The 144,179-nt window shown below is 32.8% G+C and overlaps 5 protein-coding genes across 5 annotated transcripts; 2 read left to right on the top strand and 3 right to left on the bottom strand.

Moving 5' to 3' along the window:
* Positions 1-384: 384 nt before the first annotated feature.
* LOC134691458 (baculoviral IAP repeat-containing protein 3-like) lies at positions 385-15,602 on the bottom strand. The gene is made up of 6 exons (XM_063551998.1): positions 15,586-15,602; positions 4,410-6,011; positions 4,090-4,288; positions 3,334-3,579; positions 1,668-2,480; positions 385-1,396 (listed from the first exon to the last, which is right to left on the bottom strand). The coding sequence occupies exons 2-5, from the start codon at positions 5,994-5,996 to the stop codon at positions 2,284-2,286; spliced, it is 2,229 nt and encodes a 742-aa protein (XP_063408068.1). The 5' UTR covers positions 5,997-6,011; positions 15,586-15,602; the 3' UTR covers positions 385-1,396; positions 1,668-2,283.
* Positions 15,603-61,013: 45,411 nt separating this feature from the next.
* LOC134690260 (baculoviral IAP repeat-containing protein 2-like) lies at positions 61,014-67,132 on the bottom strand. Its single transcript, XM_063550237.1, has 4 exons — positions 65,879-67,132; positions 64,822-65,014; positions 61,787-61,927; positions 61,014-61,210 (listed from the first exon to the last, which is right to left on the bottom strand). Exons 1-4 carry the CDS (start codon positions 67,130-67,132, stop codon positions 61,014-61,016), a joined length of 1,785 nt encoding a protein of 594 aa, XP_063406307.1.
* A 25,070-nt stretch (positions 67,133-92,202) lies between these two features.
* LOC134691457 (pre-mRNA-processing factor 6-like) lies at positions 92,203-126,303 on the top strand. The gene is made up of 24 exons (XM_063551997.1): positions 92,203-92,324; positions 94,055-94,114; positions 95,040-95,121; positions 96,094-96,291; positions 96,495-96,589; positions 97,692-97,773; positions 99,293-99,418; positions 99,977-100,071; positions 101,905-102,097; positions 103,259-103,385; positions 104,131-104,249; positions 104,890-105,052; positions 105,272-105,380; positions 105,985-106,054; positions 106,533-106,654; positions 107,527-107,620; positions 108,046-108,210; positions 109,915-110,016; positions 110,787-110,861; positions 120,587-120,720; positions 122,261-122,328; positions 122,999-123,137; positions 124,397-124,526; positions 125,521-126,303. The coding sequence occupies exons 1-24, from the start codon at positions 92,236-92,238 to the stop codon at positions 125,671-125,673; spliced, it is 2,790 nt and encodes a 929-aa protein (XP_063408067.1). The 5' UTR covers positions 92,203-92,235; the 3' UTR covers positions 125,674-126,303.
* A 1,071-nt stretch (positions 126,304-127,374) lies between these two features.
* Positions 127,375-138,673, bottom strand: LOC134691456 (2-aminomuconic semialdehyde dehydrogenase-like). The gene is made up of 9 exons (XM_063551996.1): positions 138,461-138,673; positions 137,250-137,450; positions 135,689-135,900; positions 135,142-135,308; positions 133,566-133,636; positions 131,442-131,546; positions 130,401-130,566; positions 129,014-129,223; positions 127,375-127,726 (listed from the first exon to the last, which is right to left on the bottom strand). The coding sequence occupies exons 1-9, from the start codon at positions 138,646-138,648 to the stop codon at positions 127,580-127,582; spliced, it is 1,467 nt and encodes a 488-aa protein (XP_063408066.1). The 5' UTR covers positions 138,649-138,673; the 3' UTR covers positions 127,375-127,579.
* Positions 138,674-139,028: 355 nt separating this feature from the next.
* LOC134691455 (phospholipase A and acyltransferase 3-like) lies at positions 139,029-143,693 on the top strand. The gene is made up of 2 exons (XM_063551994.1): positions 139,029-139,618; positions 142,886-143,693. Exons 1-2 carry the CDS (start codon positions 139,181-139,183, stop codon positions 143,039-143,041), a joined length of 594 nt encoding a protein of 197 aa, XP_063408064.1. The 5' UTR covers positions 139,029-139,180; the 3' UTR covers positions 143,042-143,693.
* Positions 143,694-144,179: the final 486 nt, after the last annotated feature.

The raw sequence follows: 144,179 nt of genomic DNA, 5'->3' as shown, positions 1-144,179 counted from the left end.
CAGAATGAATGTGGTCCAAGAATTTATTTTAAAAATGGACATTTACCTTTGATGGCCCAATATCTAAAATCTATTCACATGGTTAGATTCAGCTTTTCAAAGAACCCCAAGAATTCAATTTTTGATGAAATCAAATAAAGTTAAATTTTGGACCCTTTAGACCTTAATGTGTACCAATTTGAAAACGTGGCCCAAATATAAAAAATCTAAATACATGGTTAGATTCAGCATTTAGAACATAAATATAGTTTTTAACACATCAACACAAAACGAAGTGAAGTAAGTCTTCTGGTATTCAATTTTGTTTAACAAACACACAACCACTACCAACATCTGCTTTCCAAGGACAATGGTCATACCTACAGAATAGAGAAGACTTAGAGATCTATTGAAATAACTTTTATTTTTCAAAGATATATGAACATATATGAGTATTCTCATAACTGTCTAAAACTGTTTTTATAATAATGCTATATATAAAATGACTAAAACAACCAGTAACAAAAAGTACTGAAGACATTGACAATATTGACGATTAAAATGACTAGTAGTATTGAAGACAACAATAAGCAACAGTAGATAAAAAATAACAAAAATTAACAATATTGAAGATACATGTGATGATAAATAACATTATTGACGATGACACTTATTAACAATATTGACGATAATAAGACTTAAATATTTTTTACGATAACACTAATTAACAGTACTGACGATAACATAAATAACATCATTGACAATAACACTAATTAACACTTATAACGATAACAATAACTAACCGTTTTGACGGTAACACTAAGGATCATTATTGACGATAACATTCATTAACAGTGATCATGATAACCATACTTAACAGTTCTAATGATAACATTTATTAACAGTGATAACGATAACAATAATTCACAGTATTGATGATAACCATAATTAACAGTTCTGACGATAACATTTGGTGATAGTGATCACGATAATAATAATTCACAGTATTGACGATTACACTCATCAACAGTGATAAAGATAACAATAACTCACAGTTTTAACGATAACCATCATCAACAGTATTGAGGAAGCAATTGTAATTTTTTATTTAAAGCAACAAACCAAAAAAAAGAAGCTTAATCGTTCTCACCCTCACTAAAAGATAAAACAACTACATAAATTAACATCTTAACAATAATAACAGTATGCAGAATCAAATTAGCACCAACTAAACATTTCTTACTAACAATTAATAAAAAATAAGATATCACATTTAAGAACATAATCATCGTATAAAAAGGAACAGAGAGATTATGCTTTTACATCAGTTGATGTTTCTTTGTTTAACTGTCTTTAATGGTGCCAATCGTTCGATGTTTATGGCGTCCAAAACATTTGATTGCATGTCTACATTAACCTCATTTTTGCGCCTGTCAGGAGCCTCTGGCCTTTGTTAGTCTTGTATTATTTTTATATTAGTTTCTTGTGTACAATTTGGAAATTAGTATGGCGTTCATTATCACTGAACTAGTATATATTTGTTTAGGGACCAGCTGAAGGACGCCTCCGGGTGCGGGAATTTCTCGCTACATTGAAGACCTGTTGGTGACCTTCTGCTGTCGATTTTTATTTGGTCGGGTTGTTGTCTCATTGACACATTCCCCATTTCCATTCTCAATTTTATTAACCTGACTGTGGTTAATCTATGGACACAGGTTTCAGCATTGATATCTATATCTTATCATGTAATATATACATGACTATGACTTCTTAATTAAGCAACACAAGCAGAATACTATACTATAAACACTACTGATTGGTTGAGTGTTAGTTGCTTTACGTACAGTGGTAGATAGTGCATTTATGTTCATGACGATGAATACTGCAGAATGGCATTTATCAATAGTTAACTTATGAACTTAATATATAATTTCGCATCTTTGTTCACTAAACTATAATGATCGTGTTGATTGCATGATCTACGTTGATTCTACATGTATGGGTATTGATTGGGGTAATTTAATTCTTTATTCTTTAATTTTTAGGCCGTTTTCTGTATTCTTTATAAATTATGCCAATTATTTCTCATTTTTTACAAATTGAGTTTCCATTATTCCTTATTTTCTTGTGTTTTTTTCTCCATTCCTTATTGCTTTGGCCTATTTTCTGTAGTACAATCACATTATTATTTTCTCTTAAACCTGACCGGACTTTTTCTTGTATTGCTATTTCTGATAGTGATCGAATATGCCTACCCATGGGATTAGGGTTGAAAGGCTGTACAGTAGTCAACCAACTTCCGGTTTATATCAGGAACGTCTTTACAGTGCCTTTGACGTACGTTCTACATATTGGACACTTCCTCATGGCTGGTGCACAGTCGGAACAACATACTAGATGTCCACAGGGGAGAAAAGCTATGGAGGCCTCTAATTCTAGACAAATCTTACATAGGCGTTGATCTCGTAGCTGTCGGTTCTCTTCAACTAATAATTCTGCGTCTGTAATACAAGGTAAATCGGAAATATAATAGTGTTATGACTGTTTGAATTCCACTCTGCTTATAGAAAAAAAATCACATGACGGTTTTTGCAGAAGAAGTGTTATCTTAAATTTGTTAAAAATACATGTGTGTTTAAGTTCTGACTAAAAGTATTTGACATTTTAATAGAGGATGAATTGATAAATCCGACCATCGGTGTTGTTGCTTTGCTAAAAGACGAGAGATTTAAATTTTGAAACCACTCACATTACATTTGTAAGTGATACTTAATAAGGATGCTCGCTCCTCTTGTTTAAAAATTTTGTCAGATATTCCGAATCCTCTGGTTTTATACACCGTTTGCCCACTAAACATTTAGTTTTAAAAGTTGTACTTGAAAATCTTATAAAATCCTTGTTAATTTTAAAAAAAAATGCTTCCAAAGTTAATGTTGTAAGACAAATCTAAGAGAATCATTTCCCGTCGTTTTTTAATTGTGTACTATCTATCTAAAAAAGCCTTTGCAAAAGCTTGTTATTTTGAAACAAAGTATACTTCCTCATATGAAGGTTGACAATCACTCGATCACTAATTTAAAGTTGTGACTGATTTGATTATGTAGTTTGAGTCTTGGTTATCCTTAACACTGTTAACTTTCTCTACGTTTTCGTACGGACATCGTAATTACATGTTTATACCATACAAACATTTTACCACACGTTTATAATATAAGAACAAATTTTAAGTTTTTTTTTTTATAAAACAACCTTGTTTTGGGGTTGTTGTGTTGTTGTTTTTTTGGGTTTTTTTTGGGGGGGGACAATCAAAAGACTCTTTTTATTTTACATTAAGTTTAATAAAGGTTTACTTACCATCTAGATTTGATTCATTTAAACTATTGACAAGAGGTTCGTGTGCTCCATTTTCATGTGTGTTTGTATTGGATGGCACTGCATTTGTAGATGTCCCGGATGTATTTGTAGATATCCCGGATGTATTTGTAGATGTCCCGGATGCATTTGTAGAATTACCGGATGTTGATCCGGTAGAACCATTTGTCTGATTTTCATCCTTCTCCAATAAAACAGTCATGATATCAAGAGCTGTGAATGTTCCTCCTACAAATAGAAAGTATAACATAATAAAAATTACACAATTATTGTCTTTTTAATACATTGGTGGCTGAGTAGCGCGCTTGCATTGGGTATGGGAAATCACTGGTTTCATCGTCGGCTGCGTCAAACTATAAACTTTTATCTTTTGACCAGGTATTTTATGCTTTATCAACTTCTGCACGGTGATATTCCATATGTAATAATGGCTCTCTGTATTTTATTGACTTTCATGTTCTTATTTTTTCTATTCCTTCAACATTCAATTACACATTCGTATTAAAAAATTCGTTAATCATGTTAATTATTTTAAAGTTACTTCAATGTCGATGTGTCCCACTATCGCATCAACTTTACTCGCTTGCAATTATTTTTTTTTCAATTATGTTTTTCTTATAAATCGTCATCTTGATTATCATATGTCCCAAATCATATACTAGTAAGTTGATTGATATAACAATGAAGTTTGATAGGATTGATAAGCTTGTATAAGGTATACTTGTTAGAAATATATACCTGGTTTATCCGGTAATAATTGCTGGATAACTCGAAGGACCTGTTCTTGGGTGTATCCCATCTCTAAGACACTCCTTGCTGCTGCTGTATCAAGATAGCTGGGACTGCTACTTTGTTGTGGATTGCTGTATGAAAGTAAATTGGAACCGTTTTGAGTTGTTTCTGTCGTTTGTAGCGACGTAATTTGGTCACTTTTGTCCTTTAATTAAATAATACGAAAAAAATACATATAAGATCAAATATATTTTAATAAAATATGTAAACTTAAATCTTATGAATGTACTAAAAACATATCTTGACTGATTGATTCAAATACTTACCATTTGCTCATGTTTATCTTGAACGGCTTTGATAAATGCATCTCCCTTGTTCTGACGTAGATAGGTGCACTTCGGAAACCATCTAGCATGTTCCACCCATGGATCATCACCAGCTTCCCAATTTCGGAGTCCACCGCCACAGAAAAAACACCTTGTGTAGTCATGGTACCCAGCAAACAGGAAACCAGCTATCGCCATCTGTCTTGGTGTCTGATCTAAGTAAGATGGCCATCCCTGAAAAGAGCTGATTCTAACTTGTAAAACAGCGTAATTCTGATAACGAGGCTTCTCAAGATCTATCCCCAATGAGGAAATGTCGTTATTAGTTAATTGTCTCGAACTTGAAGATTCAAAACATCCACATGCTCCATTCTGATTAGCTTTCGTCGATTCTGAGCATGCGCCATTTGTATTTATATCATGTTCAAAATTGGTGTTTTCACTAGAAGAATTAGCCGTTGGTTTAAAATCCTTGCTTCTTAATTGATTACGGATATTATTACTAGTTTCACCATTAAAAAGACTTGGTGGTTCTGAAGTTGTCGAAATTGAAGTTTTGTTTTGGTCGTTGGAGGCAGCACCATTTAAAAGACTGGATGGCTCTGAAGTTGTCGAACTTAGAGTTTTGTTTTGGTCGTTGGATGCAGCACCATTTTGCAAGCTTTGTTTATTTGGTTTCAAAGAAGATTCAGAAAGTACTGGTGATCTATTATTACTAGAATTCATTTGCTGGTTTTCGGCTATACCTGCACCACCAAACAGTCTAGAATTTTGAAGATGAGTACACGATGGAGAAAGTCTACAATGAATTTCTTCTGGATTATCACCTCTAGTCCAGTTCTGATGAGTAATGCCACATGCATAACATCGCACGGTATCAGTACTTCCGGTGTAATAAAAACCTGCCTTTGACAATGCACTAACAAAAACATTCACATTATGAGGGAAATTACTGTACGAAGACAGACGTAGAAGGTGGTTTGACATAGATTCATTCATAGACATGGTACTACCCGAAGATAAACTTTCGAAATAATTATTCAAACTAACTGGTGAAGCTTGGAAACATTGATTCGGAACAAAACGTAACATGAATAAGTATTGAAGCCAGTCAAAAGTATCTTTCGATTTTGGGTTTCCGGTTTCCGGTTTTAATTTCGGTATTGACATATGCTTTTGTAAGTTAATTTGAAGTTGTTCCTTGGATTTGGATTGTATATCAAGATCCATTTCGATGTCGTTTAGACCTTTCTTTATTTCTGTGACAGTTCTTAAACTATTCTGTTCAAATTTATCAATACCACGTGGTTTATTTGATTCACTTCTTGTACTTTCGACCGCATGAATCTTTGCATGCTTCACCTTAAGTTTGATTCGAAGTACTAATGACTTGATTTCAGACAGTTCAACGCCAAGTTTTCTATTTTTGGTGTTATTTACTTCTGTTTCGCTAGAAGGATAACTGTTCAATCTCTGTATTCTTCGTTTAGCTTTTGAATGCGACATTTTATCAGTCGGAAAGAAGCTTTGATGCATTGCCTGTCTTTCTGGTTCTCGTATTGCAGTTTGGTTATCTTGTAGTAACATCTTTAGCTGAATTGGCTGAAATAAAATGCAAAATCATCATTATTTACAATAATTACTGTCAAGGTTAAGGTTATTGTAAATTGCTGACGTGATGTCATGTAATTTAAACGTGCCAATACAACACCTTTAAAATCTATTGGGGCCCAGCTAAAAACAAACCTTCGATTCGCTGTTGTAATTACAGTGAATCATTTGCGACCTAAATTCTAGATGTGCAACCATTTAGACAATCGAAGCATTTAAATAATTTCATAAATGTGTAGGTGTGTACATGTAAAATTAGAATGCCATTTATTTCAATTTCAATCGGGGCCTTTTATAGCTGACTATGCGGTATGGGCTTTACTCATTGTTAAAGGCAGTACGGTGACCTATAGGTGTTAGTGTTTGTGTCATTTTGGTCTTTTGTGGATAGTTGCCTCATTGACAATCATACCACATCTTCTTTTTTATATTAGTAATCATTTTTCTGATTCATCATTTAAAAGTTTATAGTAATATAGTAATATAGTAATATAGTTCATATAGTAAATACCTGAACAAGGAATTCCCATGTACAACTTCATTCATAAAATGACGACAAAATGGGATTGGCCATGTTATATATATACTGTATTACAGGTGGGTGCTTTGACGTCATACATATCTATTATAATACTTGAAATGCAACGTCATGCCATTCAAACTATTAATGACGCATAAATATTATGAATGTTACTGAGTGCTAAACAAAACTTCGACACAAATAAGGACACATACTTAGACACGGAAGTGTGATATTTATTTGTTTAACGTTATCACGGGAATTTCAATGGATTACATTAAAAACAGAGGTAATCTTATTGTTTATTATTATTATTTATTAAATCACCATCGCTATATTTTAATTGTCATAACAGTTAACTCTATGGTCATTTCAATCGAAAACAAAAACAACGAAAGGTATGATCCATAAACAAACGTAATGTAAACGTGTAACTGTTATATTTTGGGAGTTTTAGCTTCAGACGACATTTACAAGGACCACCATATTTATATAATTTGTATGTAAGAAATTGACCTTAACATTAGAATTAAACCGGAAAATGAGTTGACATATCATTCCTCGAAAGATCTTTCAAGACTTTCAAGATTGTTGAAAGCAAACCGAACTTACAGCAGAACAAAGCGTTTAGTCTATATCTTAATATTACATCGTAAATTTTAGGTAAGTATGATTATAAGTCCACTTTAAAGGGACAAATTAAGGGCTCTTCCTTCTATTTCTTTTGTCTAGTTAATTAAAATTGTCTAGTGAATGGATCTCTAGTCAATCTATTTAAAGGAACTTTGATAAGAAAATTAAACTTTATAAAAATAAGAAGATGTGGTTTGATTGCTGATGAGACAACTCTTCACTAGAGACCAAAATAACATAGAAGTTATCAACTACGAATATAGCATGTATAAAGAATTCTGATATTTCTTGGTGTGTCTTTTGATATTTAGTTAAAAGAAAAATGCAGACATGTTCAGCTAGCTATATAGTGTAAATTAATATGTATTTATTTTGATGATTTTTTTATCTGCAAACAAAAATATTTTTAAATAATATGTACCTTAATAAATACAAATGTATTAATTCCATTTTCTCACATAAGTGAATTTTGCCAAAACCAATAAATACATTTATATGCCCAGCTTAAATAAGTTTTAACAAAACTTTACATGGGAAATAGTTTTGGTTTTTTTGTGGTACCGCATAATTCACTAAGTAGAGAGTTTTTTTTATGGAATTCAAAATCCATTCAATTAAACGGAAATGTGTGACCATTATGATATTTATTACTCTTGAATACATATAAGTAATGTTTTATGTATATATAGAATAATTGATTGTTTTACTATGGTTAAATCAATGTCAGATCTGTGTTATGATATGGTTGGTTAAGGTTTAGAAGTACTTCCGTAAACGAATACTTTTTTTTTAATAAGGTCTATAACTGTTTAATATTTGATGTAAAAAATCACGTGTTTTGGAGACAGACGTATAAATGAGTAAGAAAACGTTTGATAAATATCGTACGTTCGAATCTTTAGCGTTTCGGGATTTGCTAAACCCTTACTTTACATTTGAAATCCAAGAACTCATAGGCCAAGTACTGATGGAACTCGAGTTCTGACTAGAGTTCCATATGAACGGTAAATAATTTTGAAGAGTAAGGTCTCTAGATTACCGGAAGTACAAGGCCCCTACTCTGAATATGTTTACATTCAAATTTGATTGGATGGACGTCATAACATCCGGGATATCGAGTTGATCTCTAGGAACCCTGCTCCTCGAGTGTTAATGGCGGGAAAGCTATATCCAATCATAACAGGTGTTATATATGACCATGTTAATCCCATCTACTCTAGATATCCATCCGAACTTGACCATTATAAATACCTGAGTGACCTGAATACGTACATGATGAAATACGGTGTGTTTGACCAAATTGAACATAAAAGGGGACCATTAAAAAATTGTCCTTCAGGAGTGAGTTGAAACCTTAGTTGCGTAATAACCTCTTAAAATATAACAATTTTCGTCCTAAAATTTGTTACAATTATATATAAAGACGATTTTTTTTTAGAGTTATCATTGTCTTTGAACGAAGACTATGTAACATTATATTTGATTGGCCGTTTCGAAACGGGGGACATTGAAGTATGATTCACGTCTCTCTTTATTCTACATTTTCCTACACCTATCTCTCTCACAATTCTAAAATGTCTTTTACCATAAAAGTGTCTGACATAAATATTCTAATTGAAAGTTTTGAATTATGTTTTTTTTCCCCAATTTTTACGTACATTTCTTTTTTATTTCTCAATTGTTTTAACGTCAAATTATTCGCCCCAAACACCTTTCACCCAGGGATGAAAATATTTTAAATATGAATCAAATTGGTAATATTGAGTCAATGCCAGTTAAATTTTGTAACCCAAAATGAATATAAATGAAATTGGGTGAAATCAACATTCTGCGTTACCTACCTAATAAAAATCTTAAAAGTGCTCCGTCGAAAGTCGTCCGAATATTTTACATAAGGGGTTAATTTTATATGAGGCAAGCGATGGATCCCGCTGTAATGATACCTTTAATCTATGTGGAGTAAATCCGAAAAAGGTTACGACATAATAAATAAAAGAATTTAAAAATAAACGAAACGAAAAATCATCCGTAAAGAGTGGCTAATTTTTTGTCAAAAACGAGGTTATGAAAAGTCTTAGTGGTTACATGCATTAGGAATAAGAACGGCAAAGTGTTGATCGTCCAGTAGCAAGTATTTCTTTTGGCATATTTAAATGCAAACTTAAATAAAGATTTTCAGTCGTATCTGTCAACAATGCGATTTCGATTTATACAATCCAAATAGCTTTGAGAATTTAGATCGTGCTTACCCTATTCGTTGCATATACAAGGAAAATGGTTTTACTCCTGTTGGATTAATTAAGGAATAAACACAGCACAATTTTGTCTTGAGTATGGTCTTGAGGAAACGATGATAGTCAGTCGAAAGGGGACGTTAAATGGATGACCGGTGTTTAGATAGAGCCATATATCTTGCACGTTAAAGACACCCTTGTAGATTTCGAAAAAGAGCAGGCTAATGCCACTACAAGGCAGCACGTACTCTCACCAAAAAGTGGAAAGGGATTAATATAATTTGCAAAACTTGTTTCCCAGTCTAATATAAATACATAATAGTTATCAAAAGTACCAGGATTATAATTTTATACGCCAGACGCGCGTTTCGTTTACATAAGACTCATCAGTGACGCTCAGATCAAAATAGTTGAAAAGCCAAACAAATACAAAGTAAATTATGTTTAAACTAACGCAATTTTGTAATCTTTCTCTGTTCAATTGCTTACCTGTGAAAGTGCTTTACATAAGTTTGAGAGTATTTTTTTTGAGGTTTCCTTTTTAAAATCGCGCCGAAAATCCACTGGAGTAAGCAACAAATATAGGTTGAATGACCGAAGGTCAATTCTTTCTTTCGGTTTCGACAGTTTAACATTGATCGGTATTCTTAATTTTCAGAAAATCGTTGTTTGTTTATGTTAAAATTAAGTTTCGCACGTCATAAGTTAACCCCGCCACATTATTTATGTATGTGCCTGTCCCACGTCAGGAGCCTGTAATTCAGTTGTTGTCGTTTGTTTATGTGTTACATATTTGTTTTTCGTTCATTTTTTTTTATATAAATAAGGCCGTTAGTTTTCTCGTTTGAATTTTTTTTACATTGTCTTGTCGGGCCTTTCATAGCTGATTATGCGGTATGGGCTTTGCTCATTGTTGAAGGCCGTACGATGATCTATAGTTGTTAATGTCTGTGTCATTTTGGTCTCTTGTGGACAGTTGTCTCATTAGCAATCATACCACATCTCCTTTTTTATAGGACAGTTTGTTAATTGAGCATATATATCTGTTGCTTTAAGGGCACATACTTTCGCTTTAATCGCTATGAACATGATGCATGAAGCTATCTTAAATTACTGTTATTTGTTTATTGCAGTTTCAGATGGCAGTATGCAAGTAATCTTTACACTAAAAACATGAAACAGTTTGGTGTATGAAAATCAACCATCATGCATGCCTTAGAAAAGTCGGGAATATTATTTACTAAAATTGAGAATGGAAATGGGGAATGTATCAAAGAGACAACAACCCGACCATAAAAAAACAACAGCAGAAGGTCTTCAGGAGGTCTTCAATGTAACGATAAATTCCCGCATCTGGAGGCGTCCTTCAGCTGGCCCCTAGACAAATATATACTAGTTCAGTGATAATGAACGCCATACTGTTGTTTTTAAACCGTTCTTTTGTTTGAAAGAGTCGAGCGTTCGATTTTTTCGAGTTGAATTTATCTTCGGGTTAGGTATTTTTAAAAATAAACTCTACAAACGTCTAATATTAGAACATAATTTCATTTTCGTTTTTAGTATTCTAAATTTTGTTTACTTTCCTTTTAGCAGATTATTCCTGATTTTCGGAAAATTCTTCCAAGAAAATAACTCATTAATTTCTATACTTGTTCCCTGTCCTCTATATGTTTGGCTCTAATACAAGTATGTTGCCAGGGAGTGGACCAGCCTAATAGTTTCGATTCATACTCATAGTCACTTCTCTAGATTTTACCTCATTGGGAACGTCCAAACCCAGATATTTGAAAACCAGGGATGAAAAGTCAGAAACTTTATGACCGGAGGGATGTTTAGGTATTATACCCTCCTTTTTTTCTTTGAAGTTATTTTCAATAAAAAGGCTTTATCATCCCTGTCTTTGAATAAAATTAACGGTACCAATTTTCTTGTACCAGATGCGCATTTCGACAATACTTGTCTCTTCAGTGATGCTCGTGGCCAAAATATTTACATCTGATGAAGATGAAGAACTGCCAATAAAATCAAATATGCATGATAGAGGAGCGATGTCCTCTGTGTTTATAACTTCTTTTACAAAGGCTATTTCCCCTGCCTAATACGTCAAAATACCAACAACGTGTGCATGCGTTTTTTTAAAGTTCAAACAGGGTCAGTAAACACCGATTAAACGATGCACTTATTTCTACTTTTGAAACGTTCAATTGACAGCTAATTTGAGTAAACTTTATAGTTGTAAACATTTACAATGTTAAATTGTTGGGATTTTATTACTTGTATAAATCCTTCTATATATGAGAGGGTGGAAAGGGTATCGGGAGACAGGGAGAAAGGGGCGGGAGAAAGGAGAAAGGGGGTGGGAGAAAGGAGAGAGGGGGCGGGAGAAAGGAGAGAAAGGGCGGGAGAGAGGAGGGACAACTATCAAAGGGAGATGAACTTTGATGTAGAAAAAAAATAAAGAGGTAAAAAAACGATTAAACTGGATACTAAATGTTCTAATAAATGAAAAAATATTTGAAAAAAGCAACATTTATATTTCCCAAACCATTTTTGCAATTTCCGATCATTTCTAGAAATCATCCTTTCAAAACAGAACACAGGTTCATTCGTTTTCTTGTCTTATGCCTTCACATGTGGGTATCTGTTTCCTCTTTAGTATTTGGCGATCTTCTACAAATTTGAAAAAAAGGGATGCTAACAATGTCAGAGAGATACACTCCCTCCTCTAAACAATATGACATGTACTTAACGCGTTTTCCAGGTCATCTTAAAATATTTACGTTTTCCACTTGACCATACAAAGTAAGGTTTTCTCGAGGATAGGAAAAAATAGAGATGACACAATAAAAAACTATGTCTAATTTCATGATCCTCATACATGACCATACATATCAACTAGAGGCTTTAAAGAGCCTGTGTCGCTCACCTTGGTCTATGTGAATATTAAACAAAGGAAGCAGATGGATACATGACAAAATTGTGTTTTGGTGATGGTGATGTGTTCGTACATCTTACTTTACTGAACATACAATTATCACTATCTATGATAGACTTGGACCAGTAGTTTCTGTTGAAAATGTTATCAAAAATTTACAAATTTTATGAAAATTGTTTAAAATTTACTATAAAGGACAATAACTCCTTAGGGGGTCAATTGACCATTTTGGTCATGTTGACTTTTTTGTAAATCTTACTTTGCTGAACATTATTGCTGTTTACAGTTTATCTCTATCTATAATAATATTCAAGATAATAACCAAAAAAAGCAAAATTTCCCTAAAATTACCAATTCAGGGGCAGCAACCCAACAACGGGTTTTCCGATTCATCTGAAAATTTCAGAGCAGATAGATTTTGACCTGATAAACAATTTTACCCCAGATTTGCTCTAAATGCTTTGGTTTTTGAGTTAGAAGCCAAAAACTGCATTTTACCCCTATGTTCTATTTTTAGCCATGGCGGCCATCTTGGTTGGTTTGGTGGGTCACGCCACACATTTTTAAACTAGATATCCCAATGATAATTCTTCTTCTCCTTCCGTTAAGGAGTTGACCTCATATTTGAGTGATTTACTAACTCCGCTCGGTAAAACAGGAGGCTTCTCCATTGATTAAAAGTCAATATTAACAAAATAATTAAAACTATTTACACTGTACAATTTGGCAAACTGATGTCTAGTTAGGCTGCATCTGGGTCCAGGGCACACTGGCTAATCTGGCCCTGAACTCCTTGAGTGTTGGTTCAGCTGCTACTGTGTCTGGCAGAAGGTTCCAGTCCCCTATAGAGCGTGGAAAGAAGGAGTTGTTGTATACTTCCTTAGTAGCTCTTATCTGTCTAAGTCTGCGGCCACCCCTTGTTCTGTTGTCCCCAGGTGTGTAGTATATAGCTGGTTGTATCTCCACTAGTTGGTTCTGTATCTTGTAGCATAGTACGAGTCGCTGTTTAATTCGTCTATACTGTAGGGGATCCCACTGGAGTTGGTCTAATAATCCAGTGACGCACCCTGGGGAAGTGCCTGTGTACTGGTTGTAGACAAATCGTGCTGCTTTACGCTGTACCCGGTCGATGTCTTTGATCAATGTGGTTTGATTGGGGCCCCACACTATGGCAGCGTACTCAATCGATGGTCTGATGAGAGCACAATAGGCTGTGTTTTTAACAGATGGTTTGCATCGGCCCGATTTCTGCGGAGAAAACCGAGGGTCCTGGTTGCTTTCCCTGTGGTGTTAATAATGTGCTTATTCCACTGTAGGTCTTGACTAATGGTAACTCCAAGGTACTTTCCGCTATCAACAACTTCTAGTTGGTGTCCGTGCAAGGTGTATGTTGTTTGCAGGGTGTTGCGCTTATTAGATATCCTCATGACTGTGCACTTTTCTGGATGGAAACACATCTGCCACTTGTGTTCCCACTCTTCCAGAGCAGTGAGGTCTCTCTGTACAGTTGCAGCATCATCAGGATTTCTAATTTTTCTGTATACCAGGCTATCGTCCGCAAACAACCTTACATCTGAAGATGTACAATCTGGCATGTCGTTGATATATGTCAGGAATAGTAGAGGACCTAAGACTGTCCCTTGTGGAACTCCTGATAGTACATCTAAAGGAGATGATGTATGTCCTTCTAGTACAACTGACTGGGCTCTACTGCTTAGGAAGTCCTTTATCCAGTTCAATGTTGATCCTTTCACCCCGTAGTATGCCAGTTTCAAAAGCAGGCGTTCGTGTGGTACCTTGTCAAAGGCTTTTGAAAAATCCAGTAAGATGATGTCAGTCTGGTGCCCCTGGTCCATGTTTTTGGCAATCTGGTTTAGTGTTACCACTAACTGGGTCTCACAGGAACGTCGACTTCTGAAACCATGTTGTTCGTCGCATAGAATTGTATGTCGATCAAAGTGATCCATGACTGTGCTATGTATAATGTGTTCTAGCAGTTTGCATGCTATGGATGTTAATGACACAGGCCTGTAATTAGAGGTTTGGTGTTTCTCTCCTTTCTTGAAGATTGGGACGATGTTTGCCTTCCGCCATTCGTCTGGAATCTTACCCTCTTCCAGGGAACGCTGGAACATCCGGGTAAGACAAGGAGCTAGTGATTCAGCTGTCTGTTTGAGAAGGTTTGCTGGAACTTCATCAGGGCCTGTTGCTTTGAATGGTCGTAGTCCCTTTAATAGTTTGTAGACACCTCTTTCATGGATGACGATATTGTCCATGGTTAGATGTGGACTTGTGCCTAGGTCAGGTAGTGTACTGGTATCTTCTTTGGTGTACACTGACTGGAATTGCTGGTTCAGTATAGATGCCTTAGTATCTGTGTCACTATGTAGGAAGCCATCTTTTGACTTCAAGGTCACAATCGGGGATGCATCTTGTTTCCGGCTCTTCACATATGACCAGAATCTTTTAGGGTTTTTCTGCAAGTCGTCGCTTACTATATCTTCCATGTAGTTACTGTGTGCTTGTCTAGCCTCCTTCTGTAGTTGTGATTTCAGAAATTTGTATTTCTTTATGTCTCTTGTTTTCCCACTGCTTTTGGCAAGGGTATAAGCCCTCTGCTTTTTGTTACTGAGTCGTCTAAGCTCTGAGTTCATCCATGGGTGGGAATGTTTTGTTAAGGTGTTCCTGGTTGGTACATGTTGGTTGAGTTGTGGCCAAGTTTGGTTAAATTTGACCCAGTAGTTTCAGAGGAGAAGATTTTTGTAAAAGTTAACGGCGACGGACCAGGTGAGCTAAAAATGAGTTTCATGACATCGGGGCATGTACAATGCACCATTGACAACATTCCAACATTGTGTATTAATTTGCGTTCGAGTCGGAGGCAGGCCTTGTTCGTAAAATCAGTATATGCTTTAATAAAGACCTATGCCACCTATATATGGTCATATATTAATTCAAATTTGTATTAATATCGATTGATCTGAAAGAAAACGGTTGTAAGGTGGGAGATGGAAGCAGAGGGGCGGGAGAAAGGAGAGAGGGGCGGGAGAAAGGAGAGAGGGGGTGGGAGAAAGGAGACGAGGGGCGGGAGAAAGGAGAAAGGTACCCCCTTTCCACCCCCTCATATATTAAAGCCTGCCACTTGTCCCTGCAAGTGACACCATCACACGAACAAATTATTACAAACGGCACACAACGTTTACCAAACTTTGGTTAGAAAGAAATGCATTCTAAATAACTTACTTTGAATTTATTCCTGTTGGAAGATATTTAGATTAAAATAAATTAAAAACTAAAGAAGTTTATATACCCCTGCATTGACGCAAATTGATTACGCAAATGCTAATCTGTTACAACGAGCAAACTCTAGAACAAAAGAATTAGTATAATACTCTACTTCAAAATTTCATGGTCATATTAAAAATAACTTCCGTAAACAAACTGATTTGTGTAATAATTTCGGTATCAATTTTACGCCTATATACACTTTCGCTAGTGAAGATATAAACTGAGATGTGATGTCTGTGTATCTAGATAGCAATCGCAAAAAAATCATGCAGAACAATCACACACAATGACATGATAGTTATATGAACATCTGAGAGCATTGACTATTCGACATTCTAACTTTTCATCAGTGAAACTAAAACAGACACATACTACTAGGTACACTAACACAAGAAGTTAGAAATGTATTTGAATCTATAAGGCAATCTGGGTTGGGTTTGCATGCAGAATAGAAAATATTTGACGAAAAAATAACATGAATAAAGAGTAGACACGATTGGAAAAAAGAGCACACTGATGTGCTAAAATATAAAGAATAAAGAATAATGTGCAAACAAAATGAAGTATAGAGGAATAAACATCATTATAATTGAAGAATACAGAACTGAAGACTTCTACCCTCAAACCTTCATGCATTCCACAAGCATGAACAAAAAGACAAACGAGAGAAATCTGAAAGCTGAAAGTAACCAAACCGTATGCTTACCATGCAATACCTCATTACAAAATCTACGGTAGGTAAAAAAAGAAACATGATAGAAATGTCAACTAGAGACTAAATGACGTGGTTGTACGTACTCATAGACAAATATACGACCCTCAACAATCAGATAAATATATTCCGTATAGTTACCTTGACTTAGGATAGGCACATTAAAAAACCAGTGGTGGATCCAGAACTTTTCATAAGGGGAGGCCCGCTGACTGACCAAAGGGCGGAGAGGCCGCTCTAGTCATGCTTTCGTGATTCCCTATATAAACACCCATTTTTTCCCACAAAAGGGAGCCCAAGAGCCCCCTATATCCGCCTATAAAAACTACATTTGTACACTACGGAATGTTGAGACACTTTTTGTTTAAAACTAAGAGTGTAAAAACAATTTATTTCACATTCATGCATCGTTAGAACAATTTCAAACACGACACAGTGTTTTAGAACAAGTACATAGTGTTCACGAGTTTCACGTGAACATCAATTTTTAGAACAATCCAACCTACCTATATAAAAAAAGAAGATGTGTAATGATTGGCAATGAGGCAACTATCTACAAAAGACCAAAATGACACAGACATTAACAACTATAGGTTACCGTAATGCCTTCAACAATAAGGAAAGCCTATACCGCATAGTAAGCTATAAAAGTCCACGATAAGACAATGTAAAACAATTCAAAAGAGAAAACTAACGGCCTTATTTATGATTTTTTTTTTACGAAAAACAAATATGTAACATATAAACAAACGACAACCACTAAATTACTGACTCCTGACTTGGGACAGGCACAAAAATAAATAATGTGGCGCTATTTCTAAAAGAGGGACGGAAGATACCAAAGGGGTAAGTCAAACTCATAAATCTAAAACAAACTGACAACGCCATGGCTAAAAATGAAAAAGACAAACAGAAAAACAATAGTACACATGACATAACATAGAAAACTAAAGAATAAACAACACGAACCCCTCCAAAAACTAGGGGTGATCTCAGGTGCTCCGGAAGGGTAAGCAGATCCTGCTCCACATGTGGCACCTGTCGTGTTGCTTATGTGATTACAAATCCGGTAAATAGTCTCACATTCATGAAAGGGAAGGGGATTGTCTAACATACGCAATCTCTCTCGTTTACATACTGTCCTGGAGAACACACTCCTTGAGCGCACCCTCTTAAGTGTTAGAACAATCTAACCCACATATGAGTGCAAAAACAATTTCTCGCACACACTCTTAATCACGTACATAGTCTGTTAATTAAATAATCTTTCTCACTTAACGCGAATACTTTGTGTATTCACTTTGTTGACGATTTATAGGTTGACGTAATTTTATAACAATTGTTTATGTTTTGTGTGTTGACTCTAAAGGACCTCAGTCTATGTGTGATTTGTAGTAGGGTTTCCACATCTCTTATCATTCACATTTACGTATAATACTATAGATACCAACGTAATTGAATGAATCAGTACGTAATAAGAAATGAAGGTCATTGTCACCTCTTAAATATCAAGGATGAACTTCCGTAAACAAACCTATTAAGTGACATTGTTTTACGTTCACGCAGTCGTCACTTGCAAAAGAACAAGGTGGTCCCAGTAAGCATTTCTTATTTGTTTCTATTGAACACAGTCTTCGGCTAAGCCCCTAAGATCTAATAAATTAAGGCAACAGAAGTATACCGCTGTTCGAAATTCATAAATCGATTGAGAAAAAAATAAATCCGGGTTACAAACTAAAACTGAGGGAAACGCATTAAATATCAGAGGAGAAGTACGACACAACAGAAACACAACATTAAAAATTAACAAACACAGAAACGAACTATAATATAACAATGGCATTTTCCTGACTTTGTACAGGACATTTTAGGGAAAACACGGTGGATGGAACCTGGTTTTGTGGCAGGCCAAAACTCCCGCTTTTATGGCAATGTTGTAAAATATAACATTAAAATGATCACATTACATGCCAGGACTACAATACAGATAAATGGGAGATCATATCGGATAAGTCACAAAATGACACAGAAATTAACAACTATAGGTCACCGTACAACCTTCAACAATGAGCAAAGCCCATACAGAATAGTCATCTATAAAAGGCCCCGAAATGATAAATGTAAAACAATTCAAACGAGAAAACTAATGACCGAATTTATATACAAAAAATGAACGAAAAACAAAATATGTAACACATAAACAAACGACAACCACTGAATTACAGGTTCCTGATTTTGGAGAGGCACATACATGCAGAATGTGGCGGAGTTAAGCATGTTATCGAGATCCCAACCCTCCCCTAACCTTGGACAGTGGTATAACAGTACAACATAAAGACGAACTATAAAAACAGTTGAATAATGCTTAACTCATCAGATGGATACAAATAGGAATACATCTAACAAAAACCCAGAGTACGTTTTTTTTTCTATTGAATAAAGTAAACTTAACTGCGAGTCTTGTTTTCTATCGCACAGGGTGAAATAAGCATGGAATTATAATTGTTTCTTTTGAACATTGTGATCTCAGTTTAGAATGATGATTTGTTTCTATTGAAAGTTTTTTGATGAACGAAGTGATATACGTATACAGTTCTGTTTCTTATGAAACAAGGTAATCTATGGAGACATTTTTCTAACTTGTTTCTGTTTCTGTGTAAGCACACATGCACATTCTAATATGTTTCAACTAAACAATGTGATCCAAGTAGGCAATTTTAAATCTATATTTCTATTGAAGTATAAAGTAAACTAAGCATACCATGATACGTTTTTTCTACTTAACAATGTTATTTCAGCAGATTGTTTTCTAATGTTCAAGGTTATTTAATTGTGCAATTTCAGAGCCGGATTTAGGGGGGAGTTGGTTGAGTATATAGTGAATCACTCAAGCATGATAGAAACAGTCATTCTCTATCCCTATTTCTTTCTGAAAATTTCTGGATTCGACACTGGATTTAAATGTATTTCCATTATACAAAGGATTTGGGTTTTGTTATTTTTCTCAACTTAGATGATATATATATTTTGAAATTTCCAATTAACAAAATAGGAAATGAAACAATTGTTTAATTTTTATCAACAATTAATTCTCTTCCAAAACATTTTTATTTACTATATTTGAAAACTTACATATCTTTCAAGAAATTGATTAAATATACTTATAATAAGTTGAATTAACAAAATAACTAAACACTTCCTCAGATTGATATGGCATGTAAAAAAAAAATAGACAATTACTCACACCCAGACGCCAAATAAGTAAGACGACATGATAAACATAGAAGTGTTAATAATTTCCCTACCATTTGCTTTGTAAAATGCATCTCCTTTTATTCAAATTTGCATTCATAAACTTATTTTATCATTAAACTCAGTCATATTCGCTTCATTGTTAAAATATTCCTGGTTGATAAATTGGGACAGATTGTCCTATATAAAGTTATGAGAAGAGCAGCTATTGTAGACTTCCTGTAAATTCAATTCATTAAGAATATTTCAAAGTAAATGCCCTACCTCAACATTTGTACTTAATCTCTTGGAAATAGTCAATTGAAAAAAATGTTAGAATTTATACTGGTGTATTATGTAAAATTACAAAATATATAATGATATTTCGTAATGTAAATGTTTGGGGTCAAACTTGACGTAAATTAAAGAGATGTATAACTTTGCAAATCACCAAATTACATTTTGTTTTAACATTGAACAATGGCATGAAGTGGATATTTAAATTAATGGCATCTAATTCAAGCCTCTGACGTAATAAATAAAAAAAAACATACTTTGTCTAACATTAATATGGACATTTAAATGAATGTTTTTGTATGTGTATACACAAAAGTGTAAACAAAAATACCGAACACTAAGGTTAATGCAAAAAGATGGAAAGTCCTTTACTCCTGATTAATGTGACAATATCAACCCAATGAAACAATTAAAAAACCCTATTGTTACAAATATTTTTCAAAGAAATTCGTTGTTAGGACCCGGATGTATAGTTACGTGAAGCCATACTTCCCACTTGTGCGACAGTTGTTTATAAAAAAAAAATACCAAGTTCTGGAGGTAAAGATCCACTCGAAAATTTTTGAAATTCAACAAATCAAATGCAAAATTTGTAATAAATTCATTTGACTCAAGCCAAGGATGGATTTTTCTCTGTGGGTTTTTTTTTTTTTTTTGGTATTTTAACCAATTGAATACATATTAAGAATGTATTAGTGAATGTTTTACCTTAGTTATACTGAGGACCAACAGTTCCAAAAAATTGTGACGAATACGACCGGGGTTATATTATCCGCCGTGGACAGGAACATCCTTATTATTTAGAATAGTTCATACTTTTTCAAACAATAAAAGCGATGAATTTAAAAAAATAAAGATGCGAGATGAATCGGCAAAAAGAAATATAAGCATCACGTAATCATAAATAGCGGTTTGTAGTTGAATAGAACTGAACTATCCGTTTTGAAAATAGTACAATATTGTTAGTTTTAGTACTTTTTATGGCGTTGTTGTTAGAAATCTCTTCTTCAAAGCACATCCACCGAAATTAAAGTGTAAGAATGGCAGGATCTCATACTAGCCAGTGTAAGTATTTTGCTTATTTGATTTGATTTGTAGAATACATGAAACAGGTATCACGAGATTTATAATTGCATTTTGGGTTATGCTACATACTTTTACTTACTCATTTTCTTTATATCTGAAACCAAATCTTCAGTTTGTCAACTAATATCGCGTTAAAACAGTCCTGTCCTATCAATTCAATATCAATCATTGGCAAAAGGTATTTTTAATAAATTTCAAAACAAAATACATATAATTTTGATTTAAAATAAACTATTAAGGGCTATTACTCCTAATTAAAGGTTAAAAAAGCGAAAATACACTTTTCCTTCGGTAGTTAAATCAACTTCATTCAAATATCAATCTCATTACACTCTATATACTGTCTAGTAGTTATAGTTTTCTTTAGGTGTTTTATGAATGAAGTTATGTTTAGATGTTTTATGAATGAAGTTATGTTTAGATGTTTTATGAATGAAGTTATTCACATTTTATCTCATGATTGATCTGACGTACAAGGATGTATTATCTTTCAATGCTCGAAATTAATATTTGAGTTAAATTATATAAACGATTTCAGTCCTCTATTTCTGTCAACAAACGAAATGATATGAATATTTATTACTTTAAAATACCGGTAGCGATGACAAGTTATATATTTAGAATATATACAGCCTTTCCTTAGGTATTTCATATTTGAAAATTCTGTTCTAAGTAGAAAGATTATGTACAGGAATTTGAGTAAACAATAGCTGAAAACACATCAAGGGCAAACAAATGAGTAACAAATATTAAATGTTTATAACGAAAACTTTTTAAATAAAAGTCTTTGCATTTTCGGTGTAAATCTAAGCTTTATTTGCACGAAATCGACATGTTCTATTAAATACAATGATATTGCTGTGAACGACGTTTAAGTTTGGTATATATAAAGATCATAAAAATACTTAACAGCGAATAAAATTAAAAACTGCAAGTCCCTAACCAAATGGCAAAATTTAAACTTAAACCTAATCAAACAAAAAGAAATGGCACATCGCTTTGATTCAGAGTATTTGATATTTTGATATTATTGCATTTGTTTGTAATACACAGACTTATAGAAGGGGAAATACATCTTAAAATTCGAATAAAGTTTATTAAGGCAACAGTAGTAGACAGCTGTTCAATAATCAGAAACCGATTAAGTGAAAACAAATTCTTGTGGGATTTTCTTTTTACTCTTTAGAGTACAAGGTGGGTCACATCACATTAGATGTCGATCATGTCATGGAATTAACAATTTTCGTTTACTTTTATAACATCCAACTTCCGAAAAATCTATCTACATAATATTAAATATGTCATCTGGCAATTAAAATTTGATTTGAAATTTAATGAAACATATAATCGTTGTGGCCAATTACCCGTTTTGTCTCGGGTTATTTTTTATTTTAAAATAAAATCACACACACACAACCAAAATAGTGAGAGGACATTCTCATGACACAGTTCAGTTTAGGTTTTAAGATGACATGTATGTATATATATCTTGACAAATCCTTAATTAGTAATAGTTATAAATATGTTCCTGGTTGAAAAGTGGGACATGTTAACCTGTTTAATGGGTATCGTAGACACAACAGTAGGTCAACATAAATGTCTTACCTCAACAGCAGTACATTGTGTACGGAAAGCAAACTCAAGTATAATACAAATAAAATAAAGTCTACTGTAACATATATATTAACGTAAAGCATTTTGTCATTTGGTTCAATATTTCATAATGGTTTTTTAAGGTAAAAAAGTTGCCTTATGAAATAGAACAAACCATGATGTGACCTATCCTGTCTTTTTTGGTTTCCCATTGCAAATTTTAAAGGGTCTAGATGTTAGTAGACCTCATTTCTTTAGTCTTTAATATTTTAGTCTATTTCTCTCTTCTTTATTTTGGGCCTATTTTTGTCTCTTTTCCTTATATTACAGCACCCCCTTTTTTTTCTACATTTTTTGTCCTTCTCTATTCTGCAATTGAGATTGGTAACACTTTACGTCAATGTAACATTTTACCATCAAGATCTATGCACTTTAAATCCAATTAACACAAGAAAGGTTAGACAGTCATTTGTTTTGAATTAAATTGTTTATTTATATATTGCATGAAAAAATAGCCTATTTCCGTTGAAAACTCGGAAAAAAATAAATTCAACATTGAGTTACGAAAATCTTTTCTTGTTCATGTAAGTGATTGGAAAATAAGTTTATTTTTATAAAGTCAAAAAGTTTCAGTTATCCCGGGGAAAAACGATGGCCCCACTACAAAATACGTGTCGACAATACCTCATGTCTATTTACTTTTTGAGTGAAGTATAATGGGGTGGAATTATTGAAAACTTTACATTATTGTTGGTAATGGTGAAAGTGAGATAAATTGTTTTATCATATACTTAGACTAAATAACATATGATTTTTACCGTCTGATAATAGCATTAAATTAAAGTATTTTCCATATTTTTTCGAATTAATGCTTAGCGGGCTGATATGAAAAGTTTATCACATGCTTCGATTGTTATCACATGCCTTTCCGTAACGTTATCACATGGCATTCCGGTGATACTCGGCAAATTCCGGAAAATACACCTCAATGCTATGTTTTCAGTGAAAAACATTACAACATAGTGTACAAAGCAATTATTTGAATACTGGAAAGTATATTGTGTAAAATAATAAAATTCAAAAAAATAATTATTAAATAAATTCTTTTTTTAAGTTTTTCTGAAACATAATTTAGAAAGTTACATTAAATAAGTTGACTTTTCCAAACAATGTTCATTACGTGTATTGTTGAATTTTTTTTTTTGTCGATATGTCCATATTAAAATGTGTTTTTTCTCTCCGTTGAGGCATATGACAGAAATATTTCATATTGAATGTATCAAATTTTTGGACCGACGTCCGTGAACTTTTTACTCTTTCAACTTCTTTTCTGGAACCACGTAAAATGATCAATATATGAATCTGTTATTTTCCTCTACTGTTGAAGCATATGATAAAAAGATCATAACATGTCATTTTTCATATTGCATGTATTATCAGCCCTCGGTCAATATCAGCCCTCGAGCCATACGGCTCTTGGGCTGATATTGAACCTAGGGCTGATAATACATGCGATATGAAAAATGCCATGTAATAATCTGATAATATTAAAAACTTTCCAACTTGTCATTCTAGTATAAGATTGAACAACTTATTTGTTATCACATAAGCAACACGACGGGTGCCACATGTGGAGCAGGATCTGCTTACCCTTCCGGAGCACCTGAGATCACACCTAGTTTTTGGTGGGGTTCGTGTTGTTTATTCTTTAGTTATCTATGTTGTGTCATGTGTACTATTGTTTGTCTGTTTGTCTTTTTCATTTTTAGCCATGGCGTTGTCAGTTTATTTTAGATTTATGAGTTTGACTATCCCTTTGGTATCTTTCGTCCCTCTTTTACTTGATACTTTTGAGAAAGAAAAAGTCCTAAGTACACCAACAAAAGCTTCCTTTTCTTTAATGTTTTAATGACTAGAACAAATCATTATGGTATCTTTAACATTCACTTTAGACGGGTATTTTTGAAATAGAAATACAAAATTGAAATCTCTAAATCCTCCGTAGCAAAAAAAGATTAAGAATAAAATAACTGAGACCACCAACAACCTGTTTTCTTAAACGCTTACATTCATACTACCTTTACACCAATCTGACAGCAACCCGGCGTTACTAGGAGACAAAGTTATCTGATATAGCCTTGTAAATGCTTTAGTATAAACGATAATTTTTGTTGTAATATCAACGTCAAGATTTGTTTTCTTATCTAAGAACAAAATTTGCATTATTTAACTTATAAGTTCAAAGTCTTTGACCCGAGTCTGAACTTGTTTGTCATATTGGAGTCCTCATTAATAAGTATTAGAACTGGAGGGGGGTGTGGGGGTCTACACTCCTCTGGAAGACATGTTCGTGATATCCAGTCCTGAAGCAAATATCACAATGAATTTGTGTATTTATTTAAGTGTTCATTTTATGTTGCTTTTACACGTACGCATTTCAATTGTTAGTGCTTTGCCCTATGGGTGTAATTTACCAATAGAACTATGAGAATGTTAGCATGCGTCTTTATCGGGTACGTTAAGTGACGTGTTTTTTTGGTTTTATCACCGTTTTTGGGGTAATATCTTTTGAAATTTTAATTTCATTTTATTCGGCAATCATACTTAATCTCTATTCTACTTATTCATTCACCTTGTTATACTATTCCCTTTTGAATTATATTGTATTTAGAGTAAGTTTTTGATGTGTTTTGTCAGTTGATTTTGCCATGATTAGGGACTTTCCGATTTGACTTTCAGTTTTTTTTTTATTTTACTTTTTTTTTTTCGATATGTTTAATATCGTATTTATATTTGTAAATAAACAACAAACACTTATACAATTTGTCCACTTGACTTACGATCATTTACGTAAATCATTATCAGATTTACATGTAACATACACTGTATAAAACAATAACATCCGTATATCATTGAATTAAATAGCTCACATTTACATGGCCTTAACCTAAATCGATTTCCGTAAACAAACCATTTTCATATGATTAAACGAACAAGTATACAGTATAGTGTATTCAGATTGCAATTAAGAATTGACTGATGCAAGCTGTACTTTATTGTAGTTTTAACATAGGTAGGCATATTATATTAGTGATATTTTAACCCTGACTGTTGCTCGAGCAAAAATAACCACAAATATTTAATGCCTACCCATGTTAAAACTACAGTAAAGTATAGCATATTAAATTTGTGTTATTTTAACCCTTACTATCGCTCGGGCAAAAATAATCACGAATATAGTGCCTACCCATTTTAAAACTACAATAAAGTATAGCTTGCATCAATTATTTCGATTCTGATTAGGAAAATTAAGGTTATTTCAATGTCCGTTGTGTATATTAACTTAAGAGCGTGTGTGAAGGATCTTCCATGAACCTCCCTGTTTTATTTGTAAACAAGCAAACGACTGGCAGTGTGATTTTTCAGAGGAAGGAGTTTTGAACAGCTACCATGAACGGATGTCGTATCTAGGGCAAATGTGTCATTTTAAACTGCAACATATTACAGTCATGATAAATGAATTAGTAACAACATCCGCAGTATTTAAGAGTTTAGAAATGTTTTAAGTTAATGGAATATATTAAATTCATGCAAATTTGATAAAAATCATTATTATGCAGTTGTCAATATACGCATGTGCAAACAAATTTTATTGGATTTAGAGCATGGGTTTATTCACAAAGCGAAAGAAGCACGTCATATTAGAATAAACAATTAATTTCTCCATATGCATGGACTACAGGACAAAACACATTCACATATATATTCAGAATCCTATAGACTTATAAAGATATTGTGGTTAAGCATCCGCCATTACCTCTTTTTATCTCGATCAATGGAACAGAAGATGCAATTAGGTCGTCTGATGGATAGCTGTCTCATTGGCAAATCTTCCACATCTCCTTATTTTACATGTTTTATTTACAATTAGAATAAAAAAAGCAGTGAGGATTTCAATTTACATAATAAAAGAGCCTTGACATATACAATCATGCGAATTATACAAATCTTCATTATAAATATAACGAGATATAGTATGATTGCCAAGGTCTGAGTTATGACAATATATATAACGCAAAACAAATATGGTAGACAGCTACACACCAACTACATGATCTTGCATTTGGACACATAAAGAATACTAAACTTCACTCAATAAACTTTTCTTACATCACCATTATCAAGAGTAATAGAAGATCCGATCATCCTGTCCAATACTACACGTCAGGTAAATGTGAACAGATAATAAACGGTGCATTCTATATGAATAAAGACAGATAAAATTATTTCTCTAGTTCTTTGACAATTTAACCTTTCTTCGCCCATTGTAAATTTAAAATCAACGTGTGGTTGCCGATAATCTCAAAACATGATTATATGAGTTTAAGGGGCATAGCCTTTATTAGCTTACTAGGTGAGTCGAAATGTGCTAAAAATATTGAACGCAGCCCTGGTGTTAGAGAAATATACAACTTCGTTGATTGTAGAAGGCACTCTCAGGGGATTTTCGTTTATGAAATAAGAAAAAAAAATTCTAAACATTAAAGAAACATATTCTGTAGACCAAAATAGAAATGCTGTCAGTTTTGCTATTTCGCTAATGATCAAGTCTTTTATAAATATATTCAAATTGCGTTAAATTTTACATACCCACTTCAATAGTTTAAGATCCAGTTGAGGAATTTTTACAGGATGGGAAATCATATTCACATCCACTTTTAAAAGTTTCAAGGAACTAATATTCAAGTTTAGAATTTCAGGTGTGCCATCCGCGAGTAATTCCATGAAAAGACCTTTGATTGATTTTGGGAAGAATACAGTGTGATATCATTTTTACATATTGTTTCCAATTAACTCTTTCATAGCCTTAAGGAGATAGATAAGAAATAAAAATGTAACTGTCGTGTGGAGAAATATCGTATTGCAGGAGAGATGGAATCTGTTTCAGACAATATGTACAGCAACTTCAGTCACTGTGTATCTTTCTATGTCAATGATCTGGAAAAAGTGGCTTCTTTTTATGTCGCCATTATGGATGACGTCACAACAGGAATTCCAAGAAAAGCAAGGACATTTGACGTCATAAAATAATGGTGAACAATATAGAACGTTCTTTCTTTGTCAATGTGTTCTTTCGTTCGTCACACTTTTCTTTTCCTATCATTCCGCTCGGCATTACATTGATGAAATTTTACGGTCAAAAGAAGTCCTTAAAGGAGCAGATAAATTTCTCCGAAATTATAGCATACTTTAATATTTTTTTTAGAAAGTCAGTACTAAGACACTGCCAATACAAAATTTGTAAAGTGAGGAGAATTCCACGAAAAGTTCCAGTATTATATATAAACACTTAATGATTACATCTGATTTAATGTTGGTTTTTTTTAAATACCAAGCATTTTATAAGTTAAATCTTTTAGTAAGAAATATCTTACATAAGTTACCTGAACATTATTTGTAAAATCAGTAGATAAGATATATCTTTTAAAAAGTACTAGTGTATTACATTTGTTAGATCTTTAGGTAAAACATATCTTTTCCAAACTACCAGTATCTTACCTGTAAAATCGTTTGCTAAGATATGTATTTTTTTTAGAAATCTAGTATCTTTACTGTACAATCCTTAGCTAAGATATATCTTTTTGTATTCAGAAGTTTTGTTGTTGTATCCTCGTCTGATTTAATCTGTTCTCCTATCTTCATACACAGAAAAATGTTACTCACATGAATATCCTGTGAATTTAAACTCATGTGAATCTCACGTGAAATTAACCTCAAACGAGCTTATATGTGAAACTCAAGTAAAATCAGTTTCTGGGAGTTTCACGTGAATCTCATCTGAAACTCATATGAAGTTATGTGAAAATCACAGGATTTTTTTCACGTGAATTTTAAAAATAAAAGTTATGCAAATAACATCTAAATTTTCAAATTTAATTAAAATCATGAAAGTACCAATTAATTTGTTTGTACAGTTTAAACATGAACTATGTGAAATTCACAAGATTATAACACAATGTTGACAAAACGGAGTTGGGACTTCAGCTTTGTAAATTAATCCGATCCAATACTGATGCACTGTATATATAGACGTCATTAAAAAAAGAAATATGAATAATGCATTTGGAGGTCATTGCACCCTCTTAGAGTTTAAGTACCCACTTCCGCAAACAAACATAATACTGACATCATTTTACATCCGCACATTCATTACGTATAATGATCAAAAGATGTTCCAGGTAACGAAACGTTCCCCTTTTTAAACATTCAAAACATTTTTTAAACATGAATTCTATGGAATATGGTACATGTCTCGGAACGTATACTTTTTATACGATTTCAAAACAAAGTTGTGCACCCGGGGATGGAGTCCTTCTATGGCTAGCTGATGCCCTGTTACAACAGAGCGTAAGGGGAGACAAAGTTTTTTTTCAAAGTAAACATAAGCTTTAGACAATTTATTTCTTTGTCGATTTTTTTCTCACGTGTTTATAATAAAATCCTACAGGCTTTACATAGTTAAAGAAGTCCTCGCGGTCGTTTACGAAAAATGTGTGAAAAATTAAGTTTTATCTTCATGAGCCATCAATGGAACTGGTCCAGAACATAGGAAGTACTTAAAAATATGGTCAAACTCAGTTGTTATTAAGGATTATGTACCTTTATTTTATGTCAACGCTAAACATCTGAATATTTTATAAAAATTCCACAGCTTGTACTCTTATATTTGAAAACTCTGTACTTAATATATGCCTTTTTATTGAAAGTTTGTCTAGGACTTTTTGTAAACAATAATCGCTAGTATCACATGGAAAAACAAGTGAGTATAAGTAATGTTTGAAAGAGTTACAACGAAAACGTCTGTAAAACAATGTCTGTGGATTTTCTGTGTAAATCGTATCTTAATATGCCCAAAATCCCCGTTTTCTATTTTATGCAATATTATTGATCTGAATGACGTTTCCCTTTGGTATATGTACGTAATGGCATGTCTCTTTACTTCAGATTTTTTTGCTGTTTGATATCATTGCCCTTTTTGTAATAAACATGCATTCAGAAGGGAACATCAAACTTAAAATTCGATTATAGTAAAAGAGGGACGAAAGATACCAGAGGGACAGTCAAACTCATCAATCGAAAATAAACTGACAACGCCATGGCTAAAAAAAAAGGACAAACAGACAAACAATAGTTCACATGACACAACATAGAAAACTAAAGAATAAACAACACTTGAACCCCACCAAAAACTAGGAAGGGTAAGCAGATCCTGCTCCACATGTGGCACCCGTCGTGTTGTTTATGAGATAATAAATCCGGTAAATAGTCTAATTCGATAAACAATGATGTTAAATGACATTTGGAAAAGTTGTTTCTGAAACAAAACATTTGATATCCCGCCAAAAAGTTAAAGGTAATTAGTGAAATTTGCACAAGAAATCAAATTTCTCTCATATTTACTTAAGTACTAACACCCTGTTTGACATACACGTTCTATCACGAAAATTGTATAGAAGGAGTGAGCCGCACAACCATGTACCCTAATTCGATAAAAAAAAAAACGACGAGTTTAACAGCTTGTTATGGAAAAATTAGAGAAAATCAAAATCTTGATTATTTGCACACCTTAAGTAAAGTTATTGTATAACCCCTTATATGATGTCGAAGATGTAGCTTGAACACTGTAGCAGTATTTGTTTAATAAACCATGTACTCGATGTCAGACTGATAGGGGTAAACAAATGGTTCCTTGACATTTCATCGCGGATGTGGAGCGTTTAAAAATCAAAGGACCATTTTGTTAACAATTTTAAGGATCGTTTTATCAGCAATAAGTCAATTATTATTGATGTTGGCGTTCTAACGCAACTTTTTAGCGCGAATTTTGGTCTATTTCGTGGTGGCCATATTTTTATGGGTGGAGGAAGCCGGAGTGTCCGAAGAAAAACATCGACTATCGATAGGGAGACAACCCAAGTCAATTAAGATTGGAGTCGAGTGCACCCACACGAGTGGAGTTCGAACTCAGAACCTGAGTATTGACTGGCTAGTGGTTACAGTAGTTACTATTTAGACCAATTGGCTACCGAGGCCTCTACACTTCTCTGACAAATTAATGTAACGGTGAGATATTGGGATGTTCATCTTGATTAAAATGTTGCATTCTATCCAGTTGAAAAATTAGGTTTGATTTGACAATTTCTTTTGTTTTACACGATTGAGAGGTCAAAATGATTTTTGTTGTGTTGGGTATCTAGTTTTGTTTATGTAAGACCATAAATCTTGCAAAAAAATAATGATCATTACAACTATTGGTTCGCCTTTCGGGTTTAATTACTCCTCCAATTACACTGTTGATCATCTTACATCAATAAAACTCGATTTGAAAGATACACCAAGCTTGACGTTAGTGATACACTATTGATACAGCAATCTAACAACATCAAAACAATATGGCATCTTTTGTTTAAATTGTTATTTACATGGTGAGAAATAAAATTGAGAACGGAAACGAGAATGAATCAAAGAGCCAAAAACTCGACCAAAATGCAGAAAACACGTCAAGGACAACAATGCGTCCTCAAAGAAGCAATACAATTCAACACCCGGAGGTTCCTATACACTTTAACATTAACATCAAACCTGGACTTAAGAAATATTTGAATATTAGCCCTATTGCTTTTGATGAATTGGATAAAAAATGTGTTACCAATCTTTTGGGGATTTTTTTAATTCCCGTTCGGGACGAAGATGGGCCACAACCACAACACATTAGATGTCAATCATTTCTTGAAACTCATAATTTTCGATTCTTTTAAAAAATAAAACTACACCTTCCAAAAATCTTTCGTACCAAATTCCAATTTTGCATCTGGCTTCTATACTGTATTGATTATAAAGTAAATGAAAAAAGTCGTTTTGACTCATGTCTCATTTTTTTTTTAATTTTTGCTTTAAACAAATCACAAATACACAAACACATCGATAAGAGGACAATCACTTGACAAAGTTGAGATTCTTTTTAAATGATATGAATGTTTATTTACATTATTATTCCTTTGACATACCAATGTCATTTACGCATCCTTATACAGTTATAGTTATAATTATGTTCCTGGTTGAAAAATTGGAACTTTTGAACAGTTTAATGGCTATTGTAACTTTTCCTGTAAAAAAACATCTCGTTCACAGTAGGCCAACACAATTATCCGACCTCAACAGCCGTACATCGACTTTTTGTATGTCAAAATTACACATTCAATTACAAATGAAATAAAGTCTACTTTGATTTAAAGCGTACAGCATTTTGTAATACGGGGAAATATTTCATTAGGTTTTTTAAGGTAAAATAGTTGCATTATGAAATAGTGCAACCATTTCGTGACATTCTCTAGATTTTTTTATTTCCCATTTGAGAGGGTCTAGATTTTAGTATTCATTTCGTTATTCTTAAATATTTTAATCCATTGATTTTGCCATGTGATTATGGACTTTTCAATTGCATTTTCCTCTGATTTTAGTATTTTTGTGAATTTGCGTTTTACTTAAAAGCAAAAAGTCATCTTCACGAACACAGTATTATTTAAAACATTTTAAACAATCAAGGGTGATAACTGTTGAACGTTTAAGGGAAATTAAAAAAAAAACATCACCTGTAAATTGTTCTCCGTTACAACACCAACTCTTTTCCACGATACATCATAGATGAATATTTAGTTTTATGAACATTAATTTAAAAAACCAATTTTTCATGAATGAACTGACGTCAATAACGACATGCGAGTATTATTAAACATTTAAATACAATATATTCAACATGATGATGTACTAAATCCTACTTATATCGTTTTTCTCTATAAAAAAATATACATATATAATTAATAGTTATATAATATCACGATGAATAGGTTTATCCAAAATTTCAATCCTGGTATATGTGATAAGTGTATATACAAAGAGCTAAATTAAACGTTCAAGTGTATTTACACTGTATGTTACATGAGTCACGACCCCGTTATATTTGGTCCACAAATATTACACCTAAATCTTTTGATTATTGAGCAAGATATTCTTATTTTAATTCATAGATGTTTGATGGTACAAAAACAGGAGATTTTGATCTGAACAAAAGGGCAAATGTGCCCTCCTATTAAATATTATATACTCATAATCATTCAAAAGAAACTCGCAACTAATTTTCTACAGTGATTCTAAGTCTTTGCTTTCATTTTTTACCAACATGTTTTCATCTGTCGACGAAGAAACACCTATGCGTATTAACTATTTTGTTTGAACTAATTTCTGGTATGTTCTTTACGACCGGGCCTGAATTAGTGGTCATTTCTTCTTATGTAAATTTTTACCGTTTCCTATAAAAAAAATTTAAAAAAAACTACTTATGTACCTTAACATAGGTAAACAAAAAGTTCGAAAAACTAGTTTAATCCCCGTAAAAAGGTCATGTAAGTCGGAGTTCATTTCGCTTTTTTTATTTTTGACGCTGCTTCATGGCAAAGATCCAAGATCATTATGTTATTATATTAACACTCGTTCTATCATTTAGAACACTCAAACATACTACAGCCTTTGTTACGTCACAATCATGAACAAATTTCATTCATAAGATATTATGAATAGGTATTATTTATGAATGAGTTTACTCAAGTCATTGTAATTATATAACAACGTGACATATATCATACTCCACCCTCGCAACCACAATAATAAGGATAAATATTTCAAATATGTTTTCAATGTTCTGACCTTATTAACATGAAACCATACTAGGTCAATCATCTATACTGAACGACTTTAGAAACGCAACACTAGATGATTTTTGTGTTATTTTTGAATGAATGTGTCAACGTCAAAAGCGATGACTGTCTGTTACTAACGCCAAAATGATTGTCAGAAAGGTCAACAAATTCTGTCTGATATTTTTTGGATTCTGTTTTATACCTTATAGTTTTGCATTTGTTCAACCCATTAATTGGTTTAGGCAATTATGCGGTTGGAACTTGAGGGCTTTACAGGTTTTCCTTCAGTCAATTCTTTGGCAATGCAGTTCATGAGAAACATTTATGGCATGAATCTGTACTCAATGGCACTCGGCAATTTGGTTAGCAGTTGACATTGCGGCCGTAAACATGATTGGCAAATGAAGTTGCATAATCAAATTCTGTTGATGTTTTATTGTCACTACACGTTGATCTGTTTTTTGATGGCCAGCAACAAATCTTGTCTACTTGTATCGTTATCGGGAGAACAGTAGAACGAGCTTCTGAAGTCATACGGTATGGTTGCAACACATTTATGTTTTCATGTTTGCAGTATTCTTAAGGGCTAATTCACTTCTTTGGGTTTTTTTAATGGAGATGCAACATTTAAAAAAAATTTAGTAAGGCAAAGGATTGAAAGAACTGTTTCACAAAGCAAAAAAACTGAAACAATCTTTCATGGGACCAACATTTCGCGTTAAGAAATTCGTGCGACTTCAAAAATTCGGTACGTTCAATAACCACAGGTAAGTCAGATTTTGATTTTTTGTAAGGAGGAAGAAGCATGATAAGCATGAAAAGTAGTTGTAAGAGAATCAAGATTTGGTAAAAAAAAAAAAATTGAATATAGAAAACTACACGATTATTAATGTCATTAAGAAGAACTGTAGTAAATTTGTTTTAAATGAAATTTCTTGGCTATTTTTATGTCACAGTCCATTAAACCCATTTGATTTCTTGTTAGAAACCAAAATATGTGTTTAATTTTCGCTTTTGTTATCATGTAAAAAAAATTATAAGTACTTAGGAAATAGTCCGTTGAAAAAATGTTTTATTTCTTAGTATTGTGTTTAACTCAGTTCATTATATTTGCACTCACTACCCTTTATTGGTGCTCGAAAATATAAGTGCGTATACTATTATCGACTTTTTGGAGGTTATTTATGAATGAATTACTACGAAACCTATCTGAGAAAGCAACTGACGTACAAGGATGTATTATCTTTCAGAATTCGAGACTGATATTTAAATTTAATTATTCACGATTAAAGTCCTCCTTTTCTGTACACAAAAGAATTGATGTGAGTCATGTGACCATCAAATTGCTTTATAATACCGGTAACAATGACACGTTATATATACAAAGAACTGAAATCAACAGTTGTATTTTCGTGACTATCATTCAAGCCTAATTATATTTGGTCCAGCAATAATAATAAACAATTCAAGATTGTGCATACTGTCATTATGTGACTTTTAAGGCGTTTGTTACTTGATTAACTTACATTAAGAAATGCGTTTTTTGCTAACTGCCAAAGTAAGAAAATATACTTCCAACTGTCCATGATTACTGAAGCTGGGTTGATGTCTCATTGATATGTACCAATGATCTCGATTTGGTCATACCATATAGATATAGATAGATGATATTAAAGAGTGAAAAGAAGATACAAAGTGTTCAATAAAAAAAAACAGTCAAAGAAAAACAGACAATACCAAATGAAAAGTGTAAAAAGATACAAATGGTCGAAAAAACAAGAAACTGAACACTAAAGATCGAACACTTTAGTAGGCTATATCATCTCCACTAGTGCACTCGTCGCGTGATGTACTCATGACATGTTAACACATCGCTGATAAGTCAAACTTAGTAATAAGTTACACCTTTTATTATACATTACTGTTTTTACTCGTGGTTGAAGGTCTTACGGTGACCTATAGTTGGTCTATTGTGAAGATTTGTCTCATTGGATATCATACCACTTCTTCTTTTTTTTCTTTGAAATATATACATATTTGTCCTTATTGTTAAAGATCCATTAATTTAAATATTTAATTCACCGATTTAGAATCAAACAACCTGGGTAATATTTTCAAAATCGTACATTGACACTTTTAAAAGTGAGACTAAAGATACCAGAGGGACATCCAAACTCATAAATTGAAAATAAAACAACGCTATGGCTAAAAATGAAAAAGACAAACAGACAAACAATAGTACACATCACACAACATAGAAAACGAAAGAATAAACAACACGAACCCCACCAAAATCTAGTGGTTATCTTAGGTGCTCTGGAAGGGTAAGTAGATCCTGATCCAAATGTGGCACCTGTAGTGTTGCTTATGTGATAACAAATCCGGTAAAAGGTCTAATTGGGTAGGTAACATTCATGAAATGGAAGGGAATTGTAGTTAAGTCGTAAGGAACATATCCGATATCATCTCGTGATTGCGTCCGTAAAATTTACGAAGTGATGATTTCAACTTCACCATTTGGAACTCTTGGTTTTAAAGTTTTCTTGTGAGTAGCAACCCTCTATAAAAACAATCGTGTTAGGAAATGCAAGCACGAGAATATCGGATCAATTTCGAGATAAATACACCGTATGTAGGTGCTGCTGGAATGTTGCTACTCAGAAATGGAAAGTTCACATTTCAAGGGGAATTTCTTTTTAATTATACATCACTGTTTTTACTCGTGGTTGAAGGTCTTACGATGACCTATAGTTGGTCTTTTGTGAAGATTTGTCTCATTGGATATCATACCGCTTCTTCTTTTTTTTCTTTGAAATATATACATATCATCGTTACTGGTATTGTATATAAAAGAATTGTCATTTACAAAAGAGCAAAAAACAGCCAAAGTTTAACAATGGGTCTTGAACCAAGCAAAACGTCAAACACCAGGAGTTTCCTATCATCAATTTAAACATCACACCTTGATACTGTTAGTTTAAAACGCAATCGAATATCAGCTCCATTGCTTTTAATGAATTGTATTTAAAAGTGTTACCAATTTCTTTTGGGATTTTCTTAGTAATTTATAGTGACGAAGGTGGGCCACAGCATTTTGGATGTCAATCGTTTCTTGGAAGTAACATTTTTTGTTTGCTTTTTATCAACTCCCGAATTTCCAAAATATAAACTATTTTATTTCGATGGTGTCATCCTGTATATTTAATGACTTAAACAATCGTAGGGGCCAATTACTCATTTTGCCTGTTTATTTTTTACTTTAAAAAACTCACACATACATTTTGTACATTATCAAATTATTGAAATTCATGCATATATCAAAGTTTTGATTTTTTTTAATGACATAATATTGAGAATGAAAATGGGGAATGTGTCAAAGAGACAACAACCTGACCATGTATGTAAATATACATTAACACTCTGTTTCTTTTCATATCACACTGAATTTACACACCTTTAGATATTAATAGTTATAGTCATGTTCCTGGTTGAACTGGGATTTTTGACCTGTTTAATGGGTATTTTCTGTAAAATACATCTCGCTAACAGTAGGTCAACATAATTGCAGTAAATTGACCGTTATCTGTGTACGGAAAGTACATTAAAATACAATGCAAAACCAATGACGTGTGCATTTATACAAAGCGTACAGCATTTTGTAATATGGTGCAATATTTCATAATGTTTTGTAAGGTAAAAAACGTTCCATTATGAAATGGAACAATCCATTTCTTGACCTGCTCAAGATTTTTTTATTTCCCATTTGGGAGGGTCTATTTGTCAATAGACTTCGTTTCTGTATTCTTTAATAATTTAGTCTATTTCCTCTTCTTAGTTTTGGAGCATATTGAATATTTTTGTATCTCTTTATTCTAACGTCCCCATTTTTAAAACTACATTTTCTGTAAACTCGATCGGCATTTGAGAATGGTTACACTTGCCATTAATCGTAATATTTTTCTATCAAGGTATATGCACTTAAAACTCAAATTACACAAGAAAGGTTAGAGGTCATGGGTTTGAGAATAAATTGTTTAAATGTATGTTGCTTGAAAAAATATGTTTCTGAAATAAAATGAAAACGTTGACTTCTAAAATCTTTTTTTGTTCCTGTATGAGGGAGAATTTCTTAATTTATAATCGTCTTTTAATTTGGAACATTTGATAAGGTCACAATCAGGACCCGCCACATTATTTATGTATGTGCCTGTCAAAAGTCAGGAGCCTGTGATTCAGTGGTTGTCGTTTGTTTATGTATTACATATTTGTTTTTCCTTCATTTTTTTACATAAATAAGGCCGTTAGTTTTCTCGTTTGAATTGTTTTACATTGTCGTAGCGGGGCCTTTTATAGCTGACTATATGGTATGGGCTTTGCTCATTGTTGAAGACCGTACGGTGACCTATTGTTGTTAATTTTTGTGTCATTTTGGTCTTTTGTGGATAGCTGTCTCATTGGCAATCATACCACATCTTCTTTTTTACAATCGTTAAATATAATGAATGGCAGGATTTTTTGACTGGGTATATTCTATAATACATTGTTATCATATAAAAACGTGACATATTACATACTCCATCCTGGCAACTTCAATAATGATAATAAATATTTTAGATAAGTTTCAATGTCGTGCCCTTATATAGATGCAGCAATACTAGGTACAAATTCTGATATTTAAATATGAAACGTCATGCTATCATTAATCTGAACGGCAGTACATAACTTTAAATATAACTTCCATGATCGTCCGTTTTAATTTTTGTTTTATACCAAGACATGGTTGGTAATGGTAAAAAATCGTTTAAATTCAATTGACATTGATTTTATCTGTTATCTATCTATATGTAGAGATTTAAAAACTTATTTGAATACAGTCCTTAGAAAAATATCTTATCTTTTAGTATTATATATATATTCAACTCAGCGCATTACATTTGCCCTTCACATTTGCGCTGGTAAAAAAACACATTACGTTTGCGTGCAAGTTTTTGTTAACACATGTAGTATGTAATTTCATAATTATACTTTTTGATCTATTTATCAATATCTTTACACGTATCCTTCCGTAAGTCTAAAACAATAATCCATAATGCGCGCAAACGTAATACAAATCAACAAACGCGCGCAAATATAAAAGAAACATCCACAGATGCTAGCAAATGCAATTCCCGAAGTAACTAGAAGAAATACTAAATATTTATTTCATCAAACACTCCTTTGGTCACTTAATTGATAACCGTGTATTTATATCACAATATTTGGTGACTAAAGAATTGGTATGCGCCTTCTCCACTAAACACGCAACTATTAAGAGTAAAAGTTAATACTTGTCAGATCAGAGTCAAAATAAATAGAGTTCCTGGAAAGGTATATAATCACGAGGACTCGTCTGCTACGTATACATTGTTAACAATGCTCATCCAGCTTGATGATCACCACTAAAAACTAGGGGTGATCTCAGGTGCTCTTAATTGAGATAAACACATGTAGTATTAAATATAGTTATACTTTTTGATCTATTTATCCATCTATTTACAAGTATCCTTCCGTAAGTCTTAAAAATTTATTCACAAATACGCGCAAATGTATTAAAAATCAACAAACGCACGCAAATGCAATCCCACAAGTAACTAGTAATAATAATAAATGTTGATTTCATCTAATACTCCTTTGGTAACCTAATTGATAACCATGTATGTATAATACAAGACTTGGTGGCTTAAGAATTGGTATGCTCCTTCTCCGCTAAACACTCAACAATGAAGAGTAAAAGTAAAGACTTGTCAGATTAGAGTCACATTTTGTAAATTTTCATGCCATTTTTCTCTATATTTTCTACTTTATTCCATTATCCTTTAGTCTCATTTTTCTCTCTTTTTTCCATTTTTCTCTATTCTTTAATTTTTACTATTCTCTTGTTCGGTAAATCCCCAAACCTCACTATCTGATATACTATATATTGTGCTATTTGAAATTGTCTTTCTTTTTGCCCGTAATGCCTGCTTTGCCGATTTAACAACATCAATCTTCAAGCAAATGGTAAATTTTACGAACACCATATAATTTGGAACATTTTAAACAATCAAGGGGAATAACTATAAGCCGTTTAACGGGAAAATGATATAAAAAAAACTTCACCTGCATGTGGTTCTCCGTATATACACCAACTCTTTTCATCGATACATCATTGATAAATAATTATTTTTATGGACATTAACTTTTAAACAACCAATGTTATAAATGAACTGACGTCATTGACGACGTGCATGTATTATCAAACATTCAAATACAATATATTTAAATAGATTATGTACTAGATTCTACTAATCGTTTTTCTCATTACATATATGTACATAACAATTAAGATATAATTCATGGGGGCTTGAATATATCGTAATTTTACCACGGGTTGGCCCTTTATGACAAATATTTTACCCTGAGCGATAGCGAGGGGTAAAATATCGGCATAAAGGGACAACCCGTGGTAAAATCTAGATATATTCAAGCCCCCATGAATTATTTCGATTCTAATAGGACAAATACGGCAATTGTTTTGGATCGAAGCGCTCTAGGTGGAGGCCATTATTTGCCGTTCCCATAAATTAACGCACTTTTAGATTGGCGTAAAAGAACGGAACAAACAGAATAAGTGAGAAGCTAAAACTATTCACAAAACTTATTTAGATAGATTTGGATGAATTTTAATCCTAATTTTCTTATATGTCTTCTATGTATATAAAAAATTGGCTTATACCACATTTTAGCATCATTTGTTTACGTTTCCTTGTTGTGATGATTGTCGGTATCAAAAGCGTGTATTTTCCCGTAAAATGCTTAAATTATAACGTCATCATTCTATGACGTCGGGTACTTCATTCATAAAAAAACATATGACGTGGGAGTACGATCGGAACAGCCAATGCAATATATTCATATTTTACCACGGGTGTGTACTCAAAGCGTTTGAAGGACGTTATGTTAGAATTCTGTTTATACAATACCAGTAACGATGATATACAACATTTCAATCCTGGTATCTATGATGGGTTTATATACAAAGAGTTGAATTAAAAGTTCAAGTGTATTTACGCATGTTTAATGAGTCACGACCCCTTTATATGTATTCCAGAAATATAACATATGAATATTTGGATTGTTGAGCAAAATCCTCTTATTCTACTTCCTAGAAGTTTGATAGTACAAAAAGCAGGAGCTTCTGATCTGAATTCTGATTTCAACAAAAGGGCAAATGTGCCCTCGTTTTAAAATTCATATACTTCGTTATTATTCAAAAGAAATTTTAACGATGCGACTGCTGGTGAACGTTTCGTCCCCGAGGGTATCACCAGCCGAGTAGTCAGCACTTCGGTGTTGACATGAATATCAATTATGTGGTTATTTTAATAAATTCCCTGTTTACAAAACATTGAATTATCGAAAAACTAAGGATTTTCTTATCCAAGGAATAGATTACGTTCGCCATATTTGACACAACTTTTGGGAATTTTGGAACCCCAATGCTCTTCTGCTTCGTAATTGTTTGGCTTGATAAATATTTTGATATGAGCGTCACTGATACGTCTAATGTAGATCGACGAAACGCTCGTCTGGCGCACTAAATTTTAATCCATGTACCTTTGATAATTATTTAATAAGGTTTCTACAGTGACCCTAAAACCATCCTAGTTATCCTAGTTGATAAAAGTAACTTGGGTATAGCAGACACAAGAGTAAGTCAATATAGACGTGTATTTCCACATAGCAATAATAAGCGACTCACTTCACACAGTAATTTATAAAGGCAACAGTACTATACCGATGTATACCGCTGTTCGAAACTCATAAAAACCTGTGAACTAAATATACAATACATCTTAAATAAAATCTATATTCATATAAAACGTACAGCATTTTGTAATTGGGTTCAATATTTCAAAATGATTTTTCAGGTCAATGAGTTGCATTATCAAATGGAAGAAGCCATTTCTCCACCTACTCATATGCCTTTTACGCAGCTTGATTTGAGGTATACTTTTCTGTTTCCTTTGAAATTTAGCGGCCCTTTTTTTACTGTAGAGTTTTGTACATCTCTATCCTGTAATTCTGATCTTCATTTGAGAACTTTGTAACCTTTTTACATTCAGTGTAACATTTCGCTATCAATATTTGTGCACTTTTTTGCTAAGCCAATTTTATGATATCTCCTACAGAGTGAGTCCGATCTCATTTGACTTTTTTATTTTTGGTTCGACGTTGCTTCATGGCAAAGATCCAAAATCTTTTTTATATTATGTTAAAATCGCTTTATCATTCAGAACACTCAAAAATACTTAAGCCTTTATTACGTCACAATCATGAACAAATTTCATTCATAAAATATTATGAATAGGTATTATTTATAAATGAGTTAACTCAAGTCAATGTAATTATATAACAACGTGACATATAGCATATTCCACAATAATAATGATAAATATTTTTAATAAGTTTTCAATATTCTGACCTTATTTACATGTAACCATACTAGTTCAATCATCTATACATTTGATATTCAAATATATAAAACAACACGATTATTAATGTCATAAGGTAAAACTGCAGTAAAATATTGTTTTAAATTAAATGTATTGGCTGTTTTTATATCGTAGTACTTTAAATCCATTTGATTTCTTGTCAGAAACCTAAATATGTGTTTATCTTTTGTCATCAACTTGAAATTTTAAAAGTTATTAGAAAATAGTCCGTTGAAAAAATGTTTTATTTTTTAGTATTGTATTTTACTCGGTTCATTACATTTGCACCTTTTTCTGCGTGTTTGAACTGGTACATTTGCGCTCTATCATTTTACAGATATATTTGGGTTAACGCATGCATGTTTGCATGTAGTGAAAAATATAAAAATATTTCTCCATCTATCTATAAAATACTAAGGCTTTTCTACCTTAGGCACAGATAACCTTAGCTGTCTTTGGCAAAACTTTTAGGAATTTTGGTCCTCAATGCTCTTCAACTTTCGTACTTTATTTGGCCTTTTTAACTTTTTTGGATTCGAGAGTCACTGATGAGTCTTTTGTAGACGAAACGCGCGTCTGGCGTATATTTCAAATTTCGTCCTGGTATCTATGATAAGTGTATTTACAAACACTGGGTCAATGCCACTGCTGGTTGAGATTTATTTTCTCGAGGGTATCACAAGCCCAGTAGTCAGCACTTTTTGTGCTGACATGAATTATCATTGATATGGTTATATTTATAAATTATAAATTAGCTGCTTTCAAAATTTTGAAATTTTTGAAATACTAAGGCTTTTCTACCTCAGGAACAGATTACCTTAGCTGTATTTGGCAAAACTTTTAGGAACTTTGGTCCTCAATGCTCTTCAAATTCATACTTTATTTTGCCTTTATAACTTTTTTGGATTCGAGCGTCAGTGATGAGTCTTTTGTAGACGAAACGCGCGTCTGGCGTATATTCCAAATTTATTCCTGGTATCTATGATGAGTTTATCTGTGTGTACCGTTAGTCTTAGTCTCATTTAAACGTTATACAAGTGCTGGTGAATCAAACCCTCTTAGACATATACTTAAGTTTGACATTAAAAACAATTGAAACTTCCCGTATGTATATTGGCAATATAATTTAAAGTCGTATGAAACTTCAATGATAGGTTATTATTATTTTCTTATGGTTATCGATAGCTTAGGCTCTCTCTTTTTAAAATAATGGATTTATCTTAAATATCCTTCATAACTAAGGAAAAATGTGCATGTTTATCAATTAAATTGTTTCATTCTAACAATTTCTATTCTTGCATTTTTTTTTTTAAATTTTTTTGTTGTTTTGTTTTTTACGGGTAGAAAAGGGGGAAGGGCATTTCGATTTGATATTTTGAATTGCGTTTTAGATTTTCCTACAATTTTCTACTTGACCCTTTTTTATTTATGTCTTAACAAAATCCGATTTCTCCATTTTTTGTTTTGATTTGCGTTAAAATCAATCTCCTGTCTCGTTTATTCAAGTCTATCTAAAGTAAATAGTAATTGTTCATATATATTTTTAACAAAAACACATGATTCCGATTTTTTTAACAATTAAGAGGCTGTCCAGGTAAATATCAGGCAAATCCTTTGGCACAACATAACTTTTTCCCCACTGAATTTTGGGTTCCAACGCAATGTTTATATAATACAAAGGGTATATATGGCAAAGATATTTTTGAATCAACAGTGGATGGCTCAAAAAATTATTTTTAAATTCACTAAAATGCAACAAAATTTTGTACAAAATGAAGAGTTATCTCCCCTTTTCAATGAATTTTCAGTGCTTTCTATGTATTTGTTTTCTCTTTATTTGTTGCAGTTAATAAAAAAAAAATGTAACTTTGAGAAAGAATGAATTTTTGATATGAATAGATGAAAAAAATTGAAAACAAAATTTGTCATGTATCATCAACTGCCTGGTTTTACCATGGACACCATCTTAACGGCTATCAATTTTGACAAACTCCACAAAGTTATTGATAAGAAGTCGAATCAAAGAATCTAAATAACAAACTCATTTAGCAGTACACCCTATATACACTCTCTTATAATAGTATCGACTCTTTTCATGATTTAAGCCTACTTTTCAATCACCAAATTACTTTATAATACCGGTAACAATGACATGTTATATATACGAAGAACTGAAGTCAAAAGTTGTATATTCGTAACTATTATCCAAGCCTAGTTGTATTTGGTCCAGAAATAATAATAAACAATCTAAGATAGCGCATGATGTCATCGTGTGACTTCTGAAACGTTTGGTACTTCTTTAACTTTAATCTAAAATGTGTTTCTTGCTAACTTCCAAAGCAAGAACATATACTACTTTCCAAATGTCCATGATTACCGAAGCTGGGTTGCTGTCTCATTGATTTGTACCAATGATCTCGATTTGGTAATACCATATACTTAGATAGATGTATTAAAGATTGAAAAGAAGATAAAAATGATTCAATAAAAAACAGTCGAAGAAAAACAGACAATACCATGACCAAATGAACGGGTAAAAAGATACAAATGTTCGAGAAAACAAGAAACTGATTGAACACATTTAACTTTAGTAGGCTATCTCATCTCCACTAGTGCACTCGTCGTGTGATGCACTCGTGACATGTTAACAAATTGCTTATAAGTCAAACTAGGTAATAAGTTACACTTTTAATTATACATCACTGTTTTTACTCGTGGTTGAATGTCTAACGATGACCTATAGTTGGTCTTTTGTGAAGATTTGTCTCATTGGATATCATACCACTTCTTCTTTTTTTTCTTTGTAATATATACATATGTGTCCTTATTGTTAAAGATCCATTAATTTAGATATTTAATTCACCGATTTAGAATCAAACAACCTGGGTAATATTTTCAAAAGCGTACATTGACACTTTTAAAAGTGAGACTAAAGATACCAGAGGGACAGCCAAACTCATAAATCGAAAATAAAACAACACTATGGCTAAAAATGAAAAAGACAAACAGACAAACAATAGTACACATCACACAACATAGAAAACGAAAGAACAAACAACACGAACCCCACCAAAAACTAGGGGTTATATTAGGTGCTCTGGAAGGGTAAGTAGATCCTGATCCAAATGTGGCACCGTAGTGTTGCTTATGTGATTACAAATCCGGTAAATAGTCTAACTGGGTAGGTCACATTCATGAAATGGAAGGGAATTGTAATTAAGTCGTAAGGAACATATCTGATATCATCTCTCGATAGCGTCCGCAAAATTTACGAAGTGATGATTTCAACCTCACCATTTGGAACTCTTGGTTTAATAGCTTTCTTGTGAGCAGCAACCCTCTATCAAGAAAATCGTAATAGGAAATGCAAGCACGAGAATATCGTATCAATTTCGAGATAAATACACCGTATGTAGGTGCTGCTGGAATGTTGCTACTCAGAAATGGAATTCACAATTGGAAAGCTGAAACCATCTCTTTTGTCGTAAAGTTATGTTTTCAACCGACCCTCATTGTCAATTTCTAGATATTAGTCAGGATATGAGGCCGACTTCACTGTATTTGTTGTATTGCTTATCTCTAGTTCAATGGGATCGATTCGTTCAACATAGTCACCAAAGTTTGGTGTCGACTTGTTTCTTTATCATTATTAAGTTGACTTCATGCAGGGACTTCTTAGGAAGAAAGATAAGAAGTTAGCAATATCCTTTAACTCTACTTTCCGCTATATAGATGATGTTCTTTCACTAAACAATTCAAATTGTTTTGACTATGTGGAACGCGTCTATCTCATCGAACTAGAGATAAAGGATACATCAGATACAGTTAAGTCGGATTCATATCTTAACTTACATCTAGAAATTGACAATGAGGGTCGGTTGAAAACAAAACTTTACCACAAAAGAGATGATTTCAGCTTTCCAAAATTGTGAACTCTCCATTTCTAAGTAGCAACATTCCAGCAGCATCTGCATACGGGGTATATATCTCCTAATTGATACGATATTCCCGTACTTGCATTTCCTATCATGATTTTCTTGATAGAGGGTTGCTGCTCACAAGGAAACTATAAAACCAAGAGTTCCAAATGGTGAAGTTGAAATCATCCCTTCGTAAATTTTACGAACGCCATCACGAGTTGGTTGACCGTTTTAGAATAACCGTCTCACAAATGATATCAGATATTTTCCTTACGTCGTTACTACAATTCCCTTCCCTTTCATAAATGGGAGCTACCGAATTAGACTATTTACCGGATTTGTAATCACATAAGCAACACGACGGGTGCCACATGTGGAGGAGGATCTGCTTACCCTTCCGGAGCACCTGATATCGCCCCTTGGTTTTTGTAGGGTTCGTGTTGTTTATTCTTTAGTTTCTATGTTGTGTCATGTGTACTTTTGTTTTTTCTGTTTGTCTTTTTCATTTGTAGCCGTGGCGTTGTCAGTTTGTTTTAGATTTATGAGTTTCACTCTCCCTTTAGGAACTTTTGTCCCTCTTTCCTTTCCAACTTTGGCGAGCTCTGCACAACATTGGATAAGGACAAATGTGTGTCTGTTCGTAAGCCAGGGTCCCCGAAATGGTCTTATCGCAGTGGCGATGAGTCAATCTCGAACATTTTTTTGTTTAAAGGCTCTTGTATGCCCACCACTCTCATTTTAAGATTGCATTGTATGCAATGGGTTTCTTTCTGACCAAGCTTCATTATGCTAGATTTTCCCTAGCAGATGGCATATGGGGTCTTTTTGGTCTCGAATAATCTTTAACATCGTTTATTGCCTGATTTTATTCTCAAAACGACTTATAGTGGAATGGTGATGCCAAACAATACGTGCGGTTGTCACAACGACAATCCTGCTTCTCGCATGCTGATATTCTGCCATCTTGCCGTGGTTAATAGTTGTGGAGGACCCATTACAAGGTGTCAATCACACAACTTTATATAATTTGGTTATTTAAAGTGTTGAAAACAATGAGGATAAAAACACTTGTTTGCTGTTTACGAGTACTGAAGCTGTATGTGCAGATAAGAACTTATCGAGTCGATAATTATTGATTAAACTCATGTGATATTTTACAAATGTTTAACTAGTTATATTTTAACATATTATAATTATATAAAAAATATAAAGAGTGTTTTGTTAATTTCAATTTCAGTTTGGTACTTTTTTCCATGTGTATATTAATTTATCGTTTCTCGTTTTATAAAAGGAGACTTCGTTGTTTTGTATTGGTTTGTGATCATTTGTTAGTAACTTTTATGAAAAGTAGTTATGAATGAAAAGGGTTACGGGGCGTAAACAAATGTTAAATTGTCGTAATAAAACATAGTTCATTGTTGAATGTTTAGTTTCTATAATCATACAACTTTTTATGAAATTCAATATGGTTACATTTAAATAATGAAAGAGCTAAAGTTGAACAGATCAATATCATTCGTATTTAAATTTGTGATGGAAAGAATGCTATTACATTTAAAGGACATTTGTTAAAGGGTCTTAGATTTTTTTGTTATAAGACCAATTTTTATTTTAATGTGTACTAAGGAATTTCTGTAATATTCTAAGCTTAAATGTATGTAGGTCTTTATCAATGACGGTAATATGTATGGCTTATGAGTGTTCCCGAAGAAATGATGAAGATTAATAGAAAATAAGGTCCCAACTCCTATGCAAGTGCATAATTCGATCTCATTGTATCTTTTTTTAGGGGACCTTCGATTTACCCCTTTAGGTAAAGATGATTAACACGTAAACTGTGCGTGTTCAGTTATTTGAAGAAAAAGAAGTCAACATTGAATGTTAAACAAAGGAATATTGACTTATTCGATCCACGGAAAAATCATTCTTAATATGCAGGCTATCAATTTTAAGGGTTTTGGCGTTCCTTCTGATAGTCGATACCGCTAGTTGAAGTCTGCGATTATCCAATGGTATCACCAGCAGTTCGGTGTGAGCCAAGGCTCAGGGTTGACGGCCATATCTTGACCTATTATGGTTTACTTTTATAAATTGTTACTTGAATGGAAAGTTGTCTCATTGGCACTGGCAAACAGGATGGTAAATGTTAAGAAACAGCAAGCTGAAATCTTAGATGATAATATAACTTTTTATGCTATGTTCATTATGATATATACGTCATCACGTATTCAAAAAGTCACAGATCCACGGCTTTGAATAATTTTTAATAAGACCATACAAGATGGTGGTAAATGCAGAAAATGTGAGACTCATGCACATAAAAAAAATTTAAAACAACTCTCTAGCAGATTCCTAAGTGTCCTTAAGCTAGGCAAAAAAAAATCTGACTCGTTCTAATCTGCATACAGTCAATAGACAAACGTCCAACATATTGTATAAGATGTTGACTTATAGTTCGCTTCTGTGTGTGTTTCATTGTCGTTTTTGAGGTTTTGTTACACTTTAGTATTTTCGTTGTTTCGTTGTTGTCCTCTTAAAGTTGGTGTGTTTTCCTCGGTTTAAGGTAGATGGGGTGTCTATATCATAATCCATAGAATTTTTTAATAATTTGCCAAAATGCAGTTTATATTATGCTTTTTAATAAAAAGTTATAAAAAGAATGGTTCACCGTGCTTATTTTCATTCTACATGGTGTTTAAAATTGACAAATTTTGTAGAGATTATGCATGGAAAACCAAATTATCTGCAGTATAGCGAAAACTACACCATCGAATGTTGAGTTAACATAGGAGAAGATAGCTTTTATAGTATGCTTTCAGTTAAGGAAAAGAAAATATGGGGTCACCGGACCCGTTTTCTTGCTCCATAAAAATTCGAGAAATTCCTAACACATTCTATTGTAAAAGTACTTGAATCTGAATTATCTGCCCTTGCATTTGAGTTACCTCCCCTTATGTGGCAAAGTTGGCAAAAAAAAGATTGCACAAATGTTTTCTGTTTTTTGTACAATACAATCATAAATATGATACAACATGTCATTTTCTATATATAAATTGAAGTTCCTGCACATAAATTACCTACTACTTTAAAAATTTGTACATTCTATTTAAGATCTAGACCTTGTTTTCTGGTATTTCAAAATCCAAGATGGAGGAAGACACCCTATCTACCTTAAGTTTGTTACCCGGATTTGTTTTCTCACAATCGATTTACGACTTTCAAACAGCGGTTTACTACTGTTGCTTTTATTTACCAACGACAATTGCAATCAATTTGACTTGTGCTTGAAATGATAAAGATTAACAGAGAATAAAAACAGTCGCAAAAAGCAAAATTGCAAATTATACCGTTGATATGGTTCTTTAAGATAATCTCTTAATTAAAATCGTTGAAAAACTATCAGTTTAAAGTCATTAAGGATACCGGGTTTATAACTTGGTATGCCTGACATGATATATTGCTCACTACGAAACATCTGTGACTCCCAAATCAAGACTGTTGTCATTCTAAATCCGATATGAAGTTGACTAATAGAATTATCAATGACAAGACATGAATTATAAATTTAACTTTGAATTCCAACATTAATTATTTGCTAGTAAACGGGAGACAACCATTATTGAATTAACGTCCATTGCTCATTTCAAAAGCAAGCATCATATGTCAAATACTTACGTTGTTTTGTAAAGTTTCTGTATAATGCTTTAGGAAACAAAAATTTACACTAATTGTAATGGTATTTATAGCGTTGTACCACCAATCTATCAAAATGTGTTCAATGTTTGATCTTTTTCTTTATTTTGATCACCTTGATAGCAATAATAAGTTTGTCCTTCTACATTCTTCTTTGGTTTACTAAGATGATAATGGAAAGTAATCAAAGATACACAACCATATATATATACTATCTGATTTATATAAATAACATTATTTTATGCTACATTCTATCTACAATTTTATATAAATATAATATAATGATTGTTGAATACTTAACGTCCAGTAGCAAAGTTTTGAAATGCATATGGATACTACGTTAATATTGTTTACTAAATGATAAACAGGGACAACTTTATTTCATTTGTCAAGAAGTTGTATACTGTAAACCAAATTATTTTCACGATCGATTTATTTTCGTGACTTTCGCGAGTAGAAAAATAACGCCAATATGTAAAACTTGGAACTTTCCTTAAAAAACCTTATCAAGTTAATAAGAAAATCACGAAATTATTTAGCGACGAAACGGTCTAGTAAGGGTAAAACGCGAAATAAAGTATCAGCGAAAATATGTCGGTGAACAGTATATTTCATCGGAATTTTTTGTCCTAGATATGATCACAATAAACTTCGGTGAATTCTTCATATGTAACAAAAAACATATATGTAATACTGTAAAAGCAGAAATTTTCGTGGGGGATCTAATTTCGTTTATTTCGTGGATAAGAATTATCCACGAAATTAAAACCCCAAAGAAAATTTAACTGTAGATTTACATTATTTTATGATCTGACTAAATCTTATTGACATTATTTAGTTGATGAACATAAATGCAGACAATAAAAAAAAAGTTAATTGATTTGATATCGATATTCAAAGGTTTTCTTTAAGTCAGAAAAAAAATCCTAATCCTTTGTTTGTACAGTAATTAATAATTATCAAGAACTGTCAATCAATGTCATTTAACAGTCTAATGCAACAAAACTTGATTAGTGCTCAGTGTTACTATGAAAGGCAATTATTGATTTTTCCAAACAGCGAAAGTTCAGATCAGTTTTATTAAGTATTGTCAATTAAAAAGTGTCATTTATATAATTGTTTTTTAAACTGAAAATCCACGAAAATTATTCCCCACGAACTTACTTTTGGATACAAAACCACGAAATTTTAACCCAACGAAAAATTAATGTTTATACAGTATATACAATTGTATTCCTGCATTGCTATGTGTTTCTATAAATCACGTGTTTAAAGACAACAATATTTTATTTCTATCCAAAACTTCCGAAATTTACTGCTGTTCAGTCGTTGCCCTCCTGTACACAATGTGTTGACCGTTTTTCCGTAAACAATAAACTTAACTATTATAGCTCGTAGAAAATTTAAAAAAAATGCAGTCCATGTTGGGAGGAAAAATCTTGTATTACAAGGACAGTAAAACAACTGATTTGACATTTTCTTTTTTTAACCAAATTGGAAAGATTCGAAACTTAAATTAAAAAAGATTAATATCGCTTTATTATCGCATTTATTTTACACGTATTCCCTGATCCGTACTTAATTGTTTACAAATTCTTGTTCGATAAAGCACTGCATCGGAAACCTGTTAAAGTTGAGATAGCGGCTATAGATTTTAATAAACAATCACCGAATTTTCTATTTTTTGTAGGTATTACGTAAGTGTTCATCCGTATTCAATGTTGAAGACCGCCACATAGGTAAAATGAACTAAATATTAACGCATTGGTTCAATAATTTTCTTAACCTTCTAATCAATTGACAAGTTTTATATGATTGTAAACACTATGCATAAGAAATCATCGCACGCTACGAATATTATTCATGTATAGATATCTATAAGTAAACTTGCTTCTGTTATAACTTTTATTGCTATTAATGGCGATGCTACATCGTTTGGTAATTATCAAAGGTACAAGGATTACAATGTCATACGCCAGACGCGCGTTTCGTTTACATAAGACCCATCAGTGACGCTCAGATGATAATGATTATTAAGCCAAACAAGTACAAATTTGAAAAGCATTTAGTACCCCAAATTCCAAAAAGTTGAACTAAATACAGCTGAGGTAATCTTCGCTAGGATAAGATAAATTTATATTTTTGTAAACAGGAACTTTTATTAAAATGACCATATAATTGATTTTCATGTCAACATCGAAGTGCTGACTATAGACAAAACGTCCACCAGCAGTGGCATCGACCAAGTAGTATATATAGTGTTCAAATCGCGATTGTCTTTTACTGTCTCATCAGTTTAGTCAATTGCAAATATTTTTTTTGTAGTTTTGTATCTTATTACAATTTCTTTTAATGATGTTGCCAACCATAACTTAGTGTACATATCAAATTGGCTTGTAAAGTGTCATGGTTATTGATATGGCATTTTAATATATTATCTTGCATGTACCATTGATGAATAATTTGAACAAATATAAAGAATTGAGAGCAGTAATAACATATCCTAAACCTTTTTATTAAATGTTTGAAAAATGAATGTATAATTATTCTAAGAAATAATAAACATAATTAGAGACCAATTAAATATTTCTTTCGATTGACCTTTCATAGATGTATTACAATATATATATGTATGAGCTAAATAATGGTACACTTACACATGAAATCAACTTCGTTTATAAAATTGAAGAACATAACTCCAAACTAAAATCCAGAACTAGTATTGCCAAGTCACAAAATATTAAATAGTAATCAAAGATACCAGGATTATACCTTTTTATTTAAATGATCAAAAAATGAATGTATAATTATTGGAAGAAAAAAGTAAATATAATTAAAGACCAATTAGATATTTCTTCCGATTGACCTTTCATAGATGTATTACAATATATACATGTTTGAGCTAAAAAGTAAAAAATATTATTCTAATAACAATTCAAATTCAGTCGTTTTGAATCACTTATTCATCACGACAAAAATATAGCTTTTCAACCACCATTTATAGACAGATTGAACATTTATGCATTACATGAACACTATCTGAGCTGCACACAAGATGTCCACTTGAGGGAATAACTACAAAAACATCTCCTTCAACAAATGAGAATTAAAACTATTTTAAATAATCATGTAACATCTATCTTTATACAAATGTGCATGTACTATGATTTCTCATTAACGATTTCTATTTAAAAAAGAGAAAATCTATTTTATTTTATTTTCCTTACTTTTCTTGATTTAATTACAATAATATTAAAGAACAATGTCTGCATATTTGATAAGTTAAACTTCACACCAAATATAATCACTTTAATAATGTATTTATTCTAACGGTTTTTTTTTCTCTCAAAAGATCTACCTGTATTTCTTTATAAGCAGTTTCAATTTCATAGCACTTCAAATCATCCGATAACACTGCTATGAATTTTAATATATTCTGTTTTGCGAAAAAAGAAAAAAACAATCGATTAGTCTTATAGTCCAATGCATTTAAAGATATAGGTACTTTGTTGCACTTTTTAAATTGTATCTATATTCAAATATTTTAAGTCAAGTAATAATAGTCACATCCATGTTTCAACCTTAATAAATCATTGGAATCGAATGAACTCCAAACCAAAAATATATTGCTATGCATGCATCACGTAGCATGCGAATCGACACGCAATTAAAATGTCCAAATCTTTTACATTAAGATCGGACGAATGTACTGTGATGTAGAAATCTAAAAACACGCAAACATGTACATAGTGAGTTGAGCCTCTAACACATTGTATCTATCAACTAATTCGTGAAACACCATCCATTACATAGCCTTATGTTAACGTTAGTATTATTCATCTAGTCATCAGCAATTAAAAAACAAATCGGTGTAGTTTTGTCTTGACAGCAATAAAACCTGGTTGTTGGTGAATACGAATCTTTCGAACGTTTTTTTTTTTGTGTGTATGCAATGTTATACAATTTTACCAGGCTTGAGATGAGAATTCAGAAAATAAGTGATACCAAGTAGCATTAATAACATGTCTGTGTTTTACCAGATTATGTTAGCCAGACATTATCATTTGTTGCTCTCTACCTTATTTATTTTACGTTTTTTGTTGCAGTTTAGATCAGGCTCTTGTATATAGATAGTACATTCAACTGAGACTCGTTTATAGCTGACTGAATGTTTTCCTATTGAGATTGTTAAGTTCTCTTAATGAACAGTTGTCCTGTCGCCACACCTACTTTTTCACATGAGAAATTTGAATAGTGAAACAAAACATCATTGTAAAAGTTGACCAAATTAGAAAACTTAGAATTACGTTTTTTCTGACCTAAATGAGTTTAACCCGAAGTCTAATAATCAACTTGAACTTAAACAAATAGTGTAAACAAAACTTATAGGATACACGTGATATATTCTCACTATGGTATAAATTGTTCGATTACTGATTACTGCAGACCATCATGTGACATTTATCATTATACATTTTTCATTAATGCTCTTTGCATTCAACAGTGGTTTTACTTCTGAATGAATTATTTGATTTATTTAGTAAAGGATTTCAGCGGTTGGATAATTTTTAGATTTTAATCATTTAATAGTTCAGTTAACATTTTCCTTGAATGTAATATTTGTTGTGATCCCTCATCAATGTTTAGTCGTCAAATTTGTCAAATTGAGCCTCAAGCTTTTAATAAGAATGAAATTTTAAGAAAAAAATCATATCATTTGAATTCTAACAGAACCGAAGGACAGTGTTATAGTTCAGTGGTACCCACGCGAAGTGGTTGTCTGCCAAAAAAGCAGCCCTAACTCACAGATATAATCAAAAATAGCAACGATACTTACTCTGTTGTCTTATACTGCTGTAAAGGTAAATGTCCTGTAGCTCTGCAAAAAATGTTGATAGAACGGCGACCGCCTTTTTTGTTCTGCCCAGACGACCATCTTTTTTCTTCTGCCCAGGCGTCACAATCTGTGAATCAATTTCGTTATCGGAAGCCACAGTGTAAATAACAAGGTGAGTTTACTGTTTCCACCGTTAAAAAAATCCAGCAGATATGATATCACGAGCTATGTTTCGTGTGGCTACTTTTAAAACAGTTCTGAGTATTATTCAGCAATAATCAGGATTATTAATTGTCTTAGAAATGTCATATAAGTATTCGAATATATCCAGAGAGATTTTTGTCTAACTATATCTACGTTTGTTTACATATGTAACTGTTCGGTTGTCTCCAACTGTTTAATATGTGCACACGATGGAGAAAGCTGTTTATGTAAAGTATCAGGAATATCGCCTGATTTCCAATTCTTGATAATTAATCCACAGGAAAAACATTTCGTTTCAGAACTTTGACCTGTGTATATGAATCCTGCTTTAGCTAACATAAGAAAACTTACGTCTACGTCTCGAGGAAAATTTTGGAAAGATGCTAACCTCTGTAGTTCTTCATTGATATTGTTCATCCTATATATTAAGGCCATTTTCAACCTACAATAATTCTTTTCGGTTTGTTTGGCACTGTTCAGACCGCTATGTACCGATAACAATTTTCCTAAAACATGTGAACATTCACAATAAATATATTTTATTTTAAAATCATTTTCAAATATGGGTAAGATAATATTTAGCTCTATCAAATAACTTAATTATATAAATAAAAGCATAAAATATAAAAAGCGGTACGTATCATGTGCAACCCTTACAACAACAATATACAATTATGGCCCGTTGAAGAGGTGAATATCTCAATGAAATAACCTTTTCGTGTTGACAATTTAGGATATTCATCGATTCTAATGGGCCACAATTGCTTTATTATACCGAACTCACAGTGAAAGGGTATTTCGATAACTTTAAGTTACTAGACTATATCTTTAACATAACACACAGACTGACGTTTGAAAATACATTTGTGTTTGATTTTCTCGAATTTACAACAAAAGTAGAATCTTTTTGTAAAATATTGATGGCCCAAAAAGGGTCCGTTTAAAAAGTAAAAACACAAAAATACTGAACTCCGAGGAAAATTCAAAATGGAAAATCAAAAATCAAAAGGCAAAATCTAAAGTCCAAACACATCAAATGAATGGACAACAATTGTCATATTCCTGACTTGGTTCATCGACTGCTGGCACTCCCAGCTCTATTTATGTCCAATGCCATATTCCCTCGTCTCTCAGTGTGCTTCCAGTGTAACGTGAACGCTACCATTTCGTTTATTTACGTCCGTGACATCATTTTTATGGGAGGTAACTCAGGTACAAATAAACAAATCCCAAAAGTTATTCACCAGTGAATAATAGGGTTTTACACCGCTGGTTTAAATTTTTAGGGTTATTCGTCCTTTCTTACAATTGAATGAAAATTAACTGAATAATTCCATGTCACGTGATTATGTTTCACCAAAAATATAATTGTTTGAAATATATGTAAAGTATAATAATATAAGTTAAAGTGTATAGATTATTTTCTGTAAGAATCTGTAGAATAAAACAATCCAAAAGGACAGATAGATACTTGACACTGGGGAACATGACCGATTTAGAAGAATTATTGTGTACAACAAAATGAAGTTGGCATGTCTCACGATGAACTTGACTAAATATATTTTGGCGTTTCTAAGGCGGATACATAGTCATGGTATGACCCGAATATGAAAGTCCCAAACTAAACTTACTGGTAAAGTATGGAAAATTACTTCTGGAAAAAAAAAGTATCACAGAATAATATTACAACAAGTCAAAAGCATATACAGAATTTTGATCTCTTGAATCATGTTTTAGATTTTGAAATGGCATATGCTTTTGTAAATTATTGTCAAGTTGTTCTATAGTTTTTCTATTGTTTACCTACAACTGTTTTTTTCTTCAGTAAGTAGATATAAGAAGACGAGGTGTGGGTGCCAATGAGACAGTTCTCAATCCATGCAATCCAAGTCACAATTTTTAAAAGTAACCCATTATATGTCAAAGTACGGTATTCAACACGGAGCCTTTACTCCATATTAAGTTTTCTATTGCTGTTGTTTTTATTTTATATTTCCTAGACGAATGGTAGTTTAATATCTCGTTTTGGTGTTGAATAAGATATTTTTAATCATTTGGACAGAAACCCATTTGCATTTTCTTTTATATACTAATTAATATATCTCTATTCGGTTTAGTTGAAATAAAATGCATACTAAATTATTTACTCGATAAAGGCATTTTAAATGTGATTCGATTTCTTTAAACATGTCTATACAAAAAAGTAACATATAAAAATACTTGGTCAAAGTAAAATATTGCATCGATTCGATGATGTAGCATGGTGTAACTATTGCAACTAAAATTCACAATTTTACATTTTACATACATATTACAATTTTTTTTATTAATTTCTATTAAGTTTTCGGTATTCAAAGAGCTGATTCATTTGAAGTGATATAGTAAATACCTGTGAGGTTTGTCCATGTATAGCTTCATGCATGATATTATCTTTAAAGAAATGAAGAAATCATATATACTGTATTACATGCGGGGGGCTTTGACGTTATAAATACGTATATATATACGTATACCTTTAAAAATGTGGTTGTCATTGGTATATACGTTACGTCATATCGTGCATCATTGCTTGTAGTATAAATATAGAGAATTTGAAGGTCGTATTTTAATACGCAAATTTTCGTACGAAACCGATGCTTAATACTACTATATACGTTTTGTTCATTTATTTTTCAATGTTTAAAGTGTTCACTATAGTATGTGATAAAATTTTGTAAGGGAATTCGATGTTTGCTATACCACTGTTCATTCCAGGGCACTAAGTGACAATACCACTATATCAATCAGAAAGATTTTTTTCGCATTGTTTTTAGAAATGATTTTTCTTTGAAGTCATATATCATTTGTGAAATATTTAAAGTTTTAAAAGGGCGAATTTTCTGTATAAGGTCAATAATTATGAAGACTTTTAAAGCCAAAACTTTCTACTGCCTTAATCAATACGCAAATGAAAATTGAATAGATAACGAAATGTTTACAAAATTATAGCAAAACTGTTGGTTGACAAATTGTCATTTTTTTTTTTTTGGAAAATAATGAAGTTCAAATATTTGACATTTTCTCCTTTCCAAATTTGCCCCTTTCACCATTTATAGTGCGGATCGGTAATTGATATTGAATCTTGTGCAGCTTGATTAGTCTTAAGTTATTATTGGTTTAGCTTAAACTTTTTATGCTTTTCATACATGAATAGTGATTAAATCAGAATGTGCATGAACAAGTTGAATGTGTTTAGAAACTTAAAAAACCTCCAAACTGGACATTGAACGAGTCAATTTTAAGTTTTATCAATGAAAGTCAAGGTCTGAAAGGTAACAATTGCTACTTTTTCTATTTCTACAACATTTTCCAAGTACACAGTGGATAAATTATTTTTTGAAAGCCTATAGGGAAGTAAAAAACAACCTTTACAATTAAGACGTTGTATTCTTTTAAACAAGTAACTTTTCGAAAGGAAACGCCGAAACACATTTTACCAACGGCTTCGCAAGGTAAAATTATTGTTTATCTGAAGAAAAAAAAAAAAAATCAGTCTCATTTAAATTTATTCATTACAATAAATCCAAAATTGAAGTAGCCATTGAATAGAGTCAAAATATGTCCGATCTGCCTATTTCTAGACATCAAAAGTCAAAACGATCGTTCTAAGGTCAATTTGTTTAACTCTCAAAATCTTGTTAGGCTCTATATAGATATAGGAAGATGTGGTGTGAGTGCCAATGAGACAACTCTCCATCCAAATAACAATTTAAAAATTAAACCATTAAACCATAACATAGATAACACGATATTACAATAATTATAGATAGTCTGATCGTTTATTATCTGAATTAATAATAATTCAATTGTTATTGCGATATATCCATTTCATTTGAAAATAAAGGGGTGAAAATGAACGGTTTTGATATACAACAACTTTATGTTAAACATGTTAAATAAGGTCTTTTTAATTGAACTGTATAACTGTATATTCATTTGCGGACAACAAAAGATTGAAAATAAATAAACAAGGTACTGTTTAATAGGAATGATGATTTCATTGATTTCAAAATCCAAATATCATTCAATTATTTAAAGTCCTAAGTCTTAATATTATTAAAAGTATGCCTGATCTGTTCTTCGATATAGTTGGTTAAAGTTAAAAAGTAAACGAATATTATTCTATTTGATTTTGACAATTTTGCAAGAAATTCGTTACCCTCTTGCTTTTACAATGTAGTGCCAATGCCAATTTTTGTCCGCTTATACTTCTTTTTCTTTTTCATAATTTTTCGTAAAAGTTTAAAAGCAGTATTTGAATATCTTTCAAAATCCTTGGTATTTTTCAATTTGTTTGATAGAAATATATGTAAAAACTGAAGAGAATCATTTCTCGTCAAATTTTCGATGGCTTATATCTCGAAAACCGAGGTTACGGACCCTTTGCTTTTTATTTGTTATGCGTTTTTACGGTACTTGTCTATCCCAAATTCATGTATTTGGTTTTCATGTTATATTTGTTATTCTCGTGGTGTTTTGTCTGATGATTGGTCAGTTTCTGTGTGTGTTGTGTCTTTGTTCTCCTCTTATATTTAATGCGTTTCGCTCGGTTTTAGTTTGTTACCCCGATTTTGTTTTTTGTCCATGGATTTATGAGTTTTGAACAGCGGTATACTACTGTTGTCTTTATTTAGTTTCATAATTTGTTAGTTTGAAACAGTACATAGCATCTTTCTGATGACGTTCTCGTACCGACGAATAAATGGGTGCAGTCCTAACCAGTATTACAAGTTAACTTGCTTACCATTCATTTTAACTGGTAAAAGTTAACATGTGATTTCTTATATAACCAATACAGATTAGATACATGTAAATGTAAATTAAGTACGCATCAAACTTTTCTTGTTATGCACATTTTTCTATGAAATAGCTTTTGATAAATTGAAATAGTTATCAAAAGTACCAGGATTATTATTTAGTACGTCAGACTCACGTTTTGTCTACATAAGACTCATCAGTGACGCTCATATCAAAATAGTTATAAAGCAAAACAAATACAAAGTTGAAGAGCATTGAGGATTCAAAATTCCATAAAGTTGTGCCAAATACGGCTAAGGTAATCTATTCCTGATACAGGAAAATCCTTATTTTTTTTTTTAATTCAAAGGTTTGTAAAAAGGAAATTTATAAAAATGACCACATAATTCATATTCATGTCAACACTTAAGTACTGACTTCTGGGCTGGTGATACTCTCGGGGACGAAACGTCCACCAGCAGTGGCATCGACCCAGTTATGTTACTAGTTAACAAAAGTACCAGGATTGTAAGTTAGTAGGCCAGACACGCGTTTAGTCTACATAAAACTCATCAGAGACGCTCATATTAAATAGTTATAAAGCCAAACAAGTACAAAGTTAAAGAGCACTGAGGATCCAAAATTCCAAAAAGTTAGGCCAAATTTGGCTAAGGTAATCCTTTCCTGGTTCAAGAAAATCCTTAGGTTTTCGAAAAATTCAAAGTCTGGTAAACAGGAAATTTATAAAAATGACAACATAATACTATATTGGTTTAATGATAACAATTATTTAAGTCGTATATATATACATGTCTAAAATGGTATAACATCACCATAAAGTTACAATAAAATGAACAAATGTTCAATATTTCGGATAGCAGATATTCTCCATCAGTATGATCACGATGTTAAATGGATCATGTCAATCTATTCAAATTATAAACTATCACAACCTTTTTTTTTAATAGATTGACATGATTCTAATGACTGAGATAAAAGAAAGTAGACAAACCTGCCATTTAGTCTGATCTTGAAAAAAAACAACTTTCTGTTTGGATCAAGTGTCACAAAAAAAGCATCGGTAATGAGATGAGAGAGGAAAACGTGTAGAAGAGAACATTTTGTTATTTTTATAGTTAATGATCAAACTTTTTAAACACAGATTTAAGAAAGAAAATTCTTTGTTTCAAGTGTTTACATTGATTTTAACATGACTATTTGAACAATTGTTTACACTGTACATGTTTTACATTGTTAAATTGCTCATTCTTTAGTTTTCTATGTCACATGTTATGTACAATTATTGTCTGTGTGTCATCCTTTTTAGACATGGCGTTATAATCTAAATTATTTTCGACTTGAATAAAGGCAATTGCGTTTGAATGTCCCTCCGGTATCTTTCGTCTTCTTATTCTTTAACAGGGCCCCTGTTAGCTTAAACTGTTTTGATGGAGTTGTGTAATTTCAGAATAATCAGGATTTGAATACATATCAGATGTATAGATCTTTAATTGTCCAAAGTGATTAATCAAGCATGTGGGGGGATTTAAATATTAAGACGTCTAGCGGTCGGTGACACAAGTCGAATTTGACTGATTTATGAAGAATTTTGTGTTAACAGACTTCTAACATGGCGACAAAAGGGAAATAAGTTTTGCTCCAATAGTGTTAATATCGTAAATGCTTATGTACTACTACAGGGTTTTGACTTCCTGTTCAACATGCATTTATTACTATTTATTTTATGTAATATATATTTTATTTTTATGCAAGATATGTTTTAACTGTTCCTTTTATGTATTTGCGACAAATAGGACAATTTCTCATAGCAGGAGCGCAGTCTTTACAACACACTATATGTCCACATGGTAGAAAGGCGATAGAGACGTCTAAATCTAGACACACTTTACATAATCTTTGTTCTTTTAATTGCTGGTTTTCTTCTAATATTTTTTCTGCTTCTGAAAAAAAAATTACAGTTGAGACATTTGCTCATGAATTTTAGGTTAATAGAGAAAATATAATAATGTTTTCAACTTCTGTGTTCAAATTTGTCTTAAACAGTTCCAATTATGTTGAACCAGATGCGCATTTCGACAATCAGTGTCTGTTCAGTGATTCTCGAGGCCAAACGATTTTCAAATCCTTTAAGAAGACTGTAAACATTCTGTAAAATATTTCAAATGCAAAAAGTAAAATGACTCCGAGGGAAATTCAAACCATAATCAAATGGCAAAATCAAAAGCTCAGACATATCAAACGAATGTATAAGAACTGTCATATCCCCCACTTGGTACATGCAAGACAGTCTTCATTGTATGGCCTACTTTAGTACAACTTGAAGTGCCATATACAATTATATTAGAAACGTTCATTGCACTACGAATTATTTTGTATTATTATGTTTTGTCTTCTTCAGATGTGTATAAAATGCATGCAAGTACATTATTTATGACTTATTATTTGTCAATAAGGTACAAAGTTTAAAACTGATTTATTTTTATTTCCCTTAATCTTGACATTAAAAAATAACTCACCATCTCGTAAGTTTGGGGTACTTGGCGATAAAGTACTAGGCGTTGCTACACTCTCAGTGGCTCGTGTGGATGGAGATGTATTGAATCTGATCGCATCCTCACGATCAAGTAAAATTTGCAGGATATTATGAGCGGTTAATTCTGAAAATAGAATACAAAAACGTAATGGCAATTTCATGAATGATTGATGGTGTCCATTTTACCTCGTAGCTTTGTCATATAATTTGCATTACGTTATGTTGTTTCTATAGATTACTAGTATACAAACTTTACAGATAGACTTTTTCATCTTTACGTGTCATTGAAAACTTATTTTGGCTAATATTTACAAAAATAGTTGTGTTTTTTGGAAATTGCTTAAAATTCAACCTTTTACGAAATCATAATTTTGTTTCAAACAAACTTGGTCGCAAACTAAACAGGTAAGATAAAAGTAATTTCACCTCAAAATTCAACTTCTAAGGTGTTTCTCTATATACGGAAAAATCTTGAATAATCACTTCTTGTATCCTTCTTTTTATTTTTAAATCCGGCTTTTTTGACGAATTTTTGTTGTTCTTTATAGCAATTGTATCACGGTTCGCTTTCGGTTTTATCACTGAAAAGGCCGAAAGTTTCAAGGTAGACAATGTTCATCTGTAAACGAACAGAAATTGAAAAATATGTACAATTCTCCAATATGCTCATAAATGGTTGATTCGACTTAAGAATTGGCATTGTTTGCAAATCTTTGGGGGCATGTATAATATGATTGTAATGGTTGTAATCATGTTACGGCAATATGGCCACTATGCAAATTACGTAAAATTTTGCTATAAAATTACCCAAAGAGAATAACAGTCATTCGTCAGGAAAACAAACTGTCTATCATTGTCAATTAAATTAGGAGTCGAACGCACCTGCCAACAGTATGGTTATAACTCACAACCTCCTGCTATGGTAGTGAATTTAAGTTAAATACTTAGACTTAGGCCCCAATATCAACTATAATACAGATCGAGCAATATTAAATGAAATAAGATATACATATTTAAATATATTTAATTATTTAAACATTTATCTGAAATAATAAATGGGCAATAAACACCATAAGTTAAAGAAAACGGATAACACCAATCCCAAAGAAAAAGACTAACAGATAAACCACCAGCCATCAACATAATAATACAAAATTAAGCAACACGCATCACACAATAACCGGGGCTAATTTATGTGATTTGTTTCGAAAAACTAAGGATTTTCTTGTCCCAAGCATAGATTACCTTACCTGTATTTGGCACAACTTTTTTGAATTTTGGATCCTCAATGCTCTTTAACTTTGTACTTGTTTGGTTTTATAAATATTTTGATTTGAGCGTCACTGGTGAGTCTTATGTAGACGAAACGCGCGTCTGACGTACTAATTTCTAATCCTGGTACTTTTGATAACTATTATATGCTAGTTTCGCATCCGGTTGATATGTTGACATAATTAGAATGGTTTAACACTGGTAATTTTGGGGCCCTAAATAGCTTGTTGTTCGGTGTGAGCCAATGCTCCGTGTTGAAGGCCGTTCATTGACCTATAATGGTTTACTTTTTTTTAAATTGTTATTTGGATGGATTTTTGTCTCATTGGCACTCACACCACATTTTCCTATATCTATAGAATACTTTGGAATAGGATACCAAATACACAACAAAAATAAAATGCTTAGAGAGAGCGTTTTCTAAAACAAAACATCGGAAAATACCTAGAACTTGTTGATAAATATTCCTTATCAACTTCACAAAAAATACACGATGGTCTTAAAGTATTGATTTTAGGTACTGGCGTTTTTAATCATCTTAAAATCGTGTTATTTGTCTTTGTAAATTATTACTTTTACTGTTAAGTCTATTTTTAGTAATATCTATTTGACGTGGCTCGGTAGTTAAACATCCCGTCATGGTGTTATTCTTTATGGTAAATTTTTGTATTCTTGTCTTTCGTTTTTGCTAATGTGCTTTGTCTAAATGCATTTTGTGGTGGTTTTTTTCTTTGTTGACATATTTGTTTGTTTTTATAGTGATTAATTTTGATGTTGACTGCTGTACCCCTATTTTTGACATTTTCACCTATTATGTCTGTTTGTTTTGCTGTCAATATAATGGAATTTTACGCAACTGTCATACAATTGTGATATTCAGCTAGATAAAGCTAGCTTGCTGTTCGGTGTCAGCCAAGGCTCAGTGTTGAAGGCCGTGCATTGATCTGTAATGGTTTACTTTTATAAACTGTTATTTGGATGGAGAGTTGTCTCATTGGCACTCACACCACATCTTCCTATATCTATAAAACCAGGTTTGATTAACCATTTTCTAAATAAGAAAATGCCGGTACCAAGTCAGGAAAATGACAGTTGTTATCCATTCGTTTGATGTGTATGAGCTTTTGTTTTGCCATCTGATTACGGACTTTGCTTTTATGATTTTCCTCGGAGCTCGGGATTTTACTTTTTACTATGCCTGTGCTTTATGTTTTGATAATATATAAAACATCGGAATAGATATAATGAGAGTAAATGCTGACCATACAGCCGTAATGGATCTCAATCAGCTGTATTGGCACCCTGCTACGCGTCGAGCCTAACAGTTAACTTCGATCTTATCCGACTGTTCTTTGAAATTATACAGGATCAATACGAAAACATCCATTTAAAACAAGAATGTGTTCAAAGTACACGGATGCCCCACTGGCACTATCATTCTCTATGTTCAATGGATCGTGAAATTAGGTCAAAAGTCTAATTTGGCTTTAAAATTAGAAAGATTATATCATAAGCAGCAAGTGTACTAAGTATCAAGCTGATTGGACTTCAGCTTCATCAAAAACTACCTTGACCAAAAACTTTAACCTGCGGACGAACGAACGGACGGACGGACGAACGAACGAAGCCTCAGACCAGAAAACATAATGCCCCTCTACTATGGTAGGTGGGGCATAAAAACTATAAGATTAACGATTAAATAGGAACCAAAATCAATCAAATCACTATACTAGAAACATTGGTTACCTTGTCCCGAGTCCTTGATTATCTGTAATGGTTTTACAACTTGTTCTTTAGTATATCCCATCTCACAAACACTTTTCACAGCGACACTATCTAGTAATGGATGTGTATCCATGTCTGTCGAAGGCTGTGTACTTCTACTACCGCTAACTTCAGCTGACAATGACTGTAAGTTGTTCTGCTGAGTAGTATTTTCCTTCAATGAAACATATTCCTGATCAGATAAATGAAAACATGAATAAATAAATTATGAGACATTCGTATGATGCCCTGTCTTTAAAAACTGTCAGGGTAGTTCATAAAAAACAACGCAAACAAAAGCAATAAAATACTAAAACAACGTTTCTGAAGTAGCGTTCACCCCATGTATTTGTATTGTTAATACTAAATGCATTCACACTATACTTATCGTGTACATCCATCTTATTAAGTTTAGCCAACATATTTAATAATTTCTCATTATATTATTACGTGGATCAGAAACTGCTTACCTGTTCGGAACACCTGACTTTGTTTGTTGTTTTTTTTCTTGGTTGGGTTTGTCTTTCAGTCTTTAGTTTTCAATTGACGTGTTCTTTCTTATGTTTGGCCATGAAAATGTCTGTTTTTATTGGATTTGATATTTTTGAATTCCAATCCTCTCTTAGTATCTGGAGGTTCAGATAGCTATCGAACCAGGTTTAACCCGTTATTTTTCGTCGGAAATGTCTGGACCGAATCTGGAATATGACAATTGTTTACTAATTCTTCCGTTTGTTGATTTTGCTAATAACGCCTCATTTTGTTAGATTTCATTGACTTCTTTTTTATATTTTACCTTAAAGTTCCGTATTTTTTATACTATTTTTCCCAAATTCCCTTCTTTTGCAATTCACCTTGTTTTATGCCATGAAAGTCCATAAATATACTTAGTTGACTATGCGGTATGGGTTTTTTTTATTGTTGAAGGCCGTACGGTGACTTAATTCGTTGTTAATTTATGTGTCATATTGGTCTCTTGTGGACGGTTGTCTCATTGGCAATTATACCACATCTTCCTTTTTATATTAGGAATAATTACCAATTGTTGTTTCCGTCTCTGAATGTCATTGACAAATATATCGCCTTTGTTTTGTTTCAAAAAAGAACATTGTGGGAACCATCGTGCATGCTCTAACCAAGGATCGTCACCAAGCTCCCAGTTACGTAGTCCACCTCCACAGAAGAAACACCTCGTATAGTCATGGTAACCTGCAAAAAAGAATCCGGATACAGCCATCTCGCGTGGTGTTTGTTCAAGATACGATGGCCATCCTTGATAGGAACTAATTCGAACTTGCAGAGCAGCATAATCTGGATATTTCGGCTTGTCAATGTTTATACCAAGCGATGCATAATCGTGTTGACAGTCGTTCGTCCTTGAATTATTTTTACTATCGTCAGCAGTTTGTCCTGTTATGTCACTGGTTGGGATATTTCTAGCCGCATTTTCGGTTGAAGCATGAGAAATTGGAACACTTATTGCTTTCACTGTCGTTATCTTGTGACCAGTGTACGCATCTCTTTGTGAAGATACTGTACCTTGACTTTGTTGAAGATTTTCGTCATGAAAACCGACGTTCATAGATGTAGCCGCATCATTTGGCGGTGTTCTTAATAAGTAACTATCACATTGAAACGGAGGAATTTCACAATCAAAACTATTCACAAGTGTACAAAATGGTGATATACTTTTGTGAATTGCTGAAGGGTCATATCCTGATTTCCATTGGTCGTAAGTTATTCCACAAGAATAACATTTTGTTGTACAGCCCTCTCCAGTAAAGAAAAACCCAGCTCTAGCTAAACGTGTCATACTGATATCTATATGACGTGGGAATGTACTTAATGATGAAAATCTCATCATTTCATTTGACATAGATCGTGATAAAGGATAAAGATAATGTGTATGATATTGAGGTACACGGAGTCTCAATAAATCGCCTAACTCTTTTCGTGGTATTCCTTCTGCATTAACCATTTTCATATTATTTTCTTTTCCATGTAGATGTTTACTTTCTGGATCATGCATTCGGATAAAACTTTCCTCGTCGGTATTCACATTTCCTTTCTTTTCAAGTTTTTCACAAGTCGCTTTTAATTTATTTTGATGTTCCACTATATTCGTGGCATTATCCAAATTGTCTGGATTGTTCAAATGTTTTTGGATTTGCAACAATGATAATTTGCATTCTAATATATCCTCTGAAAGGCTTTGTTTTCCTGACGATTCTAAACTAAACGAGTCATCTCGCCTACGTCTTTTCTTATCTGCAATCTCTTTAACTAATGACATAAATTGTAGCTGCTTCTTTCCTTTGATCGACTCATGGAGTGAAAAGGGTTCCATCGAAAGAGTTTCGTGGAATTCTCGTGCTGATGCAAAAGTTTTTGCCTTCATATTGACGATATCCTACAAAATTTATTTGATTTATTAAATCATTATATTATGTTTCTGATTTGTTTTAGAAAAATATATATCCGGGGGTACGACCTGTCCGAAATTGACATGGTGATAAATGTTGTAGTAGATCTACAGATTTTAATGTTCCTCCCTTTTTTGGATTTCAACAAGGAGATCAGACCTTCTTTAAATGATTTTTTTATTATTAGAAAAGTTAAGATAGACCCAGTCATATAAATCTAATGCAAAAACAAACCACATACACCAGGGATGGGGTAATTGAAATTTAATGGTAATTAAGTGTAATGCATTACAATTTTCCATGTAATTGAATGTAATGTGTAATTGAGCATTTTTTTAATTACATGTAATGGTAATTTAATTAATTACATTGAAAAAAGCATGTTATGCTCAATTACTTTTGAATTACATTTCAATTACATGTACTTTATTTATGTTAAAGATAAGGATTTGTGTCTAATAATATGAATTGTAAAATTATATTTATTTTTCAAATATTGATACCACATACTTTTTATTAATATATATGAAAATCTGTAATTCATTCTCAAGTTTTAATATTATTTATTTGACCTACATACATGACAGAATTATTTTGAATAGTCTTATAATAAAAAAAAAAAGTGAGGATTAAATATTTGTGTTGTTAAGTTTTTAAGAAAGATCTATTAACTAAAAAGATTGATTAGTAATTAATCACCTTGTAAAACAAAAACCAAAAAATTGTGTCACTTTGAAAAATCTTTCCAAGATACTTCATTTAGAATTTAAAATCACTACACACAATCATTTTGTCAAATTAGTATACACAAAAGGATTATAGAAATAAAAATGAACAGCTGTAAAAACAAACAGCAACTTATCAGATTAAAATGTCCGGGGGCAATGCCACTATTACATGACGTATTTCATCTAATTAGTAATATATTGCTTATATTTAGACATTATATACATTGTGTGTAATAAAAATTGTTTTCAATATTGTGACAAGCACACTTTTCAATATTTTTTAAGTAAAAACATTTTGTTTTAATTTATTTATAATTTCTTTATTAAATTATGTTTAACTTAAATGACTTCACTTGAGATGTCAAAATAACCCTTGATGTTGTCAAGTTAATAGGAACAAATTCCCTTTCCTATCTATATGATGATCTTCTGATCAAACAATATCTGCCACATATGTTCCTGTAGAAAGACTTTTTAAAATCGCTTTCAACGTGTTCAGACCATATAGATTCAGACTAAATGACAAAACATTAAAATAACTAATGATTATCAAATGCAACCTTTAAACTATGGTTACCTGAATATTTTACACATGCATGTACAATATTGTTGAAGAATATGATGAAATGTAATGTGTAATTTAATTAATTACTTTAGAAAAGTAATTGTAACTTAATTAATTACATTTCAAAAACTGTGTAATGTGTAATAAGTGTAATTGATAATTTTTGCAATGTAATGTGTAATTTAATTAATTACATTCCAATGTAATTGACCCCAAGTCTGAAATACACACACAAAGAAATGCCCAAACCACAAGTAATTGCTGATAATGAGTGTGTATCTTTCTCAAAGAAAACTCAAATATTAAAAATGACAGGAACTTTTACTAATATCATGTTAAAATATCGTAAATACATTTTTTTAAACATATAAACATATACAAGTATTAAATAAAAACTGAGTGAATTGCATAAACTCTTAAGTGTATTTGTTAAACATAGTTCTTGAAGACGTTTTAAATGTTATTCCCCATCAATTAAAAAATGTCTGCCAACATTAATTTATTTTAAGGAATATATTTACATCAATTAAAACTTCTTAAATTGTCTTAGATAGGAATTAAATCAACAAATCAGTCATAAAAGAAAGAAGTAGGTATACATCCTATTTTACTTTTTGCACTCCCTGGTCCAGAGTCTGAATTTGTTATTAAACCTTCTGATATATAACAAATAAAAACGTCTACATGGTAATCAAACAAAAACGGATCTTTAACCAAAACCATTCTATGACTTTTCTATTTGAAACACCATTCATAGTTTTATTTTCCACAGATTTTGGGGTTTGGTGAAGTTTGTCCTTTTTATACAATTGTTTTGAGTAAATACTCCGAATTTGCCGGAATGATTTAAAACTACGGTTTCGAGCCACCTTTTCGCATTTTTTATTTGGTCTAATGTACAAAAATGCACCAAAAAATGTTAATGCCTTTCATTATAGATTTGAATCTATGAATCAGTTAATTTTAGAAAAGATTGAGAACTGTTAGAAATTACCACTGGTGTTAAATAATTGAAATGGAATTGGTCTTATACCTTACTTTTTTGCAGTTATCTATAAGTTTATTCCTCAGAAAACTAAAAATAACAATAAAATGTAATTGTACCTTAATATAATCGATGTCCTCGGAAGAATAACTAAAAAAAAATATTTGGAATTGTTTAAATAAAGACCTGTATGACGTTAATGATAATCGTGAGCTAATAATCACCTGCCAAATAGATAATGACTAAACGGAGTACCCTTTTTATTATTTCATAACCGGAGACAATGATTAGTTTCCACTACACATCATCGTTCTATGTTTAGCATAGTTCAATAGAGAAACGAAGTCAAATATGGAAATATTTTGAAAGATCATAACAAAGATAAAGAATTATAAAAAATTTACTCTACGAATTTACAATTATTAAAGTATTACAATTTGAAACACGTTTTATTAACAAAATTGCCTTTGATCTAACGACAGTATGTATTTTCAATTTGAACATGTTGAAGTTTCTTTCATTTATAAATTTAACTTGAAATAAACGGTGAATCACATCCTGGTGACCAAAAATAGATATAATATAATACACTATAAATAAACATAAGCAAAGATCAATGAAAATTAAAAACCAATTCTTCAGAGAACAATTGAAGGTCTTTCCACCTCGATAATAAGAATGAACTTTATAAAAAGATGTAAGAAAACTCCTTGTTGATGTAATTCGGTACTTCAAACTGATATAAAAATATACTCTCTTGTTCATTATAAAACAATTGAGTCTAGAATTTAGCAAAGGTCAAAATCTAGAACGTCAAGTTCACATTTGACCTTGACCTCAATTTCAAGGTCATAGGTCAGTTACCTCAAATCAAAAGACCCCCCCAGGTCAATCACTTGTATGGTTGTGGAGAAATACCGATTTCAAATACAAAAGGGGAGAAAACTCCTAAAGGGTTGACCAAAACACTTCGAGTTTAATGGGTTGAAGTTGCCCCTTATTGTAAACAGTAATTTGGCAAACACATCATAGCATTAAATGTTACAATTTCTTTTGAATATAGATTTCAAGCAAATTCAAAAATTTAGAATATGACCTTGACCTTCAACCTTAGCCTCAAATTCAAGGTCATAGGTCAGTGAACTCAAATATGAAGGCCCGAGGTCAATCACTTGTATGGTTGTGGAGAAATAATGATTTCAAATACATAAGGGGAGAAAACTCCTATAAGGGTTAACCAAAACCCTTCGACTGAATATGATGAAGATTCGCCTTATTGTAAACAGTAATTTTGCAAACATATCATATCATTAACTGAAACAGGTTTTTTTTAATAACGATAACAAGCAAAATTCAAAATTTATTACATGACCTTGACTTTTGACCTTGACCTCAATTTCAAGGTCATGGACCAAGGACTTCATATCGGAAGACTGTAGGCCTCTATGACTTATACCGTATGAATTTATCCAACATATTGTCTATCTTAAATTTTCAAAGGGAAGCAACTCCCATAAGATGTCTTCCGATCACTCCATTCAAAATAAAGCAAATCATTCTTAAGAGTAGACGAACAATTTGGTGAAAACAGTTTGTTAAAATCTTTTACGGTTTTAGAGATATAGCGATAACAAGAAAAAATGGACGTGGGGAGATAACTCCTATAAGAATAAATGTTCGGTTACACAGGGTGATTATTGGAACCCCAATTACTGTACAACATCATTGGCCAAACATCCATTCGATATGTTGTAAAACAAAAAACTTCTTAGACGGCAGAAGAAAAAAAAAAAATTAAAAACCAATTGTTCAGAGAACAATTGAAGGTCTTTCCATCAAAACAATGTATTTTGATATGAAAAGTTGTGAAACTAAGTTTAAAATGTCATTTCAATCGTCAAATGATAGCTCCTAGTAAGCTGATTCCAAAAATATATTGTTTCCATACATTTTTTTTAAATAAGGGAGATCATTTGTTACTTCCGGTTTGAAAAATGTTACTTCCGATTATATTTGAATATTTACTTGACACTGATTCCAAAAATATCTGGTTCTTTATACTTTAATATTAATAAAGTACAAAAAATAGCTACTTCCGGTTTACAAAAAGTCACTTCCGGTTGTTTTTTTCAAGGTTAAATGGTTTGATACCTTTTTCTAAAAGTTGTATATCTTTATCATGTATACATATAGAATAAAAGCAAAGGTCAAAATCTAGAACGTCAAATTAAGCTATGACCTTGAGATCAATTTCAAGGTCATAAACCAAGGACCTCAAATCAAAAGACCATAGGTCTTAATTATATTTAGTTAATGAGTTATATCACCAAACGCGTATTTTTAAATACAAGAGGGGAGAAAACTCCCTTTTACATTCAACGTACGCTTGCAATCAAAATTTACATATTACGACATGTCGCAACTAACAATTTAGTAAAAATAATTTGTTGATATCTTATACAGTCTTTGGATATAAGTGAAAATAAGCCAAATTCAAATATTAGAATATGACCTTGACCTTTGACCTTGACCTAATTTTCATTTTTTGGGACCAAGGACCTCAAATCAAAAGATCCTAGGTCTCTATCACTTATGATTTATAAGATAGAAATTCATATCACTTATATCAGATGCATAAGGGGAAATAACTCTCATATGGAGCGGTCATATCGCTTTGGTCAAAATAGGACAAATCATGCCAAGGATATAACGAGCAATTTTGTAAAATAAATTTGTCATAATCTTTTACGGTTGCGAAGGAGATTCGATAACAAGGAAAACAGTGTTTGGGGAGATAACTCCTACAAAGAAAAGTATTCGTTTACGCAGGGTAAATTTCAAAAGCGCATAAACTGTTCGATATCATATACAAAATATCTAAGCGACATATTGCGAAACAAATGTTTATCGCAAGAACAAAATTAGGCGGAAGAAAAAAAAAATAATCAGAAGAAAAACAATAGGTCTTCCCACAGAAAAGTGGAAAGACCTAATAATCAGAAGAAAAACAAAAGGTCTTTCCACGAAAAGTGGAAAGACCTAATAACCTTCAAAGTATCTTCAACTTATCAGTTTGACTTTGTAAGGGTTATATGTTTTATTTATCAGTCTATGGAAGAAGCGTATCGATAAAAACTTTTCTTATATCAATGAGCGATATTGTCTAATATCAATTGTAAATATGCAGACACTCCATACGGAAAATGTTGTTTTCGGCAACAAAAAATTAAGAAAATACTAACTTTAAAACTTATTGTTCAAATATAAACAACAATTGAGTATAAATATACATTCAGAAGTTAGTTAGAACCTAAAGTTTATGTTCGTGTAAAATTTGAAGTGCTGTGTTTTTCTTATATACATAAATAAACAATGCGATACTTTTAAAATATCATAGCGGTGATTTTGTAATATAGATATTAGTAATTATTAGTATTAATATTTAACTGCTGTATCCATATTTTTACAATTTTACCTTGTATGTCTGTTTTGTTCATGCATCGTTGTAAATATGACAGAATTTAATGATACTGTCATACACGTGACAGGTTTAGCGCAATATAACCAGGTTCAATCCACTATTTTCAAAATTTGAAAATGCCAGCACCGATGGGGTTAAATAAACAATGTCGTAATCAAATAGCTAAGTATCAAAATCATTATTCACATATATATAACATTTAGCAAATTCATAATGAACGCACCGAAATAAGATATATATCAGATTTGCTCGCAACGCATGCATAGAAGACTTTCTTTATTGAAAACAATGAAACTAACTTTTGACAAAGAAGAATCATACTGTCCTCGTCCAGATTGATTCGACAAAATTTGGCCTGCTGTGCATTTTTGAATCTCCTTTTTTATACAAATTAGACTGTTGGCTTTCCTTTCTTTTGAGTGGTTTAACACTAGTATTTTTTTGGTTCCTGTATAGCGTGGTGTTCGCTGAGAGCCAAGACTCCTTGTTTAAGGCCCTACTTTGATCTATAATGGTTTAAATAAAACAGACTATTACTTTGATGGAAAGTTCTCTCATTCGAACTCATGTACCATCTTCTTTGTATATCTATAAATCTTATATCAGATAAACCCCTTACAAATAACTGGTTTCCTGTCCTTCAAAACCTGAATCTTTTGTTAAGTGCAATATGAACAAACACACTTCTAAAGCTTTAAAGGTAACGACAGTTATGATGGTACAAGAACGATTACGTCAATAAAAATACCAAATAAACAGCACTGAACGATCTAAATGTATAAATATAGAAAAAATATATACACATTTGTAACGTCAACAGACATTTACATCTTATTCATTTGTTTTCTAAACATATTTTTTTAGTATCATTAAAGAAATGAATTTATAACAAGCTATACGGATTGTTATTTATATGATCGATTACTAGTCAAAAAAGCAAGTCAAATTTCGAATTCTGTGGTAACAAAGTAACGGAATGCCCTCACGGTCATCGCGATGTAAAAGAGCGTCCAGGCGGCGAGCTGATTATGTTCATAGTGATATCGATTTACCAACGGGGAAAGTCTTTGATATAAAAAAAGAACTGTTTTCCTTCTCAATATTTTTTCTATGTTAATAATAAATACATTTTCTGTTTGACAAGATTTTTGATTTTCGTTGTATCTGAAATTGTTCAACTTATAGTCTGAGGCTACTCAGTTGGTATCTTTAAAGTTCGGGACATCAGAATTTGTACATTTTAATTTGTTTGGAATATTTATATTACCATTTGAATATTTATTGTTATTTGGAGCTGGATTGGATTGGACTGTTTGAAAGAAATTTTTTTAAGTAATGATTTTAAGACGGGACAATTCGTGTTGCTTTGACATATCTAGTTTTTGTCTGTTTCGATATTATCCATGTGGATATGCTTTAGCAGTGTGACCTCAAGGGCAGATCCAGCCGTTTTCAAAAGGGGGTTCCAAACCTAGGATAAGGTGGTGGGGTCCAACCATATGTCCCAATTCAAATGCATTGATCGGCCACTGGACCTATATTAGAATCTAAAAGGTTGGTAGTCTATTTACAACCGCATATAAATTCCACCATTGCATCATCACTTCAAATAGAATTAGTCAGTTAAACCATGTGATTGAAAACAATAGACTGAACAGGTTGTTAACACTTTCAAATATCAATAGGGTCAAGCAACATTTTTAAAATGATAAGATCGTGTAAGCGTTAATTCTGTTACAGATACGAAATTTTAGTGATATTGATCCTCAAACATTAAGCCGGTCATGAACTAAGTTTGTGAATTATGTTTGCGGTTCTTTTGACATGCATTGTGACGTGTCATCGTATTAATTTTATATTAGAAAACTATAGCAGTTATATTAGAAAAGTATCGCATTCATAAATTTTTGATATTAAAAAAATATCGCTATGATATAAGACAAACATCGCATTGATATTTTAAAATATAGCAGTATCTTTGACTTATAGGCGATTTTGGCTTATCCAACAATTGAATTAATCTCAATTGCATTCCACATCACTTGCTACGTGACATTAATTGAATTTGTACATCTACAAATGATAAATCGTGCATTTATGTCTCATTTATTCAACAATTCAATTTTCTCGTTTAAATTCACCTTGCTTGGTATAACTTAAAATAATTCATGGAAATTATACAGCAGACGTATGTCTTGTTAAATGTAAGCATGTTTAAAGAAAAGAATCATTCCTTTATACCGAGAAATCTTAGTTCCTTCATAAAAATGTAAACATTCGTCTGAGATTTCCCACAATGCAACTCATTGATATAAGAAAAGTTTTTATCGTATCGCACCTTCCATAGACTGTTTATGGCAAAGAATAAAAATAAAATGATTTGCCTGTCATTGATAAAGTTTTATCGATGTGTAATTATATACGAACTGTCTTGAGGTATATATATAGAATGGGTAAATATTGAGAAACAAATAAACCTCAGCATTTGTCCAAGTTTAATCAATAATTTTTATTCGGGGATACACTACCGTTACACAATCAGATGACAAACGGACACAAAATAAATGAAAGTATTACTCGATTTAATTCACTTGAATGGGCGGAGTTTAACCGGTTCGCTCCTAATAAACCAGTCCATCTATAGATAGGTGTTTTAGGATAAACTCATCAATGAAGTGTCTAGTCATTCTTTTGTAAATTCCTTTGATGACACTGATTGGTGATTAGAAATCAGTATTAATTATAACGGTTATCATCCTTATCACACACATCTTCAAATAGACTGTCCATATGCAAATTAAAACGATAGCTCCACCCGATCAATTGAAATAACATTGGTAATATATATATGCCACTCTCTGAAATATGCCCCTCCCCTCAGACGTGTTCATTCGCGTCATTGTATGTCTCAAAATGATTAGATTTAAATTGTGTTCTGATTGTATATGTCAATTTATTAATGTAGTGATAATTTGCAAAGGTATTTAGATTTGATGAGGTTTTTTTAAGCTAAACAATGTCGTTGCTTTGTTTTAACAACAAAAGGGTGTTTTTTTTTCAAACTAACATCGACCAATTGTATGTTCTAAACTATCCGTTTGGTTTTGGAGTTTTTGTCTCATTTTAATTGTTTGATTTTTTTTAATTTTGTCGTGATTGAGGTATTTAAAGCTTACTAAACGGTAAAGTTGAATGCAGTTATGCACTTTTTATTTTCTTACATCAAAGTCAATTTCGTGGTTAATTGTCTATTCAGACTTATTGATAATCATAAATCATCAAATAATGAAAATACAAACTGCAAGGAAAATTCAAAACGGAAAGTTCCTTATCAAATGCCAAAGTCAAAAGCTCAAACATATCAAACGAATGAAAATCTCTTATACTCCTGACTTGGTACATGTAGAAAACCTGGTTCTATAGCTAGCTAAACCTGTCACGTGTATAATAGTCGCATAAAAGTCCATTATATCGACAACAATGTTGAACAAAACAGACATAATAGGTAAAAATATCCAAATTAAGGATAATTAAGTAACAGTCAACATCGTGTTATTATCTTAATCACTATAAAAAAACAAAGAAAAACAAAAAAGCATAAAGACAAAGTTCATACGCAAAAATAAAATAAAATAACTAGAGCAGAATTACACATTGGCGGGATGTATAAGTACCGATCCACGTCAAGGGATATTACCAAAAATAGACTGAACAAAAAAAGTTAATAATTTACAAAGACATATTAAAGACAACAATACACATATTCTTCTTTTGATATGGAGAACGAATAATTTTGTTCAAAATAAAAAAAAAAACGACCGACACAAATGAGTTATCAAAATAATCAGAAAATAAAACAATACAAACACAATAGTTTGTACAATAAAATAAAGATTACCTTGTACTTCAACATCGATGTTTCTTTCCAGTATGAAATTGTGATTATTGTGTTAGGGGAAGCAGCTAGTACTGGATAATCATCTGAAAATTTGAATCTATAAGGAAATGTAAATTTTAAGTACAGTTGACGACGTTTCTTTCATAAAAAAATATATAAAACCATGGTTAAAAATAAATTTGATGAGTATAGTCACGTTTGTTTCACGTCAAGATGCTTTACTAATTCTAGACACATTATGAATCTTAATGCCATATATTGAGATATCTAGGGAAAACTCATGATATGGCATTGTATTTTTTAAAGACACTTGGTAGCTGTAAGATCAAAATTAAGCAACCGACCGACACAAATTAGTTATGAAATATGATATGGTAATTAATACATTAATAAAATACAGAATTATTTGTTTAATTTGACTTTAGAGGTGGTCGTCTTTATATTCAGAAAGGTTAGACATATTGACCTACATATCATGTCTGCTTACAAGTAAATGCTACTCACATTTTTTCTAATTGAATTTGACATATATTTGTTTAGAATTTCCCCCCAAAAAAATACTTATAGCATTTTATTGTATATTTTAGAATACGATAGAAAATGAAAGCAACACGTTTCTAGAATAAAAAAATATAGTTTGATAACTTTCAATAAAGAAATTTGATGTATGTGATGAATAAATATATATATTTCTATGCTTTCATCAAAAACGTACGTTATCGATTTTACACAGTGATTACATAGTTATATGAAATTCCCGGTATATTTGATGTAAAGTTGAGAATGACTAGTATCACAAAGTTTTGAGAAGTCGATTCATCTAAATCAAGGTTAATATTCAATAAGTATCAACTAATCTTAACTGATCAACGTAAATATAACAGAAAAGATTTAATACTGGACATGATTGTATGAGAACAAATTGAGAATTAAACAATTGTTAACATATTTAGCACAAAGTAACACATATCTAAATATAAACTACTGGATTCCCAAATCAAACATATAGTCATTCATAACCTATAATTGATTCTATTCATAAGAATAATTCAACTTATGAATAACAAGAGATCTATTTGATTATTCTCATCATTATATATATATAGTAATCAATTTACCGGATGTTATCACATGTTAACCGCTGTTGCCTTTAGTTAGCATAGTGTGTCAAAATAGCATTTTCCAAACCACTCAACACCCACCCACAGAATCCTGTACCTAACTATCTCGAAGCAAATCAAAACAGGAATAGCTTTGTTTTGTTTCAATTTCATATTTATAAAATTAAATTTAAATACATTAACTTTAATGAAATGAAAATGTTGATCCTACAGTGATACTTGTCAATAACCACTACTCATCAAAGATACAATTTACATCTTTCAGGGTGGTTATTTTCAACGACAAATATTAACAATTACCATCATAAAAAAGGGTTTATCAATTTAGAATGTCATAATAATATAAAACTCACCGCTTAAATGCTTATGTTTAATCCTTTTTGCATTAATAATATAGTAATTCAGTTGTTTGGTAGAGGACGAAAATTCATTGCCTTTTTATTATTGTGTAACTATAAACACATGCAGAGTGCGAGAATTTTCATAGGCGTTGGCAAATATGCAAAACACCATCACTTTTATTTAAATTTATTATAGCACGTTGCTACATTGTACTTTTTTCTATTATCGGAGGATGATTCAACCAATTGTTATGCAATGCCTTGTAATAGCAAAGACAGGAAATAGTATATGTTGTTTCAATAACTAAGCTTAAACAAAGAAAAAAGTGTGTCCCAACTAAAACTATATTTCTACACTGTATTACCTGTATTAGAGGTGTTTTTCGTGTTTCACTTACTATACGTATGATTGTGCAATGTCAAAATAAAAGAATCGACAGGCAGTAGGAGAGATATAAGAAGATGTGGTATAAGTTCCAATGAGAAAACTCTGAGAAAACTCTCCATCCAAGACACAATTTGTAAACCATTATGGCAATTGGTCAAAGTACGGCCTTCAAAACTTATAAATACATAAATTATGTATCTTGTTATATATAGATAACACCACCTTCAGAACTATTAACCATAACATAGCGGTCAGTAATGATTGATGAAGGAAGCTGGAGTTTTCGCAGAAAACCACTGACTTTCGGCAGGAAAACTGACAATCGTAGTCAACTTAGATTAAAATCGAACACACCATTCACGTCCGGAATTTAAACTCACAACTTTACTGTTGATTACAAAATCCACACGAGAACAAGGAAAATATTCATATTCAATCCAGGCAAAACAAACAAAACAAGTAGTTTCAACTTAATTACATCAATTATTAAATTATAAATAACAAGAATAGCTGATTAAATTTTAAAATTGTTAAGTGTTTGTTTCATATTACCCTTACGAGGAACAACTTGTCAAGTAAATTTTGCAAATTTTTAAATTCAATTCTTTTTTAACCGCTTTTTCTCTAATTAACACTGTAAATTGTTTATTTCTAAAATCGAACTATAAGTCTCCAAGGAACAAGGAACTTCTGAAAATTTGCACAAATTCTATTTTATCTAAACTATGTATATCCGTTATGCAAGATTCGAGTAAATCTGTACGATACAAATAAAAATACAAAGAGATATTTATAAATTTTTCACATACAGATACAAACCATATAAAAATGTAAATAAAAAATCCAATATTTAACGTACTTTATTGTGAGCTTTCTAGGTACTAGTACTTGAGATTCAGATCAAAAAGAAAAGTCAGATTTAAGATAAAATGTTATAGAAAATTCATACCGTAAAGGTTACAAGGTTATGTATGTGATTTTGAAATGCAGTTCGTATTTGATTATGTATTATTGTGTGTCAAAATTTACCTTTGTTTAATTCTCATTTGGTTTTCATACAAATCACTTCCCATATAAACTAAGGGAGCAGTAGCAATGGTAGTAAATCTTTATGCTAGTATTAAACTGTTAAGTCAGTAAAGATAAAAAAAAATCTTATCAGAATATCACCATTACTATCACGTAATATCTGATCAAAACTTTTTGGATATGTGGTTTTGTGTTTTTCACACACAAAACAAATATGTTTATATTATATATGTCATACGACCTCTTAAATAAAGGAAAAGTCAAAAGTTAAACATCTTATAACAACCAGGTATGTGTAATGAATTTGTATGTATGTTATTGAAGATATTCATACTTTTAAATGTGTTTCCCTCAGTTTTAGTTTGTAACCCGTTTTTTGTTCTCATCGATTTATGTATTTTAAACAGCGGTATCCTACTGTTGCCTTTATTTAGCTATAGAATGGTCATTGAAGAAACTTTTTGTAATGGTATTAAATATGTATAGGCTACATAATATTGTTGTCTGCTCTATGATCGGGTTGTTGTCGCTTTGACACATTCCCAATTTTCATTCTCAATTTTTACATAGTAGTAAATTGCAACTGTCATACTGTTGTACATTACCATCCTTGGTAAGCCAGGCAGGGGTTAGCGCTCATGAAATGTTTAATCAAACTACATTCAGCTGTAAAACATGTGATTTTCCCAAATTAGGAGCCTGTAGGTCAGTTACTGTCGTTCATATCTGTTATTTTCCTGTTTACAATACATTGAATTTTTCGAAAAACTAAGGATTTTCTTATCCTAGGCATAGATAACCTTAGCCGTATTTGACACAACATTTTGGAATTTTGGATCCTCAATTTTCTTCAACTTTGTATTTAATTAATATTTTGACATGAGCGTCACCTATGAGTCTTATGTAGACGAAAAGCGAGTCTGGCGTACTAAAATATAATCCTGATACCTTTGATAAAAGACGAAAGATACCAGAGGGACAGTCAAACTCATAAATCGAAAATAAACTGAAAACGCCATGGCTAAAAATGAAAAGGACAAACAGACAAACAATAGTACACATGACACAACATAAAAAACTAAAGAATAAATAACATGAACCCCATTGATAACTAGTATAACGGTTTGTGCGTAAATTGTTTTGTTTTAATATCAGACCGTGTGTTTTATAGTTTGAATTAATGCACATTTTTCTTGTTTGACATGTTATAGCCGACTATAGTAGGTACTGGTTTTTTTTTCATTGTTGATGACCTGTAATTAATTATATTCACTTATGTATAGTTGCACTGGTTATCAAAATACGTCTCGGTTATTGTATAGAAAGGTATATACTATGAAAATTAGAGCGCGGGGCTTTCTATACAATATCCAATTTAGCACATATTTACAACTTGAGTAATCCTGTAATTAGTCTATTGATATGTTTTGGCTGACTGGATGTAGCTCATTTACGTAGTTATGTAAATCTACTCACTATATTAACATTGTAAAAATGGGATATTAAATAGCCCTTGACCTCAGAATGTAAAGAAGGTAGCTGCTGGTGTAAGTATGTTTACTGATATAAACGAAGCGTTGTTTTACTATACACGTACTTATTTACATGGTAAGATGACAAAATGAATTGACCAAGAGCAGACAATTCTTAAATTGCAGTGAAAGCTTTACATTCTTGAAAACATTTTTTTTAATTTCACATAAAACCTAAAACTATCTTGAAAATGCTTTTGAATGAGTACAAACAGTTGGATCCCTCTCCCACATATTTGGTTGAAACACCTTTTAAAAATTGCTGAATCTGCCCCTGGTATGTACCCATAGGTAGTCTAGTGGATAGTTTATATGCATGAAATATTTGTCACTGATCATTAGGCAACTAATTATCTACCAATTTATGACTAAATATATCAAATTGTTAATAGTTTCTCTTCAAAATATTCATGGTTGACTCTTTTTGTGAACAAAGTAATTGCATGGAAGATAAAGGATTACAAATTTTAGATTGAGTTGTACTTTAATCAAGGTATAAAGCACCATAATTATTACTTTTTATTTAAATGAAAGAAACTTTTTTAATTGTCAAAACAAAATTTAGATCAAAGATTGATTAGTAGGATGTTAAAAATCTGTTTGAAAATTAATTACAAACTATTTAGTGAAATTTGGTACACAGAATTTATTTCAAAATAGCCAGTAGCAATTTTTGTTCTAATATCTTGATTACAATACAATGAAATCTTACCCTTGTGGTCATTCATGCGTAGTTACTTATTACACGGGAAAAGTATGTACTATGAAAATTAGAAGACAAATTCAAGCAATTTGATTGGACGAGAAGTTGTAAGTATGTGCTAAAACTCTTTATTCTCAGTAAGAATTGCAATTAAAGATATTCATTTGTAATGGGATAATACAGATAATACTGATAATGCAATCATGATTAGATTAATAATATTACCTAAAGAATGGTTATTAAAAGATTTAATCGTATGGTATTATACATATCGACTAAAGAATGATTATTGAAGATATTTTTTGTAATTGTTATACATAAATGTTAAAGTATGGTTATTGAAGATATTTATTTTATGCATTAATGGTATTCGAATCATTTCAAACTACCACACCAGGAGTGGAAAAAAAATAATGAAATTATTCAAAAGTTCTACGATCGCCAATATCGTTTGGCAAATCATAAAAAACAACAATAGTCGTACAGAGTTTTGAGTTATTCTAACAGTTATAATTGCAAGTTTTGAATTTTCTCTAATTATTGTGTAACCTTAATTTTTTTGCAATATGCAATTATTGTTTACCTTTATAGTATATAGACTGAAATGTAGGCTTCAGTCGGAGAGTCAATCTTTCAAACTAATTACCACCTTCTTCGTAAATTTTTTAAAAAGAATTAAAATTTTAAAAAAATGGTGTTGTTATTCCTTAACTTTCAATTTATGTTCGATTGGCATGTAACCAGTGGTCTATCACTAACTGTCGTTTCGGTAACGTCTCCAGCTTCCGCAACAGAACTTGTTTTATTCTTTTTCATTTATTCCAGTTACGACAGGATTGAAGGGTTGAGCAACACAACGGGTGTCATGTGTGAATTAGGATATGTTTACACATTCGGAGTTCCTGAAATCACACAGGTTCTTGGTGGGGATTTGCTGCTCAGTTGGTAATTTTATTTTTTATACTTCATGTCAAAATGCAAGATTTTGATTGGCTAATACGAGGGTGTCAATTTACTCTATTACCCTTCATGGAAACGCTTGCTCAATTGTGCGCTTTTTTAATACGACTCTATCCTATGACAAATACTCTATCACCCTTCACAGAGACGCTTGATCAACATGATCAAGTGTGCGCTTTATTAAATACGACTCTATCCTATGGCAAATACTATATTACCCTTCACGGAGACGTTTGATCAAGTGTGCACTTTATTTAAATACGACTCTATCCTATGGCAAATACTCTATTACCCTTCACGGAGACGTTTGATCAAGTGTGCGCTTTATTAAATACGGATGGTTATGTACAATATGTCATAGTTTATTACTTTGAATTTTAAATTTAATCGACAGTGATAACAGAACATTCAGTATAATAAATTAAATAACACATAGCTGAGAGGGTGATAGAGCAGATTGGAACCCCTCGAACAGGCATTGTCAACCTTGGCTTCGCCGCGGTTGACAATGTTTTCTCGGGGTATTAATCTGCTCTATCACCCTCTCAGCTATGTGTTCTTTATTTGTTGTGTTTTGTGTACTGGTGTGGAAATTTTAATTTTAATAAAAATGATGAATTACTGAGAAAGAATTTAATTTCTTGCAAGATTTATTCTACTTCACTGTTTCGAAATTGTTTACCAAAGTTCAGTTATATATTTTATAATTTAAAAAATCAGTTGAAATCTACTCACTTGCATTGACCTGATAAATTACTTACCTGCAATTTTCACTTCAAGATTGGTTTTCACACGGTAAACACTTAGTTCTTTTATATATATAAAATGCATCTATTTTCGAGTTGAAGCGTCGATCAACGATTTCGATAGATTTAAGAGAAAAATATTAATAGATTTGAATTTTTGGAGCCAGAGTTGATGCGTCGATCAACGATTTCGATAGATTTAAGGATTATTTTTTTTTATAGATTTGATCTTTTGAAGTTATATATAGTTGAAGCGTCGATCAACTATTTCATTAGTTTTGAATATAGATTTTTAATTTTCAGTTGATTTTTTTGACAAACTTTCTAATATTTTCCTCTTCCGTGAAGTGATTTTAAATACCAAATTTAGATACAACGAATTCTGTTGTTCGGTTATCATTTCAGCAAGTATGGACGAGACAGCGATCTCATGGTTGTATTCATTATTTACACCAGAAGAACAAGTAGATATTGGTGAAGAATTGCGTCCTGCTGTCGTTAGTCCTACTCAGTCTTTTGATATTGAGCTCGAGGGGGAGTTAAATGTGAAGTTCTTTGAGAATAAGAGAGATGCGTTAAGAAAACACAATATCAGAGAGCGCATAAACAGCAAGAGGAAGTACAGGTGCTGTCGGAGTCTATTTCCAGAGAGCAGTTACATTGTACATTGGATAAACAGAAACAGAACAAAAAGTTAGAGACCTGAGCAAGGTGTATGTGAACTTTTATTTATAGTGATTATTTTAATTATCTTGTAATTGTTTTAAGTTTAGAAATATTTTTTTAACTGTTCCTATAATAGTATAGTTTTAAATTTTCATTTATTTTACCCAGAACAGTATTTTTTTTTAAATTATAAACGCTTAGTGCTTTGCGTTACTTCACAGGTTTTTTTGTTGTTGACCATTATATCCCCCTTGAGTAACTTAAATCGTTTTCAGTAGATCTAGGTTGTGAGGCAACTTTTACGAGAAAGGCTTTTTAAACTCTGACCTCTTTTAATAGCAGGGGGAGAGTTTGTGGCAGATTTCTCTTTTTGGTTTTCCAGAGGGTTGACTTCAGCAGATCCTTGATTTTATCCTTTATGGACACCAGGGAGGCTTGTTTGTTAACTGACTCTGTTTATAAAAACCATTTATTAAGTGTGCCTTTTCAATACTATTTTTACACTTTTTTTTGGCTGCGGACCTTCGGTTTGGCGAGTTAATTGTATGCAATTACATTTTTAGAATTTATACCTTGATAATTCTTGTAATTGTTTCTTTAATTGAACTATAATTGTGTTGTGTGATACCATATCATTAGCCTAATAAAATGTTTTTATGATACATGTATTTTCATGATTTCGAAAGTAATTTGGAAATTTTAATTTTAATAAAAATGATTAATTACTGAGAAAGAATTTAATTTCTTGCAAGATTTATTCTACTTCACTGTTTCGAAATTGTTTACCAAAGTTCAGTTATATATTTTATAATTTAAAAAATCAGTTGAAATCTACTCACTTGCATTGACCTGATAAATTACTTACCTGCAATTTTCACTTCAAGATTGGTTTTCACACGGTAAACACTTAGTTCTTTTATATATATAAAATGCATCTATTTTCGAGTTGAAGCGTCGATCAACGATTTCCATAGATTTAAGAGAAAAATATTAACCCGCCCTCCCATACCCTAAATATAAGAGTGTTATATGATAATTTTTTATATACCAGTTTAGGGTTAATTGTATGCAATTACATTTTTAGAATTTATACCTTGATAATTCTTGTAATTGTTTCTTTAATTGAACTATAATTGTGTTGTGTGATACCATATCATTAGCCTAATAAAATGTTTTTATGATACATGTATTTTCATGATTTCGAAAGTAATTTTGATTTTGTTAAGGTTTTTTTTAGCATGGCGTTGTCAGTTTATTATCGACTTTTGAGTTTAAATGTCTCTTTAGTCTCTTTCGGCTCAAGAATTCAATAAAGCAAAAAATAAACAGTGTTAAAATAAATAATTATATTAAGAAGTATGATATACAAATTTTAGTAATTCATAACGCAAATGTTTGGTGAAGAGGATTTGTGGCAATGAATTTTTACTTTGATTTTTGAGATATTACATTGCCGATGATAATTGTTTCGGATATATTGAAAAATATTGTTATCTGTAATCACCGGTAATCGTTTTACTGAAGTTTTAGTTTTGAGAATATCTAATGTGTCAACGATGATTAATTTTGAAGAAAGCCGGACATTTTAAAAACAAAACATCCTAGAGTAGAAGATTTATCTCTACCCATATATACTTGCTACGGGGGGGGGGGGGGGATAATAATCAAATTGACAATTCAATACAAAAAAGAACAAAATTAGCAATTTACTATGGTGGCCGGTTAAGGACATTTCGCGTTTTCGCGTTTTCGACTTCGCCTTTTCGCGTTTTTGACTTCGCCTTATCACGATTTCGCGTTTTCGACTTCGCGTTTTCGTGTTTTTGACTTCGCGATTTCGCGTTTTCGCCCTATATAATATGAATTGCGAAAACGCAAAATGGCCTTAACCGGTCACCATAATCTACATATGAGTTTGACATGTTTGATTCAGTAATAAATTTTGCGTTTCTTTGAAAATTCAAAAATATATTCGATTTCTTAAACAGGTGATCCTTTATTCAAAATGAAAAGAAAAAGATGATTTCTAGAATTCATTTTAAATTGTTTTGTCATGTAGGTTTAATATAAATGGTTTTTTTTTTATGAGATAAGTTGATCTCCAATATCACACCCATTATTTCCATAGGGCTTTACACAGAGGCTTTTTTTTTGCTGTTTTGTCGGGTTGTTGTCTCTTTGACACATTTCCCATTTTCATTCTCAATTCTAATTCTATTATTTTATTGCATACTTGTAAATATAGATTTTCTATGATTATTATAAGGACGTTCTTATCAACTTAGAAATAACACACAGCATTTAAAGTAACTTTGTTTAGTTTATGATTTTCACCAATTAAGGGTAAAAGGATAAAAAATAAACAGCAAAAAAGGCCAATAATTAAGTCAATATTTACCAAGAGGTCCATTGACGGATTTTTTTAGTAGATTCCTTATTGGATTTCGTGTTTTTTTAATGACGACCTTTATCCATGTTTAGTGTGTTTGCCGTTTATCTTGAGAATGATGATAGATATATGGACCCCGCTATGCTTGCTTAGTAATTTTTAAAAAAAAAATTTAATTTAAGCGTTTTTGATCAAATGATATTTTGATTCTCAACTTGAAATTTATCCCCATTCCAGACCCTTGTATTTATGGCTACCTATTCACTTCTGCTGAAATAAATACGGTGATATTTCTGAGTGTCTTCTCGTAATTTTTTAAATAACTTTATTAATGTATATGTATACATACATTTTTTAATGAATTGTACATAAAGACTTGAGATCAAAATCTAAAAAAACAAAAGGCTCCTTTGTGCCTTAAATCATGGTTTATATTGAATTTATGCAAAACATTTTGTGTTTACAAAACTTTGAATTTTTCGAAAAACTAAGGATTTTCTTACCCCAAGAGTAGATTACATTAGCCGTATTTGGCACAACTTTTTGGAATTTTGGGTCCTCAATGCTCTTCAACTTTGTATTTGTTTTGATTTTTAACTATTTTGATCTGAGCGTCACTGATGAGTCTTATGTAGACGAAACGCGCGTCTGGCGTATAAAATTATAATCCTGGTGCATTTGATAACTATTTACACCACTGGGTCGATGCCACTGCTGGTGGACGATTCGTCCCCGAGGGTATCACCAGCCTAGTAGTCAACACTTCGGTGTTGACATGAATATCAATTATATGGTCATTTTTGATAAATTTTCTGTTTACAAAACTTTGAATTTTTCGAAAAACTAAGGATTTTCTTACCCCAGGAGTAGATTACCTTAGCCGTATTTGGCACAACTTTTTGGAATTTTGGGTCCTCAATGCTCTTCAACTTTGTATTTGTTTTGATTTTTAACTATTTTGATCTGAGCGTCACTGATGAGTCTTATGTAGACGAAACGCGCGTCTGGCGTATAAAATTATAATCCTGGTACATTTGATAACTATTTACACCACTGGGTCGATGCCACTGCTGGTGGACGATTCGTCCCCGAGGGTATCACCAGCCCAGTAGTCAGCACTTCGGTGTTGACATGAATATCAATTATATGGTCATTTTTGATAAATTTTCTGTTTACAAAACTTTGAATTTTTCGAAATACTAAGGAATTTCTTACCCCAGGAGTAGATTACCTTAGCCGTATTTGGCACAACTTTTTGGAATTTTGGGTCCTCAATTCTCTTCAACTTTGTATTTGTTTTGATTTTTAACTATTTTGATCTGAGCGTCACTGAAGAGTCTTATGTAGATGAAACGCGCGTCTGGCGTATAAAATTATAATCCTGGTACATTTGATAACTATTTACACCACTGGGTCGATGCCACTGCTGGTGGACGATTCGTCCCCGAGGGTATCACCAGCCCAGTAGTCAGCACGTCGGTGTTGAAATGAATATCAATTATATGGTCATTTTTGATAAATTTTCTGTTTACAAAACTTTGAATTTTTCGAAAAACTAAGGATTTTCTTACTCCAGGAGTAGATTACCTTAGCCGTATTTGGCACAACTTTTTGGAATTTTGGGTCCTCAATGCTCTTCAACTTTGTATTTGTTTTGATTTTTAACTATTTTGATCTGAGCGTCACTGATGAGTCTTATGTAGACGAAACGCGCGTCTTGCGTATAAAATTATAATCCTGGTACATTTGATAACTATTTACACTACTTGGTCGATGCCACTGCTGGTGGACGATTCGTCCCCGAGGGTATCACCAGCCCAGTAGTCAGCACTTCGGTGTTGACATGAATATCAATGATATGGTAATTTTTGATAAATTTTCTGTTTACAAAACTTTGAATTTTTCGAAAAACTAAGGATTTTCTTACCCCAGGAGTAGATTACCTTAGCCGTATTTGGCACAACTTTTTTGGAATTTTGGGTCCTCAATGCTCTTCAACTTTGTATTTGTTTTGATTTTTAACTATTTTGATCTGAACGTCACTGATGAGTCTTATGTAAACGAAACGCGCGTCTGGCGTATAAAATTATAATCCTGGTACATTTGATAACTATTTACACCACTGGGTCGATGCCACTGCTGGTGGACGATTCGTCCCCGAGGGTATCACCAGCCCAGTAGTCAGCACTTCGGTGTTGACATGAATATCAATTATATGGTAATTTTTGATAAATTTTCTGTTTACAAAACTTTGAATTTTTCGAAAAACTAAGGATTTTCTTACCCCAGGAGTAGATTACCTTAGCCGTATTTGGCACAACTTTTTTGGAATTTTGGGTCCTCAATGCTCTTCAACTTTGTATTTGTTTTGATTTTTAACTATTTTGATCTGAACGTCACTGATGAGTCTTATGTAAACGAAACGCGCGTCTGGCGTATAAAATTATAATCCTGGTACATTTGATAACTATTTACACCACTGGGTCGATGCCACTGCTGGTGGACGAATTCGTCCCCGAGGGTATTTTATTTACGTGAAAGGCGAAATGATGTGGTTCTTTTTTTGTGTAAACAAGTTAAGCCGATAAAATAAAACACAACTTAGTTAAAATACTTACAGCTTTTCAATGAATCAGGCCAAAAATCACCCAGGTTCAGCTTCTTTATTCGTTTGATTGCGGATTGTAATATGGTACAAGATTGTACCATATTACAAAACGATCTAAACTGCCTAGCCAATTGGGAAAAAACTTGGGGTATGCAATTCCATCCTGAAAAATGCAACTCCCTCACTGTAACAAGATCACAGTCACCATTCAAACATGATTATGTATTAAAAGGCCACATCTTAGAATCCGTCAGCACTGCAAAATATCTTGGTATCACCCTTTCTCACAACATGTCTTGGGATACACACATAAATAATATTACTTCAAAAGCAAATAAGATCTTAGGCTTTCTAAAAAGAAACTTGAAAATAAACCAGGAAGAAACTAAAAGTTTGGCATACAAATCCATGGTACGGTCTAATTTAGAATACTGCTCTTCAGTTTGGTCACCTCACACCCAAAAACAAAAAAACAACATTGAAAAAGTACAAAGAAGGGCAGCACGCTATGTCACCAACAGATACCACAACACCAGTAGTGTTACTTCCATGATTGACCATCTTCAATGGAAGTCACTTGAAACTCGCAGAAACATCAATCGAGTCACTATGCTTTACAAAATCTCTCACCATCTCATTGCAGTAGACCCAAACCTTTACCTTTTACCACAGCCAGTCAAAAACACCAGATTCACTAATCCATTACAATACCAGACATTTAGCACAAGAACAGACTATTTCAAGTACAGCTTTTTTCCATTCACTGTTGTACTGTGGAACTCACTCCCACAAAACATCATCAGCGTTAACTCCCTGGATCAGTTTAAAATACTGATCCAGAGTCAGTATATTTAGATATCTAACCTGTTTGTAAATAATGTAAATGCGTTAATTTTTGTTTTGTTTTTGCACAAAATTATTTTTGAATTATTGCACAAAATTAGTTATTATATTTTATTAAGTGTCTGTTCGCGATGCGCCGACGTATAGTCATCAATGTGCTGATGGATCGTCGTATGATGTAGATGTAGATGTAGATGTATCACCAGCCCAGTAGTCAGCACGTCGGTGTTGAAATGAATATCAATTATATGGTCATTTTTGATAAATTTTCTGTTTACAAAACTTTGAATTTTTCGAAAAACTAAGGATTTTCTTACCCCAGGAGTAGATTACCTTAGCCGTATTTGGCAAAACTTTTTTGGAATTTTGGGTCCTCAATGCTCTTCAACTTTGTATTTGTTTTGATTTTTAACTATTTTGATCTGAGCGTCACTGATGAGTCTTATGTAGACGAAACGCGCGACTGGCTTATAAAATTATAATCCTGGTACATTTGATAACTATTTGAATACACTAACATCCTAGAATACTCCAAGCTCGAACTATAACAAATACTGATAAATCATTTTGAATTCGTTGTGTTGCTACATCTCTATGCTACCAGACCACTTTGTACCGAAATTGTTGTACACGTTTAAAAAGCCCTAAACAACATCGTTGTTGTGTGTAAATCACTTTACAGACTATGTGGAACGCATCTATCCCATCGAATTGGAGATAAAGGATACTACAGATACAGTTAAGTCGGCTTCATATCTTGACTTACATCTAGAAATTGACAATGAGGGTAGATTGAAAACAAAACTTCACGACAAAAGAGGTGATTTCAGCTTTCCTATTGTGAACTTTCCATTTCTAAGTAGCAACATTCCAGCAGCACCTGCATACGGGGTATATATCTCCCAATTGATACGATATTCCCGTGCTTGCATTTCCTATCATAATTTTCTTGATAGAGGGTTACTGCTCACAAGGAAGCTATATTAAACCAAGAGTTCCAAATGGTGAAGTAGAAATCATCCCTTCGTAAATTTTACGGACGCCATCACGAGTTGGTTGACCCGTTATGGAATAACCGTTTCACAAATGATATCGGATATGTTCCTTACGTCGTAACTACAATCCCCTTCCCTTTCATGAATGTGACCTACCGAATTAGACTATTTGCCGGATTTGTAATCACATAAGCAACACCACGGGTGCGACATGTGGAGCAGGATCTGCTTACCCTTCAGGAGCACCTGAGCTCACCCCTAGTTTTTGGTGGGGTTCGTGTTGTTTATTCTTTAGTTTTCTATGTTGTGTCATGTGTACTATTGTTTTTCTGTTTGTCTTTTTTTCATTTTTATCCATGGCGTTGTCGGTTTGTTTTAGATTTATGAGTTTGGCTGTCCCTTTGGTATCTTTCGTCCCTCTTCTTTTACAATAAACAGCTGCGCCATGAGTGCATGATACGCCCGTCGTCTTGTGCAATAATCATAAATAGTTTCTGAGAAAGTTTTAAGCAATAACCATATATTGTTTTTGAGATACGGAGGGACATATGAAAAAAAAACCCAACTAAATATCACTAAAAAAAATTTTGAATCAAAACCAAAAAGTATACAGATCTTTAGATTGAAGATTGAAGATTAATATAACAAAGAAGCGTGTAAAGTTTTAAGCAATAATCATAAATAGTTTTTGTCGAGCCTGCAAATTTTGTTGCATAAAGCTTGACAAAGGGATAGTGATCCGGCGGCTACGGCGGGGGCGACGGTGTTAGCTAACTTTTTAAAAGCTTTATATTTTAGAAGGTGGAAGACCTGGATGCTTCATACTTTGTATATAGATGTCTCATGTTACGAAGTTTCGGTATTGTTATCTGTGTTACTTTCCAAAAATAAAGAATTTATTATTATTATACTGGGTATGGTTCCAGGACGAGATACTTCTTTTAGCCTATTTTTCTCCGACCGGATGTTGATATTTCAACGTTGTGAGACCGAAAATGTCTGTACAGTCGTTTGTTAGCAAAAGAAAGAAGCATTTCATTGGTTTATCAGCACCGTTGGGATATGTTCCTGGTTTAGGAAGAGGGTAGGTCAATGATGTATACCAAGCTGGCCTAAGACATTCATGAATTTGTCCCAATTTGTATTTTCTTTGATGAGGTTCTTGTAAAATTATGACCAACACTGCATGGGAACTGGTCCGAGATTACTCTGACGTGCGACGGCTGTTTTGCCAGACAAGCTGGGGCCGTGGGACGTCAGAGCTCGTCCCATATCAAAAAGTGGATATTTGCCCACCCAAAATAGATGCGCTGCCTCCTCGCTTCTGGAGCTGACTGGGGGCCTCAGAATTTTATAAAGCACTGGCTACGGTTACATGGAAATGTAACAATAATAAAAATATTATTGTTACATTGGAGACTAATTGCCGGAATGCAAAGTTGGGCGAGGAACCGACTAATTACGAATGTAACAATAAATACTGAGGCTACGGTAACATTACGTTATTGTTACATGAAAAACAGCAATTTACGCTAATTTTATTAAACTTATATCTTCTATAGTTGTATTGCTTAATTCTTTCATATGTACTTAACAATAATTGTAATACTGATAAATAATAAATATTATTATTCAACAAATAGTGTGTAACTTGAATAGTTTTACGTATTAATGGTTTTGATGTTCTTAAAGATACTATACTCAAGATTATGAGTGTCAAAGGCGAAAAAATATAGTTCAATGGTGTCACTTTTTAAAAGTGTTAAACTGAACATCTCTTATTACTGTCATTATACTTTGAACCAATTTTGATTGGGGTGGAAAAATTAAAACTTGGGATGCGTTTTAAATGAAACTGAAACAATATCAAGACATAAATTTCATACAGCAACAACTTGACGCAACTTGATACATCAAAAGCAAAGTTTGTTAACTGTAACTTAAATACTAAGAACTTCTTTATTCGTGGAGGACGCAATTTCGTTCATCAAAAATGTGTCGGACTTTAAAAACCATTTACTGGATTTGTACGTAGAAATTGTCATTGTGAATAAAAAATTAAGATAAATAAATTGTATGTAATAATGTATGTATTGTAAATATAAAATAAATGTCTTCAACTTTTAATATTTAGTACATATTACTTGTCCCATCGTACATTGCTGTTTGTAATAATAACGCAATGTAACCGTAGCCTCAGTAATTATTGTTACATTCGCAAGTACACAGGTCTTTACCCAACTATGCATTCCGGCATTTAGTCTGCAATGTAACAATAATATTTTTATTATTGTTACATTTCCATGTAACCGTAGCCAGTGCCTTTTATAAATCCGTCATTTTTTCTTGTATATTTGATTTCGTGGTTTTGCAAATTTCTGCATATAAAGCCTACAGAAATTTTGTGATTTGTGGAACATTTGAATTCGTGGTTCACCTGTACCCACAAAAATTGGTATCCAACAATAATAATGAATCCACAGTATACATGGTATGGTATTCACATGGTATATAAAAAACGAGAAACACATATAAATTACATGAACAAACGACAACTACTGTACATCAGATTCCTGACTTAGGACAGGTGCAAACATTTGCAGCAGGATTAAATGTTTTAATGGTACCAAACCTTCTCCCTTTTTCAGAAACAATAGCATAACATCACAACATAGAAAACACACGATGAAATACATAAATAATGACACCTTATGATGGCTTATTTTCATGATACATGTATTTGGAAATATGGGCCTTTTGAGTCTAGAATCTGTGCCAAATGCTAGTATGAGAAACTGCATTTTTCTATTTCAGAGCCACTGGTTTCACAACAAGATCTGATATTGGTCCAGCTAGAGATGCAGATGATATATCGTAAGTGTTTACATTTCTCTCACTCCTTCCTAGTCAAATAAATCATAGTCTATTAGATGATTTGATTAGTATGCATATGGCGCAAAACAAGGGAGAGGGGGTCTCATGTGGAGCAGGATCTAAAGGTTAATGCAGGAAATATACTTTGCAAATGAAAGAAAATGTACATGCACTGTAGACAGTGTTTTAAAGAAGATATATAGGGTTTGGAATTTGAATGGATAAGAGTTAAATATAGAAATATTTGTTCATTAATGAGTTATACACTACATACATACAAGGGGTACAATCAAAATCACGTGATGGATATACACACACCGAAGTTACAGTCGAACTCGCCGCTTGAAAGGTTAGTAGTTGCATTTTCTTGTTTATATCAATTAAATTTTGATTAATAAGTTGGCACACCGAATGTTGGATAGTATGTAGTTTTGAAATACACAATTGTTTTCGCTAGAAAGCATGCAGTTATCATGGTTATTGCAAACACTTCAACACAGTTATCTGGTGAAATTTTGGAACTGTGTCGAAGTGTTAGCATTAACTGCACGCTTTCCAGCAAGGATAATTGTATACTTAAAACTAGATAGTATCCAACATTTGGTGCACTACCTTATTCATTAAATTTTATTGATATAAACAAGTAAATACAACTACTTTCCTTTCAAGTGGTCTGCTCAACTGTTACTTCCGATGTGTTTATATCCATCACGTGATTTTGATTGTACCCCTTGTATATATCTCATTCAAAGATTTTTGAGAAAGAAAATACTTGTACGCCTCCACTATGTGGCAGTAAATGTGTGTGGCAAACTATGTTAGTTCAATGAATTGGGAAATGGATACATAAATGTAAGGACAGTCCTAGAATACAAGTGATTATGCTCTATTTGTATCTATGTTTATTGTAATTTTGTTTCCATAGTGATGACAGACATGCTCACAATAAGAAGCAGAAAACGGATGAGGAGGAAGAGGAAGATTTAAACGATGCTAACTACGATGAGGTAAGAAAAACAAATGTCATTTCAGAATGTCTATTGCCATTTCACTTAAACTATGCTAACTATGATGAGGTAAGAAAACAAATGTCATTTCAGAATGTCTATTGCCATTTCACTTAAACGATGCTAACTACGATGAGGTAAAAAAACAAATGTCATTTCAGAATGTCTATTGCCATTTCACTTAAACTATGCTAACTATGATGAGGTAAAAAAACAAATGTCATTTCAGAATGTCTATTGCCATTTCACTTAAACGATGCTAACTATGATGAGGTAAAAAATACAAATGTCATTTCAGAATGTCTATTGTCATTTCACAACGATGCTAACTACGATGAGGTAAAAAAAAAAAATGTCATTTCAGAATGTCTATTGTCATTTCACTTAAAAGATTCAAAGTTTGTAACTATCAAACATCGATCATATATACCAGGAAATCCAACTGATTTGGTACCATACAAATGATGATGAATTAACACCTGTAAAACTTGCTAAAATAGCATACATGTAACAATGGAAAAGGAATGCAAAATGTATTAAGGGGAGATAATCAATCCCAATGACTTCATATAGGTAGTGAACAATAAAAATTTGTTTTATACTGTCAGGTTTGAGGTAACGGTAGGTTGTATACAGTATCAGTTTTGTGCATTGTTGAAGACAACAAGTGTTAGAAATCAGTTTATATATTTGCTATTTGCTTAAATATTTAAAAATGAAACAAATAGAAGAGTTTCTTGTCAAGGCTGTTCAAGAAATACATATTAATATTTTTGCAAATGTTGTCTTGACTATGTTTACACATGTTCTCTCAGGTCATTTCCACACACAGGGCTAAAAATAAGCGTGTGTCTGTGTTCTGGAACTTTTCTTTTATAGAAGAGGACTGTTCAATTTAGAATTACAAAATTCAAGGACCAGTTGTGAAACAATGTTATATGAATAAACAGTAAAATGCCTTGTCTTTTTTAGTTTTCTGGTTACGGAGGAAGTTTATGTGGTAAAGATCCATATGATGAAGATGACAAAGAGGCTGATCAGATTTATGATTCTATCGACAAAAGAATGGATGAAAAAAGGAAAGAAAGGAGGGAACTGAAACTGAGAGAAGATTTAGAAAAATATCGTCAAGAACGTCCCAAAATCCAGCAACAGTTTTCTGATTTAAAGGTAAAGTCAAACCTTTATAGAAAGGTCTTCATATCTTAACCCCAGAAATATATGTAATGTTTACCTGTCATTATATCTATGTGTATTTATTGTGTTTACATGTAATTAAATATATGTGTATTTATTGTGTTTACATGTAATTAAATATATGTGTATTTATTGTGTTTACATGTAATTAAATATATGTGTATTATTTATTGTAGAGAAACTTAGCCGAAGTATCAGAAGACCAATGGTTGAATATCCCAGAGGTGGGTGATGCTAGAAACAGGAAACAAAGACTGGCTCGCAAAGATCAGTATGTAATATATAGTCTGCTTTTGTCAAATGTGTTTGTATGGGGCTTCAGTGGCCAAGTGATTTGATTAGTCAAATTACTGTATAACTATAAGAATAAGAAGATGTGGTAGGATTGTCAATGATACAACTCTCCACCGGACACAAAATGACATAGATGGTGATGATTGTAGGTCCCTGTACAACCTTCCACAAGGAGCATAACCTATACTAAGCCCAGGAATGATAAACAATTCAAACAAAAAAATAACTGCCTGATTTATGTACAATGCAATGAATAAAAAACAAATATGATATACAACAACAAATGACAACCACTGAACTACAGTCTCCTGACTTTGGACAGTTAATACAGAATGTGTTGGGTTTAAACATGTAAGGGGGATCCAGACCCTCCCCTAACCTGTGACAGTGGTGTTACCGTGTAAAAGCATAAACTACTAAAACTAGCTGAAAAGGGCTTAACTCTTCAGATAGATACAAAGCAGAAAAGCTAATAACAAGAACACAGACCAGACATGGCAGGATATTTACACATCTCCACACCCACAGATCTGAGAGTACTCACAGTCGCTGACAGCTAGTTCAAAGCCAATACTGTGGATTCATTTATTTTCGTGGGTATCAATTTTCGTGGATTGCTTTAAACTTGCATATTGGTGGACATTTGATTTCGTGATTTTGTCAATCTCTGTATGCAAAGCTTATTGAAAATATGTTATTCGGTGAACATTTGAATTCGTGGTTCATCGGTACCCACGAAATCCACGAAAATTGGTATTCGACGAATAATAATGAATCCACAGTATATGTTTTGAATTCATATATTGTACCCCATCTTTTCTCTGACAAAGTTAAAAATAACAAACAAGAAATGGAGATTGGCATGCAAAAAACTCAATAAATATGTTAGTAATAGGAGTGTGTGTGAACTCTGCTGACTAATTATACAGTTATTTATTACTTATGATTTAAATACATGAAATACAAGGCACAAAAAGAAAATAAATCAACAATTTCGAAATTTATAAACTTTTTGTGTATCAATGAAATAAGTACAACATTGCAATTATATTGAAATTCTCCCATATTTATTTTTCCAGATTTACCCCACTACCAGACAGTGTATTAGCAGGGGCTGTTGCCAGAACAGGAAATGCTACATCAATATCAGATCGGGACCAGGTAACATCTTGAATTGTTAAAACCTTGTCAGAGAGACTAAAAATTATCTGAAAATATTGTTTTTGAATTGGCTGCCAATCTGTCCATACATATAAGCTAATTTGTCAGTCATTTTTTTTCAGTTGGTTACACAATTACAGTTGACTGGTAAATGTGGTCATATAACGAGATGAAGATCCATATTAATTTTTAGGTTACCATGCAGGGGTTGAATTTAATCTTTTTTGTTTACTGGCCAGCTGGACCAGTGGACTGAAAACTCTACTGGTCCGGCTCCAAATCTACTGGTGCTGCAAAAATGACATTCATTTGACAAACACTAATATAAATGACATTCTGTTTAATTTTATTTTGATGCTTTCGTTTACATAAGTTAGACAGGAACAAAGGGATAGATATAGGAAGATGTGGTGTGAGTGCCAATGAGACAACTCTCCATCCAAATAACAATTTAAAAATTAAACCATTATAGGTTAAAGTACGGCCTTCAACACGGAGCCTTGGCTCACACCGAACAACAAGCTATAAAGGGCCCCAAAATTACTAGTGTAAAACACTTCAAACGGGAAAATCAACGGTCTAATCTATATAAACAAAAATAGTCTTGATTCTGATTATGATAAAGTCTTTGATAATCTCAATGATTTTCTTTATCAAAATCAGGATCAAGGACAAAAAAAATATCAACATTGTCTTCCACGTCATTGCAATCCTCACGATGACCATAGGGTGCCTGACTGGGTTGTCTGGAGCGCTGTCCAGAAATATTCCACATTTCAACCTGATCAAATGAAGTTATATCTTCATAAAAGATCTGATAAAACAGTTGGAGGCAATTTTGATCGCAAATCATTCTTTATTTTTTTGTCCGGCAGTTTAACTCCTTCCAAAAATTTCCACATTTTATATTGTGGTGAAAGACGCTCACCCGAGATATTAACTAACTTGATCAATTGTAATACCCCCCAGTACCGTGTAATTGATTTCACAGGTAAATTGTTTTGTAAACAAACGGAGATTGCGATGCAATCAGTCATTTTTATCGACAAATTTCTACTGGTCAGAAGCACATTCAACTGGCCCCGGACCAGCGCTAATTTCGACCCATGTCAATTTTTCAAGGTCATAGTTTCAAGAAAAAAGATTTTAACTTGTGCAGGAAAGGGGTTTCTGGATCCTTAATCAAAATGGGCTCACATATAATGAAAAGAAAATTGCTATTGGTTTTGATGTAACTATATATATCAGAGTTCAAGGTCATAGTTGCAAAAAAGTGGATTGTTATAAGACCATATTTTTGTCTAAATTCATAACAGAAAAGAATCTTCCTGTATAGCCAGCACAAAAAAATATGACAGCAGGTCACTAAAAAGCTTATCTCCTTGTAAGGGGGCACCATATTTGTTCTCTCACTTCCATCATTTAACATGTTAAAATATCATTTAATATTTTGGGGGTTATACCCCCATTATATGCATGATCCCTTATAGTAAATATTTCTTTTCATAACCTTTTACAGAAATATGGCGGAATCAACACACCGTTTGGAGCAATTACCCCTCTAGGTACCTCAACACCAGGAGATATTGATATGAAGAAGATTGGTGAAGCTAGGAATACATTGATGGATATTAAACTTACACAGGTAATTAAACTTACACAGGTAATATCAGTTGAAGACATTTACTTTGGAGATCATTATATATATTTTACTTATAGAATAACTAACCATAGAATTCAAATAGAGAAATCTACTCAATGTGTGACCGAACAACACATTAATTCACGAATTTGCATAGTGCATATGTTAATTATCATGGCTGTTCGGTCACAAGTTGAATATTTTTCGATATTTAAATTCTTTGATTAGTTATTGTTATTATTACATTGATAAATGGCTTTTTTATGAAGTTAAAGTAGAAAATTGAAGAAACTTTATCTTTTTCTACTCATTGACAATTTGTTTTTATCCGATGTTATTGATGTTTTGACAATGTCTATTGTTGTATGACGTCAGAGGAGTAAAATGACCACATGTGAAATTATCGGTTTTTATTTCATTGGAAAATCAATTTAATTCATTGCAACCAATGTAATAAATTGCAAGAATGATATGTGGACAAACAGTATTGTTTTTCAAGCTAACACCATATTTTCTTTTACTTACAGTATAGTTAGACTACAAAATGAATTTTATTTCTAGGTATCCGACTCTGTGAGTGGTCAGACAGTTGTTGACCCCAAAGGTTACCTCACAGATCTACAGTCTATGTTACCCTCACATGGAGGTGATATTAAGTAAGTTATTTATGTTATATGTATAAATAAGCTGTGATATTAGTGCCAATGAGAAAACTCTTGTATCTTCTGAAAGGTTCAGGCTATATTGCTTCCTTGTCAATCTGTCTGTTTGTCTAGAAAAAAAAATCTATCACATATTTCTCAGGTACTTATGAAAAGAATGACTTTATATATGGTCACACCTACTTTCTGTTGGCTGATACTTTCATTTTTCAATAGGTTGAATTAAACTAAACTTTCTTTTTATACTTTCCTATAAAAGCATTGCACAGAATGACTTTATATGTAGTCAGCAGCTTTGCAATGATAAGTTTTTACAATCTTTTAAATACATACTTCTTGTTTTCTTATTCTTAAATTATGAGTTGGTTAGCACAGCAACCAGTAAAACTTTTTGTTTGTACTCGCTAGAAAACAGAAGTAAAGCTCGGAAAGTTACATTTTTCTTCAAATTGTAAAAGCTTGTACAAATAAATTTTATATATTCCCATGCGCGTAGCTACGTTTACATCAAAACGCCCGGGCGTACACTTGAATTTTGAAAATAAAACAAATAATCGACATAGAATAAGAAAAACTGGTCAAAAGCACACCAGCCTTGTGCTTCTTTTTTCAATGAATTGTAATTTTGAATAAAAAGGGACTAAATTTACTCAAATAGATCATTTAATATATTTGTTCGAATCTTTTGTAAAAGTCTGAATCTACTATGAATTCTACGTACTTTTCTTGTATTTTTAAAAAGCAATTCACTATCTGCTCAGATTCTATATGCTGTTTGTATTTTTGTCAAGCCTGTGATTTATGTCCCAAAAAAGAGACAAAGCGGTGTCAATATTTAGGTTCCGAATGTGGATAAAGTCTTTTGAATGACTCTCCGTGAAATTTTACGAAAGATGGACAGAAACTGTTTGTGCTCAAAAGAATATTCAGAGCAATATTATTATGCTATTATATCTTTATTTTTTCTGCATTTTCAGGACAAAATGTATTTCTTTCTGCAATTAATAAGTGCATGGTCGCTGTTTTGGCTTACATTTTGTTATTTTCTCAATTACAGTTAACTACTTGTCGAACCTTCAAAGAATTTTATGAAGATGCCGAATGTCTAAAGCTGAAATTTTGAAAGCATTTGTTTTCGTTCATTTTTCTGTTCTTTTCTGATAGACAGATAGCCGGACTCTTCTTTACGCAATTAATTGTTTTACATGCTCAATTTATAAACCTTCATAGATTGTCGTGAACTTGATATTCCAAATCAAGAAAAAAAAAGACAAACGAAAATTTTAGATTATTTTAAAATTCCTTGAAAGGAACGATAAATTGATTCACTTTTAGTGTCAAGAAATCCTAGGTGTTTCAGAATATTTTTTTTTTATATTTCCCCTCTTGGATATTTCAGTTTTCGTGTTCATTAAAAGGTGCTTTTGTCGAGTGTATGCTCACTCACGGCACCCTTTAAACTTATTTAAAAGTGATATTGGTTTGAACGTTCTCTCTACAACCAATGACCATTAGGCTACCTCCCAGGTTAATACGACGAATATAAAGTTAACATATTACAAAATTTAACCAAAACAATTAAACCATTTAGATTCAAAAGCATGTGGCTATCAATGATTTTTTACTAACAGGAATCTTTACGGTATATCTCATTCTCGATAGCTTTCGGGGGCTTTGTCCTATTCGAACACACTACCAGCAGGTGCTTTATCATTGAGCGGTTGGCACCCCTCATGTCCCTCGCCAAGGGTCGGGCGTACACGTTAAAATAACTCAGCTACGCCACTGATTCCTGCAATTAACGAATATTTTATATTTATCTGAAAGTGATGTGAAGAAAGCAAGATTACTGTTGAAGTCTGTGAGAGAAACCAATCCTAAACATCCTCCAGCATGGATAGCCTCGGCTAGATTAGAGGAAGTGACAGGGAAGTTACAGACAGCTAGGAACCTGATCATGAAAGGCTGTGAGGAATGTCCTAAGAGTGAAGATGTGTGGCTAGAGGCTGCTAGATTAATGGTAGGCGATATTTAAACATTCCCATGCTAAGGGACGACATCAAAAGTTCAATGTAGGATAAAAAACTTGATTCATATAGTTTTTTCACTGACACCCTTACCCCCCTCTTAACTTAATTTGGGAAAAATTGATTGACCAATAAGGATATATATAAAATCTATGTCAAGTGAACAAATTTTGTAGCAATTTTGACCCCCACACCCAAACTATTTGAATTAAGCTTTTTATCCTTAATTGATTTTTTGATGTCTTCCCTAATAACATGAATAAGCTGAAAAAGGGGATTTATATTAAAGTAAGGGGATGTGATATGATTGATTGTGGATGAGACAACTATCAACAAGAGCAATATAATAGATACAAACATATATAGGTCTCTGTATATAACAATAATCATAATTCATACTGTTATAGTAAGCTAAATAATATTCACTTCTTCCAAATGAACACCCAGTAGGTGGTGAAGTCACCCAGCCTTTTGTGTGTCCAGAGGTCCTGGCCTTCGTGTACATATGAATTGAATTAAAACTCGTGAAACAGAAAGTGTATTTTACAAATCTTCCCTTGAAATAAGAATGTAGAGATATGGTGAAGTGGTTTGAATGCCAATGAGAAATCTATCTACCTGAGACCAACTGACGAAGATAAAAACAATTATAGGTCAATGTAAGGCCTTCAACAATGAGCAAAACCTAAACTGTAAAGTCACCTATTAAAGGTCATCACATGGAAAATGTGAAACTATTCAAATAACACAACTTACAATCTAATTTATACAATACAATACAATATACAAAAATCAAATATGACAGACATGAATCATTGACAACTGAATTACAAGCTCCTGACTTGGAACAGTAAAATACAGAGGGGGGGGGGTTTAAGCATGTTTGTGAGCACTTATTTAGCCTCTCTCTCACCTTGGACAGAAGAATATATGAACAAAATGTAAAAAGTAGTTGCAAATGGCTTAACTCAATGAATTGAAATGAAGTACAAATAAACCAAATAACATAAAAACAATAGGGAAAATGTAGTAATGAATAAGTACTAACAGTTACTAAAAGAACATGGGAAATAAATGTGCCAAAAAAGTAGATGTTAGAGAAATAAAAAAAAAATAACAACTGTAAATATTGATGAATCATTAAATTTTAATAGCCAGCTGACCAGGCCAAAGCAGTTATAGCACAAGCGGCCAGACAACTGCCCTCATCTGTCAGAATATGGATCAAAGCTGCAGATTTAGAAACAGAACTGAAGGCAAAGAAAAGAGTCTTTAGAAAGGGTAGGACTACATCATAGTGAAAATTCTTAGTCTGTAAAAAAGGGCATCGAGCTTGGTGCCAATTTTGTTTTTATGCCCCATTTATTATTATGTCCCATATATGGGCATTATATTTTCTGGTCTGTGCGTACGTTTTTCTGTCCCGCTTCAGGTTAAAGTTTTTGGTCCAGGTTATAGTTTTTGGTCAGGTTAATTTTCACAGTCCACTGAACATAGAAAATGATAGTGCCGATGGGGCATTGTTGTACTTGGGACACATTCTTTTTAACTAATAAAGTAATTAATATCTTCTAAAGTTGGTCTAATGCTATCTATGAATGTGGGTATACAGTGAATTCATTATTATTTGTTGGATACCAATTTTCGTGGATTTGGTCGGTACAGGGGAATCACAAATTTTAAAGTTTAATAAATTACTCATTTTCTATATGAATATATGTAGACTCTGGCAAAAACCATGAATTCATGTATCCACGTAGATGCTAATTTCCTAAATCTATGAAAAATGGCACCTTAAAAAAAATAATGATTTCACAGTTGGTCCAGAAAGGTGGAATTTTTTTTTGCATCAATTACATAGTAATTTGTGTACATGGAAGTTTTTAACAAGCTTGTCTATACAGACAAAGTCATTTAATAATCTGTTCCAATCTTTATAGTTAACTTGGTCAGGTAGTGGAAAGAGGTATAATGAATTACAAAACGAATATTTTATGATTTGTGAAATTTGACATAATATTTTTAGCTTTGGAACACATACCAAACTCTGTCAGACTGTGGAAACAAGCTGTGGAACTAGAAAATGAGGAGGATGCTAGAATCATGTTGAGTCGGGCTGTAGAATGTTGTCCTACAAGTGTAGAGGTAAGGCATTGATTCCCCTCACCTACTGTAGTGGGGGTAGGGTAGAACTAGAAAATGAGGAGGATGCTAGAATCATGTTGAGTCGGGCTGTAGAATGTTGTCCAACAAGTGTAGAGGTAACGCATTCATTCCTTCACCTACTGTAGCGGGGTTAGGGTAACGGGGCATTATGTTTTATGTTAGTTTGTCCAATCAAATTAAAGTATTGTTTTTGGTGATTTACCTTGAATTTGAGGTCACATCAACCTGATGATCTTTGACAGAATTTTGAAATCAATTTTATACACTTTTTTATTTAATGTGTTTTATGTGAACTTTTAGAATATATTCCAAATTAGGGATCTGACTGATATTTTGCAGTTCGGTAAACATGGAAATGTATATATCTATGGGTGTGTTGTCCTATGGATACATATTCTTGTTTAACTTTGAAATTTTGGTTAACCTTGCCTGACCTCTAGTCTGACATGTGATACTCTTACCTATTTATAGTTATGGTTAGCCTTAGCCAGACTTGAGACCTATGATAATGCCAGGAAGGTCCTTAACAAAGCCAGAGAGAATATCCCCACCGATCGTCAGATCTGGTTAACCTTGCCTGACCTCTAGTCTGACATGTGATACTCTTACCTATTTATAGTTATGGTTAGCCTTAGCCAGACTTGAGACCTATGATAATGCCAGGAAGGTCCTTAACAAAGCCAGAGAGAATATCCCCACCGATCGTCAGATCTGGATTACAGCTGCTAAACTGGAGGAAGCTAATGGAAACAACCACATGGTAGACAAAATCGTAGACAGAGGTGAGATTTTTTACTCAATTTCACTGTCCATTGAACATGGAAAATGATTGAGTGGGGCATCCGTGTACTATGGACACATTCTTGTTTTACTATGACCAAACCACTTAATCAAATATCCATGAAAAAACAATTTTTACTTAAACCCCCCAAAAAATGAATCCAGGACAGTTGTAAAATTTGTTTTATCTGGACTCCATGATACATTGTGAATATTTGCAGCTTTGAACTCCTTGAGAGCTAATATGGTAGAGGTGAACAGAGACTTGTGGATCAAAGACGCTGAAGACTGTGAGAAGAGTGGAAGTATAGTGACCTGTCAGGCTATCATGTAAGTTTAATATCAGTTACCTCTGCCAGTTTCCAATGTTAATTGTATGTCCTTACCTGTCAAGTTCCTATGTAAGTTCTCAGTTACCTGTTAAGTTACCATGTAAGTATTGAGTTACCAGTCAGACTATCATGTTAGTTCGCAGTTACCTGTTAGGTTACCTTATAAGTTGTCTCAATAACCTGTCAAGTAACAATGTCTGTTTGTCAGTTACCTGACAGGTTACCATGCAAGTTCTTAATTACATATAATATAAAAAAAAAAGAAGATATGGTATTATTGCCAATGAAACAACTCTCAACATGTAATATGTAAGAAGTCATTTACCTCCGACACTTTTTTGTTAGTTGTTTACTTGTAAGACTTTTACACAAGTTGTCAAATACCTGTTGACCTATTATCTTTTGAGTTGTTGATTTTCATGTCATGTTATTTTGCAAGTTTTCACATTCCTGACAAATTGATATGTAAGTGAAGTAACCTCCTTAGTATATATTAATGGTGTCTTTATAAAAATTAGGCATCCAGAATCGTGATCGTCAAGTAATTGGTTTTGTTTGTTTATGATATAATAAGAAGCTGTGATTTATGTATTTATTTACAGACGAGCTGTGATAAGTGTTGGTATAGAAGAAGAAGATAGAAAACATACTTGGTTAGAGGATGCTGAATCTGTAAGTCTGATCTAAAAATAGAAATCTTCTCAAAGGGAGGTAGAAAACATACTTGGTTAAAGATGCTGAATCTGTAAGTCTGATCTAAAAATAGAAATCTTCTCAAAGGGAGAAAGAAACATACCTGGTTAGAGGATGCTGAATCTGTAAGTCTGACCTAAAAATAGAAATCTTCTGTAAGGGAGATAGAAAACATACTTGATTAGAGGATGCTGAATCTGTAAGTCTGATCTAAAAATAGAAATCTTCTGAAAGGGAAAAAAAAAGGTCTACAGCCTCCAATTTTGCAGTTGAGTGTGCTACAGTTATGATGTCTATGTCTAAGTCTTTTCTTTCTGTGGACAGTGTGTCACACATTCAGCTGTGGTGTGGTGTGCCACAGTTATTTATACCTATGTTAACACCACTTTTCTTTCTCTTAATAGTGTGCCACAGTTATTTATGCCGATTTTGATACCACTTTTCTTTCTGTTAACAGTGTGCCACACATTCAGCAGTGGAATGTGCCAGAGCTATCTATGCCTTTGCCTTGGCAGAGTTTCCCAGTAAGAAGAGTATCTGGTTGAGAGCAGCCTACTTTGAAAAGAGTCATGGATCCAGGTTAGATTTTATATTAGATGCTTTAAATTCAGAAATTGTTGTGATTTTTTTCATTATGGCAAAATATGCGACAGGGTTATAATCCCAATAATTTAAACTTACATTTAAAAAAAAAATTACATGAATTTAACAGGCTTTTTCTTAATATCATCAAGATAAATTTGCATTTTAGTCTAAAATGACAAAATAGCAATAATTTCTGAATTTACAGTATCATTAAGTGAAAAAAGTTTTATGAATGAACTTTTTTTTAAGTCCATAAAGAAAATTGTGGTTTATGAATAAAAGACATAGATTATGACTGTTGATTCATTATTATCCTTTGAAAATATATTTTGTTGATTTTGTGGGTACAAGTGAACTACAAGATTATAAGTTCATTGAAAGACAATTTTCTTTAGGCTTGTATGTACACTTTGAAAAAAACAACACCAAATTTTAATATCAACGAACATTTAAGTTTTTCTTAAGGTGGTACCTAACACTACAGGGAGATGACTCTGTAAAATCAGCTAGACATTTTAATTACGTTGTGTTGTAAAGGAAATATTAAACTTCTCAATGATCAAAATTGGTGTTTGTCAAACTGCTATATAACCAGTGTAATTTTTCTGATAAAACGGTTGGTTCAAATTTTTTAAATTTTTATATTTTTGTCAAAGGGTCAAAGTAAATACTTTGTCAAAATTTCAAGGAAATTAACGAGCCAAATTAATTTTAGTTAAAGTGTTGGGTACCACCTTAATATACAAAAATTGGTACCCATGAACATAAATAAATCCACGATAATGATATACACTTCTGCTGTACATTTTTGCAATCTTAACATAAAATGAGGAGGTATATAATAATCTGAGTCTTATATTTTCCAGGGAATCTTTAGAAGCATTGTTACAAAGAGCAGTTGCTCACTGTCCTAAAGCTGAGGTCTTATGGTTGATGGGAGCTAAATCTAAATGGATGGCAGTAAGTTAAATCTGCCATTTTGGTGAAGAAATAATTCCTTCATGTCATACTTTATGCTCATTTTAACATGGATTTATAGGCATTATATTTGTCAATATTTTACACTGAGCATTAGGGTAGATACTTGAAGACCATTTAAACTGATGGGTCAGACAAAACTTATTCCTCTCTCTATAAAATCCTCCTGAGGTTAGGACCACATCAATTGCTTGATAATTCACAATGGGATATTCTTACACGATCAAAAATCAACAACAATGTGGCAAATAAAACAACAACAAAATGACAAGCAAAAGTCAACAAAGCCCCACATAGATAGTAAAGACTGTGCAACCAAACCCCACCATGGACGTTAGCTCATACATAATTGTGATGTAGTGTGAAAGTAACAAATTCTTCATTTTATTTTCTTTCGTTTATTACAGGGAGATGTTCCTGCTGCCAGAAGTATTTTAGCTTTGGCTTTCCAGGCCAATCCTAACAGTGAAGAGATCTGGTTAGCTGCTGTTAAGTTAGAGTCAGAAAATAATGAGTATGAGAGAGCTAGAAGACTTTTACAGAAAGCCAGAGCTAGTGCCCCAACAGCTAGGGTAAGTTGAAGAGCTCCATGTGAGCTTATGCCATCACTTGGCATCTGTTGTTGTCCATCGTTGTCTTAAAGTATTTATAGAATCTTCTTATCTGAAACTACTGTGCCAAATATCTTCAAACTTAAACGTATGTTCCTTATGGTATCTAGTTTATGAATTGCATCTGAAATTTTGATCCACCAACAAACATGGCTGCCATGGCTAAAAATAGAACACAGGGTCAAATGCAGTTTTGGCTTATATCTCAAAAACTAAAGAATTTAGAGCAAATCTGTCAATGGGTAAATTGTTATCTAGAATTTTATTATAGATAAAGATAAACTGTAAACAGCAAAAGTGTTCAGTAAAGTAAAATCTACAAGTTTATATGACAAACATTTTCAATTGACCCCTTGAGGAGTATTTGCACTTTAAAGAAAAATTTTCACAATTTGTTCACCCAGTTTTTTTACTGAATGAGTTTTAGAGTATCTTGTATAAAATTTGTATTTTATTTCCTTGTACGTCCAAAGCATAGCCACTATGGCTGAAATGGAATATCAGGTTAAAGTGCATTTTTTTGCTTTGGAAGAACATATGAGATACAAAGAACATTTAAATGGAATTTTTAAGCCACTCATTAATAGAAATTGAAAAGCAAAAATAATATTGATGAAATATTTGAGCAATAAATTACAGGTGAGTGAATCCAGCTCTTGAGAGCCTCTTGAAAGCCTCTTGTTTTTTGTCTAGTTCAACAAAAAGAAGTTCCCTTTGAAATTAAGTAGTCAACTATATAAATTGGTAGGCTCTAAACATAATGTATTCAAGGTTCGAAATTAGCAGGGTCAACTCGCCAATGGCCCCATAAACTTTGTGTGGGCTACTTAAATTTCTGCTTTTCTAGTAGAGAACTATATATATCAGCTACCAAAATTTAAGCTGTGGGCTACCATGCCAAATTTTTTACTTCAATCCCTGGTATTTAGTATAAACATAACGTGACGGTACCCAAATTGCACCTATTTTGACAGTTTTTTCACCTACGTTTTTTTATGATCAAGAAAACAATGTCCGTACTGTGTTTATTTTGTAGCCCTATCCTTCTTTATTGAATAGGTACACCAGTTTAATTATTAATCCATATTGAGTCATAAAAAAATGGGTTTGAATAAACCTCAAAACTACACATGATTTTGTAATGAGGAGTACCCAAATTGCAGCCATGCTTAAATGCACATCGTCAAAAGTCTAATAACCGAGCTTTTGTTTAATTTCTTCAAATATTTTGAACAATTGGATATTAGTCTATGCTTTATACTCTTCATATTTTACGAAATGGATACTTATAATACATTGTATTTGGTAATTTTAAAAAGATGACGTTTTGATGACGTCGCATGGTGACGTTTTCGTACATTTTGCTTTTTCAGTAAACAGTCCATCTGTTAATAAATACTGTGAACGTTTAGTGTATATCTAAATATGTTTACCTATGTTGAAAGATGTGCATAGTATCAAATAATAAAAATACAAATTGTTTAGTCTCTAGGAAATCTTGTAGGATTTCCGTGGCTATTTTTTCTAAACAGGTGCAATTTGGGTACTTGGTGCAATCTGGGTACCCTTACGTTATACCAAGCTTTAAACTTGTCACAATGGGAGATAACTGTGAAAATACTGTTGACATGAACAGACAATTAATTCATGTTTATTTTTATGCAGGTCATGATGAAGTCTGTGAAATTAGAATGGTGTTTAGGAGAAATACAGAACTCTAAAACATTACTGGTAGAAGCTGTCAGACATTATTCAGACTTTCCAAAGGTAAATATCTATTTTCATAATTTCTTAATCATTTTTCACAGAAAATCTATTATTTTTGTTAAGATAAAAGAAAATTATCAGGCTGTGGTATTATTTTCACTCATGCATAAATTCCTAAATAGTTGAAAGCAACTGAAATTGTAGATTTAAAAGTTTTGTTCTAGATTGTTTATCTGGCATGAAGTTTCGATAACATTAACTGGAAACTAAAGTACACATTTTCATTTTGATGTGAACTTTTTAAAATAGATGCCAAAGTAGGGTTAATGATTTACTTAAGGATGTTTGCTTGTCATGTTTTGGAATTTTTGTCAGATTTTCGAAATCCTCTGGTTTTATCCATCTGAATGCCTTAAATAATTTTCCCATTGACCCCTGTTTCTCCTTTTATAAATCTTTTACATGTATAATTATAAGAGCTATTTGAAGAAGTCTTAAAAAATCTTATTTATTTTTTAATAGTTTTTGAGAACTTTAACTTGTCAATGAAATAGCTATGAAAAATCAAGAGAGAACATTTTCCCGCCAACATTTCAATGGGTAAAAACAAGCACATTGACCTCTATATTTTTTTTGCTTTTTCGATTCCTTAATTAATTCCCTATCAATATATACTAGTGTTATGGAAAGTTAAATATTTTGAAACTGAGTAGCAAACTTCCTTAACATGGAAAGGTGATAGCGTAAGCAGGGAATGGTGTTCTTTAAATACATATTTGTGCTTTCTAATGTTTAAAAGACTGAATAGTTAATACAGTCTTATTTTACAGTTATGGATGATGAAAGGACAGATAGAAGAACAACAAGGAGAGAAAGAAGCTGCTAGAGATGCTTATAATCAGGGGGTGAGTTACTTAAGGGAGAGAAAGAAGCTGCTAGAGATGCTTATAATCAGGGGGTGAGTTACTTAAGGGAGAGAAAGAAGCTGCTAGAGATGCTTATAATCAGGGGGTGAGTTACTTAAGAGAGAGAAAGAAGCTGCTGGAGATGCTTATAATCAGGGGGTGAGTTACTTAAGGGAGAGAAAGAAGCTGCTGGAGCTGCTTATAATCAGGGGGTGAGTAACTTAAGGGAGAGAAAGAAGCTGCTAGAGATGCTTATAATCAGGGGGTGAGTTACTTAAGGGAGAGAAAGAAGCTGCTGGAGATGCTTATAATCAGGGGGTGAGTTACTTAAGGGAGAGAAAGAAGCTGCTGGAGATGCTTATAATCAGGGGGTGAGTTACTTAAGGGAGAGAAAGAAGCTGCTAGAGATGCTTATAATCAGGGGGTGAGTTTCTTAAGGGAGAAAAAGAAGCTGCTAGAGATGCTTATAATCAGGGGGTGAGTAACTTAAGGGAGAGAAAGAAGCTGCTAGAGATGCTTATAATCAGGGGGTGAGTTACTTAAGGGAGAGAAAGAAGCTGCTAGTGATGCTTATAATCAGGGGGTGAGTTACTTAAGGGAGAAAAAGAAGCTGCTAGAGATGCTTATAATCAGGGGGTGAGTTACTTAAGGGAGAGAGAGAAGCTGCTGGAGATGCTTATAATCAGGGGGTGAGTTACTTAAGGGAGAGAAAGAAGCTGCTAGTGATGCTTATAATCAGGGGGTGAGTTACTTAAGGGAGAGAGAGAAGCTGCTAGAGATGCTTATAATCAGGGGGTGAGTTACTTAAGGGAGAGAAAGAAGCTGCTAGTGATGCTTATAATCAGGGGGTGAGTTACTTAAGGGAGAGAAAGAAGCTGCTAGAGATGCTTATAATCAGGGGGTGAGTTACTTAAGGGAGAGAAAGAAGCTGCTAGAGATGCTTATAATCAGGGGGTGAGTTACTTAAGGGAGAGAAAGAAGCTGCTAGAGATGCTTATAATCAGGGGGTGAGTTACTTTAGGGAGAGAAAGAAGCTGCTAGAGATGCTTATAATCAGGGGGTGAGTTACTTAAGGGAGAGAAAGAAGCTGCTAGAGATGATTATAATCAGGGGGTGAGTTACTTAAGGGAGAGAAAGAAGCTGCTAGAGAAGCTTATAATCAGGGGGTGAGTTACTTAAGGGAGAGAAAGAAGCTGCTAGAGATGCTTATAATCAGGGGGTGAGTAACTTAAGGGAGAGAAAGAAGCTGCTGGAGATGCTTATAATCAGGGGGTGAGTTACTTAAGGGAGAGAAAGAAGCTGCTGGAGATGCTTATAATCAGGGGGTGAGTTACTTAAGGGAGAGAAAGAAGCTGCTGGAGATGCTTATAATCAGGGGGCGAGTTACTTTAGGGAGAGAAAGAAGCTGCTAGAGATGCTTATAATCAGGGGGTGAGTTACATAAGGGAGAGAAAGAAGCTGCTGGAGATGCTTATAATCAGGGGGTGAGTTACTTAAAGGAGAGAAAGAAGCTGCTAGAGATGCTTATAATCAGGGGGTGAGTTTCTTAAGGGAGAAAAAGAAGCTGCTAGAGATGCTTATAATCAGGGGGTGAGTTACTTAAGGGAGAGAAAGAAGCTGCTGGAGATGCTTATAATCAGGGGGTGAGTTACTTAAGGGAGAGAAAGAAGCTGCTAGAGATGCTTATAATCAGGGGGTGAGTTACTTAAGGGAGAGAGAGAAGCTGCTAGAGATGCTTATAATCAGGGGGTGAGTTACTTAAGGGAGAGAAAGAGGCTGCTAGAGATGCTTATAATCAGGGGGTGAGTTACTTAAGGGAGAGAGAGAAGCTGCTAGAGATGCTTATAATCAGGGGGTGAGTTACTTAAGGGAGAGAAAGAAGCTGCTAGAGATGCTTATAATCAGGGGGTGAGTTACTTAAGGGAGAGAGAGAAGCTGCTAGAGATGCTTATAATCAGGGGGTGAGTTACTTAAGGGAGAGAGAGAAGCTGCTAGAGATGCTTATAATCAGGGGGTGAGTTACTTAAGGGAGAGAAAGAAGCTGCTAGTGATGCTTATAATCAGGGGGTGAGTTACTTAAGGGAGAGAAAGAAGCTGCTAGAGATGCTTATAATCAGGGGGTGAGTTACTTAAGGGAGAGAAAGAAGCTGCTAGAGATGCTTATAATCAGGGGGTGAGTTACTTAAGGGAGAGAAAGAAGCTGCTAGAGATGCTTATAATCAGGGGGCGAGTTACTTTAGGGAGAGAAAGAAGCTGCTAGAGATGCTTATAATCAGGGGGTGAGTTACTTAAGGGAGAGAAAGAAGCTGCTAGAGAAGCTTATAATCAGGGGGTGAGTTACTTAAGGGAGAGAAAGAGGCCGCTAGAGATGCTTATAATCAGGGGGTGAGTAACTTAAGGGAGAGAAAGAGGCCGCTAGAGATGCTTATAATCAGGGGGTGAGTTACTTAAGGGAGAGAAAGAAGCTGCTAGAGATGCTTATAATCAGGGGGTGAGTTACTTAAGGGAGAGAAAGAAGCTGCTAGAGATGCTTATAATCAGGGGGCGAGTTACTTTAGGGAGAGAAAGAGGTCGCTAGAGTTGCTTATAATCAGGGGGTGAGTTACTTAAGGGAGAGAAAGAGGCCGCTAGAGATGCTTATAATCAGGGGGTGAGTTACTTAAGGGAGAGAAAGAGGCCGCTAGAGATGCTTATAATCAGGGGGTGAGTTACTTAAGGGAGAGAAAGAAGCTGCTGGAGATGCTTATAATCAGGGGGTGAGTAACTTAAGGGAGAGAGAGAAGCTGCTAGAGAGGCTTATAATCAGGGGGTGAGTAACTTAAGGGAGAGAAAGAAGCTGCTAGGGATGCTTATAATCAGGGGGTGAGTTACTTAAGGGAAAGAAAGAAGCTGCTAGGGATGCTTATAATCAGGGGGTGAGTTACTTAAGGGAAAGAAAGAAGCTGCTAGAGATGCCTATAATCAGGGTGTGAGTGCTTTATACTGGTCAAATAAATCTGTTACATGTCCAACTTTCATTTGAATCTAGAAGAATATCATTGATGAAATGATTATCATGATTATTACTTGTTCAGTGGAAAATTGCATGCAGGTTCAGGTCTTGACAATTTCACCTTTTGTTTGAATCAATGACTATTTACAATTTTATGCACCATGTTTATGCACCATTTATGGGCATTATGTTTTCTGGTCTGTCCGTTCCTATATTCGTCCGTCTGTCCTGCTCCAGGTTAAAGTTTATGGTCGAGGTAGTTTTTGATGAAGTTGAAGTCCAATCAACTTGAAAATTATTACACATGTTCCCTATGATATGATCTTTTTAATTTTAATGCCAAATTAGAGATTTTACCCCATTTTCACGGTCCACTGAACATAGAAAGTGATAGTGCAGATGGGACATCTTTGTACTAGGGACACATTCTTGTAAATATTTGAATCTGTGACCTTTCACTTTTTATCTGAATCTTTGACATTTTCACCTTTTATTTGAAACTGTGACCTTTTGTTTGAATCATTAGAAATTTCACCTTTTGGTTGAATCTTTGACATGTTCACTTTTTGTCAAACGCAGTGACATGTTCAGCCTTTGTTTGAATTAAACATTTTCTATTTTTTACTGAATTGGTGAAATTTTCACCTTTTAGTTAAATCTGTGACATTTTCTCCTTTTTTTCTGAATCTTTTTTGATTTCCTGTTATTGTCACATTTGAACTGGCTTTTTCACCTCTGATCTTAGATTATCTTATATTCTCACCTTTGACCAAGGATTGACTTATATTTTCACCAGCTTTGATCCTAGTTTTAATGACAGGTTGACCTTTGATCTCTGGCCTTTGATAATTAATTCCAAGCCAAACATTAACAATGAACACTGCCTGCATTACGAGGCAATAGTTTTACTCTCTTATGTTACTGGTGAGTGAATTCAGGACGATGTTCATTGAATATATTGACAAGAACCAGTCACCATGATAGATAATGAAAACTCTGCATTACATTATGACTCCTACTGTTAATATCTCGACTCTAACTCTTTATGTGTCTGTATGTTCTATTTTAAACACAATTTACAACTAATATATATAATGAATATTGAAAACCTAATTAACATGACAAGTTTTTAGAAATACTCTATTAAAATGACATTTTATAACCAGTAGCCAAAAGTGAAAGCTTTCACATTGATTAAAATTAGATAATTATAATTAATCGTATAATCTCACTATATTTCCCCATCACATTATTTTTCACACCTTTAGTAGAGTGGGGCGCCCATTTTCGCCGGGAACACAATTTTGAGGTGTAAAAACTTCAAAGGATGGCTGAAATGGAAGACATATACCGGTAAATGATATTATACAACAAATATGATTATTTTTTAAAACTTAGACAAAATTGCGGCACCTACTGAAAAGGACCGAAAAAGGGACAACAATTTTCGGCAAATTTTCTGGATAAAAAACATGAATTCAAAGAAGTATTTTTAAGTAGTTCTTTGACTGAATGCCCTAAATTTCAGTTCTTAACACATTTGAAAAGTCTGCTATTCATCTATAATGAAATTGATTTGATCAATGACAATGTTGTTTAAAGCTGTGGTTATTTGGTTTTAAATAGATGTGTAAAAACGGCGAATATGTGTCCCCCATTGACAAAAAATCAATTTCGAACACCCTTTAATCTATAATTTTCAGATGATAATATTCAAACAAACATGTTTTCAAGCTTAAGAATATTTTGCATTTGAAGTTATCTTTATAAAGAAATATCAGTATACTTCAAAAACATTTAGACTTGAACATAAACTGTACAAAACATCAAAAGATGTGGCGAAAATGAGCACCCCACTCTACGTATCAAGGATAAAAGTCTGTCAAACTGATATTTAGTAATTTCATAAATAAATGAATATGTCACAAATCCTTAATTATCGAATATCACTAATAAAAATAACAAGGCATATCTTGTCTTCACATCTACGGGTATCAAATTTCTGTATTTGTAAAAAATAAGAAATTAGAAGATGTGGTATGATTGCCAATAAGACATCTCTCCACCAGAGACCAAATAACATGGAAGTTAACAACTATATATAGATCACTGTACCAACTTTAACAATCAGCAAAGCCCATACTGCATAGAAAGCTATAAAAATTCCCAAACTGACAAATGTAAAACAATTCAAACAAGAAAACTAATGGCCACCATGATTTTCTAAAGAGAATGATTAAATAAAAAAAAGAAAACCAAATCCACCTGATGTTAAATTTTTCATATTATATTGTTGAGTTTGGCTAAACTGACAAGTCTGTCTACAGTTTTATCTCGCCTTGACGGAGTCGAAAAGCGAGACATAGGTATGCTGTTTCCTGTGTCAGTGACAGCGAATTAGTTTGTGATTAGGTCTAGTTCATGGTGAACCACTAGTGGTAGGTCAATGATATTTGGTATGCAGTTGTATTAGCATTGGCACATCTCATTACTATGGAGATTATTTGGCCCAGCCCTCTCAGTCAAGGTCTATTGACTTTAAAACTTTTCATAGTTTACATGTATTAGTTTGTGATTAGGTCAATGTATGGGGAACCACTAGTAGTAGGTCAATGATATTTGGTATGCAGTTGTATAAGCATTGGCACATCTCATTTCCATGGAGATTATTTGGTCAATGTCTATAGACTTTGAAAATTTTGCTAAGTTAACATGTATTAGTTGCAAGGGGAACCATTAGTTGTAGGCCAATGTAAATTTGTGTTCAGTTGTATAAGCTTTGGCATATCTCATTTCCATGGTGAATATTTGGCCCTGTCCCCTTAGTCATGGTCTATTGACTTTGAAACTTTTGCTTAGTTTACATGTATTAGTTTATGATTAGATCAGTTTAAGATAAACTGCTAATGTTAAGTCAATGATACTTGGTATGCAAATGTATTGGCATTTAAAAGCATTGTTTCCATGGAGGTTATATAGCCCCCACCCCTGATCATGGTTCATTGACTTTGAAACTTTTACATAATTTACAAGGTAATGTTTGTGTTTAGGTTTGTTTAAAGGGAACGACTTATAATGAGTCATTGGTATTTGGTATGCAGTTGTATTAGCATTGGCACATCTCGTTCAATGGAGATTGTTTAGCTTTTTACCTCCAGTCATGGTTCATCGACTTTGAATATTTACATGTTAAAGTACTGCTATAATAATTTTAATTTCAACATTCGCATTATCAAAATTACAAAAAGGCGAGACATATCTCTGTGATAACAGTTTATTTAAAAAATTTGATTTAAATCAATAGTTTTAAAAAGATTCTACATATAATTATCTACAGATGTCAAGAAATTTCAATGTTGTGTATTTTGGCGTCTGCTTTGCCTTTGAAAGTGTCACACCCAACCCATATTAACCCTTTGTTGTCAATATCTAATGAGTAAGGAAAGATAACTCCTTGTTCTTTCATGTTTTTACATGTTATTAGAGTTCCCTCCCCTGATAGAACATGGATTCCATGGCTGACACAGTCAGCTACTATCACCAGACCTTTTGATGTTGTCACGATATCTCTAGGGTCAAAAGGTCGTTTGGTATTATTCATTGGAGGGTGACCTTGATAAATCCACTGAAGTGTACCGTCTTGTCCCAGATTAATAATTCTCCCGGAATCGTCTGCTATAACATCAATCACCACAATATCTTTGTTTGTATTGGTGGTTATTCTGTATGGAAATGTTAACATTTCGTCTCCGAAGGATTGTTTCTGTTTTCCGTCCATTCCATAGACCATGATTTTTCTGAAGCTATCGTCTCCCAAGTTATACATATGTCCACGATCAGTAACACCTAACAGAATTCTGTTGTCTTTCGTGACGTGAATAGCACGAGGCAAAAGTCCAGTTGAAACGGAGAATACTGATTTTATTTTCCCAGACTTCATCAGCATTTTGACCTCACATGTGTCGCGCATCGACAAGAAGATATCATTGTTAGATGAATTAGACATGTCAAAGATGTCTGCAGAAATTTCGTGTAAAGTTTTGATATTGTTATCTTCAAAGGTAATCTGTCGTAATATTTTAGTGTTGAAATTTGAAATCCAGATGGAAGTCTCACCAAGGATACGTAACCGGTATATAAAACTCAAGTCAGAATCGTAACTATTGACAACGGTCAAGGTTTCATTAGGATTTTTATATTCCGTAACTACTCCAAATAATTGCGCCATGTTTTCTGTACTCAACTCCCCTTTTTTGAATTCCATTTTGTCCTTTTTAGCCTGATCACGAAGGCTCTTGGCATATTTTTTTATCATATCAATAGCTTCTCTTTCTGATTGGTCGATTCTGATGAGTATATCTGACTCTGGTGCTTGTCCTTTCTTTGATGCTTGGCCTTTCTTTGCCATATTGCCTGAATAATAATCTCTGCGTCAAAGGTTAAGATCAGATTTACAAATGCTCACAGTTTTTCACTTTATGCTTTGTCTAGTTTCATGTTTTCACATGTTATGAAAAAGCTCACCTTGTGCTAGTACTGTGCAGAACTTATTAGATTAGTAGTTCCAACTTCCTGTCCTTCTAGAGAACTAATTCTTTGGTATGTGGATGAATAACTCAATGAACAACTATTTCACACAGTCAATTTACTCTAATCCTATCCAGTTAAAAAAAATATCAATATTTTACTGCACAGGTAAAAGGAAAGTAATGTTTAAATATATCTTTGTTTATAGCAACAACATAAACAGTTCTAAAAATAGAATGCTAACAATTTAAATTTATTTGTTGAAATATTGATTTTTCACAAGGTGGATCTTCCTGGCTTTTAAATTTTTTAAATTAATTTTAAATGTTCTTTTATATCAGAATATATCTAAAATAAGGAGGAGGGGGACAGAAAGGGGGAACCATACTCAGACACTATCTTTTTAGAAAATAAATTGATGGAAAGTTGGGTATTAGGAAAATAAACTGTTAGGGAGCTACCATTTGTGATTTTTAGGGGAGGACAATTTAGGACGACAATTTAGGTAAAAAAAAGTCAGGATAAACTAAAAAAAAAAGGCAGGACCGAACAGAGGTAAAAATAAAAAGGCAGGACAGAGATTACAGCTAAAAAAAATGCAGGACAAAATTTTTCATCCTAGCCCCCCATAAAAATCAAATGGTAGCTCCCTTATGAGATTTCAAACATTTATTTGATACAAAGGCAACTTTAATAGTTGATAATGCAAGAAGCATTTATATAGGGTAAGGTGCCAATTTTAAGACAACATGAATTATATCATTAGGAATAAGGAGGGGGGAATGGTTGAAGTCCTTCAAAGGTTCTGTACAAACTCATGCTTTTATAGACTTGACTATTTGTTGTTGATTGTTTACTTTGTTATAGTAAGGTTTTTTTTCTTGGTGGAAGTCTGCTCTCACAGTTGAACTGTTTGATATTTTTGATTATTTCTGGTTTCTTCTTATGTTTAATAGATTTTGTGCATCTCAATTAGATTAATAAAATATTCAGGTAAACATACTGATATATGAAATTGAAATACAGCGTACTAGTATGTAAAATAACGATACAAAAAAATACACATATGTTACTTTCTGCCTGGAATTTTGCTATACACATTTTAGAATATGAAATTGTAAATTATTATATGAATTAAAGGCAAACTTATATGACCAAATGACCAAATAGTACTGTGTTTTATTAGCAGCGTTCTCCCTATGGTATTTAACTGTTGTACTCTGGTGCTAAATTTCCACCATCATGTGCTATCTTGGATGATTTTATAATAGAACTAGAACACACCCGTAATATTGCGGGTCCGTGACTGAATTAAAGTATATAACAATGCGTAAGCCTTATTTTAGTATTGGTATTATCAACTGATAAAGTCATACCGATTATAAGATACATAGTTTTCTCTGCTTTTGCAAGAAATTTCTGTTTGAACCCGTCGACCTGGAACTGGTGAATTATTGGTATTTATTAATAATTTGGAAAACAAAAGGTCCTGAAATGGAGTATTTTTTAATCAACAGCATTGTAAATAAAGTTGAATTCTTGTATTCGCCCGCTAACAAATTGAAAACTGTACCTATGTCTACCCTTTTTTAAGTCCAGATTTTTAGTTTTCGTATTGTTATTCTAGAAAGTCTGATTACAATAGGGAACAATTTGACAATGATTGAATTTAGAAGTGTCAACCCTGTGATTATGACCCGTTTGCCTAAGACATCTTTTGGTGGTGCGCCAGTCAAATGCAGAACGTACAGATAAGTTAATAGGTAACAGCCAGGTGAATACCCGGAACTTGCTAATTATTGGCAATATTAATTAAGTGGAAAACAAAAGGGTCTTGAGTGGTGTAATTTTTAATCTAAACCATTGCCCTAGCTATATTAGTTATATTTAAAGTTGAATTCTTTGATTTGTCGTTTTTACCCGAGGACGGCTGACAAATTCGACCTCCTAATTTTAGTATTTATATAGATATATAAATTAAGGACCTTTTTTTTCAAATTTTATTTTTGAAAACCAGTGCTATGTTAATTTCCATAATACCATTTAAAAATTCTGGAGAGAACACAGACATGAGAAATAAGTTCCTCAAAATTTAAAAAAAAATGAAATAATAAAGCAAATATTATTGTAGATTCATATAACACTAAACACTGACACTATCTAAAAGTAAATACAGTATCATACAATTTTATTTTTATATTTTCAGCTTAAAAAATGTCCCAAGGCAATACCATTGTGGCTGTTATTATCCAGACTAGAGGAAAAGAATGGACAGTTAATTAAAGCTAGATCTATCCTAGAGAAAGCTAGACTCAAAAATCCTCAGGTCCCTGATCTATGGTAAGAAACAAATCCTCAGGTCCCAGATCTATGGTAAGAAACAAGAGAGCATTTCATCGTGCATGTATAGGGCAAGCTGTGTTATCTGACACACTGGGGGACTAGAGAAAAAATGTTAGATTAAGCAGGGTGTTGGAATACTTTTAAAAGTCTGTTCTGCAAAGATAGGCCTATTTGGGACCCTGAAAAATGTCAGTTATAATGTTGGAATATATCGTTCTCAACCACAATAAGTGAAAAATGTACATAGGATATTGAGTTAATTATTATTAAATATATATCTTTTAACAACATATTTTTTTTAAGGGAGGGGGATTTGTCTTCGAGTGGTCTTAGTAGTCGACCTACTGTATCTGCATCACTAGTTGGTCAACCCTGAGGTTTGAATCCTTCACGTTGCAGGTGTAACCAGCTCCAATCTTAATTGACAATGATTGCATTAGTTTTCCTACTGATGGTCAGTGGTTCTCTATAGCTTTCTCCAATAATAACAATTGACCACCATGAAATAACATAATAGTTCTGAAAGACAATCAATCAATATTTACCTCCTGCTTTCCTATAGTTTGAATTGTGAGATATAGAATACATAGCATGACAGCATTATAAAAGAAGAAGATGTGGTATGATTGTCAATGAGAAAACTCTCCACAAGAGACTAAAATAAAACTTGACACCATTTGCGAGTATGGTCTTGAGGAAACAATGATAGTCCGTCAGACGGGGACGATTAATGGCTGACCTGTGTTAAGAGAGAGCCATATCTCTTGCACGTTAAAGACACCCTTGTAGATTTCGAAAAAGTGTAGGCTAATGCCGCTACAAGGCAGCACTCGCACCCGCAAAGTGGAAAGGGATTAATATAAGTTGCAAAACTTGTTTCCCAATCCACTATAAATAAATATGTTTAAACTAAAATAAAACAGATTTTACTTCAAACAATTTTTTTAACATGGTACCAAACACAGTGACTAAAATAATTTGGCTCATTAAATTTCATAAAATTTTTTACAGCATACTTTGACAAAAATTGCAAAACAAAATCCAAAAATTTGAACCACACATTTTATCAGAAAAATTTCATTAGATATATAGCAGTTTGACAAACACTTATTTTGAAAATTAAAGCTTTATATTTCTATAACAATAGAAGGTGATTAAAACGTTAAGCTGAGTTTTACAGAGTCATCTCCCTTTAGTGTTATATAGATAGAGGAAGATGTGGTATGAGTGCCAATCAGACAACTCTCCATCCAAATAACAATTTATAAAGGTTAACCATTATAGGTCAAAGTACGGTCTTCAACATGGAGCCTTGGCTCACACTGAACAGCAAGCTATAAAGGGCCCCAAAAATAAGTAATGTAAAACCATTCAAATGGGAAAACCAACAGTCTAATCTATATAAAAACGAGAAACGAAAAAACATGTATGAACTACATAAACACACGACAACTATCTTAAATGGTTTTTTACTAGAGAATGGTCTAAATTAATTATAGCTCCTGTGTGTTACAATGTGAATCATGTTTGTTTGTAGGTTGGAGGCAGTCAGGGTAGAGAACAGAGCTGGCTTAAAGAATATTGCTCAAAATTTGATGGCACGAGGTAGGCTAAAAAAAATTCACATAATTCTCTCAAATGAAATGATAGTCCTAAACATTGGGAATATGAACATCAAGCATCAGTTGTCAAAAAGATGCGTAAATATTGTTGATGAATGCTACATTGTACTACGAAGTTCAAAAATATTCATTGAATACCATTTTTTATGCTCCACCTATGATAGTGAAGGGGCATTATGTTTTTTTGGTCTGTGAGTCCGTTTGTCCTTCTGTCCCACTTAAGGTTAAAGTTTTTGGTCAAGGTTGTTTTTTATGAAGTTGAAGTCCAATCAAATTGAAACTTAGTACGTACACATGTTCCCTACGATATGATTTTAATTTTAATGCCAATTGAGTTTTTACCCCAATTTCATGGTCCACTTAACATAGAAAATGCTAGTGCAAGTGGAGTACCAGGTACTAGGGACACATTCTTGTTTTTGTGAATAGTTCAACATTGAAATTTTCAACAAAGTATATATTTTCTAAATATATATGCAGACTTTTACAATATCAAATATTCACTTACACAATTTTCCATGAAAATGTGTATCCAAGAAAACTAAACGAATCCACACTTATTCAGTGTATCAATTCTGTACCAAACTCTCCAAACTTATTTTGCAGTAGCACCACTTAATTAATAATGAGCAAAATGTTATCTTTTCATGCAGCTCTACAAGAATGTTCAAATTCTGGAATATTGTGGGCAGAATCTATAGCTATTGAACCAAGACCACAGAGAAAAACCAAATCAGTCGATGCTTTGAGAAAGTGTGAACATGACCCACATGTATTATTGGCAGCATCAAAGTAAGGAATGTTTCTTGGTTCTGATTTATGAACTCTTGCCTGAGAAATTTATATCTGTTAATTTTGTGAAACCAATCATGGTCTTGTTAAAAACGATATGATGCCCACTTAGTCTCTTCTGAGGTTTGACTGTACTGGTCTCATTGATGCATGTCATCTTTTATTTGTTAATTTTCTGGTCTGAAGGAAAGTCTCCAGACTAGCCATATTATATTTTACAGATACATATTTTGGAGAAAGTAAGGTCCATAGGACAGTCCAATTTCACTGTACTATATGTGCATTTCAAACATAAGTGTCTCTACAGTGATGCCTAAAGGCAAAATATTTTAGAATCCAAAATGTAATACAAAGTTTATTTTACATATGCAAATTCTGGACTGAGGTCCATAAGAAAGTACCTGAGCTAATGGAAATTTATTATACAGATATAAATCTGGGCTAAGAGGAAGATCTGTAAAGCTAAGTATTCCCAGGACAGTCATAGATCCAAAAGAAAGTATCTGGAATAAATATAATTTTATTTTACAGATTTATATTCTGGGCCGACATGAAGATCAGTAAAGCTAGAGAATAGTTCACTAGAACTCAGGTCTGAAGAAAAGTCCCTGGACTAACTATAATTTATTTTACAGATTTATATTCTGGACTGAGAGGAAGATCAGTAAAGCTTTAGAGTGGTTCTATAAAACTGAGGTCAATAGGAAAGTCCCTGGACTAACTATAATTTATTTTACAGATTTATATTCTGGTCCGAGAGGAAGATCAGTAAAGCTAGAGAATAGTTCACTAGAACTCAGGTCTGAAGAAAAGTCCCTGGACTAACTATAATTTATTTTACAGATTTATATTCTGGTCCAAGAGGAAGATCAGTAAAGCTAGAGAATAGTTCACTAGAACTCGTCTCTGAAGAAAAGTCCCTGGACTAACTATAATTTATTTTACAGATTTATATTCTGGTCCGAGAGGAAGATCAGTAAAGCTAGAGAATAGTTCACTAGAACTCAGGTCTGAAGAAAAGTCCCTGGACTAACTATAATTTATTTTACAGATTTATATTCTGGGCTGAGAGGAAGATCAGTAAAGCTTTAGAGTGGTTCTATAAAACTGAGGTCCATAGGAAAGTACCTGGACTAACTATAATTTATTTTACAGATTTATATTCTGGGCTGAGAGGAAGATCAGTAAAGCTTTAGAGTGGTTCTATAAAACTGAGGTCCGAAGGAAAGTCCCTGGAATAACAATAATTTATTTTACAGATTTATATTCTGGTCCGAGAGGAAGATCAGTAAAGCTAGAGAATGGTTCACCAGGACTGTGAAGATAGAGCCAGACTTGGGAGATGCCTGGGCCTTTTTCTACAAGTTTGAACTGATGCATGGGGATGAGGTAAAACATGAAGTTAATCATTTCGAAACTTATTAAAATAAAGGTGCTGTGTCTACTCTTCATTACAAGAATCTAACATCACTCTGTTTTGCTTTCTGATTTGGTAATCATTACATCAGCCAATGAAATGTCTGCCTTTAAATGTTTGAAAGTGTGTATTAATAAGACAAAACCAGAGGATCCTGAAAGGTCTATAAGACAGAAAGAAGGTCAGAAAGCTTTTAGTCATTTGAACCCATGCATCTGATATAAAATAGAAAGCTTTTCTTATAATGATCTGACAAAAAGCCGTTTTATTTTCTGTTCTTGTAATTATTACATCAGCCAATGAAATGTCTGCCTTTAAATATATGAAGGTGTGCTTAATTCAATAAAACCGGAGGAACCTGAAAGGTCTTTAAAACCGAAAGTAGAACAGAGGATTTTCAACTTCATATAAAGCTTTGACACAGGATCTTTATTTTAATCTGATGGTAATTATCTACAGTTTAATCTTCATCAAGGTTGTAGAGTTTGTCTGGTTAAAAGCTAAGCTTCTTACCTATATAAAAATAAACAAATGTGGTATGATTGCCAATGAGTGAACTATGCACCAGGGTTCAAAAGACATGTATATTACAGGCAATTATAAGTCACTGTACAGCATAGTATTTTTTTCTCCTCTCTTTTTGTCTCACCTCATCAAAGTCACAGAGGTAAGACTTGGTCATTCTGTTCCTGGCATAGGAACCAAAGTGTCAACACATTCTTTAAATTTAAATTTGTGATTAGGCCAGTTTAAGGGGAACCACTAACGCATTTGCACATCTCATTTGTATGGAGTTATTTTGCCGCAAGCAGTATATTAGCATATTTAGATTTTCTCACTTACATTCATATCATATGGCCCAGCCCTCTCAGTCATTGTTCATTAACTTTTGCAGGTTGAGACTATAGGTCAATTTAATGGGAAATATTTGCAATTTATCAATTATGTTTTGTATTTCTTTTTCAGGAGACACAAAATGAAGTACGTAAAAAGTGTATAAATGCTGACCCACACCACGGTGAATTCTGGTGTCGTGTATCAAAAGACATTCAAAACTGGAGGTTAAAAACAGAACAGATTTTACCTCTGGTATCAGAACTGGCACCATTACCAACTTGATGTTATATTACTGTTTATGTATTAATTTTTATATGAATATACATTGTTTTGTGTGATTAAAGAGGTCATTAACAAGAGAATGTCAAATGAACTATGAACTTGTCAGTGTAATGGTCACCATAAAGCCATGAAAGGAGGATTTTATATTGTCAGAATTTTTTTACTGCTGCCACTTAGGCACAAGAATATGTGCTGTGTGTTAAATTCAGCTATTTAGAAAGTACTTGCTAGTTTGAGATATTTGTACAAATGTACCCTTTAAAACATAATTTCAAAAGTCATGGAAAATATTTTTTTAAAGCTGAGAATTTAAATAATGCTTAACTTCGTACAAATGATACTTTTGAAAATAGAAAAGAAATATAGTCTTTCCACAGTTTATTTTTAATCTTGGTTGATTAATCCTTTATAATTATTGTTTGGATCGTTTGATCTCATTTCTTCATTGTTTAAATTACAATTGTCACATCAATATCATTTTACTGTTCTCATATGACGAAAATTAATCATTAATCTCATGTTTTTGTCCATTGTACAACAATCACTGTTATTTACATCTAGACTCATGTAAGAATGTGATTTATTATAGTAGTGCTGAAAGATAGAAATAAATATGGAAACTGGAAATAATGTATTCCATTCTTGTATATTACCTACCTAGTTTTAAAATGGTTAAAGGTTTTAAAAGAACAAGAGTGCACAAGATTTCATGTTGAAAGTCTGTAATATGAAGGTTTAACAACAATGACCACAAGTGCTTAACCTTATCAATTTTATATGAAAATGAGGTAAAGGTCTGATGAACTATGCCAGACAGACATGTACACCTTGCAATCATTTCATACACCAAATATAGTGGTCATATCACTTATTTTTCCTGAAAACAGATGAAACCAAAGAATCTTGATATGAGGTCAAGGTCATATAAAACCTGCAAAAACAGACATATACACCTGATGAATCATGAAAATGGGGTCATAGTCAGATGGCATCTGCCAGTTGGACATTCATGTACACCTTACAATCATTACATAAAATAAGTATAATAGACTTATTGCTAATCGTATCTGAGAAATGGACTTGACCAGAGAATCATTACCATAATCACTGATCCATATAATAGAGTCCAGAGATAAACAGTCTGACAGCTAGGCATGAGGACCTTAACTTTCAAGGTACACACATACCAAATGTAGTTCTTATAAATTCAAATAAAGATAGAAATTAACATAACAAAAAAATCTAAGGTCTGCTATCTACTGAAATATAAAGCTTTATACAAATAGTCTTTACCACCATTGGATTTCAATCCTCATATGTTGGTAGCTGTAACTTTTGTTGCTTAATTCTTCTGAATTTAAGTAAAATATTTGATCATTCAATTTTAGAATCAAAAGTCATCAACACATGAATTTTTATTTTAAAACAGTATCTGGTAAACTGCAAAAAAAAAGATATGATAGCCTTAAGCTGTTATCTGCTCTTTGGTTGGGTTGCTGTCTCTTTGACATATTCCCCATTGTCATTCTCCATTTTATCATTATTTGTAGACATGTTGTTAATAAAAATAGTAAACAAAGAACTTTAGTTTGGAATGTTTAATTGCTATAACAAATAATCTCATGTCTCACATTGGTGTTTACATACAAAACATGTTGATACTGTACCTTATATAACACTGATACTGATACTTTATGGAGTTTGTGGGTACAGATGAACTACTGATTCAAATGTTCAACAAATTACAAATTTTCCACGGCTGGTATGTAAGAAAAATATATCGACATTTCACATAATTTGATTTTTTTCTCTGAGGTCACTTATATATACATGTACATTTCATCTCGCTTTTCAAACTTCGTCTACTTTTTGTGGTTCAGTGTTACACACACACAGTTTTTGTGGTTCACAGTTTAACACAGACAGTTTTCTGTTCCATAAAAAACTCCATGGAATCTGTTGTGCCTTCTCTTCCTATCCCAGAATCCTTCATTCCACCAAAAGGCATATTCAGATCTCTTACTAGCCAGCAATTAGCCCACACTGTTCCAACCTGAACATAAAGAAAATCAAATAACAACAGTAATTCAGTGCTGTCTTTTTGTAATGTCATGGTATGTATATGTGTCAATGTCATGGTATGTATGTGTCAATGTCATGGTATGTATATGTATCAATGTCATGGTATGTATGTGTGTCAATGTCATGGTATGTATATGTGTCAATGTCATGGTATGTATATGTGTCAAAGTCATGGTATGTATATGTGTCAACGTCATGGTTTGTATATGTGTCAATGTCATGGTATGTATATATGTCAATGTCATGGTATGTATATGTGTCAATGTCATGGTATGTATATGTGTCAAAGCCATGGTATCTATATGTGTCAAAGTCATGGTATGTACATGTGTCAATGTCATGGTTTGTATATGATTGATTGTTGGTTGCTTTAAGCTGCATTAGCACAAAAAAGGCTATATCGCGGCGAAGGTGGTTTGTATATGTGTCAATGTCATGGTATGTATATGTGTCAATGTAATGGTTTGTATATGTGTCAAAGTCATGGTTTGTATTTGAGTCAATGTCATGGTATGTATTTGAGTCAATGTCATGGTATGTATATGTGTCAATGTCATGGTATGTATATGTGTCAATGTCATGGTATGTATATGTGTCAATGTCATGGTATGTATATGTGTCAATGTCGTGGTATGTATATGTGTCAATGTCATGGTATGTATATGTGTCAATGTCATGGTATGTATATGTGTCAATGTCATGGTATGTATATGTGTCAATGTCATGGTATCTATATGTGTCAATGTCATGTTATCCATATGTGTCGACATCATTGTTATTCCATCATTAAATTGTTCATTTGTATTTACATATTTTCCCCACTTTACATGTATATCACAAGATTGGTGCCATGTAGTCTTGTTGTCTGATATTTTTGTATACAGTTTTCAGTTTAACTTGATAAATATTGCTTAACCATGTTGTCCTAATAATCAAAATAAAACGAGAGAGGTTTCTGAATAATTTTGGCGGGAAAAGGCTGGCAAGATTAAAAAAGAGAATATCCAAAACGACAAATACCAAGATTGGAATCTGAGGCATATTCACCGACAGTAGTGAAAAACAGGCAAATTTGTTTGAAGTGAGGAAAAAAGGTTAGAATATGTCAAAATTACACTGGCTTAAGAACCAAAATAAAATCAAGCATTCTTATGTAAGGTGTAATTATACCTGTAATGCCCTAGACACTCTGTGTAATACAGAAGCATTTGTTGTCCACACAGTGGCACACAGACCATACTGGACATTGTTATATTACCTGTAATGCCCTAGACACTCTATGTAATACAGAAGCATTTGTCGTCCACACAGTGGCACACAGACCATACTGGACATCATTTGCTCTCTGTATCACTTCCTCCTCAGTATCAAATGGCATCACACAGGTAACAGGTCCAAATATTTCTTCCTTAATCAGACGAGAGTCGTCAGATACATCTGTTACTATCGTAGGTCGCATAAAATATCCCTAAAATAAAATAAAGATAAAAAATTTGTAAAGCATTATACTTTCCAGATGTGGGACAAGAATTTTGAAAAAAAAGGGCACATGGTCCCAAAACTAGGAAAACTTTGATATCGGGGAGTTAAAAGTCTATGCATTAACTTTATATGTAGCTCCGGAAGGGGGGTTTGAAACCTTTTCACCAAAGTGACACTAGACATTGCTATTATAATAAAACTTTTGAGTACAAATTACACAAAAAATAGTAACCCAAATTACAATTATGCATCCGCATTCAAAATGTAAAAAAATATTTTCTGAGTTTGGACGTTCTGTTATGTCTTCAGAATTTAGGCTTTATCTTGATAATTGTCCCTATCATGTATATAATGTGACATCATTAGCTAGGCATGACCTGGAGACTGACACATCCATGAACAATTTACCCCAAAAGAACATTAATTCAGGTCAATGCTTAATAAAGATTATCTCAAATCTAACAAGTACATGTAGCTTTTATTTAAGGTGGTACCTAACACTACAGGGAGATAACTCTGTAAAATCAGCAGAACGTTTTAATGACCTGTGTTCTTAAGGGAATATTAAGCTTCTCAATGATCAAAGTAAGTGTTTGTCAAACTTCTAATTAACCAGTGTAATTTTTCTGATTAAATGGTTTGTTCAAATTTTTTGAAATTTTTATATTTTTGTCAAAGGGCCAAAGTAAATACTTTGTCAAAATTTTATGAAAATTAAACGAGACAAATTAATTTTAGTTAAGGTATTAGGGTAGTACCACCTTAAAAAGTTTTAAAAAATTTACCTGTAAGAATATTGATTATAGATTATACTAAAATCTTATTTTTCTTCACAGGGAATATCACATTCTTAAATAGCCTACCTGTTTATTTTTATCCTGTAAATAGCCTACCTGTTTATTTTTATCCTGTAAATAGCCTACCTGTTTATTTTTATCCTGTAAATAGCCTACCTGTTTATTTTTATCCTGTAAATAGCCTACCTGTTTATTTTTATCCTGTAAATAGCCTACCTGTTTATTTTTATCCTGTAAATAGCCTACCTGTTTATTTTTATCCTGTAAATAGCCTACCTGTTTATTTTCATCCTGTAAATAGCCTACCTGTTTATTTTCATCCTGTAAATAGCCTACCTGTTTATTTTTATCCTGTAAATAGCCTACCTGTTTATTTTTATCCTGTAAATTCATATCCTCTTTTCCACATAATATTGTAGCGCCCTCTTTTTCAGCCACTTCAACATAACCTTTAACCTTCGCTAAATGTTCTTTACTGATCAAAGCCCCAAGAATAGACTTGTCATCTTTAGGGTCTCCTACGACTAGCTTCCTAGAATGAAAAAAAATAGACCAGACTCAAATGGTCATTTCTGCAAAATGTTTCTTTAAAGAATATGAATTAACATTTAAATGTTTGAAAAAGTAAATGTAAAATTTCCCAAAAGTAATTACATAATACCTTCATAATGTGTGAAATCTTCTTGTGAGTTTTAGGAAACTAGGTTGAAAATGTACAGTAGGACAAGCTGGTTACAAAAAAACGTGTACCCTGTTTCACTGAGGACCGGGAACTCTTGATTAACCAAGTTAAATTGCAACAATTGATATATATATAATCAAAATTTTAAATTCGCAAACTACATTTCACATCAAATAATAACAGGTCGTTAAAATATTGTCACTAGCACTTTCATGCCTTCTGGCAATCTTCATGTATATAATAAAAACTATAACACAAATTCCCATACATTTCGGCCATTACAGCCTTTTTCATATGTAGTATTTGTATGAGTGTATGTTATTTTTATTTTTTTAGTTTGTCACAAACATGTTTTGTTTGATTGTACGGCAATAAAAATTATTTATTATTAATTTTGCTGAAAAATTCTGAGTTCTCGAGTCTGATTTTTTTCTTCTTCAAATCTTCTTAAAATTCCATTGTAAGAGGTGCACAATTTCAACATATGTGTAACCTTCCTATGACGTTTCAGGGAGCTATGATCTAAATCTGAAGGATGAGAGGATTACATAAACTAAATTACTACTTTTTTTAAATATCCCAATATCATGAATATAAGTCGGTTACAGACTGTCAAACAGTCCAAAAATGATGCATGGGGTTCCAACCCCAAGAAAAAACCCTGGATCTGCCTCTAGAATGTTATGTTCTCACTATACAGTCACCTTCATTCACCTCTATTGTACCTGGTTTCTTCAGAGAATCTCTCCAGGAATCTGGGATACAGTTCTCTCTGTACATAAATTCTACTGGTACACAAACAGATTTCTCCCTGGTTTATAAAACTTGACCTGTTTAAATAGAAAACATATATCATACATCATTATACACACCAATCATCGGTGATCATGGCCATATACAGCAAAGTCAGAAAATATTGTTGTGTATGTTTATCAATGTCATTAATAAACAATTTATAAAAAGTGAAATTTGTTTTTACAATTTTAGAAAATGCTTTACAGGTATACAAATAATACCAAATAATTACAATCACAATCTAAAATGGGAGGTTATATTTTTGGAAAAACATTTTCAGCAAATTATATTTTATATTTATCTACAGTGCTCGGAAAAAACTTGCACAATTTACAACTTAATATTGCCAAGCTAATGAACAAATATGAAGATGTTCCGTTCTCTATATAGTACTTGGGGAAATATGTGACAAAGAGTTTAAAGTTCATTCAAATTATTGATACATTAGATGTATCTGTTTACAGGAAGAATGTGTCCATTAGATCTTAAGGTGGTACCCAACACTTTCACTAAAATTAATTTGGCTCGTTTAATTTTCATAAATTTTTGTCAAAGTATTTACTTTGACCCTTTAACAAAAATATAAAAATTTCAAAAATTTTGAACCAACCGTTTTGTCAGAAAAATTACGCTGGTTATATAGCAGTTTGACAAACACCAATTTTGATCATTGAGAAGCTTAATGTTCCTTGTACGACACAACGTAATTAAAACGTTGAGCTGACTTTACAGAGTTGTCTCCCTGTAGTGTTAGGTACCACCTTAAATGTGGTTGAGTGGTTAATGAGAAAAGAGCGACCAAAGTATTTGTTGGAAGAACAGACAGTATAACATTGCTCAAATGATGTCTGATACCAACAACCAAAGAATGATAATCTAATGTGAAAATTAAGATGTTACTTTATTTTAAAAATCTATGTGAATATCATATGAAAAAAAAATCATGTGATTGATTTCATGTGAGTTTCAAGTATAAACACATTTGAGGTGAAGTTCACATGGGATTCACTTGAGGATTGACTGTAATATTTTTTCTGTACCACATTTTTTAAGTAATTTCGAATAGACAGAAAAATTATTGAAGTCATTTCTTATAATTTAATTCTAAATTCCATTTTAAACCAGAGTAAACCATGAAAAAACATTGATGACATCACAGTCTCATGACAAAATTATGTCTATAAGCTGATAAACAAAACAACGTCAGCCAATCAGAAGACTTGTTACATCCAAAATTAAATTATGTATATTTAAAATTCATGTAAAATTGATGTGAGTGAAATCTGCTATATATATCTTTATTCTCATAAACCAAAGTACAATGGTACAGAGACATTGTGTATCACATAACATTTGATAAACTTAGACTAACCAACAACAACAGCAACAGCAATTTTTATTTGTTAATCAAGAAGCCCCGAGGAGCAGTACAATTATAGTTTAAATTAAAGTGTACAAATAATTGTGGTGATTTTTTTCATTGAACTATTTGAAGATACAATACATGACAATAAAACTAAAACTATATAGGAGAAGGGAGACAACATTAACATTCTCAAAGATAATGAGTGAGAGAACACAATCAGTACCGTTGTATAATTAGAAGAAGAGCTGGGAGCCACTCATGTTTTATCACTTAATTTTGCTCTTCTAGTCTTTATCAAAATATCTATTAATTTTATCATTATATTATTTAAGGAATGACTGTAATACTTTTTCTGTCTATGAAGAAATAACATAAAAAATGTGGTGCACACTGAATACCCAGGGTAGCGGGTTATTTTTTAAGTGTGCACCACATTTTTTATGTTATTTCGAATAGACAGAACAATTATTACCATCATTCCTTATAATTTAATTCAAAATTCAATTTTTAACATCAGTAAATCATGAAAAAACGTTCATAATCATTGGTCACATGACAAAATTATGTCTATGAGCTGTTAAACAAAACAACATCAGCCAATCAGAAGATGCGTTACATCCAAAATTAAATTATTAACCAATGGATTTTCATTTGACATCAACCATACAAATTTTGATTGGTCACTAACCTGACTGTTGTAGGAATACATTTGTCTAAATCTGCATCGTTGAATATCACAGCTGGATTCTTGCCTCCTAACTGTAATACACAAATTTCTACACTTTAAAAAATATTATACACATACATAAAACAGTAAAAATATTTAACAGACAGAACTTGATTCTTGGGAGTAAGCCAGGAAAAGGTTGCATGGAAGAGTTGGAAAAATTGAAAACAACATGTTTAATAGTTTCAATGCGTCCGAAGCACTTTTCTGGATTTACCTTCATATGGAAGACACTTCAAATTAATAATACATGGGAAATGAGATCTGGGCAACTCCAAACTTCATTTTAAGTTCAAATGGGTGACTGGTCTGAAAAAAATCTCCATGCCTCCTCCAAACCATTAAACTGGAATCTAATTAATTAAACAGTCAGGTGACTTCTTGAAATTAATTGATTTTTAAGTCACTTATTTCAGTAGCAAATTCGAAGTTTTGTCACAAATTGTGATTTGATAGTTTTATCAAAATTTTAAACACATATATATAGGTTGAAATAATATCTTTTAATTAGTAAAATTGAAAAAAAACTTTTTGCTTCCTTTAAGTATCAAGGTTTACATGGTTTATGCATTTGATGCTATCATTTAGCTGCAAATTCTATTTTAGTTGAAAAATGCTATAATAATGGCTTTACATAATGAACTGATACTTTCTTAAAAGATTTTTTTCCAGCAGTGAGAGTATTTTTCCTGTAAAGTTCAAGGTTTCATCTTTCAGATGATGTAATAAAATTCGACTGTTTGCGATAAAAATTTCACTGTTCGGGGGGGGGGGGGGGTGTTGAAATCAGTGGGGGTTATTAAAATAATGATACTTAAAGAAGTGATTTTTGGGAAGGAAATTGAGGTTTGATACTTAAACAAGTGATTTTAATGTCATTATCCTAGAATCAGTACAAAGTCATCTGACACCTGAAATGACCTGGTCATCCTATCAACACAGATGTTGGTTCTGATAATTTTAGAAACAAAATTAGTCCCTGGATCATTAGTAATAAAGTATTCTATATTTAAAGCTACAATAAAGTTAAATCACTTCTTCTAGTAATTAATTTGTACTACTTAAATAGGTGATTATTAAAGAAAGACAACTCTTACTTCCAACCTTTATGGAACTAATGTTACTTGAATCATTTAGAAAATCACTCATTTAAGTAAGTCCACTGACTGTTAAACAGGAGTTGACATTTCTCACTTATCTATTTATTATAATCAATTTTATTTGAACTTTACAAATAGGACTTGAACATTATAATTCTACACACAAAAAACACATGTGTAACCCAATAAAATATTTAACGAATGGTGAACCTAATCCTCTCATGTGTTAGTCTCACCAGTACAGAAACCGCGGAATGACAGCTCACCTCTAATGATATTTTTTTCAGAATGGTGCTGCCGACGCTCTCAAACGTTTGGCTGTAGCAGTTCTAATAGTGGACAACAACTCACCTCTAATGATAGTTTTTTACAGCATGGTGCTGCCGATGCCCTCAAACGTTTGGCTGTAGCAGTTCTAATAGTGGACAACAACTCACCTCTAATGATAGTTTTTTACAGAATGGTGCAGCTGACGCCCTCAAACGTTTGGCTGTAGCAGTTCCACCAGTGAATGATACTAAAGGAATGTCTGGGTGCTTTACTATGGCTTCTCCTGCCTTTGGTCCAACACCAAATACTAAATTTACTACACCAGGTGGAAGTCCTAAATAAATATCAATTTTACCATAGTTATTTAACATCTGATTAATAAAATTGAGAATGGAAATGGGGAATGTATCAATGAGACAACAACCCGACCATAGACAAAACAACAGCAGAAGGTCACCAACAGGTCTTCAATGTAGCATGAAATTCCCTCACCCTGAGGCGTCCTTCAGCTGGCCCCTTAACAATTATATACTAGTTCAGTGATAATGAACACCATAATAATTTCTAAAATGTACACAAAAATCTAAAATTAAAATAATACAAGACTAACGAAGGCTTAAATTTACCACAATTAATGAAAATTTGTATATTTAATTACCACATTCATTGAAAATTTGTATATTTATCACATTCATTGAAAATTTGTATATTTACCACATTCATTGAAGATTTTAGCTAGCATCCATGCTGTGACTGAAGTCATTTCACTTGGCTTGGCAACCACTGTGTTTCCTGCTGCGATGGCTGGTGCAAGTTTAAAGGTCAGTAGATACAATGGCAGATTCCAAGGACTGATCAGACCAGCCACACCCACTGGATGTTTGATGGTGTAATTAAAGGCATCAACTCCATCCATAACTGATGACCTGTAGTAATATATATACATGTATTAGATCTCATAAAACATGTTTACCCTCCCCCTCCCCCACCCCAACCCACTGGATGTTTGATTGTGTAATTAAAGGCATCAACTCCATCCATAACTGATGACCTGTAGTTATATATATTAGATCTTACAAAACTTGATTCCGTCCCTCCAACCCCCCCCCCCCCCCCCCCCCCCCCCCCCAAAAAAAAAAAACACTGGATTTTTTATTGTGTAATTACATGAATTATAAGCATCAAACTCTGTCCACAACTGATGACCTGTAGTAATATATATATATATTAGACCTTACAAAACGTGTTAAACCCCACCACATACGGTATTTGTGCCTGTCCCAAGTCAGGAGCCTCATACTGGCCTTTGTTTGACTTGTATGGGTTTTTTTTTATTTTAGTTAATTTATATGTTTTGAAGTTAAGCATGTTTAGTGTGATGTCCAATTTTAGTGAACTAGTTCACATCTTTGTGGGTCTGTCTAAAGCCCGCCTTTGGATGTGGGATCCTATTGCTGTGTTGAAGAGCCATTTGTGGCCTTGGGCTGTTTTCTGCTCTTTGAGCGTTGTGTTGTCTCTGTGACACATTTCCCATATCCATTCTCAATTTTATATAACAGGAAATCTTATTGGACTGCAGATGAAACCTTTCATAGTTTGAGTAATAAAAATTATACAAAATCAACCATTGATGTTTCTTGTTAAAAGAAAAACCTTACATTTTTTTCACAGATAAACAGTTGTCTTTTTTGCCTTTTTTACTTTCAAAATTTCTGGTTTACAACATGCCACCTATTCCACTGGTATGTGCCTGTCCTTCAGCAGATGCTTTGAATTTTAATTGTTTGTTGATGTTTCATGTGTAAATCGTATTTGTTTTGCATTAACAGTATTATTTTGTATATAAATCACAAGTCAAAGAGAAACTACTCTTTAAACAAAATATTTGTTTGTCCAATTCATCTCCAAAACTACAGAGATTTCTTTTCAATTAAACCAAATTACATTGAAATATAGTCCTTTTAATGCTGTTTTCATCTTGACAGTTGTCAGATTGCCTCCATTTTTTATCTCAAATATGTGATACCCTAATAGACAACTGCTATCCTAAAGGAGGAACAGTACTCTATAACAATATAGGAGTTTCGAGTTAAAAAAGGCAGCATGAGCAACTTGGCAAAACCAAAATGCAGGATGACTACTAGCGTAAAACAAGTCAGGATAAAGGTATAAAGAAGGCAGGACAGAGACTTTAACTAAATAGTAATGCAGAACATTTTTTTTTAACTTAGACCCCCCCCCTTTTCCCCATAAAATTAAAAGGTTGCTTCCTTACTTGTTTGTATCATGTAATATACTGGTTGCAAATGTCCTGATATTGTGAACAGCTCTAGGTATGTCAACAGCTTTAGCCAACCAGATTGGCTTTCCTTGATCATGTGATTCTTGTTCAGCAAAAGACTGAAGTTGTGTTTCTAAACGATCTGCTATTTTTAACATGATGCGTGAACGTTCCTGTACTGGTGTAGAGGACCATCTGTAATATTATTTCATAAAATGAATAGTAAAAAGAAGATATTTCAATGCAATATAGTTCATAATTTTATTCTCTATAAATAGAGTGCTCAATGAAATGAAATCAAAATCTGAATTCTTTTAAACTTTTGATTATAAACATGAAAAAAATGATATATATATATGTTCAGTTTTAATACACAGAATATTTCAATTTTGATGCATCTTTGCCCTCACCAGCTCCACAATATATAAATGATTGTTGTTTGACGTCTATAGTTCAAGTGGCCCATATTCCATATTATCTTGTCAATGTCAATTTGTGTAGATTTTCAAATAGGGATAAGGTGTATAAAAGTATCAAACCCTTAAAAACAAAGTAACACTAAGGCAGCAACCATTTGATTTTCAGGGGGGGCTATGGAATTTTTTTGGAAAAAAAGTTTGTTTTCAGTTTTTTGAGAAAAAAAAATTGTTTTAGACCCTGAGAAAAAAAAATTGTTTGTTTCACCCTCACCTGCCACTATACTAGCTGCGGAACCGTAGCTCTAAGGTCCTTATGCTATTTTTTTACTATTTGCGTACCATAGATGGTCCGCAAATAGTCAAAAAATAGCATAAGGACCTCTATGGTCCGCAAATAGTAAAAAAATAGCATATACATGCTATATGTAACCATGGTAATGCTGTAATTGAAAGAAAAAACTTGTTTTTGACTTGTCGCCAAAAAAACAGATTGTTTTTCGTCACAGGCGAGAGAAAAAAAATTTGTCCTGAAAAAAAATCCATAGCCCCCACCAGAAAATCAAATGGTTGCTGTCTAACAGTGTATTTAAATTCCTGCTGATCAAGATTGAGTTAGCATATATATGTGAAGCACTTTGTTTCATCCTAAGCAATAGAGTTTGCCTACCCTCTGGTCATGTTACATTACGAAAACACCAGCAGAGAACTTAAATATAAAAAAGAAGTTTTAAAGCATTTTACATGTATTTATAATTTCTGAAATAAAACTTTTTGACTTTGACCTACTTTTGGAAAGCCTTCTTGGCTGCATCTACGGCTTTATTTATATCTGTTTCGTCACTATCGGGAATCTTTGCCCAAACTGAACCTGTTGAAGGGTCAAAGCTGTCAATATGTGACTTTGTAGGAACAAATTCACCGTTAATAAAATTTTCAATCACCAACATATCACTCATTGTGGTCGTTCTGTTCATAAATGGTAAAGTCGAAAGAGGTTCCGAAATCGTCCTTGACCTTATTGACAATTTTCTTCATCAAAGTTTTGATTGGACAATACTGGAGGTTGGGTTTTCAGACTGGTATCTTAACGCGCTTGATTTACAAAGAAACCAGAAGTATATTTAACCTATATGAATGAGGGACAAAAGGGGAGAAACAATATTAAAAGCTTATTGTCATGTAATTTGTTATAAACAAGAAAACTAGCTAACTGATAAACAGGCAAATAAGTCATATTTAGTTAAAAGTCTTAGATTCATAAATTTATTTACTTTGTTCATTCTTGAAACAAAGGCCATATATATTACCCCAAATGTAGATTTTTAAAAATAACTAATCACGTGACAACTTCTTGTGGAAAATCCCCGGCGGCATTACGGAAAAGTCGGTTTTCCAGTCAGTTCCAGTTGAAGTGACAAGGTTGACATAGTTGTTATTTACGTGTTAGGTCGTCTGTCGTTATCAAGAAAACGAAACAAGAAAGAACATTGTAATAATTCAAGTGGTATGGAAGTTTTGTCCACAATAGAACGCAAAACTCCCAATAAATATCCAATAGGAGTTGGTTTGAGACCATTTGTGAAGCCGGAATGTTTACATGCACGTCCAGGTGATCTGATAGAGATAGACCGTACAATTTTCGCCGAATGGGGGTTGTATTTTGGAAAAGGAGAAGTTGTCTTATTGGGTGGTGACTTAATGATAGGAAGAACTTCCTCCACAAAAGTTGTTAAAAGAAAACTAACAGACATGGGTAACGTTCTTGTGCGCGTGAACAATAAGAAAGTACCTGCAAAAAATCGTTCGCTTATTTCATTAAAGGCAAAGACGATCATTCAAAATGTGAACAAACTTATCGGAAAGACAGTTGAATATAACATTTTAAGTAAAAACTCAGAACATTATGTAACAGAATGGAAATATGGACATGGCTGGAGTGATCAGGTAAACAAAAATGAATTTGCACTCACCTTTAAATAGTATTTGATAATTGAAGGTGGGTCTAAGCGTGACGCTGGATTGCTGATTTTATGTAAGCGTGCCATGTGAAAGTCAAAATTATTGTGTCGTGAAAACGGGAAATGAGGTCTTGCGGGACCCAGGAAATGACAAAAAAAAATTAGAATTGCTTAAGGAAATAGTGTAAGCAGATTCGGGGTCCGGGATCAACCCCCCCCCCCCCCCAAATGAGATCCCCTTTAAGCATGTACATTACAATATGTATGCAAAAATTTGTGATTTTACGTAAAAGTTTTATGTAAATTCACACATTTCTGTTCCCTTAAATTTGACGTCACATTTAATTAGTGATTGTTGCTTGACATCAAAAAGCTAATAGACCACTTTCGAGTTCAGCCGTCACCGGAAAAATCTTGTCAATTATACGCGCCTTTATCACCGTCATTTGTGCGTTTAGGGGCGTCGTCATTTCCTTCCAATGTTGAGCGAGTGGTTGGAAAACTATAATTCTATATTGTACGAATTATTCGGCAAATTGAATTCTCAAAATTGACAATCAACACTGCTGTCATTAGGGAATTGTCAGTAAGTACCTACAGAGCAACCATTATTTCTAGTTTATCCTCCACAAAGACGATCACTAAGACGCTTGATGAACGTAAATAGTGCAGGGATACAGGCGACCCCCTCTATCTGGTAAATGACGTCATAAAGGCGTGTATAATTGACGAGTTTTTGCCGGTGACGGATGAACTCGAAAGTGGTCTATTCAGATCAGATCTAAAAAAAAGAGAATGGAAATGGGTAGTTTGTCTAAGAATGAAAGAGACACAATAAAGACCAAGAGCAGATAACAGCCGAACACCACATACATGTATGGGTCTTCAACACACAAGGAAAATCCTGCACCCGTAGGTGGTTCTCAACTGAGTATCTTCAACTGTCACCCCCTAAAAAAGAAGCATGTCAGCCACTTTAAGGAGCCAAAAATCATCACACGAAAAAATGGCGTGAAAAATTCTACCTTAAAAAATGGTGCTGCGCACAAAAACCCCCATGGCCATTTTCAAAAGTTGGCAGGTATGACTGACCCCTTAGTCGGAGATTACTCTTGATGTCCATTTTGCCAGACAAGCTCAGGGGTGGTGATACATAAATGGACCCTCAAATCTGCACATTAAGATATTTTAGGCATGACAAATGAGTTTTTTTCAGTTTGGAATCAATTACTACTGATACTGCACTGTTTGGGGAAAAAGTTGTCTTTTTAGGAATAATTTTTAGCCATTTTTTTTCAAATTGGGATTTTTCTCCAGGGGATAAAGCCTTTATTCTCCAGTAATTTAAGGCAAACAATATCACTGATACTGTAAATTCTCATTATTGCCAATTTGTCACTTTCGACTAAAATGTGATTTGAATTTAGCGATTTTCAGATAATTGCAGTTTTAATTCATATTAAAAACTCCATCAAAAATGCGACAATAATTTCTGAATTTTCAGAATATCTAGAGCTTTCAATTTTATATCTGTATGCAGATTTTTCTGGAATCTGAAAGATCAAACTGGTATTTTTGTCTATTCTCCATTTCATCCAAAAATCCAATATTATTAAATGCCAGTATATTTCTTAATTTACAGTAGGTCAAAACTGGTTAAATCTGGTTTAAATAACAAATAGTATATTATATGTTAATTTTGATATATAATTTTTATGTTTGTTACTAATACATCATGTTTGTCTTGGGAACATGCATATTTAGAGTTTCACATGTATAACAAAAAACAATGAACAAATGTCTATGTTTTCTGTATTGATTTCTGTATCAGAGTTCGCGAAATCTTTTTTTCCTTATTGGTCCTTGAAGAAAATCTGCTGGTCCTCACTATCAAGTCTACTGAAAAATACTAAAACTGTGTCAGTCCTATGCAATGTTTTGGTGGTTAAATCCTAAGGACTGACACTTTTCGCGAACTCTGCTGTATAAGTGGGAGTTACACTGATTCTTTTTTATTCCCATCATTTAAGAGATCTATATCATGTACATTATATTTCATCCAACCATCTCTTTGTTTTGTTTGTTATATATATTTAGTTTCATTCTGTGAGTACCAGGAAAATAAATTTATATATATACAAGTTGGTATATTTTTTATTTCTCCAATCATGCCAATCCTGATCTTGCAAAGTAGGTGTAGGTAGGGAAATATTTTATTTTTTTCCAAATATTAAACTGTAACAATAACAGTCATTGACAGTAGATCTGGCAAGCCTGAAAATCATGAAAATGGGAAAATAATATTTGACAGTTTCATGACAATAAAATTTTATTCATTCACTGCTTTTGTAGAGACATTCTGGATTGGGGAAACAAACAATATTTATTAGGCCTTGTTAATTTATTATCCTGCCATAAATTACAATTTTACAGCAGGTGTTTCTATAAATAGATGACTAGATGCGTATTAGAATAAATTTAGAATGAAGGTAGCCTTGCCCCTAACAATCTATCATGTTTATTTTAACATTGTGTCTGGCATCCTGTCAGAATCTGTTTTTGCTAAGGGATAAAAACAGTATTAAACATGTTAAAAGGACTTGGTACAGACACAGAATTAAATATGCATAGCTGAACACAGATGTCTATGTGATACATTATTTACTGTCAGAGACATGTTTGATACACATATATTACTCCAAGATTGTTAAAGTTCTAACCTCTTCAGTCATGCTTCAGTGACATTGGGGACTCCTCCACACTTCCCCCTTTTCTACTGGGTTGGGAGATCCCCTTTTAGAAATGGCTGTATCTGCCCCTGTTATTGTAATGACCTTGTCACAGGGTTTGATTGTCAAGATTGTCCTTTAAAAAATAAAACCAAGAATTGCTATCATTTTAAAACATAAATTAGAACCCTTGGTTCATATAGATCTGTGGCGGAAGTAAAATCATTTCACGAAGAACTGACTAAAAAACTTGTTTTCTTCAGAAAACCTACAATACAACGTACATGTACATGTATTTTAGCAAAATTGTTAACACTTTCATCAGAAACAGGGTTTGATAGTCACACAAACTTTTATACCTTAGTCAATAGTGGTCCACATGACAAGTTAGTTTTAAAATGTGATAGTCTTCATGAGGGCCGAACAACCCAAGCCCAAGGGAAATTACTGAAATACAGTAAATTTTGAAACTAATCATGTTTATTTCTCCTGAACAATAATTATGTCAATTCTTTTTTTTCCAGTCAAGAACAGCACTTCAATCCATGACAATATTTTCTACGCCACCTTCACCAAAAGATGCTGGTTTCGCTCATGAAAAACTATCAGAAAGTATAAAGAGTATCCTACAAACACAGAACTCTATTGAAGATCTACAGTCTTCTGGTGCAGGAACTTGAAGTCCATTCTATTTTTACTCTATTGGGAGTTTACTGCCGACACAGAAGTTATGTGCAGAGAATGAGATGTCCGTTCCCATGGTGAAGATACCTAAAGATAGTTTATCAACACTATTTGAACTCTATAAACAAGGTGCTACCTACATCAATGACATTATTATTTTAACTCATGTGAATCATGGTGAATAAGTCCTCTGGAAAAAAATACATCAAGTCCATTTATCAACTCTGTAGAAAAGCAGTTTACCATGTACATCATTATTTAACATGTTTAACACAAAAGTATGGTGAAGTGTTTTGTCCTCTGTAAAAATACATGTACCTAGGGTCCATTTTTCAGCAGACTAGAAATGTTATTGACCTTAAAATCTGATAGTAAAGATACTTAAGAAAGAGTCCATTTTTCAGCAGGTTGACTTGATTTTTTTCCCCGGATAATACGACTTACAATTCTATTGAAAATGTGTGATCTGTTTTTTGATGACTCTGAAGATTGGTTGTATTGTTGTAAGCAGGGTTTCCCCTGGGTCAATTATTTTTTTCGCCACCTCTTTCGCCAAAACAATATATTTTTCGCCACTTTATTATTTTTTTCGCCAAATATATTTTTCCTTTAAAATTTTCTTTTTTTCCAGCACCCCCCCCCCCCCCCCCCCCCCCCCCCCCTTTTATAAGAAGTGATTTTTTTACACCAAAACGAAGAATCTTATTACTTGTAATTGATCCCTCGTGTAAGGTATCGGTGTAGTCATTACATTGAAGTGTTACTCCCATGCCAACCTTTTACTTGTAAGATGAACCTATAAAAACATAGGATTACATTTAACTCACTGGACTTGGTATATAATTGAAGATCTTTATTTCTTTATTATTGAAATCTTACGCCTGGTAATCAATCTTAAAAACTGATCATGTGTCAAAGCTTTAAACTTACAACACTACATGTACTTTCACTTTCTGTTTGGTTTCCCCGGATCCTTAGGTTCCTTAGGTTTTGTCGTAACAGTTCATAATGTACACATCATAAAAAATTTCATTGGTTGATGTAATAATGATCAGAGCCGAAAATAGAATGAACTAGTGTTGTCAGATCTTTGTTAGTTAAACCAGGATATATATTCTAATCAAATAGGGTCAT

Source organism: Mytilus trossulus, chromosome 11 (genome assembly GCF_036588685.1).
Source record: "Mytilus trossulus isolate FHL-02 chromosome 11, PNRI_Mtr1.1.1.hap1, whole genome shotgun sequence".
Lineage (NCBI taxonomy): Eukaryota > Metazoa > Mollusca > Bivalvia > Mytilida > Mytilidae > Mytilus > Mytilus trossulus.
Note: the sequence above shows the minus strand (reverse complement) of the source record. Positions and strands in the feature narration are given on the sequence as shown.

Coding starts and splice junctions, on each gene's coding strand:
- LOC134691458 (XM_063551998.1), bottom strand. CDS start 5,996: ATGTTACTACAAGATAACCAAACTGCAATACGAGAACCAGAAAGACAG. Junction 4,289..4,409: donor AAGATAAACATGAGCAAATG/GTAAGTATTTGA, acceptor ATTTAATTAAAG/GACAAAAGTGACCAAATTAC. Junction 3,580..4,089: donor ATTATTACCGGATAAACCAG/GTATATATTTCT, acceptor TTCTATTTGTAG/GAGGAACATTCACAGCTCTT.
- LOC134690260 (XM_063550237.1), bottom strand. CDS start 67,132: ATGTCATTAGTTAAAGAGATTGCAGATAAGAAAAGACGTAGGCGAGAT. Junction 61,928..64,821: donor AATCAAGGACTCGGGACAAG/GTAACCAATGTT, acceptor TTCTATTTTCAG/AATTAACCGCTCATAATATC. Junction 61,211..61,786: donor TACCCCAAACTTACGAGATG/GTGAGTTATTTT, acceptor TTTTTTTTTCAG/AAGCAGAAAAAATATTAGAA.
- LOC134691457 (XM_063551997.1), top strand. CDS start 92,236: ATGTCTGTACAGTCGTTTGTTAGCAAAAGAAAGAAGCATTTCATTGGT. Junction 97,774..99,292: donor CAATATCAGATCGGGACCAG/GTAACATCTTGA, acceptor AACCTTTTACAG/AAATATGGCGGAATCAACAC. Junction 123,138..124,396: donor GTATTATTGGCAGCATCAAA/GTAAGGAATGTT, acceptor TTTATTTTACAG/ATTTATATTCTGGTCCGAGA.
- LOC134691456 (XM_063551996.1), bottom strand. CDS start 138,648: ATGAACAGAACGACCACAATGAGTGATATGTTGGTGATTGAAAATTTT. Junction 137,451..138,460: donor GCCAAGAAGGCTTTCCAAAA/GTAGGTCAAAGT, acceptor ATAATATTACAG/ATGGTCCTCTACACCAGTAC. Junction 135,309..135,688: donor TAAAATCTTCAATGAATGTG/GTAAATATACAA, acceptor ATATTTATTTAG/GACTTCCACCTGGTGTAGTA.
- LOC134691455 (XM_063551994.1), top strand. CDS start 139,181: ATGGAAGTTTTGTCCACAATAGAACGCAAAACTCCCAATAAATATCCA. Junction 139,619..142,885: donor GACATGGCTGGAGTGATCAG/GTAAACAAAAAT, acceptor TTTTTTTTCCAG/TCAAGAACAGCACTTCAATC.